The 140262-nt window shown below is 46.1% G+C and overlaps 7 protein-coding genes across 13 annotated transcripts; 5 read left to right on the top strand and 2 right to left on the bottom strand.

The window, feature by feature from the left end:
• The first annotated feature begins 8327 nt into the window (after nt 1–8327).
• Nucleotides 8328–21702, top strand: PDIK1L (PDLIM1 interacting kinase 1 like). Of its 3 annotated transcripts, none has more exons than XM_043997383.1 (3): nt 8328–8460; nt 13062–13363; nt 18047–21702. In XM_043997383.1, exons 1-3 carry the CDS (start codon nt 8436–8438, stop codon nt 18785–18787), a joined length of 1068 nt encoding a protein of 355 aa, XP_043853318.1. In that variant the 5' UTR covers nt 8328–8435; the 3' UTR covers nt 18788–21702. The 3 variants fall into 3 exon arrangements, with proteins under 3 accessions (XP_043853318.1, XP_043853319.1, XP_043853320.1); XM_043997384.1 differs by lacking the exon at nt 8328–8460 and adding an exon at nt 8960–9083; XM_043997385.1 differs by lacking the exon at nt 8328–8460 and adding an exon at nt 10021–10064.
• Nucleotides 21703–56656: 34954 nt separating this feature from the next.
• On the top strand, nt 56657–60259 carry FAM110D (family with sequence similarity 110 member D). 2 transcript variants are annotated; one of them, XM_043997050.1, is made up of 2 exons: nt 56657–56764; nt 59171–60259. In XM_043997050.1, exon 2 carries the CDS (start codon nt 59239–59241, stop codon nt 60040–60042), a length of 804 nt encoding a protein of 267 aa, XP_043852985.1. In that variant the 5' UTR covers nt 56657–56764; nt 59171–59238; the 3' UTR covers nt 60043–60259. The 2 variants fall into 2 exon arrangements, with proteins under 2 accessions (XP_043852985.1, XP_043852986.1); XM_043997051.1 differs by lacking the exon at nt 56657–56764 and adding an exon at nt 58410–58468.
• Nucleotides 60260–60985: 726 nt separating this feature from the next.
• C3H1orf232 (chromosome 3 C1orf232 homolog) lies at nt 60986–65819 on the bottom strand. Its single transcript, XM_043991337.1, has 4 exons — nt 65736–65819; nt 62759–62842; nt 62506–62603; nt 60986–61265 (listed from the first exon to the last, which is right to left on the bottom strand). Exons 1-4 carry the CDS (start codon nt 65817–65819, stop codon nt 60986–60988), a joined length of 546 nt encoding a protein of 181 aa, XP_043847272.1.
• A 4141-nt stretch (nt 65820–69960) lies between these two features.
• On the top strand, nt 69961–71511 carry ZNF593 (zinc finger protein 593). The gene is made up of 3 exons (XM_043990635.1): nt 69961–70218; nt 70939–71001; nt 71233–71511. The coding sequence occupies exons 1-3, from the start codon at nt 70022–70024 to the stop codon at nt 71372–71374; spliced, it is 402 nt and encodes a 133-aa protein (XP_043846570.1). The 5' UTR covers nt 69961–70021; the 3' UTR covers nt 71375–71511.
• Nucleotides 71512–71607: 96 nt separating this feature from the next.
• LOC122745384 (putative transmembrane protein ZNF593OS) lies at nt 71608–82699 on the bottom strand. Of its 4 annotated transcripts, XM_043990637.1 has the most exons (5): nt 82574–82699; nt 82279–82407; nt 72894–72988; nt 72500–72589; nt 71608–72115 (listed from the first exon to the last, which is right to left on the bottom strand). In XM_043990637.1, the coding sequence occupies exons 4-5, from the start codon at nt 72542–72544 to the stop codon at nt 71969–71971; spliced, it is 192 nt and encodes a 63-aa protein (XP_043846572.1). In that variant the 5' UTR covers nt 72545–72589; nt 72894–72988; nt 82279–82407; nt 82574–82699; the 3' UTR covers nt 71608–71968. The 4 variants fall into 4 exon arrangements, with proteins under 4 accessions (XP_043846572.1, XP_043846575.1, XP_043846574.1 ...); XM_043990640.1 differs by lacking the exon at nt 82279–82407 and having other exon boundaries at nt 82574–82693; XM_043990639.1 differs by lacking the exons at nt 82279–82407; nt 82574–82699 and adding an exon at nt 73324–73361.
• Nucleotides 82692–91281, top strand: CNKSR1 (connector enhancer of kinase suppressor of Ras 1). The gene is made up of 18 exons (XM_043990634.1): nt 82692–82847; nt 84040–84081; nt 84190–84309; nt 85019–85078; nt 85253–85321; nt 85796–85897; nt 85978–86039; nt 86131–86207; nt 86832–86977; nt 87349–87385; nt 88079–88251; nt 88554–88627; nt 88963–89034; nt 89308–89381; nt 89618–89679; nt 89773–89872; nt 90063–90253; nt 90374–91281. The coding sequence occupies exons 1-18, from the start codon at nt 82749–82751 to the stop codon at nt 90617–90619; spliced, it is 1806 nt and encodes a 601-aa protein (XP_043846569.1). The 5' UTR covers nt 82692–82748; the 3' UTR covers nt 90620–91281.
• Nucleotides 91282–107591: 16310 nt separating this feature from the next.
• On the top strand, nt 107592–125254 carry CATSPER4 (cation channel sperm associated 4). Its single transcript, XM_043997907.1, has 12 exons — nt 107592–107660; nt 107811–107815; nt 107852–107924; nt 108125–108268; nt 111889–111990; nt 118007–118104; nt 118432–118552; nt 118930–119063; nt 121475–121658; nt 123659–123879; nt 124499–124646; nt 124759–125254. The coding sequence occupies exons 1-12, from the start codon at nt 107592–107594 to the stop codon at nt 124807–124809; spliced, it is 1350 nt and encodes a 449-aa protein (XP_043853842.1). The 3' UTR covers nt 124810–125254.
• The last annotated feature ends 15008 nt before the right edge of the window (nt 125255–140262 follow it).

Raw genomic sequence — 140262 nt, 5'->3', positions numbered from 1 at the left:
ACCTTAAAGACTGTGGAGTCTACTCTTCCCCCTTCATTTTACAGTGGAGGAAACTGACACCCAGGAAGCAGGGGATCGAGGTTCAATGCTGCCTCTGATGCTGACTTTCTGTGTGATCTCAGGCAAATCATCATCTCCACTGGCCTCAGATTTCTCATCTGTAAAATGAGGAGATTGGTCTAGATGCCCTCTGGGGTCCCTTCCGGTACAACATTTATGATCCATGATCCTATGAAAGTGACTTGCCAAAGGCCCTGTATTCAGTAATAGAATTTGTCTTCTTTACCATGCATCATCCATCAAAGGGCAGAGAGAGAGTTTTCATCACCACTTCTTCTTTTTCCCCTTCTCCAATCCAACGAGTAGACTACTGGTTAGAGGACTGAATTTGGAGTTAGGAAGACCTAAATTTAAATCCTGCCTCAGAGATTTATTAGCTAGCTGGGTGACTCTGAGGAAGTCACCTAACCCTAGTCTCAGTTTCCTGATCTGTAAAATGGGAATCATAATATCTTCCTCACAGGGTTCTTCTGAGGAAAAATGAGAAAATACATGTAAAGCTCTTTGCAAAGAAAAAAGCGTCATTTTTCAGCTATTATTGTTATAATCTCTTAAGCATAGATTTCTCTCTTGTCACTCCTTTGTTCAAAAATTCCTATGACCCACTAAGTAAAGTTCCAACTCTTTCATATGGTATTCGAGGCCCTCCATTATCTGTCACCAGCCTATGTTTGCAGCATTATTATTATTATTATTATTACTGTTTCCCTCAACGTACCCTACAATTCACCCAAGCCTGGATTACTCTCTACCTCATCCCTGTGCCCTGTGTCTTTTCTTCTACTTCCAGGCCCTTCCCCAAATTGTTCCTTATAGCTTGAATGCCCTCACTTCCCCTTTACCTACTGAATGCTGATCCATCCTTTAATGCCCAGCTCAGATGCCACCTCCTCCAGGAAGACTTCTTAGATTCCCCCTGGTCAGTAACAACTTTCTCTCTCTGACATCACTTTGTCCCTCTTGAATGCAAGTATCATACAGTCTTATCTTTTAAAATTGCCTGTGTTTGTTGTGTCTCTCTCCATACTAGACTCCGAGCTTCATGATGGAAGAGACTATGTCTAATGGTACTAATAGATTGTATTTCTATAGTGTCTAAAGTTCACAAAGGACTTCCCTCACAACCAGCCTATGAAGTAGATGCTATTATTTGACAAATGAGAAAACCAAGGCACAGAAGGTTGATGGTATTTGTTCAAGTTGTCGTTCAGTCATTTTGTCTGACTCCTTGTGACCCCATTTGGGGTTTTTGTAGCAAAGATATTGGAGTGGTTTGCCACTTCCTTCTGCAGATTATTCTATAGATGAGGGTGAAGTGACTTGCCCAGGTCCACACAGCAACTAAGTGTCAGAGGCCAGATTTAAACTTAGGAAGATGAGTCTTTCTGATTCCAGGCCAGGCACTCTATCCACTGTGCCACCTAGCTGCCATATAAACATGTATAGTCAACCAAAATAAATTTCCACATTGGCCATGTCCTTAAAAAATGGGGGCAGCTAGGTGGCACAGTGGATAGAGGCACCGGCCCTGGAGTCAGGAGTACCTGAGTTCAAATCTGGCCTCAGACACTTAACACTTTCTAGCTTGTGTGGGCAAGTCACTTAACCCCAATTGCCTCACTAAAAAAAAAAATAAATAAATAAATAAAATGGTCTCATTCTGCACTCTGAGTCTTTTCTCTCTTTATCAGGTGGTGGGTAGCATGTAGCCCTCTGGAATTGTGGTTGGGTTGTTAACACTTATCAGAGTTTCTAATTTTTTCAGAGTTGTTTGCCTCTGACATATTGTTGTCATTGTATAAATAATTCTCCTAGTTCTGTTCACTTTACTTTGCATTTGTTCATATGTCTTCCCAGGTTTTCTGAAATCTTACTCATCATATTCCCATACCATAACTTGTTCAGCTATTTCCCAGTTATAGATACTCCTTCATATCCCCATTCTTTGCTGCCTCAAAAAGAGCTATAAATATTTTGGAACATCCTTAGAGTTATTTTGCTCAGGGTTAATCCCTTCCTTAATCTACCTCCCTCTAATTCCCTCTCCCCCTTCTTCCCTTTCCCTCTTAGTTCTCTGTCGGGTGAAATGTATTTCTGTACCCAGGGTGCTCTCTCTCTCTCTCTCTCTCTCTCTCTCCCCCTCCCCTCTCCCAATCTCCCTCTCTCTCTCTCTCCTTTGACCAATTCAGGTGAGAGTGAGTTTGAAGTGTCAACTGCCCCCCCCCATTTATCTCAGATGTCTACCTACCAACCCAATTGGGATGATTTAATTATAGTGATTTAGATTGTGGCTTACAAGTCTAGGATTTCCCCAAAAGGGACAAAGTGAAAAAAAGTACTCAATACACAATATGAATGAGATATGAGACATGCAATATGTTCCTACCCACACACAAAAAGGTTAAACATTTTTAAAAAATTCATAAGTGTGCATCAACAGATTAGTATTCAATAACCCACATTAGGACAATATATTAAGAAGATCACACTTATGTTTTATCAGACCATAAAACAGTCTGTGAGATTGCTAAATAGACAGTTGGCATTTTACCTCAGGTTCACTTCAAACAGAATCTTCCCTGAACTTTGTGCTCAGATAATTCCGAAGTCAACTACTCCTGCACCTGTCACAACCCACCACCACAGCTCCTAGCCAGCTCCAATTCAAAATCAAGGACTCTGGACCTTTCATACTGGCCAGGAGGCCTGGGGAATCTGGACACATTCATCTTGGGGTACTCATTCACCTAAGATCAGGAAAGAACAAACAGAAAAGGAGTAAAGGCCCCTAGGGCCCCCAAGCAAGCTTACCTAGTTAGGTCTATACTCCATGTAGGGACTGGAGCCTGGGTTATCATCATATAAAGGTAGAAAAGAATATGGTCTTTCCCACCTTGAACTGGAGAGTTAATTCCTCTTTTTTATTCTTTAATTTTATTGATTTAAAAAAACTCTACATTTAGATTACTTGTGATAAGTCTCTTGTAACAAAGTAAAACAGGTCTATAAAACTAATAATGCAAATGACTTCAGATCTTACCTGAAAGGGCATGTAACATTTTACATTGGTAGAACTCCCCCTCACACACACACACACACACACACACACACACACACACACACACCTATTTAAAATTTTTATTTAAACGTTCATTTTAAACATTTTTGAGTTCCAAATTCTCCCTTTCTCCCACCCCTCCTTTACCCATTGAGAAGGCAAACAACATAATATCAATTGTTCAAGTGCAGTCATGCAAAATATATTTCCATGTTAGCCATGTTGTTTTAAAAAAGGCAACAAAAATAAAGTAAAGAAGCTGACTTCATTCTGCACTCAGATTTCATGAGGTTTTTTGTTTTTTTCTGGAGGTGGAGAGCATTTTTCATTGTGGCTCCTTTGGAATTGTCTTGAATCATTGTATTGATCAGAGTAGCTGTCTTCCACAGTTGATCGTGGGATCATCATGGCAATGTTGCTATTACTGAATACAACATTTTCCTGGTTCTGCTCACTTGCCTTTGCATCAGTTCCCACATTTTTCAAAAACCATCATGCTCATCATTTCTTATAGCATTATAATATACTACAACTTGTTTCCCTTAATTTATAATTCTTTGCTACCACAAAAAGAGCTGTTAAGAATATTTTTGCACATATAGGTCCTTTTCCCTTTTCTTTGAGGGATACAGACCTAGCAGCAATATTGCTGGGTCAAAGGGTATGCACAATTTAAAAATCCTTTGGGCGTAGTTCCAAATTGTTCTCCGGAATAATTGGACCAGTTCACAACCCCAACAGTGTATTCGTGTCCCAGTCTTTCCACATCCCCTCCAACATTTATAATTTTCTTTTTGTCATATTACCCAATCTGATAGATGAGAGGTGGTGCCTCAGAGTTCTTTTGATTTGCATTTTCTAATCAATAGTCATTGAGTATTTTTTTTTTTTTTAGTGAGGCAATTGGGGTTAAGTGACTTGCCCAGGGTCACACAGCTAGTAAATGTTATGTGTCTGAGGCCGGATTTGAACTCAGGTACTCCTGACTCCAAAGCCAGTGCTCTATCCACTGCGCCACCTAGCTGCCCCCCATTGAGTATTTTTAATATGATTACCAATAGCTTTGATTTCTTCTGAAAATGCCTATACATATATATGTATATACATGCATATATCTTAATAAAGTAACAAAATTGTTCTGCATACCCTTCTGTATTTCTTCTTCTTTTCTTCTGTGCATTTTGGAAAAATGCTTTATTCATGAGTTTGGAGGGGGGGTAGGGGTGGGGCTATATCTCTACCCATTAACTTACCAGCTAGATGGTATAAAACACTGGGCCCGGAGTCAAGAAGAATTGAGTTCAAACTCAGGCTCAGATGCTTACTGTCTGGGCAGTTAAACAACAAATCTTTTCCAAAAGCACAGGCATGGGGGCAGCTAGGTGGTACAGTGGATAAAGTACTGGCTCTGGATTCAGGAGGACCTGAGTTCAAATCCAACCTCGGACACTTGACACCTACTATCTGTGTGACCCTGGGCAAGTCACTTAACCCTCATTGGCCCACCCAAAAACAAAAACAAAAAACAAACCCAAAGCACAGGCACCAGGGCAAAAGACAAGAAGACCTGATCTTGGTGGAGGGCTTGCATTGGCAGATAGAGCACAGCTGAGTCTGGAACTGGTTAGATATAGGGGGCTAGGCAAGTCTACATTCATTCAGGAAGATTCAGCCCCAAAGTAGGTGGGCATTCCAAAACAAAGTGGGTTACTTTCCTCAGGGACTATGAGCATGGATTCTATAGGGAGTTGGTCCATGTGGGGAAAAGTAGGGCAGCAGTGGTGGTGGGGCAGATGACATTGACTTCAACAAGAAGGTAGGACCCAGTGAGGCAGAGATATATGAGAAAGTGTTGATCGGAAAGGAGGAAGGAAAAAGGACAAGGGATCATAGATTACTCAAAGGCCTCTTGTTTTTACTTAAGGAATACTTTTTTTCAGGAATTTCTAGAAACTGGTAATGGCAACAACTGAATAACCACCCTCCCCCTCCCCAAATTGAAACTGATACTACTTTGATGGACAGGAAAAAACTTACTACAGATGTCAAAGTCATTCTAAAGCAATTGTCAGACCACTGACTTGTTAGAGCAAAGATCAGAATGAGTAACAATTGAAACTGATAATGAGAAAAGGGTGTGGCATGAAATTGAAACTCAATCCTGAAGTATTTAAATGAGTTGGGACCTGTTGGGAAAAATAGGTAATGGACAGAAGGAATGAGAGATTATAATAATTTCCTACAGAGGTTTAATAGATGTAAATCAAATGGCATTAAAAGCACGAAAGCCTAAAAAAACACCTTAACTAGTAAATCCTTGACTTTCTTGTCAAGCACAGAGAGGTGGTGCCCAAAGGCAACACTGACTAAAATATAAATTCCTTTGTAAAACCTTACAGAGAAGGAGATGATTACCAGTGCAATAGTACACTGGTAAATGTTTAACTGGCTAGGAGGTGGGGGTGGGGCTGTAGCCCAAGGCTAACACACTTTTAAATTTAATATATACTAGTAAGGTTTTTTTCCTATCATTTTCTTAAGTCTAGACAATCAAGAAAACAATGACTCAAGCCTGAATTTTTAGCAGTTTACTGATTTCTGAAGTGTAAATGCTCATGCTAAAAATTAAGCTATTGGCTTTCCAGTTTAAACTGGCACCTGTGTATCCTTGGATTATGTTTATGAACAGTATTGTCCCATGAATCAGAGAGAAACAGTGGAGGGTAAAATTAGTTTAAAGAAAGCTCAGTAACTGATCCAACTATAATCAGTCGTCTCAAAGACATTTATTTAAAGCTGGAAAGAAAGCAACAGTCAGGAGAAAGTGGAAAAGATCTGCAAATATTTTTATTGTTCAGTTGTTTCATTCATTTCCTACTCTTCATAATCCTACTTGGAGTTTTCCTGGCAAAGATACTGGAATGCTTTGCCATCTCCTTCTCCAGTTCATTTTACAGATGAGGAAACTGAGGCAAACAGAGTAAAGGGACTTGCCCAGGGTCACACAGCTATGTAAATGTCTTAGGCCAGATCTGAACTCAGCAAGATGAGTCTTCCTGACTTTAGGCCCAGCTCTCTATCCTAGAGCTGTCTGTACCAGCTGCCCTAGTTTTCATATATAACAACCATCAAAGTGCCAATAGCAATCTGAGGATGGCTAGAGTGTTTCTTGGCTCGTGGTCTGACTTCATCCATGAATAGAAAGAAGCTCTGGCTCTCAGGACAGTAATTTTTTATATATTTAATTTTTATTTTTTCTCAAGTACAAATAAACAAATATTTTTAACATTTAAAAAAATTTTTGTTCCAAATTCTTTCCTTCCCTCCCTTCCTTCTCCCCTCCTTGAGAAGACAAGCAATTTAATATAAATTATACATGTGCGGCCATGCAAAACATTTCCACATTAGCCATGTTGGCAAAGAAAACGCAGACCAAAAACAAAAACCTCCAACAAGAATAATAAAGTAACAAAGTATGCATCCATCTGCATTTGGACTTCAGTTCTTTCTCTGGAGGTGGATAGTATTTTTCAACATAGGTCCTTCAGAATTAGACAGTAACTTGCACAGTAAGGGATCTTGAGATGTTGCTTAGAGCAATTTGATCTATCTCCCTTGGGCAGGTGTCAATCAATTAATCAACATTTATTAAAAGCTTACTAGATACCAGGCATTGTGCTAAACTCTGGAGTCTATAAATAAAAAGCAAAACAATCCTTGGGGGAAGACAAAATAGGAACCAGCATAGTTATACAAGATAACTAGAGACATGCTGAACATAAAAAGGCAAATAGGAAATGACCCCCATATCCTTTGACAAACCAAAAACCTTTTGGGGTCAGTGAGAAGCCCAGATAACTGACTTCTATTTATTGATTATTGGTCTCTGGAAGGCCTCCTTACCCTTTACTCTCCTATCCAGTGACAATGCCTCTGCTCTTCCTCTCACAAGATACCCCATCTCCTGACTGCATCTTTCCCTGGATTTCCTCCATGCCTAGAATTTTTCTCCCTCATCTCTACCTCCTTTCTTCCCTGTCTTCCTTCGAGTATCAATTAAAATTCTACTTTCTGCAGAAGCTTTTCTTGGTTCCCCTTAACCTAGGTATGGTCTTCCCTCTGAAATCACTTCCAATTTTAGTCTAAATTTTGTTTTCACATAAACATAGCTAGCTTTTGCATAGCAATTTAAGATTTGCAAAGCATTTCACAAATATGTCTTTTTTGAATCTCACCTCCCTCTGTAGACTATAAACTCCTTGAGGGCAAAGACTTTCACCTTTCTTTGTTATTTTCAGAGATTAGCACAGTGCATTGTAAGTAACGGTAAGAGTTTAATGATTGCTGACTAGACTGAGGCAAAATCTGTTAGTTCCTGGGTAATGAATGACTTACAGTTGGTCCTAGGCTAATGGATTGATTGTTGGCTCCTACACAGCTAAAGCTTTCATCAACTAGCTAATAGAAAGACTAACAATTGATTTCTGACTGATAGAACGGCTATTGGCTACGTGGGCTGGCCCTTGTCCCAGCTAAAATCCCATATTTTCTTGATCCCTCTTCATGCTAGTGCCTCCCCTCAACTGATCATCCACAATTATCCTGTCTATATCACCGTAGCAACATAGATATTTGCATGTTGCCCCTCACTTAGATGGTGAGCTCCCTGAGAGCAGAACTTTCTTTGCATTCCTAGCACCTAGCACAGTGCCCGGTACAAAGTAGGTGTAGACGCGTCTAACTTAAGAGTTAGAGGCTGAGATGGAGCACGGTGCCTGGCACGTAGTAGGCACTTAGTAAGTGCTGAGTAACAGCCCGGCACGTAGTAGGCACTCAGTAAATGTTAGCGGATTGACTGATGTCCGCTCCAAACCCACGCCATGTGCGCAGAGCAGTGCTACACCCCCCCGGAGGCGCCCACGAGACATGCCGTTCGGGCCAGTAGGGGAGCCCAGGCCCGGCCAGCCCAGACGCCCCTCCGCAATGCCGAGGGTCCCTCCGGACCCCCTCAGCAACGAGAACAATGAGGTCCCTGCTTCTTTAAGGGAGATACCAACGCGCCGCCGGGGGGGAGGGGCGGGAGGCAGGGGAAGGGATTTTCCCGGACGGAAGGCACCCTGAACCCCAATTCCTGGCCTCCCGCCGCCGAGCGCGTGTGAGCATGGCTCGGTGACAAAAGGCGCTCTCCTCCCGGCGGGGCGGATGTCGGTTCTTCCCGGCCGGGGCCGCGCCTTCCCCCGGGGCTCCGTCCTCCAGAGCCCCGCAGGCGCCCGCACCTCACCGAAGAGGAAAATGCAAAAGGCATTAATTGGGGCGAATGCAGCAAAAACGCCAGAGGCACGGTAGGTGCCCGGGCAGGGACGGGGGGAGAGGCCGGAGCCCAGTCCTCTGCAGAGCCGGACGAGGCCTGGTCGGGCCGTCCCCCCTGCGCGGTCCACTGGGGTTCGGATGCCGGCGGGAAATAGCCGCCGGGAAATAGCCGCCGGGCCTAGGATGCGATGAAGGCCCGCGGGTGTCCTCCCTCTCCTCCCCTCGGCCCAGGCCCAGCCACCCCTGTGGGGAAGGGCGCTAGTGGTGCGTTCCTCAGCGCGTGCACAGCGACGGTCTCCGGGTTGCGAGGCCCAGCTGGAAGCCGGAGCCTGGCGCCGGCGGAGTGCGGCTGCCTCGAGGATCTCTTTGGATCCGGGAGGAAGAAGGGAGGCGGGGATAGGGCTCCGGGCGCGCGCCTGCCCAATGAGGGAAGCCTCTAGGAAAGTGCTCGCCCAATGAGGGAAGGCGCTCGTGCGGCCGGAGCGGGAGGTTGGGGAGGAGGAGAGGTTGGCTCCGCGAGCTGGGAAAGGGGGTGTGTCCGCACGCGGGGGCGCGCGCCGGCCTCGGACTGGCTGCGGCGGCGGCGGCGCGAGGAGCCCGATAATGGCGGCCTGCAGAGCCCGGGAGAAGGAGAGGCGGCGGCGGCGACCCTGAGGTAAAGAAGTCTCCCGGACCGGGGAGGGAGCCTTTGCCTTCCGCCTCCCGAGTCTGCCTACCTGGGCGGGCCTAGGGCCCCCTGGGGCCTGGGTCGCGGCCCGGCCGCCCTCTGGCGGCCCGTTGCCCGGGTCCCGGCCCGGCCCGCCGGAGGGGAGCGAGGGCCCTGGTTCTCTTCCCCGCCTCCCCGCCTGACCTGACAGCTTGGGCCGGGGAGCGCAGTGCAGCTCCTTACCCCTCCCCCGAAGAAGCAGCTCGGGGTACAAGAGGCCCCCGTGACCTTGGGCCTCAGTTTACCCCACTGTTAAAGAAGGGGGGGGCGGTCGCACTCGGGGGTCGGTCAGGCCCCTTCCCATCTCCATGTTCCCAGGGTCCTCCCTGCACTGACATTCTCGGTTCGGAGGCCCCGGCTGGCTCCGGCATTCAGTGCTCCGAGGTCTCTCCCCCAGCTCCGAAGTTCCATGCTCCCCGGCCCCCACCCCACTTCCCGGTATGCGCCGGGACCCCAGAGTTCCCCCTCCTGTCACTGTAGAGTTGCATGGAGGGGGAGGGGAGGGGAGGACCGGGTGCGTTAGCCAATGAGCGGGGCCCGGAGTCAGCGGAGTACGGAAGCGCTGTCCTCACCCCGGGGCAGGTGCCTGCCTGCCTACCCGCCTGCCCGGCCAGGCGCTGGCCACCGGCCACCGGCCACCGTGCGGAGCCACGCGAATCCCAGCCGCGGCGTGGCGACGTCCAGCACGAAGACCCTCGGGGCAGCCGGAGCCCGGGAGACAGTCCCAGGACCTGCGCCGCCTCCTTGGGCAAGTTAGGGCGCCCGAGTACGGGCGAGCACCCCGTCCGCCCCTTCTCGCGCCCCCCCCCAGCCCCGCGGTGGTCGTAGGTGTAAAGCCATTTATCTTCCGTAAAGGGCCCCTGCTGTTAGCCGGGATCCAGGCAGTGCCTCCGTTGGGGTTCTCCAGTTCGCCCGGTCTCTAACTTGTTTGTACGTACTTTGTGTTTGCATAATGTCTTTCCCCAAAAGACTGTGAGCTCCTGGAGGGCAGGTGCCACTTTGCCTTTCTTTGTATCCTCAGTGCTTATTAGCACATAGTAGGTACTTAATAAATGATTGTTTCGTTTGATTATGGTCATAATATAAAGGAATTTCAGTGTTAATAAATATGGATGTTTTAGGTTGTGGTTGATAGCACATGGTGGGAAGCTTAATAAATGCTTTGAGAAGTAACTGAATTTTATAGCCGTTGCACTTTCTATTTTACTTCATTAAGTGAGGATGAATAATAAACTTGTATTTACATAACATATAGTTAATTGTGTCAGCACATAGTAGGTGCTTATGATCAGATAAAGGAATTTCAGAGTTAAATATGAGTATTTTAGGTTATGGTCATAGCACACAGTAAGTGCTAAATACATGTTTTGAAGACTGAAAACATTTTATAACCACTGTTTTTTCTATTTTATTCCATTAAGTGAAGATTGATAATAAACGTGTTTACATTAGCACTGAATAAGAGATACTATCTAATAAAGTGGTTAGACATTCTATAACTACATGTTGCAAAAATGTTAATACTTGGTGCTTTATGCTGAATACAAACAACTACCTTTTGTAGCAATAAAGTGTATACTCACTGATAATGTGGTTTAGTAGAAATAGTCCTAGAAGACTTCAAGTTCAAATTCTGGTGGCTTCATTTGTATTATCCTGTCCCATTGAAGAAGTTTTTTTGACTTTTTGGAATCTCAGTTTCCTCATCTTCAAAATGAGGGGTTGGACTATGGTCCCTTACAACCCTACATCCAGTGATCCTAGGTGGTAGTGTAAATATGATTAGATTGAGAAGACAAAAGCTGAAGATTGGAGAGGGGAAAGGACTTGCCAGGTAGTTTGTGGCCCAGCAGGAATTGCAACCCAGCCCTCCTGAAGCCAAAGCCTGGGTTCTTTTCATGACTCTGAGCAGTAGGTTAACATTTGACACGGCAATACCAACAAACTAAGGGTTCGAGATTGCTTATTAACTGTTTAACATCTTCAAAGGAATAGAGAAGCAAGTGCCAGGTGGATTTCTAGGTAATTCAGGAAGAGTAGTAGAAATTGTGTAGTATGAGAAGAAAATCCTGTATCAGGCTACTTTTGGGCTAAACTAGAAAGGAAAATTAGGAATTTGAAGGGCTTGTGGAAGATCAGATTGGTATGGGAAGAGTTCAGTTCCAGGACGTTAGCTCTGTTTTCAATAATTTCCAGCTTCTTCCTTGATCTTCCCTACATTCATGTAGTCTGCTACCAACTTTCCAGACTACATCCAGGAACTGCTTATTGCTCTTCGAGGATTATCAAAGGATCATACATAGAGTTAGAACTGGAACCTTAGAAGCCACTGTTGTTTCAACCCCTCATTTTACATTGAGGAAACTGAGATACAGAGATTAAGTGACTTGCTTAGGATCACATAGCTAGTAAATGTGTGAGATAGGATAAGTCCCCAGGTCCATGCCCTTTCTCCTATGACATACTGCCTCATGTGAAGTATCTACAGACTGAGTAGAGAAAGTACAAATCCATATTACTTGTCTACTCAGCATCTGTTCCTAAAGTTTGTTGGAAATGTCTGCAATTCATTTTTTTGAAATAGTGTTTTCCTTATTTCATCACACAAGAATCTCAATGGAGAGTTCCTGCTTTTGCCTTCAAATGATTGGTCAAGTAGAATTCCAAAGACTTATTACAGGCTCTCTTATTTCACATTCATGTTATGTTACCCCAAATGCCCTAAAATATTTATCTTTCAACAAAAAAAGATGGGGAAACATTGTTTTCCATTATTCCCAGCTTTCAATTTAAAGAGGAATAGCTCTCCCTCCTACCTTGAAAGCAGATTTTTCAGGTGTTTTATTGTTTGTTTGTTTGTTTTTGCCGGGCAGTGGGGGTTAAGTGACTTGCCCAGGGTCACACAGCTAGTAAGTGTCAAGTGTCTGAGGCCAGACTTGAACTCAGGTACTCCTGAATCCAGGGCCAGTGCTCTATCCACTGTGCCACCTGGCCGCCCCCAGGTGGTTTTTTTTTAGGGCAGGAATTGCACCAGAAATATTAAAAAAAAAACCCTAGAAATTGGATTGACTTCTCCACAGTTACTGTCTTTGTTCCTGGACAATGAAAACAATTGAGTTTCAATGCCATGAATAGTCAGTTTCACTTTCAGACCCTGAAGCAAACTTAGTTGTGCTTCTAACCCTTCAGAGGGTAAGGGGAGGCAGGGAGGGGAGGGGAGGGAAGCAAATGAGTAAATTACAGCTTCCCTGAGTAATAGATGGTATAGTAGAAAGAGCACTGGCCCAGAGTCCCAGCTTCACCAGTTATTATTGTGTGGCCTTGGACAAGTCATTTTATATCTCTGACCCCAAGTTTCTTCATCTGTAAAATGGGGATAAATGATACTTAAAAAATTGTCATAAGGAGCAAATGAAATTATTCAAAGTGCTTTTCATTGTAGACACGAAAACTTATTATTCTTTAGTAGCCTTTGGGCAATCAGTAATTAAGCTTAATGCAGCTCAACACTTATTGTTAGTATCATTTTTTCTGTTAGGAATCAGGACATTCAGATTTATAGAAAGAGTAATGAATTTGAAGTCTGGAGCCTTGGGTCTGAGTACACCAACACTAGTTCTGTGACATCAGAGAAGCCACTTAACCCTCTCTGGGCCTCAGTTTCTCCATCCATAAAATGGTTATTAAAAAATACCTAAAACTCAGAGGGCTTTGGTGAGGATAAAATAAATAGGTAATATATGAAGTGCTTTGTAAACATTTAAAATGCTATGCAAATGTACATTTGTCTTAACTCCTGCATTTTGTAAGAGTTATTGCTATTTTCAAACATAGTAGTATGGTTATATGCTATAATTAAGTAATGAAAAGAAAAGCAGACCCAAGAATATTGTTGATTTGATGAAAACCCTTTGTTGATTTTTCCAGAAACCTTGACTTTGAAGATGGTGAGTAGCCAGCCAAAGTACGATCTAATACGGGAGGTTGGCCGAGGCAGTTATGGTGTGGTGTATGAAGCAGTCATCAGAAAGACTTCAGCTCGGGTCGCTGTGAAGAAGATTCGATGCCATGCCCCTGAGAATGTTGAGCTAGCTCTTCGTGAATTCTGGGCCCTTAGTAGTATCAAGAGCCAGCATCCCAATGTGATTCACTTGGAGGAATGCATTTTACAAAAAGATGGCATGGTACAGAAGATGTCCCATGGCTCCAACTCATCTCTCTATTTGCAGGTAGGTGTGGTGGCTTCCACTCAAACTGTACTGCAAAGCCATATCCAAGCCTTGAGCTGAGACTGGCACAGTGCTGAGCCTGTGTTCTCAAAGACTGTCATCCAAACCCTGAAGACTTTGAGGATGAGCTCCTCTGTGGGTCTTGTGGGGTCTTTTGTCCAAGGACAGCCTTACTAAGTGCAGAGAGGTTCATCACTCAGAGCCTGGCCCTGGTGTGGTGAACCTCATCTCCTAAAGATGGTACTAAAGAGTAGAGGGTTTTGATAAACATCAGTGGAGGGGATACACCTCCCCCAAGAAAATCACAAATCCTGGAAGTATTAAAGTACACGTGTAGTTGAAAAGGTGAGCAAGAATGAAGGGAATAAAAGGTTGAGAGGAATCTCTCCCTTTAAATACAGGTGTCTTTATAGTTTGGAATAGGCAAGTAGGAGGGATATGCCAAGAATCCATTAGCTGTTTAAAAACAGCGTTCTATTTAAACCTGTGATGCAGACACCTAAGAATAACTTAGCCACCTGCTGTCCCATAGTACTTGCCAACCTGTACCAGATGAAAAACTGAGTGCTCAGCAGGTCCACTCTTTGGAAAGTGGCATTGGTGAGCTGGGAGTATCCAGAAAGGGAAAGGCCCCAGCAAGCAGTAGCTCGAGCTCTAGGAAATTGGGCACCCTTGATTTGTGTCACTAATTTAAACACAAACCTTATCATTTCGGGGTTAATGGAATCCTAACCACATTGTTTAATACTTTCTGTACAGCCTTAAGCCAGAATTTTCTCTTTAATAGTGGGAAGGGTCACATGAACACACAATCAAAGAGCAGAAAAAGATTTATAAACTGATGTATGTCAGAAGTCAAAACCTCCCTGCAGCTCTTCTTGCCAAATAGCAACAAGAATTAATGGAGGCATTGATGAGATTCAAAAAAAGCTCTCCAGAGGCTAAGGGTTTGGGGTGGGGGGGTTCTTTGTAAACTGAGTGCTTAGGATTTTGTCAGTAAATGCAGAATTTACAGCCAGTGTGCAAGTGGCTCACCAAGAACCTTCAGAGTCAGAGCAAAAGAGAAAAATAAACACGTTCACCTGTGTAAATAGAAACTTGTATGGTTAGCAGATGGAAGGATATTAATCCAGAGAAGTACATTCCTCCTTTAGCTAAATACATAGGGGTCTGCAATTTCTCTTAGAAGATAATTAATAAAGAAAAACACCTGCTTAAACCTCCTGCTTTTCTGTCTTTTCACAAGTGGAGCCCCATGTTTGGAATTCACTCTCTCACTTCTACCTTCTAGAATTCCTAGCTGCTCAGATACTTCCTAGCTGTGTGACCTTTGGCAAGTCCCTTAGCCTGAATCTGCCTCAGTTTTCTTAACTGTATATTAGGCATAATAATGGCACTTACCTCTGAGGGTTATTGTGAGCATCAAATGAGATATTTGTAAAGTACTTAGCACAGTGGCTGGCACATTGTAGGCACTATATAAATGCTTGTTCCCTTCCTTTCTCCCCCTCTTTTAAAGAGCACAGCTCAGGTTCTACCTCCTATGAACAACCTCTCTGATCCTCTTCTCTCTCCTCAAACCCTGCCACCACCACCCCCCCCATTAAAACTCTAGAGAGACTTTGTATTGACTTACTTGTATACATGGTATATGCCTCTGGAGGGCAGAAAATTCGTTTTTTGTCTGTCTTCATCTCCTACCAAAGGACTTTGCACACGTTAGGTGTTTGTTGACTTGACTTAGTCACTAGAAATGTACTGATTATGTATGCTGACTGTTGTACTTCTCAGGCAGAAAGCATTGGAAGCATTCTTGTCAGCTTCCTCTGTGTGGGTAGAGATGGACTCAACCCTACAGTACATTGTAAAGATCAATATGTTCATTTTCTTTTGGGCTATAAAGGAGACAAAAGACCGTTCCTGGTACTGTGGGGTTCAGATCTAGCTGCCCTGTGGTAGAAAGTGCACAAGATTTAGAGGAGGCCTAGTTTCAGATCCTAACTCAGCCACTTAGAAAGTGAGCAAGCCACTGCTCTTCTGAGCCTAAGGAACAGGCAGCTTCACAGTGAGCACTTCTAACCAAGGGAGTTTGTCTTTGACCAATGAGGGCCCAGAGTTAGAATGTGAAATCAGAGGAGAAGCTGGGCCTCGAGTTTTAGTCTTGGCAAGGCCACGGGTGATGACAATAGAACTGGGAAGGGGAAGTGAATCAGCATTTATATGGTGCCTGCTATGTGCCAGGCACAGTGCCAAACAGTTTGCAAACTGGACCTTGCTGCGTGAACTCCACCTTTCTTCCTATTGGCTTTATCTTTTTGTCTGTGGTATTTGCAGGAAAATGCATGCAAGGGTGTCTGTGAAGAGTACCTTTTGTAGAAGAAGTTTTTACAGAAGTAGGTAGAAATTGGACAAGATGCCTTGGAAGGCCATCTCCACTCTTAAGATTTTGTGATTTCCCACTGCACTTACTTCATCTACAGAATCCCATATTGGGGATGGGGTGGGAACTCTGCCTTTCCACAGGAGCAAAGGAGATTAAGATGCTCTCAGTCGTTTTCACTGGCTGTCTTCCATTACCGAAATGTTCTCCTTCCCCTGCTTTAAGTTCTGACTAAAATCCCCACTCCTCTTAATTCTAGTACCTTCCTTTTCTTAATTATTTCCTATTTATCCTGTATGTATTATTTAGTCATGGCCTACTCATTGTGGCCCCATTTAGGGTTTTCTTGGCAAAGATACTGGAGCAGTTTGCTATTTTCCTCTCCATCTCATTTTACAGATGAGGAAACTAAGGCAAAAGGGGTAAAGTGACTTGCCCAGCATTACACAGCTAGTAAATGTCTGAGGCCAGATTTGAACTCAGGTCTTCCTGACTACAGGCCTGGAGTTCTATTCACTGCATCACCTAGCTGCCCCCCAAAAGGCCTGTACCATGTAGCTACCCCATATATACCAAGCTCTGTGTGTGCATGTATGCTTGCAAGTGTGCATGTTTGCATGTTTTCTCCCTTGTTATATTGTAAGCTTCTTGAGGGCAGGTACTATCTTTTGCCTCTTTTTTCTCCTCAGCACTTAGTATTGTGCCTCACACATGGTAGGGATTTAATAAATATTGATTGATTGATTGAGACCATATTTGTTTAAAAAAAAAAGTGACAGTACATTTATAGGTGATATGGTTGATTCATCCAGCTGAACTCCTTAACTTTCTTCCTGTTCCTTTCCTAATCAATATATATGTTTGTGAAGAACAATATAGAACATTGTTGTTCAGATGTATTCTGGGAGCAGAATGTGGAGTAGTCATACAGTAGAGCGATATGCTATCACATCCCCCCGGGGTGAATAAAGGTCTAGTCTTGTTAGGTGGCACAGTAGATAGAGAGATCACTGGCCTGGGATTCAAGTGTTTAAATCCTTACTCACTTACAGGCTGTGTGACCCTGGACAAGTCACTCAACTTCTGTGTGACTCAGTATTCTTGACTGTAAAATGGGGATAATGATAATACGCACCTTCCAGGGCTTTTGGGTGGAGGAGTGAATGAGGTAGAAGATGCAAAGCACTTTGGAAACCTTGGTGCTCTTAGAGTCATAGAATGGTAGAACTATAAAGCATCTGGGGCAGCTAGGTGGTGCAGTGGATAAAACACTGGCCCTGGATTCAGGAGTACCTGAGTTCAAATCCGGCCTCAGACACTTGACACTTACTAGCTGTGTGACCCTGGGTAACTCACTTAACTCCCATTGCCCTGCAAAAAAACCAAAACCACAACAAAAAAAAAAACCTATAAAGCATCTTATAGATCATCTAGTCCAACTTTCTGTTTTAGCTCAGGTGAACTAAGGTAAATAGTTTTTTGTTTTTTAGACCAAGATGCTGGGTATTATATGAAAATATCTAATTCATCCTATGTGTAAGAAAAAAAAATTACAGGCTTAAATAATTTTATTTGAATTTCTAATACAAGTTTGATTTTTTACAAAATAGATTTAAAAATTATTCCGTGAGCCTTTAGGCAAAATGACAGAATGTTTACATTTTGCCTTTGGAACATGATAGTGATAAAACGTCAGAACTAAAATGGAAACAAAAAGACCATATAGGAGAGCCTCCTACTTGTCTAGATGAGGAGAGGACCAGTGATTTACCTAAGACCTCCCAGCTAGTAAGTGGAAGAACCAGAACATAAACCCAAATCTTCTAACTCTTGGGCCTAGTGTTCATTCCATTCTGCCACACTGCTTTCGGTCTTCATTTGCTTTGTCCGTGAATTTATGAATGCTTTATTGCTACAACTCTTAGAACTTGCATAGTATATGGGGGAGGACAGTGTTTAATAATATAATAGTTTCTGCTACCAAGTATAATTTCTGAAACTCAAGTTTTCTAGAAAGTTGTATGCTAGGTAAGTGGGGTTCGACACCAGTGAAGGGCAGAAATGTGCCAGCCAGTTAACTTTGCCTCTTAGCTTAGAGTGTTTTGGTTTATGCTCATTAAGGACAAAATGTACTGCATTGACATGGACATTTGAAATTAGGCATATGTGAAAAGACTAAACTTAGCAGAATTCACTAGGCTTCTTTGTAAATGAAAAATTTGAAATTTATTATTAACTTTTCCTGTGATAGAATTGTGTATCCTGTGCAAAAGATGACTGAAAATTTTTTCCCCTTGTTATAGCTTGTAGAGACTTCACTGAAAGGAGAAATTGCTTTTGATCCCAGGAGCGCCTATTATCTGTGGTTCGTGATGGATTTCTGTGATGGAGGAGACATGAATGAGTACCTTTTATCTCGGAAACCCAACAGGAAAACCAATACAAGCTTCATGCTTCAGCTCAGCAGTGCTTTGGCTTTCTTGCACAAGAATCAGATTATCCACCGTGACCTCAAGCCTGATAATATCCTGATTTCTCAAAGCCGTTTGGATACAAGTGACTTGGAACCCACACTGAAAGTGGCTGATTTTGGTTTGAGTAAAGTTTGCTCTGCTTCTGGGCAGAACCCAGAAGAACCTGTCAGTGTAAATAAATGCTTCCTTTCCACTGCGTGCGGAACAGATTTCTACATGGCTCCTGAGGTTTGGGAGGGCCATTACACTGCCAAAGCAGACATCTTTGCTCTGGGGATTATCATCTGGGCCATGCTGGAAAGGATCACCTTCATAGACACAGAGACCAAGAAGGAGCTCCTGGGGAGTTATGTGAAACAAGGGACTGAGATTGTCCCTGTGGGAGAGGCCCTTTTGGAAAATCCCAAGATGGAACTGCTCATTCCTGTGAAGAAGAAGTCCATGAATGGTCGAATGAAACAGTTGATTAAGGAAATGTTGGCTGCCAACCCTCAGGATCGGCCTGACGCATTTGAGCTCGAACTTCGATTAGTCCAAATTGCATTTAAAGATAGTGGTTGGGATACGTGACACATGGATCGCTGGGAAACCCCTTGGATGACATGCTGCTTCTGTCTGAACAGGGATGCAACATTTTGTGGCAGAAGAAAAAAGGAATACATACGGCTAAGCCCCTCCATAAAGGGTTTAGATTTTACTGTGGTTTTTTTTTTAAGGTTTCTTAAGTCCGAGTCAGCCATTTTGTTAGTATGTTTTAAATGTGTATTACCAATGTGTGTGTAAATTTTTAAAATGACCATTGGTAGAAATTTGACAGGAAAATTCTGTGAGAGCCAAGGAAAGATGAGAGTCCAGCTTTTCTGGGAATATGTCTCAAGTATTTTAGACATTCCTTGTCAGTATTAGGAACTTCCATAGAAACAGTGGTTTACATGCTGGTCATGCAAACTGTGAGGCTTTGTAAAGTAAACATATATGTATATATTTATGTATATGTAAGTATGTGAATGTGTGCATTTTGCATTCCATATGAAGAAAATGCCACTTCTGTTTAAATTATTTGATATGGGTTTGGGTGTTTGGGATTTGCTGGTGAATTCAGTGGTGGAAAAATAAATGAGACACTTCCCCCCAACTTTTTCCCTCTGTCCCTCCCTCTGATGAAATTGTGCTAAGTTTTTATTTTTGTATTATTATGAGACTTTTTAAAAAAACAACACCATTTTGGAGGGTCTAAGACTGTCCTACTTGGATGTGAAAGAACATCCAAACTATAACCAACATGCAAAGCTGTTGAGAGATGTTTAAGCTAAACTCTCACAGTCCAGTACCCTGTAGCTGAAGCAGGTAATTACAGCGTCATGCTGTCGTGTGGTAGCAGGCTGGCAAGGTTATTAATCATTCAGTCCTACACTCTTTTAGGTAACCAGGCACACAGTTAACCAATTAGGCCACAGCATCAGGACATGTCTGTACCTGTTGCATCTACACTCTGGTATAAGCTTGAATACAGGATTATTGTAGTTCTGGAAACTTGGCATCAATGAAGTTTCAGTACTTGATTCAGTGACTTTTGGGATATGGAGAAGTTGTCTTAAGGTTCGAAATTATGAGATGAGAGCCAAAAGGATCCATACAGTCTGGCTTGCCTGCCCTGATATGGCCTCTTGTTGAATCACTGGAGTCCCTTCCATTTTGGCACTGATGCTGTTTTCTGTTGTTTAATTTGAGACCGTGATAGCAGCGATATGGTTGTCTTAAATGTTGATCACCTTTTTCTAATGTGGAAGATAATGTGTATACAAGTTAGCAAGCAGATGAAATGTTGTGGCATTTGCTGCATCCTTCATGTGAGGAAACTGACCTCTCTGGTACAGTCATTTTGCTGTGCCTGAAGCAAAAACTATCAGGATTCTTTGAGGAGTTGGTTTGATTTTATAACCCTGGATTGTTGTCTCCATTTTGTTTTTCTGTAAGATCAGTCAGTTAACATCTAATGAAGGAAGGCTTCTTGAAACAGAACTTTAGCCCTCTAGGTTAGCCTTCTGGGAAATTATAACTGAGTTGACCTTTATGGAGCATTTGGATCCTTGGGTAAAAAGTCAGAGTTATGTTAGAGTAATGAAAATCATTGATGTTTTCATCTCTTCTCATTTGTTTTAGCTTCCAAAAGTTTAAATGTCATTCTTTTATTTTTCTATTTATAGTCCAAAGTATAAGAGAAGTGGGCTCTAAGCTAGATATTAAGAAGATAAAAATTTAAGTGACTTGGCTTTGAAAAAGTTTGCAGCTGAATAGTTTCATTGAAATAAAACCACTTTACTGCATTCTTTGAAGCTGATAAATGCAAGATTTGAAACATACGTTTAGAAAAAAAAGCATTGGAAGTTGAAGATGGAAATACACTGGATCCATCACAATAGTGTAATTCTTCCACAGTGCTAATTACATTTGGAATAGCACAAGAGACTACTACCCTTGCCATGGGGTTTTAGTCACTAGGAGGGGAGGAGCCCTGTAATATTGTCTCACCAAAGAACAACCAGGTCCCTTAGCATAGAACCCAAGGTGATCAATCAGGGCTTCATTTTTCTTTACTCATCTTTGTGCTAGTGTCTAATATTCCTTGAGGACATGGTTTTCGGTCCTGCCTGACTAAAAGTAGTTAATGATTATCACTTTTGGAAGACTTTTTTTTTTTTTTGGTAAAATGTAACTTCTTTTCAGGAAATCATTTCTGGAATTTCCTCAAGATTTTGTCTTAGTTTCAAAACATTTCTTTCCATTGCATAGGCAAAATGATGAAAGTCTAGGTCATTCTTCTTCACTTAAAAAAAGCACTGTGCCCAGCATTATGATTAAGTGGATGATCTTAGTGCTGACATGACATTTAGTCACAGGCCTTTTGGCCCAAGAATAAGAAATAAAACAAAAATCCCAAACTACATACTTCAAAATTCCTGCAAGTATATCCAAGAAAACAACAAAAAAAGACCAGTTAGAAATTTTAGCTGTTTAATTGAACTTCAAGGTAAATGCATTTTATGAGGAGTTACTGCAATTTTTAAAGACCAAATGTTTCAAATAAGTTTCTTAACTGCAGTGGCAGAAATGTTAACTTAAATCAAATTAAAATATGGAGTCTTACAGTTAGCTTTGCACTTGTTATCATGTAGAGAGACTAGGCCACTGTAGATTCTTGGTGCTAAGGGACACTTTGTCGTTATGATGAAGTGGGTGTTAACAGTTGGAGAGTAGCACACTGAATAGTTCTGGTGGCCTGTTCTTTGTGTTTATTGTAAGATGTTATATCAATAAAACTATTGTAGCAGCTACAAAATAATTCACCAGCATGACACTTGGTCAAAAAAAAGTCATCAGCACTTCAAAAATGAAACAAACTTTTGAAATTTTCTTTTAATATTGTCAAATATATTTTATGAAGAATTTATAAAAGGGGTGGGAAATGATTGTAATTTATTGTTCATGACAGTTTTTTAAATAAAGTCTGAATTTCAACAAAAACGTGTGGAAATACTGACTTGCCTTTCCCTGTCCAAAGATACTTTGGTTACCTCTGAGGACTGTTGTTCCACGTAGTATTTCTATTGAATCCTCGGTGTACCAAGCATTTCACAGACATCTCTTTAGATCCTCCCTACAACTCTGGGAGGCTAGTGATGCAAGTATTATTAGCTCTATTCTGGTTCTTTTTTTGTTTTGTTTTTTGGTTGGGCAATGAGGGTTAAGTGACTTGCCCAAGGTCACACAGCTAGTAAGTGTCAAGTGTCTGAGGCTGGATTTGAACTCAGGTTCTCCTGAATCCAGGGCCAGTGCTCTATCCACTGTGCCACCTAGCTGCCCCTCTATTCTGTAGGTAAGAAAATCAGTGAGTCCCAGAGAGGTGAATCCAGGGGCACTTAGCTAGAAGCTGACAGGTATTCTGAGAAACAAATTAACCCAAGAACACTTGGAAAAGCTTCGGTACTCACTTGCATAAGTGCCTGTTCCTTGAGAACAACAGGGTAAAGCGCTTAGTCTTGCTATGATGCCTACATATTGTCAAGGGAATTTGTGTTGTCTGAGATGAAAGAATTTCTCCCTTCTCTTCCTTGGCTTTTAGGCTGAACACTTCAAGACCCAGAGTATTGAATGTCTATTTTCTTCTCTGAACCAAAAGGATGGCTTCCTATGCATGAGATTCAGTAATCCATGTAGCCCATTTTTCTTTTCTCACTTATAGGTTATAGTAGCATATCCTCTCCACAAGAAAATATAGTACATAGAGATAATTGGTGAGCTGATGGAACCACCTAGGGGAAAAGTACATACCTGATCTAGTGATTAGAGTAGGGAAGCCAGGCGTGAGGAACAGAGGCATCTCTTTCTGACTGCCACCTTCTGGTATGGCCTTTGTGGAACTTTGCTTTCTCATGCATAAGTGAGGAATGAGACAATAAAAGAATTTAAGGCTAACTGGTGGTGGTGGTGGTTGTTCAGTCATGTTCAACTCTTTGTCACCCCTTTTTTTTGGCTGTATTTTCTTGGCAAAAATACTGGAGTGGTTTGCCATTTCTTTTCTCCAGCTTATTTTACAAGTGAGGAACTGAGGCAGACAGGGTTAAGTGACTTGCCCAGGGTCATACAGCTAGTGTCTGAGGCCAGACCTGAATTCAGGTCTTCTTGATTCCAGGCCCGGCACTCTATCCACTTCACCACATAGTTGCCCTAAGATTAGAGGGGGGGGGGGGGAAATAGTGGGGGTGGTAGCCAAAACCCAGAACATCTATAAAACAGGGATTAGATTTGTTCTTCAGGGGCAGCTAGGCAGCGCAGTGGATAGAGCACCGGCCCTGGAGTCAGGAGTACCTGAGTTCAAATCCGGCCTCAGACACTTAACACTTACTAGCTGTGTGACCCTGGGCTAGTCACTTAACCCCAATTGCCTCACTAAAAAAAAAGAAAGAAAAAAAAAAAGAAAAAGATTTTTTCTTCAGGGTCTATAACGTTAGAACAGGGGCAGGATGTGTCAAAGCGGCAAAGAGACAAATTGAGGTTTGATGTAAGGAAACTGAACAATTAAAAGCAACAGAAAGTAGAGTGAAGTGGACTGGCTGCCCCTTCCCTGTATATCTATCTACAAGCAAAAACTGGAGGACTACTTGTCCAATTTGTTGTTGTACTTTGTAGAGTTTCTTGTTCAACTATTGCCTAAACCTCTGGCTTCTAACTGACATTCTGTGAATCTCTGAAAGGTATAAAGTGGAAAGGAACCTTTGAGATCATTTAGTGGAAAGAGGCCTATATTTGAATCAGTCCTGGTTCTGCAACTTACTAGCTATTTGGTCTCAAACAAGTCACAATACTTCTTAATCTCCGTTTCCATTTCTGTAAGATGAGGAAGAGGGAGGGAGGTATGGCAGCTATTTTCTAGGGTTATTGCGAAGAAAGCGCTTTGTAAATCTCTAAATACTATACGAATATATTGTTATATATCCAGCACCCTCATTTTAAAGATGAAGAAACTACCCCCAGATTTATTAAATGACTTGTCTGAGGTCATACATCATTAATGACAGAGCTGGGATCAGACTTTCTTTTTGTACTCTGCTAGCCTGCTAGTCGAGAAGACAAGGACTCATTGGAAAAGACCCTGATGTTGGGAAAGATTGAAGGCAAAAGGAAAAGGGGATGGCAGAGGGTGAAATGGATGGATAGTGTCGTAGAAGCAAGGAACATGAGCTTGGACAGTTTCCAGAGATGGTGGAGGACAGAAGGGCCTGCTGTGCTGTGGTGCATGGGGTCAGAAAGACTCGGGCTTGAACTGAACAACAGTGCGAGATGGAGAAACACCTGGATTTTCGTTCCCTTCCAGCTCTGACATTCCATGTCATTCCTAAGGTCCCTTCCACCCCTGACAATCTATGATTCTGTAGTGGAAGAGTGGCCCCTGCTTCAGTCTTCACCTTCAGGGAAACGCTGGGGAGCTTGCTTAATCTCTACCTCCAGTTGGCACAGCATTTAACAAGAGGACTTTGCCTAAGCCTTTATCTTTCACGCCACGCCAGGGTAAGGAACTTGGGTTGTTTGGGGCTGGTCTTTAAATTCGAATGTGGCTTTTTTTGGAATCAGCCAATCAGAGGTGTTTCTCTAAAATGCAGTGTAATGATAGACAGTTGGCTTGTGGTTAGGAAGCCGTCTCCTGTTTGGGAGAACCTGTGGTAGCGGTCACGCCCCCGGTGGGCGGGGCGGGTGGGGAGGCTGAAGTGCATCTTTTAAAGTCACCCCTTTCACCCTGAGCAATGGATTTTCATTGGTTTGACGAGGTTCCTACACAGGTATTTGACCTTGGCACTGCAATCTTTTCCTGTTTTGCATGTTTATTTTAGTTAACTGCCCTTTTGGCAGAATTTAGGCAAAACAGATTTGTTGACAAAAGCGCAGCTTTCAAAGTTTCATTCTTAACATATTCCAGTTTTGCTAATGTTTTCTCAAAATAGAATATTAGGCCTGCAGGGCTTGCGGGGGGGGGGGGGGGGGGGGGGGGGGGGGAGGGGGGGCTAAGAAGTCAATTGGTTAACCTCATTTGACAGAAAAGGAAACAGGGCCCAAGATGGTGAGGCAACTTACCCAGAGTCACATAGCTAATAAGTGGCCTGGCCACGGCCTAAACCAAGTTACCTGCTTCCTCCAAATTCTATAAGCTGATGAGCAGAGGGGTCCAGAAAGCCCCTTCACTATATAGGATATTGATATTTCTATATAGAATATTTCAAACGGCATAGCACTGAAGAGAGGGTTGGGAATGGAGTTGGATCAGTAGGAGCAATTGGGGTCAGAATGCCCCAAGGACACAGTCCCCTGGCAGGCAGCTTTCTTAGTCTAGGTACAGGTGTCAACTGATCAGGTCCCATGGGTTTCTGACTACTTTCCAGCCTGATCAGAAATTTGGTGCCCTAGTCCAGCTGCTTTAGCAGATAGGATTTCTAAAAGTCAAAGCAAGGCCTGCCTGGTAAAAACCTCCTTGCAAAAGCCCCAATCTCTAACCCTGGGGCTACCACATTGACACAGCATCTTCTACACTGATAGTGAATTCTTTCTTATCTCCCCTGGAGAAAGGAGAAGATTGACCTCAGCGGCTGTGTAGAACTTAATGTTAATTTGACTGAGGGGGAGCAGTTCAATGCTTACTTGGTCAGAAGTCCAGCTCACCTGGCATCCCTTCTCCAAATGTGCTAAACTCCTCCCTCCTAGTAGAATCACAGAACACGGGATGTCAGAGCTGGGAGGGCCCTTAGAACACAGAATGTCAGAGCTGGGAGATACCTTAGAATGTCAGAGTTGGAAGGGGCCTGGCATACAGGAAGTGCTTCCTAAATGCTTGTCAGCGTGGGTATGGTCATCTAACTTCCACTTTCAGAGCCCACTGCTCCCTGGGGTGGCAGCCCAATCTGCTTCCAGAGGGCTCTAAACCTTAGGAAGTGCCTAATGAAAACCTGCCTCTTCAGCTTCCACCCACCCTGTCTAATTCTTCCTCCTGGAGCCAAACATAACAAGCCTGATCCCTCTTTCTCCCGACAAACCTTTGAGTACTTGAAGTCAAGTCAACAAGCATGTATAAGGCACCCACTTTATGTCCGGCCGTGCATTAAGTGCTAGGCAGCTTTCACCTCTTATCCAAAACTCTTTTTCCCTCAAGGTTTGATATCCCCACGAGAGCTCTAATTTTGGAGTCTGAGAACCTGCGTTCGAATCTCGCCTCTGGTACTGGTCATTTGGGTGACTTTAGATGGATCATTTGACCCTCCGGAGCCTCAGGGGCTTGGGCTACATGGCCTCTGAGGTTCCTGCTACCTCTGATCTATGAACCTCCCTTGGCAAACCTCTTCTGGAGACCCCCCAGTTTTCTGGTATCCCTCATAAAATGTACCCAGGACCAAACATAAGACTCCAAGCACTTACCATCTGTCAGGCACTATGCAAAGTGCTAGAGTTACAAACATGTACATGCAGGAAAAAAAAAAAAGAGTCCCTGCTTTCCGGTTTTTCAAATGGAACTTCTGAGAGTTCTGGGAGAAACCAGCCAATCAGAGAGAAAAGCCCCAGGGTGGCAGATAATGTGTGTGAAGTCTAGATGGGGGGCGGGGGCGCATTCCAGGGTTGAGGAGGTAGAGAAAGTCCTATGGAGGGAGATGAGTCAGCAGGGCACCCTGGAGAGGCTTTCCATGTGGTCCAAGCAGAACAGAGGGCAGCAAACAGGATAATGAACTCCCTTGCTGTGGAAGCTTCATCTCCACTGATGAATTAATGAAGTAGACACCTCATCACAATATTGATTCATGTTTTGCTTGGAGTCCACTTAGACCTCAGGCCTTTTTTTCACCCGAACTGCTTGCACTCTAGTTATTCCTCTTCCCCTTACCCCAATCATTCTATCCAGCTATATAAAGAATAGATGGCAGGGGCCGCTAGGTGGTGCAGTGGATAAGCACCGGTCCTGGATTCAGGAGTACCTGAGTTCAAATCCGGCCTCAGACACTTAACACTTACTAGCTGTGTGACCCTGGGCAAGTCACTTAACCCCCATTGCCCCGCCAAAAAAACAAAACAAACAAAACAAAACAAAAAAATAATAGATGGCGGGGCAGCTAGGTGGTGCAGTGGATAAAGCACTGGCCCTGGATTCAGGATGACCTGAGTTCAAATCTGACCTGAGACACTTAACACTTACTAGCTGTGTGACCCTGTGCAAGTCACTTAACCCTAATTGCCTCACCAAAAAAAAAAAAAAAAGAATAGATGGAAAAATATCAGAGGGAAGGAGGTACCAGGGAAGGCCTCTGGCAGAAGGTGGGCTTTGAGCTGAGTTTTGAAGGAAGCCAGAGAAACTAAGAGGTGAGGAGGGAAAGGATTCCAGACATGAGGGACATGGAATGCAAAAGACCCTCCACTGTCCCCAGTACCTCACACATGGCAGTGACAGGCACATAAGAAGAGCTTCATGATTGATTGATTCTAGAGCACAGAACATCAGAGCTAGCAGGGACATTAGGATAAAGAAGGGCGGTACAGGCAGGGACTAGCCATGAAAAATTGTGACAGCCAGGCAGAAGATCTTGCACCTGATGTGATTAGAAGTTGTTGGTTTTTTTCAGCTGAGGTGAGCCCTAAGAAAGCTATGCTTTGAGGGGAAATCAGTCTGGCCAGTTATGAAGGAGCTATGTCACTAAGGGAGGTCTGGCAGTGATGACAACGATACCTCCAGAAGATGAACCCCTATACCTCATGCTTTTTGAACTTTTAGGTTTGTTTGTTTGTGTTTTGTTTTTTTTTTTTTGCGGGGCAATGGGGGTTAAGTGACTTGCCCAGGGTCACACAGCTAGTAAGTGTCAAGTGTCTGAGGCAGACTTTTAGGGTTTTTTAAAAAATTCAACAAGCATTTTGTTAAGCACCCACTGTGTGCAAAGAACTGTGATGGTTACCCAGAACATAAAGATGTGAAACAGTCTCTCTCCACCAGGAAAAGAGTACAATGTTGCCGAATAGGAAAGCCTCACAACATGTGTACAAGGTTAAGTCAGGTAGTCAATAGAGGGAGGGCTTTGTGTTTGCCATTCACACGATTCTTTTGAAGGGTCTAGTTGGTCATTCTTTTTTTTCTGATGGAATGGCTTACGTGAAAAGGTCTAGGAGAAACAGAGCCGCTAGGTGGCGCCATAGTGCATATAGCCCTGGGCCTGGAGTTAGGAAGACTCAACTTAGTATCAGATGTGGCCTCAGACACTCACTGGCGGTGTGTCCCCTGTTTGCCTGGAGAAAAAAATGGCAAACAGCTCTAGTATCTTTGCCCTCCCCCCCAAAAAAAACCCCAAAACACCCAGATGGGGTTAATAAGAGTCAGACACGACTGAAAAAAGACAACAAGAGAAACAGGGCGAGGATCCAGACCACCTGCATAGGGATTTTCAATTTTGTGTCATTGCTGGGTGGTTAACGGGGCACTGTCTTAATATCGACATTCTACTGACGGTGGTGGCGTCTCGGGCTGTGAGTCAAGAAACACAACAATCTTGGAAGAACTGAAAGTTAGTATTATAGAGAGGACGTGTGGTGGGTGTGAACAGGCTTTATCCGTGAGAAATTATGGAGGAGGACCAGAACAAAAGATGTGAGCGGAGAAATGCAAAAACGGTGAGAGTGAGGGGAAATCTACACACAGCTGATGTTTTCAGAGCACTAGAACAGCCCGTAATGTAGTTTAGCCCTCAGGACAACTCAGCAAGAAGATGAGGTCAGTCTTTATCTTTGTCATTGTTGTTCAGTCAAGGATACGGGAATGGTTTGCCATTTCCTTCCCCAGGTTCATTTGACAGATGAGGAAACTGAGACAAACAGAGTAAAGTGACTTGCCTAGGGTCACACAGCTCTCTGAAACTGGATTTGAATTCAGGAAGATTAGTCTTCCTGACTCCGGACCCAGTGCTCTATGCACTATGGCACCACCTAGCTGCTCCCACCTGATAAATGGGGAAACTGAGGTCCCATGAATTAGCTCTAGGTAATAGCTAGAACTAGCACCCAGCTTCTTGGCTCCAAACCTGGTGCTTAAACCCCACTCGTTTCCTGCAGTCAACGTGGTCCAAACTTATCTCTGCTTACCTTGTCTCGTTTCCCAGTTCAGAATGTGGACAGTAGATGGCGCTTTTAAATCAGGCTTTGTTGGCTTTACAACTTCCTAGACTCCCTTGTCTTAGAGAATCACAGGATTAAGAAATGGAACTTTAAAAGGTCATCTTGTCCAACCTCCTCCATTTACAGATAAGGAAACCAAGGCCCAAGTCCTTCCTTCCCTAAAGAAAACTGAAGCCCAGAGGGGTTGAATACTTTGTCTAATAAGAATAATAGGTCGTATTTCAAAGTGCCCGACCATTTATAAAGTCCTTCCTCAGCAATACTCCTCTGAAGTAGATGGTGTAGTTATAATTAAACCCATTTTGCAGGTGAGTGAATTGAGGCTCAGAGAGGTAAAATAATATGCCCATGTTAATACAGCTTAGAATCAGAACTAGGCTCAATTCCTGGTAGACTTAAAAAAAAATGTTAAGACTATACATATATATCAAAAAAGACAAATACTTTTTTAAAATGTAAAAATAAAGAATAAAATCTTACCTTAGCACTTGACAAAGGAGAACCAAGTGAGTTAAGAGACAACAAACAAAAAATTGCATTTGTTCCGAGTTCCCTTCCAGGTCAGTTTTAGGCTCTCCTTGTTGTTGAGTCATTTTAGTTGTATCTGACTCTTTGTGACCTCGTTTGTGGTTTTCTTGGCAAAGATACTGGTGTGGTTTGTCATTTCCTTCTCCAGCTCATTTTATAGATGAGGAAACTAAAGCAAACAGGGTTAAAGTGACTTGACCAAGGTCACACAGCTAGTAAGTGTTTGAGGCTGGATTTGAACTCAGGAAGCTGTCTTCCTGACTCCAGACCCAGTAGTACTCTATCCACTGAGCTGGCTAGCTGTCCCTTCTTTTACCTTAATTTTTTTTAACTTAACTGTAATCCATGGATATAGAGTTATGGTCTTGATCATCCTCACATGCCTATTTTTCAGAGCACCATAATTACTATTTCATCGCAGTAATGAGCCAAAATGTATTTCACCATTTGCTAATCTTTGATAACATAGATTGAGTGCTGCTTTTTGGCGACTCCAAATAGCTTTTTTTTTTTTTTAAATAGATGGTCAGGCAATAAAGTCAACATTTATTAAGCACCTACCATGTTCTAAGCACTGTGCTAAGCACCAGGGATACAAAAAGAAGCAAAAGACAGTCCCTGCCCTCAAGGAGCTCACAGTCCAATGGGGGAGACAATAAGCAAAAATATGTACAAAGCAAGCTATATACAGGATAAATAGGAAATAATTAACAGAGGAAAGGCACTGGAACTAAGAAGGTTTGGGAAAGGCTCCTGTAAAGGTAGGATTTTAGTTGGGATTTGAAGGAAGCTAGGGAAGACAGCAGATGAAGATGAGGAAGAGGAGCATTCCAGGCATGGAAGACGGCCAGGGAAAATGCCTAGAGCCAAGAGATGGATTGTTTTGTTTGTGAAACATCCAGGAGACCCGTGTCACTGGATCGAAGAGTACATGTGGAGCATAAGACAACTGGGAAAGATGATGGGCTTTGACAACCAACAAGAGAATTTTGTTTTGATCCTGTTAGTGGTAGGGAGCCACTGGAGTTTGTTGGGTAGGGGCTTGACATGGTTGGACCTGCATTCTAGGAAAGTCACTGTAGAGCAGCTGAATTTGAAGATGGATTGTATTGGGGAAAGACTTGAAGCAGGCAGGAGGGGATAAGGGTCTGCATCAGGGTAGGGGCAGTGTCAGAGGAGAGAAGGGGGCGTATACAAGAGATGCTGCAAAGGTGAAATTGATAGGCCCTGGCAACAGAATCACAGAACCTAAGAATGGTCAAGGACCCCAGAGGCCAGCCAAGTTATCTAAGAACCACCTCCTGCAACATCCCCAGTAAGTGACTCCAGTTGAAGATCTCTAGTGAGGGAAAATCCACTACTTTCCAAGGCAGTCCATTCTCTTTGGGGCAGCTCTAATTGTTAGGAAGTTTTTCTTTACCTTTTAACAGTCATCAATCTGTATCTTTGCCCCTTTGAGTTCTACCCTCTGGGGTCAAGCACAACAGCCTCTCTTCCATATGACAGCCTTCAAACACTGGCAGTCAGCAGGCAAGTCTCTGCCAAAACTTCTCTTCTCCAGCCCGAACATTCCCGAATCCTTCAACTGATCCTTGTACAGCCAAATCTTCAGGTCTCACGCCATCCTCTACTAGACACATTTCCATTTGCCTTGGATCTTCCTACAATGTGGTGACTGAATATCACATCACATAACACATCATGACACAACACAACAGTATATAATACTCCATACATAGCCTGTCTGGGGCAGAGTATCTTGTAAGTATTTTTTTTAAATTAAGCCCTTGTAATGGACCCCCTGTCAAAAGGCATGATCAGTTTTAGGACTTGTATACTGTCAATATCCTTCTTCCAAAATTTTACACTTGTTTACAGTCCTACCAACGATGCCCTTTTCCCCACATTCCTGGAATTGATTACATGACATGGGAGACTCTAGCAAAGGACCACCCAGCATGGCATACGTGCGTCAAAGAAGGTGCTGTGCTCTATAAGCAAAGCAGAATTGAAGTAGCTCAAAAGAAATGAGAGATGTGCAGATTTAGATAACCTACCCCAAATGTTCATGTGGACTATTTGTGCCCGATCTGTGGTCGAGTCTTCCAAGCTTGTATTGGTCTAATCAGCCACCCTGGGACACACTGTATTATTTTTTTTTTACATTCTAATGGGTTTAAAGTGTTATCATAAGGGTTTTTTATTAGAATTTCTGATTATTAAGAAATCTGAGTGTTTATTCACATTGTTATTAATAGTCTCAAACCCAATTCTTCTTGTTTAGAGTTTAGAAGTAAGTTAGAAGCAGAGATGCCATGAGGCCTTGTAACTCCCCACAGGAAATTCTGCAGCTCTGGAAGCTTAATTATATAGCACAATTTCAGACATTTACCCAGCATGTCTGAGACATTAGTGTACGTGCTCAGGGTGAGGGTTAAAGGGAAAATCATAGAGTTGGAAGAGACAAATCCCCCAAAATACCTCTAGTGATGAGGAACTCCCCTACCTAATAGGCAGTCCATCTATTTTTAGCTGGTTCCGATTGTTAAGTAGGTTGTCCCTATGCTGAGCCCAAATTTGCCTCCATTCAAATTCCACCCATTGGTTCTAATTCTGGCCTCTGGGGCCACACAGAGCCAGACTGAACCCTCATGCATCTTCATCTATCCTTGAACATTTGGACCTGGCTGTCCTACAGGCATCTCAAACAGAACTCATTGTCTTTATGTAACCTATATCAGACTGTTTGCTGTCTTGGGGAGGGGGGGAGGGGGAGGGAAAGGAGGGAGAAAAATTTGGAACTCAAAATCTTATGAAAACAAGTGTTGAAAACTATTTTTACATATAACTGGAAAATAATAAAATACTTTTATGATTAAAAACAAAGAACCTATTGTCTTTTCCCCCAAACCCTCTTCCCCTTCTAAATGTCCTTTTACTGTCCAGGGCACCAGCATCCTCCCTGTGACTCAGGGTCATGACCTAGGTGTCATCCTCAATGCCTTGCACTCACCCCACGTGTCCAGTCAGTTGCCAGCCTTGCTTTTTCTGCCTTCACAATATCTCCATTCATACAGCCAAACACAATCCTAGGTATAGTTACCTTATTACCTCATAGCTGGACTACTGCAGTAGACTTCTTTATTTTTTGAGGCAGTTGGGGTTAATTGACTTGCCCAGGGTCACACAGCTAGTGTCTCAGGCTGGATTTGAACTCAGGTTCTTCTGACTCCAGGGCAGGTAGGTGATCTATCTCTTACACCACTTAGCCCCACAAAAGACTTCTGAATGGCCTTCCTGCCTCAAGTCTCTCCCCACTCCAATCCATCCTTCACTCAGTTGCCAAGTTATTTTCCTAAGCTTGTCATGCCACAGCCACCTTCTACCCCTTCAATAAGCTCTGCTGACTTCTTGATTCCTCCAGGATTAAATAGAAAGTCCTGTGGCATTTAAAAGCCTTCCCAACCTGGCCCCTTCCTACTTTTCCAGCCTTCTCACAGAATCCTCCCTTTTCTGCCCTCAATGATCTAGTATACTAGCCTGCTCACAGCATCCTCTGGGCTGTCACTTCTCCTGTCCCATACCTTTGCCCTGGACATCCTCCATGACTGCAGTGCCTGGCACTGACTTCCTTCAAGACTCCACTCAAATCTCATCTACTTCAATGCTTCCCCCTTTCAGGGCCTTCACCTTGTACATACCTGGTTATTTACATGTTGTCTCTACATTCTGATATGAGCTCCTGGAGGGCAAGGCCTGTGTTTTTGTTTGTTTCTTTTGTTTTTTTCTGGGGCTTAGCATGGTGTCCGATGTGTAGGAAGACCTGAATGTAAATTCTGCCTCTCAGACTCATACTAGCTGTGTGACTCTGGACAAGTCATTTAACTTCTGTTTGCCTCAGTTTCCTCATCTGTAAAATGGGAATGATAGAAGCACCTACCTCCCACGGTTGCTGTGAGGATCAAATCAGATAATATTTGTAAAGCACTTAGCATAGAGCCCAGCACACAGCAGGTGTTTAATTTGCAAAGCACTTTACGAATATTATCTGGTTTGATTTTTTTTTTTCAATGAGGCAATTGGGGTTAAGTGACTTGCCCAGGGTCACACAGCTAGTAAGTGTCAAGGGTCTGAAGTTGGATTTGAACTCAGGTCCTCCTGAATCCAGGGCTGGTGCTTTATCCACTGCACCACTAGCTGTCCCATATTATCTGATTTGATCCTCATAACACTAGGAAGTAGGTGCTGCTATCATTCCCATTTTATAGATGAGGTACTATCATTATTGCCCTGTTTTATAGATGAAGAAACTGAGAATGAGGGATATTAAAAGGCTTCCCCAGGAAAGGAAGGAAGGAAGGAAGGAAGGGAGGGAGGGAGGGAGAGAGGGAGAAAGAAAGAAAGAAAGAAAGAAAGAAAGAAAGAAAGAAAGAAAGAAAGAAAGAAAGAAAGAAAGAAAGAAAGAAAAGAGGGAGAGAGACAAAGAAAAGAAGAGAGGGAGGGAGGAAGCAAACAAGGAAGGGAGGATGGTGGGAAGGAAAGGAGGGAAAGAGAAAGATGGAAGGAGGAAAGGAGAAAGAAGGAAGGAAAGGAAGGGAAGGGAAGGGAAGGGAAGGAAAGGAAAGGAAAGGAAAGGAAAGGAAAGGAAAGGAAAGGAAAGGAAAGGAAAGGAAAGGAAAGGAAAGGAAAGGAAAGGAAAGGAAAGGAAAGGAAAGGAAAGGAAAGGAAAGGAAAGGAAAGGAAAGGAAAGGAAAGGAAAGGAAAGGAAAGGAAAGAGAGGGAAAGGAGGGAAAGGAGGGGAGGGAGGGAAGCTTTATTAAGTGTTTACTATGTGCAACACACTGTGCAAAGTGCTGGGGATACAAATAGAAGCAAACAGAAAGACAGTCCCTGCCCTCAAGAAACTTACTTTTTAATAAAGGAAGAAAACATACAAGCTAAACAAGCAGAAGGGGGAGGGATGAAGGAGGAGCCCCCTCACCGCTAGGAGAAGAGGGGCCAGCCTGGCTCCTGTGACATTCCCAGGTGAGGAGGCCCCAGGTACTGAGGAAGTGCCAGGATGACACAGCAGCAGTCTGGAGTTGGGAGCAGATGTCTGAGGCTGAATTGGAACTCAGGTCTTCCTGACCCCACGTTCACCTAGCTGCCAAGCTGTGCACTGACTAACTAAGCATCTCCTCTATAATCTTTCTTTTTTTTTTTTTAAAGTGAGGCAATTGGGGTTAAGTGACTTGCCCAGGGTCACACAGATAGTAAGTGTTAAGTGTCTGAGGCCGGATTTGAACTCAGGTCCTCCTGACTCCAGGGCCGGTGCTCTATCCACTGTGCCACCTAGCTGCCCCTCTCCATAATCTTTCAATCAACAAACGTCACTAAGCTCCTACCTTATGCCAAATACTGGGCTAGGTGAAAGAGAGGCCTCTAAGAGGGTGGTAGGGAAGTTTAGTGAGACATAATCCCTGCCCTGATGGAGCATTTATCAGCTCATCATAGTTTATCAGGGTTGAGAAAAGAACGTAGTAATAGTGCTGGGTTATATAGAATTATAGGTGTCGGACTGGAAGGAAGTTTAGAGGTCACCTAGTCTGACCCTCTTATTTTACAGATGAGGAAACGGCCCTGTGATAAATATGAGAGGCACGAAACAGCAATAATACTTATATAATACTTGCTATGTGCCAGGCATTGCCCTTTACAAATATTATCTCATTTCGTCCTCACAACAACTCGGAGGGAGGTGCTATTATTATCCCCACTTTACAGAAGAGGCAGAGAGGTTTTGAGGCTTGCCCAGGGTCACACAGCTGGTGTCGGAGGTAGAATTTGAACTCGGGTCTTCCTGACTCCAGGCCCAGTGCTCTGTGTGCTATGACGCCACCTATGACCATAAGACAGCCCTCCAGCTATTGTTATCATCCATAAATGTGCTCAGCATGCCACTAGGGCCTTTCCCCAAGTCATTCACAATAGTAGATGACAAGGAACCCTAGGATTGCTAGAGCGTTTGATCTCATTTGAGCCTCATATCAGCCCTGCAAGGTAACCCCCAGAGCTCCCACAGATCTGTGATCTCCTCACTGAGGATGTTCACTCCAGACATGCAGATTGCGGCCCATCTTTGCCATGTCTTTTTATAAGTTCACCACAGGGGGTTCATCCAAAGTTATAGGAGCTGTCTGTGAAACAATACTAATAATACAGTTGGTGGCGCAGTGGATAGAGTGCTGGACCTGGAGTCAGGAAGATCCAAGTTCAAATTTGGCCTCTGATGCTTATAAGCTGTTAGACCCTGGGAGAGTCACTTAACCTGTTTTGCCTCAGTTTCCTCATCTATAAAATGAGGATAAATAATCGTCCCTCCTAGGACTGTTGTGAAGATCAAACAAGATGATTTTTGTCAAATGCTTTGTGAAACATGTGGCATATCTCAAATAGAGAACTTAGCCATGTGGGTTCTTCTTAGCATCGTTCAAACTTAATATTGCTTTATCTATATTCCCAACTGAAACAGTGATCACGATAGACCAGTCTAGTGTGTTCATTGACAATGGACAGTTAAGAACAGGAATGTTAAACCGCTACAGTCCCATTAAGCTGTTTTGTCTTTTTTTACTTCCTATTAATAAATTATTGAGGTGTTGCTTTAAAAAATGCTTTGTAGGGGCAGCTTGGTGGCACAGTGGATAGAGCACCAGCCCTGGAGTCAGGAAGACCTGAGTTCAAATCCGACCTCAGACACTTAACACTTACTAGCTGTGTGACCCTGGGCAAGTCACTTAACCCCAATTGCCTCACTAAAAACAAAAACAAAAACCCAAAACCAAAAAACACTTTGTAAACCTTAAAGTGATATGCAAATGCTAATTTTTCCTTCTCTTCCTTTCCCTCCTCCTCCTCCTCTTCTTCATCTTCTTCCTCTTCCTATCCTTTTTCCTCTTCCTTTTCTTCCTCTCCTTCTTTATTATTATCATCATTATTATTACCTATAGGATGTCATGAAGTATATACTATAGGTATTAAATTGAGGCTCCAAAAATTTAGTCACTTGCCTGTGGTTACACATCTAATAGCTGCTAGAAGGGAATTTGAACTCAGGTCTGTCTTGGCTTGCAATCAAGGAATTTGAAGTGAGAACCAGGAGAACAATATAACGACAACATTGTGAAAATGAACAATTTTCAGAGACTTAAGAATTCTAGTCACCTCAGTGATCAACCATGATGCCAAGGGACCAATGAGTCAGTGTGCTCCTCAACTTCTGACAGAAAGGTGATGGAGAATGAAATACATTTTCGGACCTGGCTAACTTGGGAATTTGTTTTGCTTGACTACATATTTATTGCAATGGTTTTCTTTTTCTTTTTTCTTTTTCCCGGTGGGAAGTAAAGAAGATGGATGTCTATTAATTGAAAAAAATTAATTTAATTTGAAAAAGAATCAGAGATTGTACATATATAGCCTATATCAGATTGCTTTGTGTCTTGGGGAGAGGGGAGGGAAGGGAGGGTGAGAGAAGAATTTGGAACTAAAAAAATCTTATGAAAACAAATGTTGAAAACTCTTTTTACATGTAACTGGAAAATAATAAAATACTTTTATGACTAAATTTTAAAAAAAGAAGCTAGGGTCTAGGGGGAAAAAAAGAATCAGAGAATGTTGAGTCATAAGGGACCTCAGCTGCCACATGTAAAGGGAATCCCCACTCTAGCATACCCAACAAATGGTTATCCAGTCTCTGACTGGAGATCTCCAAAGAGAGGGAACTCACCATTTCTCTAGGTGGATCATTCCCCTTTTGGACAGCTCTCACTGTTGCAGGTCGGTGGCTGACATCAAGCCTAACTAAGCTTCTTTGCAGCTTTCACCCACTCCTGGCTCTGCCCTGTAGGGCTAAAGAGGAGTCTACCTGTGCCTCTTTCCCGTGGCAGCCTCTCAGATACCCAAAGACAGCTCTTATCTACTCTGTGAATCTTCTCTTCTCCAGGCCAAACGCGCCCCATTCCTTCAACAGTCCTTCTTTAACTCCAAGTCCAGCATGCCATCCGTTAGGCCATACTGTCTGGAAATATATCAAATGCCAATAAATGATAGAAATGTTGAAGATAACTGTGCCAAGGAGAAATCCCTCTGGCAGTCCACTAATTCCCCTGAGGGCTCATAGCCGGGTGTGCACTGGGAAGGTCTGGCTGGAGAATGGACCTGTGGGGTCATTGTTGTGGGGTCACACCTCCCCTCCCCCACCTCCCAGCCCCTGAGTATTCTGTAGGCTCAACATCCTGTTGCTGTTTTGCAAACTGACGACATTAGCAACACAGGAAACCGAGAATGTTTGAAAAAAGTTGTGAACTTTAGGAAATGCCCATTGCAATATTAGTAGAAGGGCCTGGCATCGGACCAAAGAGATGTCGCAGTCCTCTGTTGTTGGGACAGTTATGGAAAAGAGCCAGAAATACCCACCCAATGGAGAGAAAACACAATGTGTCCCTTACCCAGTTCTTCCATGGTCCAACTCTGACCCTAGCCCTCTCTCCCAAGGCTGCCGTCTTCTTTGTCTTTTGAGGGGCAAGCTCAAGGCCTGGTTTGGCTCAGGACTGCAATTCTATATCAACAACCCCTCAATTGTTTGCTTTACTGAGCACATTCTTGCAAGTTATTGTTTTTTATTGCTCATTTGAAACTGCTCTTGGGAAGCTGGTGGAAAGAGGGCTGGATTTGGAGGCAGAGAAGGTGGGTTCGAGTCCCAATTCTGCTATTGATTAACTGCCCAAAGTGACCTTGGACAAGTCATTACCTATTTCTGGGCTTCAGTTTCCTCACCTGAAAATAAAGGTGTTGGTGAATAAGTGCTCCAAAGATACAGACAGTTTCCCAAAGAAGAATTGAAAACTTATTTGGTTGTTGTCCTTCATTCTCCAAAGAGGACCAGAATGACATCACTGTTGGGATCAAGGTACAGTGTGTCAGACTGTGACTGATCAGACCAATGTAAGCTCAGAAGGTTCTGCCACAGGTTGGGCAAAATAGTCCACATGACCATTTGGGAGGGAGATGTCCCTAAATTTGCACATCTACCCTTTCTTTTGAGCTACTGAAATCTTGCTTTACTCATGGAACTGTGTAATTTAAAATTCTAAATGTGGGTTCTAATCCATCCCCCCAGTTTTGGGGGGAAACTGGCTAAAATCACTGATAAACGAGTTCAGGTTTTTTAAGGGCTTATTAAAAGATAGTAAAAGAAAGAGAAAGATTGAGATCAGATTTCTTATAGCATGGAAATCCTAACTCCCACCTGAAGTCCTCCACCAAGCCAGCTTTCCTACATTACCTCTCCAGCGGGTGGCGTCACTCCAATTGTTACAGAGCACAGCACCTTCTCTGATGAGTGCACACCATGCTGGGTGGTCCTTTGCCAGTGTCATCCATTTCTCACAATCGATTTCAAAGTTCTTCAGAGAGACCTTGAGAATGTCTTTGTATTGTTTCTTCTGACCTCCATGTGAGCACTTGTCTTGCGTGAGTTCTTGATAAAAATAGTCTTTTAGGCAGGTATACTTTTGCCATTGGAACCACATGACCAGCCAGCCCATGGGAGTTGCACTCTCTGCAGCAGTTTGGATGCTTGGCAGTTCAGCTCAAGAAAGGACTTCAGTGTCCAGGTACTTTATCTTGCAGGTGATCTTCAGAATCTTCCTAAGACCATTCAAATGGAAATCAATTCAGTTACAACCAAACAAAAGATTGTTCCAAATCACCAAATACAAATCAAACCAATTCTAGGCTTTTACCCCTTGCATTGGTTAAGATGACCAGATAGAAATAGCCTAGGAAGGACAAACTCACATTATATTCTTGGTGAAACTGTGAACTACCTTTCTCTTCTACTGTGCTCTCTGGAAAGCCTGTTCAATAATGAACAAATTTGCTTTCATCTTGAACCTCTTCCTTTTTCACTCTTTTCGTCTTTTGGTTCTTACTGAGACCTGGATCCCTCCTGATGACACTGGATCACCGGTCACCTTTTCCATTTTTTTTTTTTTACGGGACAATGGGGTCAAGTGACTTGCCCAGGGTCACACAGCTAGTAAGTGTCAAGTGTCTGAGGCTGGAGTTGAACTCAGGAACTCCTGAATCCAGGGCCGGTGCTTTATCCACTGCGCCACCTAGCCGCCCCCATCCGGTCACCTTTTCCAATAGTGGTTGTACTTTTTTTTTTCTTTTTTCTTTTTTTTTGCGGGGCAATGAGGGTTAAGTGACTTGCCCAGGGTCACACAGGTAGTAAGTGTCAAGTGTCTGAGGCCGGATTTGAACTCATGTCTTTCTGAATCCAGTGCCAGTGTTTTATCCACTGCACCACCTAGCTGCCCCTGTACTTTCATTTATATCCCCTGACTCATTTGGGGGAGGGATATGGGGAGGAGGGGTAACGGGGAGTTAGAATACTCCTTGTTTACTGCCATTCCCAGCCTCTCTACTAGGATCACTCAGAAATTTCTAGTCCTTTGAGGCTCACATTTTTCCAATGTACCACCCAAATCTAGATCCTGCAGTTATTATGCATCAAGCCCCAGGACACTCTCCTTCCTTCCTTCTTTCAGTACTTAGCTCAGTTTCTCTCTCATTCCCAGCTTCTGCCTTGGATTATGAGACTTCAGCATACACATTGGTAATCCCTCGAATGCCCTAACTTTCTAGTTCTTCAGTCTGTCTGATTGCCATGGCCTTCTCCTCTACTCCTAACATACAGATCTGACCATGTCACCTTCCATGCTCAATAAACTCCAGTGGCTCCCTATCACCCCCAGGATCAAATATTAAATCCTTTCTGGCTGGGTCCCTTCCTACCTTTCCAGTCTTCTAACATGTTACTCTCCTCTCTATACTCTACTATCCCATGACACTGACCTTCTGTTTTTCCTCACACATAATGCTCCATGTCCCTATTCTGCACCTTTTCTCTGGCTCTCCCCCATACCTGGATACTCTCCCTCCTCAACTCTGCTTCCTGGCTTCCTTCAAAACTCACCTCCAACTCCATTTTCTGCAAGTCTTTCCAGTCCCCCTTAATGCTAGTAGTGTCCTCCCTCTGAGGTTATCTCCCATTTACATTGTATAGATCTTACATCTACATCATTGTTTGCCTGCTTTTTGTTGTTCAGTTGCTTTTTGTCAGTGTTTGACTCTTCATGACCCCATTTAGGGTTTTCTTGGCCAAGACACTGGAGTGGTTTACCATTTCCTTCTCCAACTCATTTTATAGATGAGGAAACTGAGGCAAATAGGGTTGAGTGACTTGCTCAGGGTCGCACAGCTAGGAAATGTCTGAGACTGCATTTGAACTCAGGTGTTCCTGATTGCAGACCCAGTGCTCTCTGCACTATGGCACCATCTAGCGCCCATTTGCATGTTATCTCCCCCATTAGACTGTGAGATCTTTGAGGTGGACCATATTTTTTACTTTCTATCCCTAGAACTTAGCCCAGTGCCCAGCACACAGTAAGTGCTTAATAAATGCTTAGTGGTTCATGGTTAGTCTTCATCCTTCCATCCTTGCTATCTATTGTCCTATATCTGCCCTTCCTAGCTAAACTCCTAGAAAGATGGTCTACAAGAGGAGCCTCCACTTTTTCTCACTATCTTCTTCTTCTTCTTTTCTAAATAATAATCCCTCCTTCCTTCCCTCCCCTCCCCCCTCCCCAGGCAGTAGGCAATCAGATATAGGTTATACATGTCTCACTATCTTCTTAACTCCTTGTAATCTGGCTTCCAACCTTATCTTTCCACCAAAACTACTCTCTTGAAAGTTACCAATGTTTGCCAAACCATGGGGCAGCTAGGTGGCACAGTGGGTAAAGCACTGGCCCTGGATTTAGGAGGACCTGAGTTCAAATATGGCCTCAGACACATGACACTTTCTAGCTGTGTGATCGGCCAAAAAAAAATAGTTCGCCAAACCTAATGGCCTTTTCTCCATCCTCCTTCTCCTTGACCTCTCTGCAGCCTTTGACGTAGTTGATCTCTCTTGCCTCCTGTATATTCTCTTCTCTCTACTTTTTTGGGATATTGTCTCTATGCTAATGATTCTCAAATCTACCTGTCCTGCACTAATGCCTCCAATCTCACATTTCCAACTGCCTTTCAGACATCTCATATAGGATATCCAATAGACATCTTAAACTCATCATGTCAGAAATGGAACTCATTAGCTTTCTCCCTAAACCCTTGCCCCATTTCCCTATTACTGTAGAGGCAGTACCATCCCCCCAGTCTCTCAGGCTCACGAACTAGGAGTCATTCTAGATTTCCCACCATCTCACCCTCCTTTCCCCGCCCCCTCATAGCCAAGCTGTTGCCGAGACCTGTCGATTTTACCTTTCCAATATCTCTTGAATGTGTCTCCTTTTCTGCTCGGGCAGTCACCCCTCTTAGGGGGTGCAGCCCTTCATGATCTCATGCCTGGGTTATTGCAATAGCTGCTGGCGTGGGGGGAGTGTCTGCCTGCCTCAGGTCTCTCCCTACTCCAACCCATGCTCCATTCAGCCACTAAAGTGATTTTCCTAAAACACAGGCCTGATCATGTCACTTCTCTACTTACTCAATTCCATGGACTCCCTACTGCCTCTCGGAGCAAATATAAAATGTTTTTTTTGGCATTCAAATACCTTTATAACCTAACCCCCATCCACCTTTCAAGTCTTCCTATACCTTACTTCCCAAAAGGTACTCTGTAATTCAGTGACACTGGCCTCTTGGCTGTCTCACAAACAAGTCCCTCCATCTCTTGGCTCTGGGCCTTCTTTCTGGCTGTCCCCCATGCTCGGGACACTCTCCCTCCTCTGCTCTACCTACTGACCTCCCTGGCTTCCTTCAAATCCCAACTCAAATCCCCCCTTCTACAGGAAGCTTTCCTCAGCCCCTCTTAATTTCAGTGTCTTCCTTCTGGCATCTCCTATTTTTCCTCTAGTTGGTTTTGTATTTATTTGTGGTTGTCTTCCCCATTAGATTGTAAGCTCCTTGAGATCAGGGACAGTTTTTTCCTCCGCTGGTATCCCTAGAACTTAACACAGTGCCTAGCACATAGTAGGTGCTTAATAAATGCTTGTTTATTGATGGTTTGATGGAAAAGCAATTTACAATTATGCTAAGAGATCAACAAAAATGTCCACCTTCTTTGCCCCTGAGAACCCACTGCTAGGCATATAACACAAGGAAATCAAAGAACTGGAAACACATGTGCTCATCCAGTGAGAATGTTGTTTAACAAATAAATTGTGGTATCTGAATGTAATGGAATATTACTGAACCATGAGAAACAATGAAGAATTCAGAGAAGCATGGGAAGACTTATTTGAACTGATACAGAATAAAGTCAACAGAACCAGGAAAATGTGATATACAAGAAGATAATGGAAACGGAAAGAACAAAAATATCAGAACAGAATGCTGCATAATTACAATGCCCAAGCTTGGCCTTTGATACAAGGTCAATAAATCACTAAACATTTATTAAATACCTATTACAGGGGCAGCTAGGCAGCCCAGTGGATAAAGCACCCGCCCTGGATTCAGGAAGACCTGAGTTCAAATCCAGCCTCAGACACTTGACACTTACTAGCTGTGTGACCCTGGGCAAGTCACTTAACCCTCATTGCCCCTCAAAAAAAAAAATTAAAATACCTATTACGTGCCAGGCACTGTGCTAAGTGCTAATTAATGTACCTCCCTCATTCTTTGCAAAGGTGGGAGACTATGGGTGGGGAAAGATGCATATATTGTCAGAATCTACAGGTGTGTTGGTTAGTTTGCTGGACTGCTTCCCCTTCTCTTTTTTATAACAAGAGATGGATCTCTGGGTAGGGGAGGGTGGAGGGAATTCTTTGGAAATGAAGATATTCTAAAAACAAAAGATATCAATAAGAATTTTAAAAAACAACCAAGTAGTTTGTCTTAGATGATCTCAAGTTCCTGCTAAGTCTATGATGTTATGCATATGTCACAGCAATATTAACAGCAACAGAAGGGGATGGTTATAGGGATGGGAGCAATACAGAAGATGATATCAGGAATGGGGTAATTATGATAGGCATAGATGAGTGATGGGGATACTAATGGAGTTATTTTTGGTGTTGATAATAACTGGCATATATTACTTTAAAGGTTCAGAACACTTTAAGTGATTAATCCATCAATGAACATTTATTAAGTGCTTACACTGTGATGTTGGTGGCTCAGTGGATAGAATGTTGGGCCTAAATTCAGGAAGATCTGAGTTCAAATTGGACTTCAGACACTTGCTAGCTGTGTGACCCTGGGCAAGTCACTTCACCCTGTTTGCCTCCATTTCCTCATTTTAAAAAATGAGCTGGAGAAGGAAATGGCAAACTACTCTAATAGCTTTGCCAAGAAAACTCCAAGTTGGGTCAGAGGAGTCTGACATAACTAAAAAAGAGTGACCAAGTCTATGCTGAATGCTGGGGATGCAAAGCCAAAAGAGAAATAGGCCTTGCCCTAAGGAGCTTATACTCCAGTGGGGAAGACAATCCATGAAACATGCACAGTGACCACGGGGAGGCAGTTTGGGAGCAGCCAGAAGAGAAAAGAAGGTGGTGGTTTAGCTGAGATTCAGAGGAGAGTATGGGGAACAGCCAGTGCAGAGGTACAGAAATGGGGGGGGCGGTGTTGTGTGTGTGTGAAACAGCAGAGAGGCCAATAAAGCTGGCCCACAGCATACATGGAGGGGGATGTTTGAGAAAACTGCAGAGGTCACAAAGGCTCAGACCATCCCAATAGCATTTCTATTTGATTCTGGGAGTCATGGGGAGCCACTAGAGTTTGTTGAGGGGTAGAATGACATAGTAAGTAAGATCTGTGCTTTAGGAAGATGGTTTGAAGTGGGGCGACACTTGAGGTGGGAGAACAAATCAAAGGCTACTGGGATGGTTCAGGTAAGAGTCAATGAGGTGGGGCAGCTAGGTGGCACAGTGAATAAAGCACTGGCCCTGGATTGAGGAGGACCTGAGTTCAAATGCGGCCTCAAACAAATTGACACTTACTAACTGTGTGACCCTGGGCAAGTCACTTAACCCTCATTGCCCTGCCCCCCCCCAAAAAAAAAGAGTCAATGAGGGCCTGAACCAGGATGGTGGTGAGAAGGGACACAGGGAAGAGATGTTGTTTGAGATAGAAACAAAATCTGGCCACTATCGTTTCTCGGCCTTTTGGCTAAGATCAAGTGTAAAATTTGGCCACTGGTGGGATACTGGGGATAAGAGGGAGTGAGGCGTTGAGGATGACACCAAGGTTCTGAACCTGAGTAAACAGAAAGATGGTCGTACCCCAGACAGTCATAGGGAAGTTCAGGAGAGGAGCCACCAGGCTATTGTGCGGTTGTTTCCTGAGGAAAGTCTTGTCCCAGAGGATTCTGCTCAGATCATTGGCTGGAGATTTATAGTGTGGGGGTGGGGGTGGGGGGGGTGTATTGTGTCTCTTCTTGATATTTCTGACTATATGCATTACCCCTGGTACTGGGCCTTCCCTCCTTCTTCATTCCCAGAACAGTTTTGGGGGAAAAGATAATGCATTCTGGCCATATTGAGTCTGGGATAGCTGGGAGACATCCATTTCCAAATGTCTAATGGGCCACTGGGGATGAGGAACTGAAACTCAAGAGAGGCAGAGGCTGGATATTTAGATCTGGGAGTCACCTGCATAAGGATGACAGTTAAATTCATAGAAATAGATGAGAGCCCCAAGTGAGAAAGTATAAAAGGAAGGGAGAAGAGGGCTCAGGACAGTGCTTTGGGGGCCACCATGGCAGTTAGTGAGCATGAATGGTGATCCAGCAGAGAGAACCTAAGAAGGAATAATGAGGTGGTGGGGAGGAGAAGAATCAGGGTGTATTAGTGCCATGAACGACCAGAGGTAAAAGGGTCCAGGAGGAGGGGGTGCTCAGCAGGGTCAGGGGCTTCAGAGGGGTCCAGAAGGAGCAGGATGGAGAAGAGGCAATTGGGTGTGGCAATTAAGAGATCCCTAGGAACTTGGGAGGGATGTGAACAATTGTGTGAAGGAAACTTACTATTTTCTTTTTCCAGACATGTTCAGAGAGTTAAGTGCCTTGCCCGTGGTCACACTGGTGGCCACACAGTCATGGAGATGATTTTGGAGCCTCTGTTTCCTTGACAGCAGGTCCAGCTCCACCACTGAGTGCAGCTCTTCTCAATGATGATGAGGGAAATGGGTGGAAGCAGCCATGGAGATAATAATAGAGTGGTGGGGGTTGGTGGGGGCGGACCATGGTCATTATCATCATTCCAATCCCTGCTTTGTCCCAGGAGATTGAAGCTGGGTGGGGCAGAGATACCAGTAAGGCCCGAGTCCAGAAGCCTAATGTCTGTGCCCATGATAAAGCGGGAGGTGTTGACATTTCCTTTCCAGGTAGATGATGGGTGGGCTGCCCTGCCAGGAGACCACGCCCCACAGCAGGAGCCAGGCTATTGTTGAGGCCTGAGCTCTTGGCAGTTCTTTCCAAAGGAAAACCTTCTCCCTGGGGAACTCTGTATCAGTAAGGAGATTTATAGCCTTGGGGCTGGGGGAGCAATCTTTCCGATGTTTTGAGCATGTCCACTATCCCTGGTGTCGCGCTTCCCCTCCCTCTGCATTCCCAGAACACATAATGTCCATTCCCAGCGCCGAATCCCTAACTTCCTTGAAAGCTCAGCTCAAGGGACAAGAAGGTCCCTTCTGATCCCCTTTCCCCAGCTGTGAGTACCCACCCTACCTACCTACCTTATTTTTTGCAATTATCCTTTTGTATTTATAATGTAGAGGGCAGCTAAATGACACAGTGGATAGAGCACCAGGCCTGGAGTCAGGAAGACCTGAGTTCAAATCCCACATCAGACACTTACTAGCTCTGTGATCCTGGGAAAGTTGCTTCACCCTGTTTCTGTCAGTTTCCTCAACTGTAACATGAGCTGGAGAAGGAAATGGCAAACCAGGGCAGTATCTACCAAGAAAGACCCCAAATGGGGTCACAGAGAATCAAACAACTAAAAGTGACTGAACTAAATTTATTCTGTGTCCCCAGATGGCATATAAATTCATTGAGAGAAGGAATTGTTTCATTGTTTTGTTTGGTTTTGGTTTTGGTTTTTTTGTGAGGCATTTGGGGTTAAGTGACTTGCCCAGAGTCACACAGCTAGTAAGTGTTAAGTGTCTGAGGCTGGATTTGAACTCAGGTCCTCCTGACTCCAGGGCCGGTGCTCTATCCACTGTGCCACCTAGCTGCCCCTGTTTCATTGTTTTGTAATTGTTTAATTCCCCCCCCCCCTCCTTTCCAGGACCCTTTCATGTACTGTTTTCCCCTATTAGAATGTAAACTGACTGCAAAGGAGCAGAAAGACTATTTCATTTTTGTTTTTAAATACTCGGTACCTACTACAGTGCCTGGTATATATAGGAGGTGTCTAATAAATGCTAATTGAATGTTCTAGGTACTAAAGTTCCTTCCCAGGACTGTGAGCATGCATGGGCACACATGCACACACACATGCCATGTACATATCCACATGTTGCACATGTGCACATACATGCCACACCCTCTTTAAACCCATGCACACACATCCCCTCTGCTCAGTTGTCTCTTATGCACTGCTAGCCACATGCCAGGCTAGAAGAACACCAAAGTGTTCTGTCATTCATTCAGTTCTATTCAATATTTTTTGCCATGGCTTAGATGAGGCATAAATGAAATGCTTCTCACATTTGTGGGTGACATGAAACAGAGAATGAGAATTAATACATGATCCAAAATGACCAGGCTAGAAGGATGGTCCGAATCTAATAAGATGCCAGCTAGGCAGGCCATCTCATGCCCCAGGGCATCCAAATGGAGAGGGAGCTAATAGAATTTGCACTTGGTAGAAATAATTGAGCTTAGTATTGAGTTAGCAAGAATAATTAGTTCAAATAGGGTGCTCCCATGTGGCATGCTCGGTCCTCCTTCCCAATGGGGACACTTTGCCAAAATCACTTATGTACAAGCATGCACTTGGCTCGTTATTCCAGAGTCAGGACCATTACATTTGTCATTTAGGGTTCTAGGGTCTCCTGCAGGACTTGCAGGGTCTTCTCTAATTGCTGGCCAGACCATCTGATTCCAAATATCATGTCTGGTTCTGGGCATTGGAAGGGATGTTGGTTGGTAAGTGAGACCCTCTAGAGAAGGCAGCCAGGATGGTGAAAGGAAACGAAAGCCACATCATGTGTAGGACCATTGAAGGAACTGGGCATGTGTAACCTGGAGGGGAAGAGATGTAGATGGGATATGATCACTGTCTTCAGATATCTGAAGTGTGGTCATGGAGATTAGGATTCGGCTTGTCTCATTTGACTCCAGAGCACAGAACAAGGTTGGAAGGCACAAGGTTGGGTGGCCAATGTTAGTTGCACATAAGGAGATCTTTGCTGACCTTTAAAGCAGTCTCAAAGTGGAATGGGTTCTCTTGAGAGGTAAGGAGTTCCCGGACACTAGAGGTCTTCAGGCAGACGCTAGATATTGTAGACATGCTTCTGGCAGGGTTGGACTCAATTAGAGAGGAGGTGGCAGAGAGGAAGGGGTAGCTAGGGTGCTGGACCTCAAGTCTTCCTGAGTGCAAATCTGGCCTCAGACACTTAATAGGGACAAGTCATTTTGACCCTGTTTGTGCCTCAGTTTCCTCATCTATAAAATGAACTGAAGAAGGAAATGGTGAACCACTATAGAATCTCTGCCAAGAAAACCCCAAAACGGGGTCACAAAGGGTGACTGAACAATAATAACAATAACAAAGAGAGGAGGTAGGGAAATTCTAAGAGCACTAGAAGAAGCCTGGATTTGAATCCTACCTCCAGCCTATACTAGTTGTGTGATCATGGGGCAAGCCACTTAGCCTCAGTTTTCTTGCCTGCAAAATGGGGATAATACCTGACTCACAGGGTTGTCTTGACAATCAAACGAGATAATATATGTCTAGAAATGGAGCTGAGCAATAGGTAGGTAGGGATGGTGGTGTAGGGAGGGAGGATGAGGCATGGGATGATGATGAGCAGAGTTTGAAGGAATCTTGGGGCGAGCAGGATGTCAGAAATCACTTTCTATTTCACCCACGGGTATTTAGCACACCCAGACTGGCATTGTTACTTTTCTTTTCATCTGGTTAGAGGGTCATGGGGTCATGGGATTCAGAGAGCATGTGGTCCAACATATCTGCTCATGTTTTTCCACCTCTTCTCTCTCTCCAATCTGATCTATGGTGCCCAAGCTGCCACATGTCTGTTTAATAACAGGGGGTGAGGTTAGGGACGCACCTGAGATTTCCCTAGTATAGAGAACTCCCAGGTAAGGAAGCTCCCTATATCAATGCAGGTCAGTACCTTCTCTGCAACTTACAGTCTTAAAAGAGTTGCCTAGAGTACTAAGGGGTTCAGTGACTTGGCCAGGGTCACACAGCAAGGATGTGTCAGAAGGAGAACTCAAATCCAGGTCTTACCAATCTTCTCACATCTTCCCCTCTCTTTCAAGTACTCTGTGACCCTATGATTCAGAAACACTGGCTTCCTCAAAGTTCCTAGAGCCAGTGGCCCCATCAGCCCACTGCTTTGCATTGGCCAGCTGTCCCCCATGCCTAGAAGGCTTTCCTCCTGACTTCCCACTCTTGGAGGAGGCCTTGCCCATTCTCCCAACTGCTAGTGCCTTTATCTACCCTGTGTAACATTTTTAAGCCCCTAGTTGTTTGCATTTTGTCTCTCCATTAGAATATGCCCTCCTTGAGGGCAGGGCCCATGTTTTTGCCATTTCTTTGTATTTCTAGTATTAAATGGAGTATAAACACATGGAAAGTAACTGCTTAATAATTGTTTGTTGGTGTGACTCACTTCTGCCCAAACCCTACTGGGGTCGTGTCACCTGCTCTCCCATCTCCTTAGTTCATTGGAGTGCAGCCTCTCCCAGACCTCCCCTCTTCCCCCCAAGGAGCCATCATGAGTCAGGCCCATTCCCCGAACCCTAGAGTTGATCCGAGAATGAGGCTTGGGCAGAGGAAGGAAACATCTCTCTCATGCTTGGGCCTTGCACCCCCTTTCCCCCTCCTCATCCTGACTGCCCTGTGGGCTAAGCTTCAGTAACTCATAACTGCAGCAGGAAGAAGTCTCTTCTGAGAGCTCTCAAGGGACCTGAGGCCAGGAAGAGAGAACATCCGGTTCAGGGAAAGGGGGGGAGGGGGGGAAAGAGGGAGCTGAGACTGGAGAATACTGGCAGGGGCACCTCAGTGTCCTTAGGGGAAAGAGTAGTCCATGTGGAGTCAGAGGCCCTGGGTAAGAATCTGAGGTCTCTGTGACCCTGAGAGGCTCCCGACCTGTCTGGGCTGCAGATTCCTTAGTGGTCAAATGAGGAGCTGGGCCAGAGCAAGAGTCCTTAACCTGGGGTCAGTGGATACTCTCTGAACTGTATTTCAGAGTAATTGGTTTCCTTTGAACCCTGAGGACTCTATTGAGGCATTGAAACAAAAACAAAGCCCCATGATTCTAAGAAGGGTTCCCTGGGCTTCTGGAGACACTCCCAGAGCGGGCCATGACCCAAAACAGGTTAAGAAGCCCTGTGCTAGATGGTCCTTAAGGTAAAATCATCCACCAGCACTTATTAAATGTTTACTGTGTGCAGGACCCAGGGCCAAGCATGAGATACAGAGAAAAAGGAGAAACAGTTGCTATCTTCAAAAGACTTTCCATTCTGATGAGGGAAATGACAAATAGGTACAAAGAAGCTACCAAGCAGGATACAAGGTAACCTTAAGAGGTTACTTGAAGATGAGAGGCCATTGGGCTGGGAACTGGGAAAGACCACTATCAGAAGTGGAGACTTGAAGGAAGCAGGGATTTTAGAAGGGCAGAGGGAAAGAGGAAAAGCATTCCAAGCATGGGGTACAGCCAGTGCAAAGGCATGGAGATATACTGTGTGATCTCTGGGATTTGGTCTCTTGCTCTCTCTGAGCTGTTCACACGATCTCTGTCTCTTCCTCCAAGAAGCCCTCCTTGACTAACCCCACCTGGCTCTTTGACTTTCCATCGACTCCAGCTCGGCTCTTACCCCCCATCCCCTTCATGTGTGTGTCCTGCCCCATCATATCAGGAGCTCTCAGACAGAGAGATGGGGTCTCTTCCGCTCAGACAGGAAGGTCCTTAAAGTAGGTGTCCTAATTTCCCCATCAGACAACCCCCTCCTTGAGATTAGGGACTGAGTCCTCCCCCATCCAAATGAGAGTCTGCCCACTAGCCAGGGCCTCCCACTCTCTTCCTCTGACTTCCCCCAGGGACTCTGCCCCTGGGTAAGTTTTGGAGGACTTGGGGTGCCAGTTGCATGGACTCACTGTGGGGGCACAGGGTTGGCCCCAGCTAATCCTCGCAGACCAAACCAGGCAGGGATCCTGTCAGACATAACAGTAGCCTCCTGCTGCTCCCCCCACCCCCCAAGAGGAGAGAGGTTTCCTGCCTTAGACAATATCCCAGCTGGACCCAACCCAGACTCTCTGGCCACTGCAAGGTTAACCCCTTCACCATCAGATGCCAGATCGATTCCCAAACTGGCTTGGATCTTCCTATAGAGCTGGATGGGGCCTTAAAAGGGGATGGGGTGGAGGAGGAAGGTCCAGCAAGATGACCTTTCATAGCCCCCTCCCAGGATGAAGCTAGGAAAACCCAATATGTGGCCATTGACAGGCATACAGTAGGTGTTTAATAAATGCTTATTGGTCTATTGATAGGCTATAAGGCTGGAAGGAACCTTAGGGGTCATCTAGTTCTAGCCTGCTTATTTTGATGAATAAGGAAATCTCTAAGGCTAGAGAAGGCAGGTGAATTTGCTCAAACCACGAAGCAGCAGGTGGCAGATTAAGGATTCCAACCCAGGTCTTCTGACTCTAAATTCAGGAGGCTGAATCCAAGTGATCCCAAAGGTGCCAGAGCTCCCAGTTCTAACAATGTGGTACAGAAGAAAGAGCAGTAGTTCTCAAGTCAGAGGACATGGGTTCAAATCCTACCTTTCACACTTACAATTTGTGTGGCCTTAGGCAAATCCTTTAGCATTCCTGGGCCTCAGTTTCCTCATTTGTAAAATGGGGGGAAGTGGACTAGATGGCCCCTGATATCCCTTCTAGCTCTGATATGTCTCTTCTGACCCTTGGCTTCTGTGGGCTTGTCATTCCATTTTGCTCCTGGAATATCCTCTGTGAATTGTCAATAACAAAACACATGCACCTGCGGGCAGGACTTCTCCTTTCCAAAGTACTTTTCCAACCAACCATTCTCTCATTTGACCCTGGCAGGGAAACAGGGCAAGGCAGCGAATCATGGCCATTTCACCAATGAAGAGCTGAGGTCCAGAGGTCAAATCAGGAATTACTTGCAGACTAGAACCTTGTCTCCTACCTCAAGGGAGCACAGGGTGTTGGGGCCCCTTCTAGGAGATGGGGGGGGCAACTCTAGGTGCTCTTTGGAATCGTGAAGTTAGGGTTCAGAGGTGACCCACAGCCCCCCAGAGTGCTGCTGGAACCAGATTGAAATGTAATTGGGAAATAGTTAACAAAAGATATGGAAGACAATAAAACAGGTAATATTACATTAAAAATCAAAGTCAATATTTGGGCTGCAGGAGTCCTTATGCATGGTTTGTTTGCCCCTGCTTCAGTCTGAGTTTGACACCACTGGTCTAAAATAAAGACTTTTAGATAATAGAATGGTGGGGTTGAGAATTTGGAATGTTAAAAAATTGGGACTCAGAACATCAAATATCAAGAGCAGACAGAGCCTTAGAAGCCAGAATATCAGAGTGGGGACATCCCTGAGAACCCAGAATGTCAGAGTTGGGAGGGCCCTTAAAACCCACACTTCTTAGACACTATTTAGTTCCACCCTTTCATGTGAATTCCATGCTTACAAGGAAAAAAATTGAGGCCTGAAGAGAGTAAATGACCTGTTTGAGGTCACAAAGGCTTCTTTGTCAGGCAGCATGGTTGGGATGCTGGATTGACCAGAGGGCATATGGTGCTGTCAATGTCTTGAGGCTGGTAAAGTTCTTTCAACCCAAATGGTTTCCCTAGCTGGGGGTGGGGAGGAGGGATAGAATTCTCACCCTCCCACTGAGTGAGGAGGTATCAAATGAAAAACAGCTGCCATTTCAGATGTTTCCAGGTGAGAGGGACAGAGTGAAGGGAAAGGGAATGGGAAAGGCAGAGGGAGTTAGAACTTGCTTCAGAATCACCAAACATCTACCCATCTTTATGCTCAGGTATCCCATTTAAAACCATGGCTCATTGGCCATCAAATGGCTTTAAATGAGAGGCTTCCAGTAGTCCTCCCTGGTTAGTTTTTATTCGACAGGGGACTGGTGCCCAAGCATCCTTAGTGCAGAAAAGGCCACACACACATACTAGTCTAATACTAATTCGCATGCACTCCAGATGCTAGACAATCTGCCTTACTGGCCATTCCCTGAAGAATAGGACATAAGTGGCTTGATGGTCATTTTGTTGAGGGTGGATTTGTTTTTGCCTTCTTTGTGTCCTTAGCACTTAGTATAGTGCCTGACACATAGTACTTAATAAATGTTTGTTGACTGACCTGACCCACATTGGAATGTGAACTCCTTGAGGGTTGTTTTTGTCTTTGGATCCCTAGAACATGGCACCATTCTTTGCTTTTTTAAAAAAATGTTTTCCCACCTCAGACACTTGACACTCACTAGTTGTGAGACCCTGGGCAGGTCACTTAACCCTCATTGCCCAGAAAAAACAACAACAACAACAAAAAAGTGTTTTTATTGTCTGGACCTCTGATTTCATTGGCATAAAGAACTCCCAGTAAGGAAAATCTCTCTGCCAATGAGATCGGTACTTGCTCTACAAAACAATCTTAGAAAACCACTTGAGTTAACTGACTTGTCCAGAGTCATACAGCTGGTTTTCAGGAAAGGCAGGAACTCAGGCATTCCTGACTTGGAGACTGTCTAACTTTAACCTTTTTATTATCATGGACCCCTTCTCAAAATAGTGGGGTTTTTTGTTTTGTTTTGCAGGGCAATGAGGGTTAAATGACTTGCCCAGGGTCACACAGCTAGTGTCAAGTGTCTGAGGCCACATTTGAACTCAGGTCCTCCTGAATCCAGGGTTGGTGCCTTATCCACTGTGCCCCCTAGCTGCCATGAAAAGTGTTTTGAAATGCATAAAATATGCATAATTAAATATGGATAAAACATGGCATTAACTGACTATACATTTCCTTTACTTCTTTCTTCTTTATTTTTTGGTTAGATTTATCCAGTTCTGAGAGGGGAAGGTTAAGGTCCCCCACTAGGAACTTTAAACTTGCCCATTAGCCTACACACTTGCCTTTTCTGGGCCTCAGTCTCTTCATCTGTATAATGACAAGATGGCCTTAAGGTCTTATTTCTAGCTCTTTTTTTTTTTTTTTTGGTGGGGCAATGAGGGTTAAGTGACTTGCCCAGGGTCACACAGCCAGTAAGTGTCAAGTGTCTGAGGCCAAATTTGAACTAAGGTCCTCCTGAATCCAGGGCCAGTGCTTTATCTACTGCACCACCTAGCTGCCCTCTTTTCCAGTTCTAAATGCTATGATCTTGGATTCAAATATTAGTCTTCCCACTTATCACCTGGGTATTTGGTGAGTCACTGGAGCTTCTCTAGCCCTCAGTTTCTTCATCTGTAAATGAGGATTTTTTTCTTTACATTTTCTTTTATTTTTCTATTAACCACATGTAAACAAAATCTTTCAACATTCATTTTTTTAAATTTTGAGTTCCAAATTCTATCATTCTTTCCCCTACCCCCCTTAAGAAAGCAAGCAATTTGGGGGGCAGCTAGGTGGCGCAGGGGATAAAGCACTGGTCCTGGATTCAGGAGGACCTGAGTTCAAATCCGGCCTCAGACACTTGACACTTAACTAGCTGTGTGACCCTGGGAAAATCACTTAACTTTCATTGTTCCACAAAAAAAAAAAAGCAAGCAATTTGATATAGATTATGCATGTACAGTCATGCAAACATTTCCATATTAGCCATGTTGCGAAAACCCCAAGAATAATAAAGTTGTTTTTTTCAAAAAGTATGCTTCAATCTGCATTCAGATGCCATCCATTCTTTCTCTGGAGGTGGATAGCATTTTTGATCTTAAGTCCTTAAGAATTGTCTTGGGTTGTTGCATTGCGGAGAATGGCTAAGCGATTATTGTACAATGTTGCTGTTTCTATGTACAGTACTCTCCTGGTTCTGCTCATTTCATTTTTTCATCAGTTCATATAAGTCTTCCTAGGCTTTTCTGAAACCATTCTGCTCATCATTTCTTAGAGCACATTGGTATTCCATCACAATCATATACTACCACAACTTGTTCAGCCATTCCTCAAGTGATGGATATCCCTTGAATTTTCAATTCTTTGCCACCACAAAAGTGTATTTTTGTACATGTAGGTCCTTTTCCTTTTTCTTTGATCTCTTTGAGGTACAGACCTAATAGTGGTATTGCTGGATCAAAGTTTTATAGTTCTTTGGGAATAGTTCCAAATTGTTCTCCAGAATGGTTGAATCAGTTCACAACTCCACCAACAGTGTATAAGTGTCCCAATTTTTTCACATCCCCTCCAACATTTGTCATTTTCCTTTTCTGTCATATTAGCCAATTTGATAGCTATGCAGTGATGCCTCAGAATTGTTTTAATTTGCGTATCTCAAATCAGTAGCGATTAAGAGCATTTTTTCATATGGCTATAGCTTTGATTTCTTCTAGAAACTTCTTGTTCATATCTTTTGACCATTTATCAATTGGGGAATGAATTATATTCTAATAAATTTGACTCAGTTCTCTATATATTTGAGAAATGAGGCCTTTGTCAGAGAAATTTGCTGTGAATTTTTTTCCATTTGCCTGCTTTTCTTCTGATCTTGGGCTGTATTGGTTTTGTTTGTGCAAAACCTTTTCAATTTGATGTAATCAAATTAAATTTATCCATTTCACATCCTATAATGCTCTCTATCTCTTGTTTGGTCATAAATTTTTCCCTTATCCATAAATATGACAGGTAAACTATTCTATGCTCTCCTAATTTGTTTATGCTATCGCCCTTTATGTCTAAATCATTTTTACCTTATCTTGGTATGCAGTGTGAGGATGTTGGTCTCTACCTACTTTCTGTCAAACCACTTTCCAGTTTTCTCAGCAATTTTTGTAAAAAAGTGAGTTCTTGTCCTAAAACCTTGGATCTTTGGGTTTGTCAAACACTACCTCTGGTCATTTACTACTGTGTATTGTGTACCAAATCTATTCCACTGATCCACCACTCTATTTTTCAGACAGTACCAGATTGTTTTGATGATTGCTGCTTTGTAATACAGTTTGCGATCTGGTACTGCTAAGCCACCTTTATTCATTGATTCCCTTAATATTCTTGACCTTTTATTCTTCCAGATGAATTTTGTTTATTATTTTTCTAGCTCTATAAAAATGATATGTTGGTAATTTGATTAGTATGGCAATGAATAAGTAAATTAATTTAGGTAGAATTGTCATTTTATTATGTTGACTGGGCCTACCCATGAGAAATTAATATTTCTTCAGTTGTTTAGATCTGACTTTGTGTGAAAAATGTTTTGTAACTGTGTTCATTTGGTTCTTGGGTTTGTTTTGGCAGGTAGAGTGACTCAACATTACTTTTTTTTTTTGGTGAGGCAATTGGGGTTAAGTGACTTGCCCAGGGTCACACAGCTAGTAAGTGTTAAGTGTCTCAGGCCGAATTTGAACTCAGGTACTCCTAACTCCAGGGCCGGTGCTCTATCCACTGCGCCACCTAGCTGCCCCTAACATTACTTTAAATGGAATTTCTCTTTCCATCTTTTCTTGCTGGACTTTGTCGATAATATATAGAAATGCCAATGGGTTTTGTGGCTTTATCTGATGTCCCACAACTTTGCTGAGTTGTGAATTGTTAAATGAGGACTTTTGCCTACGTGACCCTATGGTCCTTTCTAGCCCCTAGCTTATGATCTGGTCTAAACGAGGGAAGTAAACAGCAGAGGCCCACAGGCCATCCCCGTAGAGGGAAAGGAGGGGGTTAATGGAGGCTGGGCTAGTGGAGAAGGAGGGGTTAATCCAGGGACTCTGAAGACCAAACCTTTCCTGCTGGGAGGGGAGTAGGGGATGGGTTACTTGTCTCCTCAGTTAGTTCTGTCCTTCCAGTGTGCCTGCATCAGTCTGGTACCCCCTTATTCCATTTCTGGTCTCCTTCAAAGAGGTGAGTGTTATACTCTTCCCACCATTCCCTGGGGGTAAGAGGGCCGCTGGACACTGACTGGGGGATGGGAGAGGCAGAGCTGCTGCCTCGCCAGTGAGCATCCTGAGATCCGGAGACTGGAAAGAACTGGGGTAATGGGGAAGCTGGGACCCTTGGGTAACCCTGTTATGATGTGTCTGCAGCTGGCTCTGAGGAGAGCAGAATGGACTGGCTGGGAGGAGAGGGAGTGGGCAGCAAAGTATTTTGGGTCCTATGATTAGGAAGAACCAGTAGTTTGAGGCTTTTTATAGCTCAATACTTTAAGCCTAGAGGCTTCCTGGGGAGGGGTGAGTACAGGCCTGCTCTGGCCAAATACCTTGGGTTCCAGACCCACTAGCTCCTTTAGGACCCCCCTTCCCCAGGTGAGTTTTGGGGTTAAATTTGCTGGGTTCTGTACAGGGGCTGAGCTGTGTCCTGCAGCCCCGACCCCTACCCTCACCCCATCCCCCCTGTGTGGCCGGGGGAGTTAGAGACAGTTGAACTGTCGGGCTTAACTTCCTAGCCCACTTCAGTTCATTTCCCCCCCTCCACACCACCAACCACTTGACTCTCTCTGCCCCCCCCCAAATCTGTGTTTCTTTGTCTCCTCTGTTTTTGTGTGTGAGTCCTCTTCCCTTCCCCCAGCCCCTCCCACCAAAGCTCTCCTGTTGGGGTCAGGGTCTGGGAGCTTTGAAGAGGGAAAGGTGGGGCAGCCGAACAGGGTACTTGTGGAGGGGAGACACTCTCCTGATAGGTCCTGTTTGAGGTTTATTCTCTTTCTCTCTTCCTGCCTGGTTAACGTGTCTCTTGCTGCCCTCTCCCTATGCCCCACTCAGCTCCCCAAGTCTGATCTGCTCCCTCCTCCTCCTTCTCCTCCTCTCCCCCCCCCCCCCCCCCCCCCCCCCCCCCGCCAAAGCTGATGGTAAAGGGGCAGGATGTCAGGATTTGAGCCATGTGGGTGGCCGGTCGCTGTCCTACCCAGGAGCCCTGGGGGCTGCTTCTGGACCTGTCGAGAGTTGATTTACAGCCCCTCTGCCTAGCTGCCTCTCCTCTGCAGAAGCCCACTGGGAAGTGCGGTGGCTCGGAGGTCAGGTTGGGGGGGTCACAGGGACTCTCTGGGTCTCAGCATGCCCTGAATGCACGGCCTTGGGGTGGGAAGATGACGGAGGGGTTCCCAACTGATGTACAGGGTCGTCAAGGGGCTGAGGACACAATGGACCCAAAAAGAGGAAAATGAGTTGGAATAATAGGGATGAATATTGGAGGTGGGGGCCCCAGGATGGTAAGAAGAGTCGGGGATTATAGTATTTAGAACTGGAAATGGTCTGGAAACTGAGGAAAATGAGGGGAAATAACAGAAGAGACATCACTTCCAACAGGAAAGAGATAGGAGATATGATGTCTAAACAGGAAAAGCCTTAGCCCCTGGCTGGAGTGAGGAAGATTGAAAATTGTGGCTGGAGGCAGGGGACTGCATGAGTTGACCCTGGTGAACTCTCCCCTCCCCTCCTTCAAATGTCCAGGAAGGGCTTGGGCAGTCCCTGGCTCCCGCCCTGTGGTTACATCCTGGACCTCAGAGGAGGCGGAGGCAGAGGCGGGAGGGGCCGGGCTGGGAGGGCAGCTGAGCCTGGGAGTGTGGAGTGGACAGCTTTGTCTTGGCCTCTGGAGCTTTGGGGCTGGGAAGAGGTATTTTTTCCGGTCGAAGGCACTTTCGGGATTTGGGCTGGGCCAGGCCTTGGAGGACGGGCGCTGTGTGTCTTTTTTGATTCCTACTGAGGCCCAGCCATACACCCAGCTCAGGAATGTGCCCCCCCCTCTCCCCCCATGACCTGGAAGGACCCTGTTCTGTGCAGAGTGTCTGGGGGGCAGGGGCCGGGTCCAGGTCCCTGGTCACTTGGCCCTGGGCACCTGTCTGGGGACCCTGGCCACTCCAGTCTGGCTCCAGCTCCTGGTTTTTTTTTTTTTTTTTTAGGCAATGGGGGTTAAGTGACTTGCCCAGAGTCACACAGCTAGTAAGTGTCAAGTGTCTGAGGCCGGATTTGAACTCAGGTACTCCTGAATCCAGGGCCGGTGCTTTAACCACTGCGCCATCTAGCTGCCCCCCCAGCTCCTGGTTTTTAAAGGGGGCAGCATAGTATAGTTGGAAGGGCATTGGACAAACTGGGAAAAGAAGCAGGTCCTAACCTTGGCGCTGCCACTAACTTGGTGACCTTGGGCTCAGTCACTTGGCTTCAGTTCCTCCTCCATTAAAGGAGGTACTTTTACTGAAAGACCTCAGCACCTTTCTGACCAGCTTTATTGCTCCATGATGCTTTTTCCAGGCCTCAAAGGGAAGGAAGGCAGTGACATCTGCCCCCTTGTTAATAGTATCTTTTCTCCTCCCCCCAGGCCTTAACTAGGGGCACTGCTAGTCTCCTGGTGGCCCATGGGCCATTGCCCACCCCTGCCCTGCTGAGATGCATTCGACTTCACTGGCCACCCCATCCCCCACCCGGACCCCCAGTGCTGTGGAGAGGCTCGAGGCAGACAAGGCCAAGTACGTCAAGACCCAGCAGGTGATTGCCCGGCGCCAGGAGCCAGCCCTTCGTGGGGGAACGGGCCCCCTGACCCCTCACTCCTGCAATGAGCTGGAGACCCCACCCTCACCAAGGCCCCTTGGGCCAGCCCGAAGAGGAAGTGGAAAGCGGCTTCTGAGGCCCGACTCCCTCATCATTTATCGGCAGAAACGGGACTGCAAGGCAGTGAACAAGGAGAATGCCAAAGGGCAGAGCCTGGTGCGACGCCTCTTTCAGGGAGCTTCCCCAGATTCTCCTGGAACCCCCAGCCCAGTGGAGCGTGTGGCCCCAGTGCCCCAAGCAGCGTGGGGCACAGCTGGGAAGGGTCCAGGAGCCCCCCAGCCCACATCTCCTGAGTCGGGCAAGCGAGCCCTCTGTCCCACGTGCTCCCTGCCCCTGTCCGAGAAAGAACGTTTCTTCAACTACTGTGGGCTAGAGCGGGCACTGGTGGAGGTGCTGGGTGCTGAGAGATTCTCACCCAAAACCTGGGAGACAGATGCCAGCCCTCCACTGGGCAGGCCCAGCTCTGAGGGTGGCAGCGAGTGGGATTCGAGTGGAGGTGATGGTGGCGGTGGAGACTCTGAGGTGGGCATGTCTAGAGATGGGCAACCCCCTGTATCTGTGGTGGAACGCAACGCCAGGGTCATCAAATGGCTCTATGGGTGCCAGCGGGCTCGGGCACCCCCCCTGGAATCAGAAGTGTGAGTGGGTGGGAAGGGAGAGGACGAGGAGTGGGCATAGGAGCTGGGCTCTGCCCTGCCCATTGGGGTGGCACAGACCCTGAGAATCATAGGAGGGGGCACTCTGTAGGGGACAGCATTGGCACCCCAGGCCTGGTGCTCTGGCTGAGGGGGCGGGACCCGGGCTGGAGTAACTGGGGAGAGTGAGTGAGGGTAACTCCGTGGCCCCTGTGGAGGCTTGGTCTGGGGACTGGGGGGTTGGGATGGGGTATCGGGGCTGTGTCCAGGAGACATGTTGAATAAAGTAGACTTTATTTAAGTCTGGATCTGTGTTGGGGAACAGGGCACGGGGGATGCAGGCTAAGAGAGTGGCTGCTGAGGATCCCAGGATTCATTTCTGATAGACTCAGGAAGGGGTCTGGGGGGGGGAGGATGATTGTTACGAGGATTCATAGCATCTGTATATGGAATTAAAGATCCAAAGTGCTGCACACTCATTATCTCATTATCTAATGAGAGGGAGGGGTGGCTGCCCTCTTTGCAGCCTGGGTGGGGGTTGGGGGGTCCTGGGTCAGGGTTGGGGGGCAACAAAGGAGAAGGAGATAGGCATCTTTTCCCAAATCATCTTCCTGGCCACAGAGGAATGTCTTCCTGAAGTTTGACCCCAATCCCTCTTATTGTGCTCTGAGCCTTATCTGGGAAGCAGACGGGCCTTCCCCTTTCACCTGCCCATCTGCTACAGGTGTTTGGGAAGGGTTAAGGCCAAGGAAGGAGACACTATCTGCTTGGGCCGAGGCAATATGGGCATCCACACTCCTCCCCTGCCCCAGCATCTCATGCATCCCCTTGTATTGGGGCCCCTTGGGTATGGGGGACAGAGAAGCATCAGGTCAGCAGGATCTCTTGGTCCTAGAGGGCCTTTGGTAGGGTGGGTGCAAATGGGAGGGGGCACAGGTGTGGGGGAGCAGCTAATCTCCTTTGGGGATGGCTTTGCTGCGCATCTCGGCCAGTTTGTTGGTTAGGAAACCCCACTTGAAGCCAGAAGCTGGGTCGGCCTCAGCCTGGTCGTTGGCTCCATCCTCCCGGTCTGGCTCAGCCTCCCCTTCACCCCCGAGCATGGCCTCAGCCGCTGCCTCGGTCTCCTGTGGCGGCTGCTGGTGATGCTGCTGCTGCCACCTGCTGGCGAAGGCATCCCAGAAGCCTGGCCCCTTGGGGACATCCTCCGTAGGGGGTGGTGCTGCCAGGGGACTGTGGGGGAGAGAAGGGGTGTGTGGATGAGGACAGAAAGGAGAGATGGAAATGTGCCAAGGGGTGATGGGGCATGGGGAGAAGGGGGAGAGAAAAGAGAAATAAAGGGTCTGGGGACCCTAGATTTAGAGCTGGAAGAGACCCCATTTGCAGATAAAGAAACAGGCCCTGGGAGTTAAATGACTTGCCCAGGGCCACATAGCTAGGAAATGTCTGAGGCAGGATTTGAACCCAGATTTTCTGGACTCCAAGTCCAATGTTTTATTCTTTTCTGTAGGGTTGAATTAGGGGGTCACTGATATCCTTTCCAACTCAAGGTCTATGACTTTGTGAGTCACATGAGTATGAGGAGAGAGATGGGAGTGTTAGGGGAAAGGGGTCTCTGAGGAGAAAGGAGAGGGAGATGAGTGTGTGAGGGGATGGTGGGTATAGGGACGAATGTATGGGAGGGCCACGGAGGGGGGAAAGAGCACATGGTAAGCAGGGAATGGGTTGGGGTTAGAGAAGAGCCTTTGTTGTGTGAAGACAAATAGGGAGGGGTCTGAAGAGGGAGGTGGGGGTATCTCTGAGGGAAGAGATGGGGATTGGGTCTGAGTGGGGAGCTGAGATGAGGATGGTTGTGGAGTTATCGGAGGAAAGGGGTGTGTGTGTGCACGTGCCCATGCGCCTGTTTGTGAACAGGAGGTGGTCAGTGTCTAGCAACAGACAGATGCTGACAGGGGCATCCAAGGGAGGTGGGAATTAAGAAAGTGGAAAGAGTGGGCAGGAGGCTGGGAAGTCAAGGGCTTGTGTGGATGAGAGGGGCAGGGTATGGCCTCCAGAGATCCTTGGGCACAGGGACAAGGAAGGAAGAGCACTAAAAGATTACCTTCTCTGTCCCTTGGCCCTGAGCTTGGTGGCACTTTTCCAGGTGACTGAGGGAAGAGGCTGCCCAGCCAGGCCTTAGCAGGCCAACCCTCAACAAGATTAAACCGCAGAGTGACCTTCCAAGAGCAGTTATCAACTTGCTCCTTGGAGGGAGAATAATGAGAATATAGCCAGACTTGGGCCAGGCTTCCCAGCCATGAACACAAGCACAGAGACACAGGGTAGATCACACCCAAACCCCAACTCAGGATGTAGTTGGAAAGGACAGTGAGGGAAGAAACTGAGGCGCAGGTACCAAAGGCACCCTCCCTTCTTCTCCCCACCCCCAGCCTCAGGTCAGGGAGGAGCCACCCACTTCCCTATCCCCTCCTACTGGTCAGCACAGGGTTCTGAAGGCAGCAACTTGTCCTCATCTTCTTTGCTGAACAAAGATGACATCGTCCTCCAGCCTTTCACCCCAGCACCTTGGACCTTGGGGATGAGGGGTGGAGGGGAAGAGCAGAGTCATTGATAGAGGTACCAGGCACAGGTGACCTCCCCACCTAAAATCAGGGAACCCCTCCCTTCCTTTCCCTTCTTCCCCCTGGATAGATGGATGCCCTGTTCCCTGAGCTGGGAAGCCTTACCCTCCGGGCCAGCTGGGACATGGGATTGCTGGCCTCCTCTGTCAGCTGCACATCTTCCTGCTCTGCTAGCACTGGACTCTCTGTCTGTGACACACACCCCAAGCCCAGCTGTGAGAGGGAGCTACACACACACACACACACTCCCCCCCTTAAACACATGCTTGTCTTACCTTCACACACAATCCTATCTCCAAAGTCACATCTCTCCAATTCTTCCTCTCATACCCCCATATCCTGTCCCCCTCCCCCATCCCCATTTGTCCCCTCCCCCACACAATGCCAACTTCCCTTCTCATCTCTCATTCCATCTCTCCCCTCACATGCAACAATGCAGTCTTTGTCTTCACGCAGACAATCCCCCTCCAACTCATACTTTTGTCTCCCTTTCATACGTACCCCACCCCACCGCATTTTATATATTTCTCTCAGTGCCTTCTTGAGACTGTCCCCAATTTATGATGTACAGGGTGTCCCAAATGCCTTAGTGTAGTTTTTTTTTTTTTGGTAGGGCTATGAGGGTTAAGTGACTTGCCTAGGGTCACACAGCTAGTAAGTGTCAAGTGTCTGAGGCTGGATTTGAACTCAGGACCTCCTGAATCCAGGGCTGGTGCTTTATCCACTGTGCCACCTAGCTGTCCCCTTAGTGCAGTTTTAAGCTTAAATAAGTTGAACACTTTTGCGACAGACACCCTGCCCATGTCTTGTTTGTACATAGCTCTTTATATGTTGTCTCCTGACTGCAAGCTCCTTGAGGGCAGGGACTGACTTTTTGTCTTTCTTCCCTTCCCTGTCACTTAACATAGTGCCTGACACATGTTTTGTTGTGTGTCTGACTCTTATTGACACCATTTGGGTTTTGTTTTGGCAAAGATACTGTAGTAGTTTTCCATTTCCATTTCCTTCTCCAGCTCATTTGACAGATGAGAAAACTGAGGCAAACAGGGTGAAGTGACTTGCCCAGGGTCACACAGCTAGGATGTGTCCAAGGCCAGCTTTGAACTCAGGAGGATGAGTTTCTCTGACTCTAGGCCCAGCACTCTATCCACTGTGATGCCTGGCTTCCTGGCACATAGTAGATGTTTAATAAATGCTAGCTGATTGACTGACTAACTAGCTGACTGACTGTACATACCCAGCTACCCACACCTATAAATAGACATACAGTCTGTGCATATGAGAGCACCACAGTCCAGGAGAATGAATTCTGCCAGTAACTTGCTGTGTGACCTTGGGCAAGTCACTTTCCCTCTAGGGCCTTAGCTTTCTCATCGGCAAATGAAGGATTTTCTCCAAATTCCTTTCCAGTTTTTTTTTTTTTTTTTAGTGAGGCAATTGGTTGTGACTTGCCCAGGGTCACACAGCTAGTAAGTGTTAAGTGTCTGAGGTCGGATTTGAACTCAGGTCCTCCTGACTCCAGGGCTGGTGCTCTATCCAGTGCGCCACCTAGTTGCCCCTCCAGTTCTTATAGTATATGTTTCTATATGCTTCATACAAAGTGTTTGTGTGTGTATATGGTGACGGGGGGGGGGGGGGGGGGGGAGCCCAAGAGTCATTGAATTGAACTGTATCATATTATAGGCTTACCCAAGGTCACACAACTAGTATCAGAGGGAACACCAGAACCCAAGTCTTCTGATTTCAAATTTAGTGCCCTGTCCCCGGCACCCAACTGCACACTCACAGGCGGGCTTCCCCTCCGCTCACTCCAGGCAGCTCACACAGGCCCCACACAATCCAAATGACTTCCACATGAAGAGGATGGTGCCTCCCCTATTGCAGACCAGCATCCTGTCTTCCCCCCAGGATCTCCATATGCTCTCCAGGCAATGTTAAGCATGTTGGGCGGACCCCTCCCCTAGAAGCACTCTTGACAAAGTAATATTTATGGGAGGCCACAGACAAGTCACACGGGAGCAGCAGGCATGGATGGGCTGTTGGAGGGAGGAATGACACATCTGGGGGGTCTGGAGGGCCCCATCTCTGATGTCAGGGCAGAGAGCCTGGGGCGGAGCTTGATTACACACGTGGCCTCTATTGTCCCCAGCTGATGTTCTTCCAAGTCAAATCTGGCACCCAGCCCTAGTCCCCTGGGAAGATATCGGTCTCCCCAGGGCCCAAGATCTCCTCTCTCCCTGTCGTCCTGTTCCTTTCCCCTTTCTTACTTATCCTATCCCTATTTCCTGCTTTCCCTTCCCTATCCTCTTGCCTTGCTTCCATTTCCTCTCCCTAGTTCCCTTCTCTCCCTTTCCCAATTCCTCTGTCATAGAATGTCAGAGCTGGGAGGGCCCTTAGAACACAGGATGTCAGAGGTCTTAGGTGGGACCTAAGAACAGAGAATGTTAGAGCTGGGAAGGTCCTTAGAACACAGGATGTCAGAGCTGGGAGGACCCTTAGAACTCAGGATGTCAGAGCTAGAACAGAATATGAGAGACCTGAGAGTTTCTCCAGCCCAGGAGTTCTCAGACTTTTTGATCTCGGGATCCCTTTGTCATCTTAAAAATTCTAATGAACCACCTTCCTCCCCCCAAAGTTTTTGTTTACATGGGATATATGTATCAATATTTACCATATTGGAATTTAAAACCCCTTTGTATTATTAAAAAAATAGTTTTGATTTTGTGCCCCCCCTTTCAGGGGTCTTAGAGACCCCCCAAGCGTCTGAGACCACACTTCAAGAACTTTTGGTCTAGTAGAACAATTAATTCGCCTTACTTTCTGACATAGCACAGTAGTAGCGGGCATGATTATTATTACCTCTGAGCCAGAGCCGGCCTGACTTTTGCTGAAGCTCACACAGCAAGTCAGTAGCTAAACCAGGAATCAAACCAGCTCCCTGAATTTCCAGTACCTCACCCTTTCTCAGGTACCACCAGCCTCCTTTCCCTCATTTTCCTCTCCTCCCACCCCCTTCGCTATGGCCTTTGCCCCCCCACCCCACCCCAGACTGTGCCATCCGTTAGGAGTCTGGGCCACCCACCTCTTCCGATAGCTCTTCCCCGGACTCTCCGCCCAGGGTCTGCAGCACCTTTGACTTGTAGGTCTTCCAAAAAGCCTGGTTCATGGCTGTAGGGGCAGTGTCCAGGGCACAGGGCAGGTGATGGCTCAGTGGGTACCAGTGCCCACCTCACAAGGCCACTTGGCTGGGCCTGGCTCTTGCCCTCTGGGATCAGGTGACCTCATTAAAGATAAACCAGCTTTTCCTTCCTGGCCCAGTGCCGTGGGGGCGGGAATCTGATCTGGAGGAATCTGGGGTAGGGATAGGGACCCCCACCTTTCCAATGTTCACCTGGGAAAGCTGCAAGGCCCAGGATGACTTGAGGCTCCTCCTCGTCATCCTGGGATGAGACAGGGATCCCCAACCCTTCCTATCTCATTCATCCCCACCCTAAGACAAGCACAACTCCCCACCCCCTTTTTAAAAAATCCAACCAGGTGGTCAGACACTTTTTTTGCCTTCTCAGTGTGGGTCTGTCTAATGTCCCTGCATAGCTTTAAGCACTGGCTGATATTGGTGATGGGGGTCCCGGGTAGGCCCCTCAGCCCCCGGAGTCACCAGTGCCCCAGTCTCATATTTCACAGCATTGTCTGGACCGTAACTGATTCCCCCTTCCTGGAGTGGGGACACTCAGCCCTGTGACCCTGTCTCCTAGCAACCAGCTCCAAATAGCCCAAGTCCCTGAATTATTGCTGAGTCCCCGACTGTTGCTCACTCCAGCTTTGGTTTCTTCCAGTCCAGGAGGAACCAGACCCTGGAGTGAGAGTGAGGCTCCTTCCCCCCCCACCCCCCATCCTCTCCTCCCCAACCCTCACCAGCCAGGCTGGGACAGATACATCAGGCGGGCCTCACCCCTGCAAATATCCATCCCCTGGAGCTCCAGGGAGGGATTCTCCCATGAGAATTCTCCTCCCCTTTGGCCTGAGGAAACCAAGGTCACCCTCCCCCACATCCCATTTGCCTTGAGCATCTCAGGGGTGTCATCCCTGTGTGCCATTAGCCTGCAACTCCCACTCAAGCACACTATAGAAGACAGACAACACAGGGTTCATGGGAAAATCCCCCAGGGATCTTCAAGCTTGCCATTGCCTGCACGCTGTCCCATCAATCCAATGATTCAGTCCAACCCAATAAACCTGAATTAAGCACTTGAGACTGTACCAGCAAGGCCCGGGGAAACCATGAAGGCCTGCCCTTTAAGGAGGTTACAGTCTGACAGCCTAACTTGGCAGGGGGAGAATAGCAGCTAACTGCAATTTCCAGCTGTAATGGGGGGGGGGGGGAGACAATCCTGCTGTTCTCTGCCCTAGTTAGACCACATCTTGAGTAACTTAAGCTATTTGTGAGACATTGGCTTAGAGCGTGTGTATGTGTGTGTGTGTGTGTGTGTGTGGAGGGACCTCAGTGAACAGCCATTGAGTCCAACCCAGGCCTGCAAGGAATTCCCAGAACAACATATTTAGCAAGTGGGCATCCACCCTCTGCACAAAGACTTTTCAGAGGAGAAGAAGCCCACCCGATCTCATTGCTCAGTGCACTTGGGGGACAGTCAATACAATTCATGTCCTACCTTGTACCAGAGTGAGGGACTGGGTTGGTCTGAGTTGGGAATTCTCTCCACAGAGGCATTTCATAACCTACAGACAATTCAGAGAGGAAGCTCTGAGGGTTTGGGCGATTTGCCCCGTGCTATGCAGTTAGGAAGTTCATAAAGCAGGACTAAAACTCAGGGCTTCCCTAGTGCTTGGCATATATGCTAATAATGGGTTTAATAAATATTTTTTCATTCATTCATTCATTCATTCATTCATTCATTCATTCATTCATTCATTTATGCATTCCTGACTGCAAGTCCAGCACTCTATACAGGATGTCGGAATGTTTATCTATGCGTCTTCTACATATCAAGCTTTCATAAATGTAGTTGGATTGTATTGAATTAGGCCTATTTCTGGGGCAGATTTTAGACAGAACATAGAACAGGTGGAACAGGTGCAGACAGGAGGGGGGCACCAGGGTTAACTATCTTCATATCCCTCCTCCATTACCTATGTTTATTCATTTGGTGTGGAGTTGGTAGCTGAGCAGGCTTTAGGGGTTAAAGAGCTGGTCTTGGAGATTCAAGTCCCAACTGGCTACATTCTGGCTGCGTGAACCTGCCCAACCATGCACAGCCTTTCAGTGCCCCAGGATAATTCTTTTTTTTTTTTGGTGAGGCAATTGGGGTTAAGTGACTTGCCCAGGGTCACACAACTAGTAAGTGTTAAGTGTCTGAGGCCAGATTTGAACTCAGGTCCTCCTGACTCCAGGGCCGGTGGTGCTGTGTGACCCTGGGCAAGTCACTTAACCCCAATTGCCTCACCAAAAAAAAAAAAAGACTATACATTAGAGTATTTGCTGATCTGCATTTTCAGAGGGAGTTTCCTCATTGGGATTCCTATATTAAAATAGCTAGCATTGCAGATGGAGCTGTGAGGCTTGCAAAGGTGCTTTACTACTCTTATCTCATTTGATTCACTTAATGTTGCTAGGAGGCAGGTGCTCTTATCACGCCCCTTTTACAGATGAGGAAATTGTAGCAGATGGCAGTGAAATGTCTAGCTGGGATCTGAGATCATATCTGAACTCAGGTTTTTCTGACTCCAAGTCCAGGCCCTATCCAATGGGCCACCTAGCTAACAAAACCACAGGTCTGGTCCTTGCTACCTTTCCCTTTCCCCCTTCATCATATCTATTTTTTACCTGTCCCTGTTGTTTCCTTGAAAGGAACTATGCTCCTTGAAGTATTCCTGCTTCAAGTCCAAGTCCACTCTCCATCCAGCCACTAGCTGATTTTCCTAAAGCTCAGGTCTGATCACATCACTTCCCTACTCAGTAAACTCCAGTGGCTCCCAATCACCTCCAGGATCAAATACAAAATGCTCTATTTGGCATTCAAAGCCCTTCCTAACCTAGCCCCCTCCAACCCCCCCCCCCCAGGTTTCTTCCTGCCCACCACATATTCCACTCAACTCCAGGCCTTCTCTCTGGCTATCCCCATGCCTGGAATGATCTCTCTCCTCCACTCCTACTACAGATCTCCTTGGCTTCCTTTAAGTCCCCGAAAATGCCACCTTCTACAGGAAGCCTTCCCCAGTCCCTCTTAATTCTAGTGCCTTCCTCCAGTTAATTATCTCCTCTTCATCCTGTATATAGTTTGCTTTATATATATGTTTGTATGTGGTTTTCCTCATTAGAGTGTAAGCTTTTTGAGAGGCAGGGACCATCCTTTGCCTCTTTTTGTATTCACCGTACTTAGCAAAGTGCCTGGCACATAGTAGGTGCTTAATAAATGTTGATTGTTTCTTTTTTCTCTTTGTATTCCCAGAACTAAACACAGTTGCCTTCATACAGTAGTTATTCAGTCTGTCCAACTCTTAGTGAGGCCATTTGGGGTTTTCTTGGCAAATATCCTGGATTGCTTTGCCATTTCCTTCTCCAGCTCATTTTACAGATGAGAAAACTAAAGCAAACAGGGTGAAGTGACTTGCCCAGGGTCACACAGCTAGCAAGTGTCTGAAGCCAGACTTGAACTCAGGAAGACGAGTCTTCCTGATTCCTGGCCTAGACCTCTATCCAGTGTACCACTCACTTAGCTGCCTGGCACGTAAAATATTGACTGTTTGAAGGCCGGGCTGGTTCCTTTCCTTAAACTTTGTATCCCTAGCACCAAATACAATGCCTAGCACATAGTAGGCTTCATAAATGTTGACTGATTGATTGATGATTGATTGATTGATTGATTGAAGGGAGGGACTATCTCTTATTTTGTCTGTAACCTCCCAGCCAAGCCCAGTGTCCGGAGCTCCCTAAAAGCGCGCTTGTTGATAAATCGGGAGACATGTAGCGTGTTTGGAGGCGCTGGAAGAGAAAACCCTTGGGGCGTGTGACGGGCAGTCCAGAGAAAAGGCTCCAAGTGGTTAGAGCAGGGTCGGCTTCGTTCCGCTAGGCCTCCGGGGCAGAACGAGGCACAGCCGGAGCATGTGGGGTACATCGAGACAGGCTTCACTCCATTCAGTGGCGTGTGTATCTCACCTGAGCGTAGGGAGGTTGGGGGCGGGGAGCAAGATCCCGCCCCGCCGCGGCGCCCCACCCCCGTCCACCAGGGGGCACTCGGGCAGAGCGTCCCTCTAGGCCCCGCCCCGTGACGTCACGAGCCGGCCCGGAAGCCGAGCTCACGTGGGCCCCAGCGGCCCCCGATCCCCGAGCCTCAACCCGGAATCGAGGCTATGGCCCGCTCCCGGCGCACCGGCGCGCACCGCGCGCACTCCCTGGCCCGCCAGCTGAAGGCCAAGCGGCGGCGGCCGGACCTGGACGAGATCCATCGGGACCTGCGGCCCGACAGCGCCGCTCGCCGGCCCCAGCCCGAGGACGAGCAGGACCCCGACCTCCCCGGAGGTGGCCATCACCGCTGCTTGGCCTGCGCGTGAGCTCCGGGAGGGGCGGGGCGGAGGTGGGGCATCCGGGGGCCGGGCTGGGGAGTGGGGGCGGGGCATAGGTGGAGGAGGCTGGCGGAGAGCCTGGGAAGTGGGGACCAGGGCCGTGGAGGCTCACGGAGAGGGCGGGGAAGAGGGGACCAGGGGGGAGGAGGTTCACGGCGGGGGGGGGGGATGGGGGAGAGAGCTGGGAAGTGGGAACCCAGGGGTGGAGGCCTATGGGGGGCAGGGGAAGTGGAAACTTGGGAGAATGGAGGCTTTGGGGGGTTTGGAGGTGGGGAGCTAGGGGGTGAAGGCTTACAGGGGCATAGGGACCTGGGCACTAAAAGGGTTAGGTGCGGATGGTTACTGGGGACCTGGAGGATGGAGGCTTCGGAAGGTGGAGCTGTGCAATTGGGAAGCACCTGGGGATGGAGGCTGGGCAGGGGATGGCCTGGGGCCCAGGTCAGGAAGGAGAGGAAGCTGGGCGGTGACTTGTCTGGATGCCTCATTTCCTAGCCCGTGTGTGTGTGTGTGTGTGTGGGGGGGGGGGGGGGGGGTGGGGAGGGAGGGTGGGTGAGTGTGTGTGGGTGTGTGTGGGTGGGTGTGTGTGGGTGTGTGGGTGTGGGTGGGTGGGTGTGTGTGGGTGTGTGGGTGTGGGTGTGTGTGGAGGGCGGTGAAGAGGGAGGAAGAGGACCCTCTACCCACACCTCACCTCTTCCCCTCTCCAGGAGATACTTCATCGATCCTACCAGCCTCAAGAATCATTTGAAGTCCAAAGATCACAAGAAAAGGTGGGAGGTTGGGGGCGGCCCCCTCTAGCTATTGTAGACCCACCTTATCTTCCCTTCTCCTGGCCCTCCATTTCTTCTCACCTTCACCTCTTCCCCTCCCTCACAGCATCTCTTTTTCTCTCTAGCCTCTAACTTCTTTCCTTAGGTCCCCTCTCTGATCTTCTCCTTCCCCATTTCTTCCCAGCCTTGCCCCTTGCCCCTTCTTTAACCCTGGCCCCCTTCCCCCCACAGGCTGAAGCAGCTGACAGTAGAACCCTACACTCAGGAAGAAGCTGAGCGGGCAGCAGGCATGGGCTCTTACGTGCCCCCCAAGTTGTTGGCAGTGCCCACAGATGTATCCACTGAGACATCTGCCATGGAGGTGGCCGGCTGAGGCTGCCCAAAGACGGAGGAAGCCTACATTGGACAGTGATGCTGGCCAGGCTGGGCTGGCTGGACTGTATCTCTCCCCCAACAGCCAGAGCAGAATCTTCTTAGTCTTTCCCAATAAAGGAGCTGAGCTGCTAGGTCTCCATCGTGTTTCTGATGTCCTCCGCATCCACATTCCCCCAGGAGCTCCCATATCCCTAGTGCGCAAGACTGCTGTGCTTACCCATGGGCTGTGCCATGGGACTCTTGGCCGCATGCTGGACCTTCAGGTCAAGGGAATGAGACCCCCCTCCCTCCCTGTTACTGTGCTTTGGACGCATGTCACCAGATGGAGCCTGAGTCGTGGCATGTCTTCTGTGTTTGCACTTTGCAGTTTTCCAGGTTTATTCCAGCCAGGGCTCCCACCTCTCCACCCTAGGTAGGCATGGATGCCTCCCAAAGCCCATTCTCTTCCCCTTGGCCTCCCAGCCTGCTGGAGCCACCATGTGATGGGGTTGGGGAAGGGAGGGTGGTGGAAAGAGAGACGGGAAGAGTTCTTCCTCTGGATATTAGGTGAAATGGATGCCGTCCCCCAGGTTTCCAGGGGTCCCCTGTCCCATCATGGGGTCTTCGGGGACTTTCCTTGATCCACCAGCTGCCGTACACTGTAGAAGGAGAGACCTAGGCCGAACACAGCCAGCAGTGTGGCCAGGGCACCCACCAGTTGGTTCCGGGGCTCTGCCTCCAGCTCCCCAGCCACTTGCATCTGGGTAATGGGGTAGAAAGGGAGCAGTGTTGGGAGGGGGGAGACAGCCAGGGAGTCCATCAGGATCCTTGGGTGTTCCCTCTAGGCCTTAGGGATCCAGACCAGGGAGGTTGGGAGGGGAGGGGTGCCACAGAGAAGGGGTGGGGCTGGGGGGGGAGATGGCAGTAACCCCACCCCTTTTTCCTCGGGCTCAGGAAGGGCAGGAGGATGGCTTCCCTCCCAGGGACATTCCATCCCAATGCTCTCTCGCATCAATGCTGCAGGGCTAGCATTTGGGCCCCAGCTGCTCAGGCGGCATGCAACGTGCCTGGCCGGCTCCTAGTGCAGCGGGTTGAAGGTAGAGAAGAAGGGAGCCTGGGATGTTATGGGTTGGGGGGGGGTTACCTCTAGCATCCGAAAATAGCCGGGGGTCAGTCGTCTAAAGCGCATGATTGGCCTGGGGCAAGGGGGTGGCTTTGTCTTCTTGGTGGCCGTCTGGTGAGGACAGGAGGGGAGCGAACACAGTTGGCATTTCCAATGCCACTGAATAGGAATTGGGTCAAGGGGAGGGGGCAGGAATGCATCGGGCTGCATCTTGCTATGTCCCCACCACTCACATAACACCCCCCGCAACGTGCTCACACACAGTCTCCCCCACTTCCTTCTCCTTGTTACTGGGTGCTCAGCTCTGTATCCTGCAGCCCCCAAACCCGTCTCTGTACCCCTCACCCCCACACCAGGAAAGTTCCCTTTATCTCCCCCCATCCCAAAGGCATGGGCGCCCAGAGAGGATGCTCACCTGCGGCTGTCTGCCCACGACTCACAGGCAGCTGGGATGGCAGCGGGTCCTTTAAATCAGGTCCCCTCCCTTTGCTGGGCCAGCCCGGGCGGCAGCTGTCAAGAGATATCAGCATCAGGAGGGAGTCTGGCCTTTGTGCCCACCCCACTTCCTGCCATGGAGGCGGGTGCCCGGATATGAGGAGGAAGGAGGCCTCGCACCAGCAGGGTGCACCTCATCCAGGCTACTGGTGACAGAGGTCCCCAGATCCTTCCTGGACAAGTGCTCTGGGCCCTCTTTGGGTGGGGCAGCGGGACTTCCAAGCTCCCAAGAGGCAGCGAGCAGTAGAAGGAAGCACAGGATTTGGAATCAGAGGGCCCAGATTCAAATCCTACCTGTGCATGATGTAGACCCTCTCTACTACATAGCTTGTATTTCTCCATCCCCTCACCTCCATGAGAAGGCCGTCCCCAATCAGTGCCTCCACTTCCTCTTCTAAACCTTCTGCAGTCTGCCTTCTGGCCTCACCTTCATTCAACGGAAGCTGCTTGCTCCATCGTTAGCAGTAATCTTGCCACATCCAAGGGCCTTTTCTCACTCCCTGTCCACCTTAACTCTACTGCTGCCTTTGATACTGGTGATCACCTCCTCATGGATGCTGGCTCCTCTGGGCTTCCATGACGCTGTTGTGTCCTGGTTCTTCTACATAGCCAACGGCTCCTCAGTCTCCTTTGCTGGTTCCTCCTTCCCTTCGTGCCCTCTAACTGTGGCTGGCCACGAGGTTTTGTCCCTAGTCCTCTTTTCACTCTAAGCTCTCTCTTGGTGACCTCCTTCCTTCCGTCTGATGGAGCTGATTCCCAGATTTATGCACAGCTCTGATCTCTGATGAGCCGCATTCAAACTCCACGTGTCCAGAAGGACTCATTGTCTTCCCCATGAGCCTTCCCCCCTTCTAAATTTCCCTTTTGATATTGTGGGCAGCACCATCCTCCCTGTCACTGAGGCCAGAAATCTCCATTGTATTCTCTGCTTCTCACTCTATGTACCATTTAGTTACCAAATCTTGTTTCTGCCTTCACTCCATCTCTTGAATATGTCTTCTTTCCACTCAAATGGCCACAACCCTAGCCTGAGTCCAGGCCCTCAGCACCTCTCGCCCAGACTCCCGAAATAGCCTTCAGATTGGTCATTCTCTTTTCATTTCCTAACATTTTTCTTCTTTTTTTTAATTTTTGGTGAGGCAATTGGGGTTAAGTGACTTGCCCAGGGTCACACAGCTAGTGTCAAGTGTCTGAGGCCAGATTTGAACTCAGGTCCTCCTGACTCCAGGGCTGGTGCTCTATCCACTTCGCCACCTAGCTGCCCCCCAACATTTTTCTAAAGCAAAGGTCTGGCCGTGTTACAACCCCACGGAACAATGAGCTCCTGTGCCTCCCTGCTAATACCCTATAACCTGGCCCATTTCTACCTTTCCAGCTTCCTCACACCTTACTCTTTCTCCCTCTTCCCCCGCTACAGACCAGGGGCCTGTTGTTAGCTCTTGAACACTACTCCATCTCCCACTCCTTGGCCTTTGCATTGGCTTTGCTGCCCCCTCCCCCCAACCTGATATGTTCCGACCCCTCAACTCAACTTCTTACTCTCTCTGTCTTCCATCAAGAGTAGGTCCAAATCTCACCTTCTCTCAGATCCCTTTCCTGGTTCCCCTGGCTGCTAATGCTCTATCTTTCAGATTACATTCCATCTATTCTATATGTAACTTTCATGCTGTCTGCCTCATTAGAGTGTACACTACTTAAGAATTTGCATTGTGAGGTTAGTTTATTTGTTATTTTTATTTTTAACCTTGGTAACTCCAGCATTCCTGGCACTTAGTAAATGCTGATTTTCAGATTTGTTTAATTTGGTTTAGGGTTAAATTGTTTAATTCAGATTTAATTCAACTTCATTTTACAGAAAAGGAAATAAACCCAGAGAAGGGGAGTTAGTTACCCAGGACCACCTGAGGAATTGAACTTGGGTCCTCAGACTCCACATCGAGGTCTTTGCTTATATCACAGCTCCTCTCCCTTAATAATGTTGAATTCCTTCCTGACTAGGTTAGTGACTACAGAGCAGCCCTAGCTTTGGAGAGCAGAGAAAACTCCCTTTCCTGTCCAGGGTGAGGCTATAGTCCCATTTCTGTTGTGCTTTTAGGGTTAGGAACCCTCCTCTAACACTCATCCCATGCTGTAGTAACTACAGAAACATACCCATTCTGTGAAGGAGGAAACGGGACCCCCCCCAAAGTGACATCATTTGCCAGGGGGCAGAGGCAGGATTATATATGACCCAGGTCTTCTGCCTGCATGCCTGACATTCACCTGGATTGTTCAGTAATCCAAAAGCCTTTTTTTGTCTGTCCATGTCTCCCCGCGGCCCCCACTACCATGGGAGGGAACAGCAGGCACTCTTGAAAAGTTGGCAGAGTGGATAAAGCACTAGCCCTGGATTCAGGAGGACCTGAGTTCAAATGCAGCCTCATACACTTAATACTAGCTGTGTGACCCTGGGCAAGTCATTTAACCCTCATTGCCACCCCCACCCCACCCCCCCACCAAAAAAAACAAGTTGGCTCTTTTAAGGGTCAACTCAAGTGCCTGCTCCTTGAAAAGACAGTTTTTAGTCTCCTCCCCCCATTTTGTATATGAAATTCAGATACCTGGAAGGACTCTCAGAAGCCATGTAACCCCCCCCCCCATTTTCTAGATGAAGCCCAGAGAGTGCACACAGGTGGACAGAATCAAGGATGGTTTGGACCCAGAAGCTTAAGGCTCCTTCCACTGTAGCAAGATCTGGGATTTACTTCTCCTGGGCTGTGTTGATGGCACATCCACCATAACCAGGGAATCAGCCTTTTTGTGAGTCATGGACCTTTGACATCCTGGAGAACCAGATTGTGTTTAATAGCATAAACCCGTTGTCTAGAACCACATTTCACAAAATGCATCTATTTTAAATTTCACTGAACCCCTGCCTTGGGGGACTTTTTTTGTCATGGATTCTGTGGCTCAGGGACCATTTTTGTTTCCAATAAGGCCCGTGATTTCCTTGGGGGGGGGGCTGAGAACCACCTCCCCTTGGTGGGGGGAGCTTCTTCCACTTATGCAGAGCCCCCCATTCTTTGCATTTTTACAGGTCTTAGGTGCCTGCTGGTCCTGAGTGCTCCTGACTTCATGGTGTCACACAGCCTGTCTGTGTCAGAGGTGATGCTTAAATACAGGCTTTCGTGATCCTGAAGTCAGCTCTTCAGTCACCACCTCCTCTGGCCTGCCACATAGCAGGCATTCAAGAGATGCTTGTGGCTTGATTAACTGAGTTCCTGATCCTGACTGACCTTAGGGGGTGGGGGCGGGCGGGTTTGGGGGAGGGGGAGGCTGGGACCCCTCTCTCAGCCCTGTGACACTCACACCCTCTGGATTTGGTCCGGTCAGGGCTCGGTGTGGGGTGGCGTCTTAAGGAAATGTGTGGGCACCCCATGGGCAGCCCCAGGGAGTGGTCAGCGCCTGGCTGTTACTGACACCCCTCGGTTACTTAGCTGGCCATAAGCCCCAGGGCCAAACCCTTCCTCTTGGAAGACCCTCGGTTTCCTCCCTCTTAGGGTTAGATCATGTGACGGCTGTAAAGGGTTTTGTAACCAGAAGACGCTCTCCTAGTGGGTCAGTGACCCCGACTCTGCCCCCACCCCCACTCTGCCCAGGAGCAGCAGCCCACGAAGCGAAGCGGGCACAAGTGCAGCCGGAGGGGTCGGGAGTCCAAAGGCTCAGCAAGCCCCGGGGTTGTCGGAGCGCTCCTAGAGTTTCGCCCCAACCGCGTCCGGCCCCCGAGGCTAGAGTTGGGAGTGGGGTGGGGCCGAGGAGGGGACGGGTCGTCGGGCTGACGGGCAAAGCGGCCCGGCCAATAGGTGCGCCGAGATGTTCACCTGGCCCGGGCCACGTGGGCGCAGGTATGTGGCCGGCTCCGCCCCCGGCCCAGCCCCGCCCGCCCCGAGCCCAAGGGAGGACTCTGGGTTTCGGGGGCGGAAATTTTCCGGGCGGGACGGTCCGGAGTTCGCAATGGAACCGGTGGCATCCTGGGGTCCTGGGTCGGTGGTGGCCTGGCTGAGAGGTGGGTAGGGGGTGTCTTGGGCTGGGAGGTGGGGTCTACATCGTCCAGGGTCTTGGGGGCCTAGGGGAAGGGAGGAGGGACTCTGCCCTAGTCGTGATCTAGGAATCGGGGAGTGGGGGGGGTGGGGCTCTTGGTCTACACTGGCCTGAGCATGGAAGAGTTATTTATACTGACACTGCGGGAGAGTGCCTTGTCTACACTGCCCTCCCAAAACTGGGAAGCCTTGAAGTTGTGAATTCCGGCACCCTGAGCTCCAAGCTTCCTTGGGAAGAAGGGTCCGTAGGGGGAGTGAGATAAAAGGGGAAGAGCATCCTCCACCCTGTTTGGAGGCCGGGGATGGACGCTATGACCCCTTCTTGGGGTCCTTCCAGTTTCAGAATTACTGGCCCATCCCACCCCACACTCCTTCCCTTCTTAAAGAGACAGCAAGATATTCTTCTAAAATAATTCGTTTCTAGAGCGATATAAGGTTTGCGAAGCACTTCCCTCACAACCACCCTGTGGGGTGGACAGTGTAGGTATTTTTGTGCGCTCCTTTGCAGATGAAGTTAGCACCACATTTTCATCTCTGTCTCATTTCCTTCAAAGCTTAGTGCCGTGTCCCCCTCCTATGGGAGGTCTTTCCTGATCCCCTACAACTGTTAATATCTCTGCCTGAAATGTACCTTGTCCGTATTCTGTCCATATTTATTTACATAAATTTACATATTATATTTACATGTGTTCTTATGGTCTGCCTCGGGAATGTCCGCTCCTAGTGGGAAACCAGTAGGTGCTTAATCAGTGCTGTTGACATTTTGACTAATTAAGTGACACCCCCAGGTTAAGACTTCCCAGACTCCCAACCGTCTTACACTCTCCTTGCTCCCCACACTGGGAGGGGAGGGGGGGAGGGAAGGTTCAGAACCTCAGGGACTGAGGGCTTGGGGAAGGAAACTGAGCTATAATCCTAGTCTATATAACATATAGATATAATCATATCTCCATCTGCAAAAGGCCACTGGGATCTGGAGGAAGCTATTATTAGACCCATTTCTCAGTTGGAGAGACTTGAGAAGGTAGGAAGTGACTAGCTTACATAGAGCCCGTGGGAGAAGGACCAGGCAATTTGCCCATCATCTTTGACACCACTATTAGGCCCAAGTTCAAATCTAGCCTCAGATACTAGCTGCAGGTCCTTTACCAAGTCTGCCTCAGTTTCCTCAACTGTAAAATGACAATAAATACTATTACCTACTTCCCAAGGTTGTTGTAAGGATAAAAATGAGATAATATTTGGAACATGCTTTGTAAACTTTAATGCACTATATAAATGCTACTAGTTCTTAGTGGCTGCTATTATTAGGGTTAGAGAAAAAGCTTCTAGAGAAGCATAACTTTTTTTTTTGTCGTGGACAAAAGCCAGACTATACCCCCTTCTCAGCGTCTTGGTTTTAAGTGCATAAAATAAAATACCTGTGTATTACAAGGGAAACAAATTATGTTGAAATAGAACTATAAAGATATATTTTTTAAAAAATGAACAATCTTACAAAAATGAATGTTGAAAACTATCTTTACATGTAATTGGAAAACAATAAAATACTATTTTAAAAAATGAAGCAGTTTATGGAGCCCAGATTAAAACACCCCACCCCCACCCCCACCCCGGTCCTAGGAGGGAGGAAATCCTGCCCTCAGAGAGTACTGGTCTCTGAAAGGGAAGGTATATTCAGGACAAAGATCAACAAATTTAATTCTCCCAATTGTAGAAAGTTCTAGAAACCAGAACTGGGAAGAATGGGGAGGGAGTAGAAAGCTGAAACCAGGTAGAGTGAATCAGGAAAGGCTTCCTGGAGGAGGAGAAGCAGGAACAGGTTTTGGGAAGGGCCACAGAAACCGCCTTTGTATGGGCTTAATGGTCACAGAGTCATAAATTTGGATCTAGGAAGGAAATTACAGGCCACCCAGACCAATCCTGTCATTTTATAGACAGAGAGGGAAGGACTGATTTGCCTAAGGTCACACAGGGACACGAGTCATTGCTCTTTCCATTAATTGGTGTGGTTTCAACCAGCAAGACACAGGTACCATCTTGGAAAGGCCAAATGGGTGAGTGGGAAGGGAGCCCTCCAAAGACAAGTGGGGGAAACGGAGAAGCAGGTGGAGATAGGGCCTTAATTGAGGAGATGAATCTAAGAGAAACATAGAATTTTTTTTTAAGTGCTAGAAAGGAATTTAGAAATTGTGGGAAGAACGCTACCTTAAAAGACAGGATCAGGATTTAAGCCCCCAACAGTGATGCTTCCTATCTTAAAGGCAGCTAGCTGGTGGTTCAATGGATAGAATGCTAGGGCTGGAGTCAGGAAGACCTTAGACATTTTCCTAGCTGAATGACCCAGAACAAGTCATTTTGCCTCAGTTTCCTTAACTGTAAAATGGGCATAGCACCTGCCTTGTAGGGTTGCCTGGCATATGGTAGGTATTACAGAAATGCTTCTCCCTTCCATTTACTTTCTGTGAAGTTAATCACTTAACTTCCCTGGGCCTCAGTTTACACATCTGCAAAATGAGAAGGTTGGACTAGGTGACCTGTTGGTTCATGTGAACCATCTAATTCACAGATAATTCACTTGGGATCTATGAATTTGTGTGTGTGTGTGTTTCAAACATTTTGATAGCTATATTTCACTACAACTAGTTTCCTTTATATGCCCATGTATTTATTTTATGTTTTTTTTAAAACAACATTGTTCTGAGAAGGGGTTCATAGGTTTCACCAGTATGCCTAACAAGTCTATGACCTCCCTCAAAAGGTTAAAAATCCCTGATCTAGGGGCAGCTAGGTGGCGCAGTGGATAGAGCACCAGCTCTGGAGTCAAGAGGACTTGAGTTCAAATCCAGCCTCAGACACTTAACATTTACTAGCTGTGTGACCCTGGGCAAGTCACTTAACCCCAATTGCCTCACCAAAAAAAAAAATCCCTGATCTAATCTGACCTTTGCATTTACAGAGAAGGAAATTGAGATCCAGAGAGGGGGGACAACTTACACAAGGTCACTCAGCATGCTGTGTGAAGAACTCAAGAGCCCTGATCCCCCAGCCCCACCAAGCGGGAGATATGGAGTATAGTCCCATGTTATCCCTCCCCTGGGGCTCTGCAGAAAAACAGCATGTGACCTAAATGGGGGAGATGGTAACCGAACCCCACAGCCCTCTCCAGAAGGGTCTTATTATTCTACAGTTTGCTTCAAGGGTGAGGGTCGTCTCTGATATAATTGTTATCATTCCCTCCCAAACCTCTGGGGTTTCTGGATTTCCCCAGAAGTCTTGGTCTAAGCTTCAACAATAAAAACAAAAATCCCTTCTTCCAGCGTTTGTGTTGGTAAATGTTTAACAACTGGCTGTCCAAAAAAGCAAGTACTCAGGACATTCCTTAAAGTATAACATTTTAATAATATCATTATATAATATTTTAATTATTAATATTTTATTGTCTAGACAATAAAAACAATCAAATAGAATAATCAAATAATATGTAATAAAGTTTAACATAGATAATGATAGACCAGTAAATCAAACCCTGATTTGTAGCTTTTGCTGAGGTCACAACAAACTTGGGTACTATTATCATCCCTGTTTTACATATGAGGAAACTGAGGCAGAGAAGCTAAGTGATTTGTCTAGGGTCAACCAGCTAGTAAGCATCTGCCTTGGGATCTGAACTCCAGCATTTCTGACTTGCAAATCTAACACTGTCCACTGCCCGTTGAGATGCCTTTTTGTCCATATCTACACCATGAAAGTTGGGGTTACCCAGGGGCCCTGCAGGCCAGTGAAGGGCTGATGAAAGAGACTGGGGACCAGATCTGGAAGCATGAGGAAACATATGTAGAGGGGGGCGGTCTGGGGCTCAGCTGTGAGAGCCAATGATGGTAGCCCCCCTCTCTGGGCTGTACCAAGAAGAAGAAGTGAGGAGGGGGTTGTCCTGTAACCTCATGCTGTCCTGGATCTCTCCTCCAGGACTGGATGACCTGGTACAAGAGTACCCCTTTGAGGAGTGGACCCTGGTGGGGAATGATCTGCTTCATCTCTGTCCTCGGAGCCTGGAGGCCCTCGGGGTCTGGCACGTTGGCCACCAGGAGCTCATCCTAGATGGGGTGGAACAACTCCGGACTCTGGTGAGTAGGCACCAGGGACACTGGGCTCTCATCTCCTGGAGGGCCCTTCACCGGGATCACTACCTGGGGTGGGTAGGCTTATAGAGGACAGGTGATGTACCTAAGGTTCTACAGAGAAGGTATGGCTGGATCAAGCCTAGAGACCGGGTCTTCTGATGGGCATTGGTCCCAGGTTCTTGTCCTTTCTACAGTCTCATTTGCTGGGGCTGAGACATGGGTTCATAGGACCTAGAGTTGGAAGGGACCTTGGAAGTAGTCATCAAGGCCAGTCCTCTCATTTTACAGGTGAGGAAACTGAGGCCCAGGGAACTTACGGGGCTTACCCAAAGTTTGTGGTTCAGTTGTGTTAGATTCTTTGTGACCCCTGTGGACCTCACCATCCGTGGGGTTTTCTTGGCAAAGATACTGGAGTGGTTTGCCATTTCTTTCTCCCATGGGTTAAGGCAAACAGAGGTCAAGTGACTTGCCCAAGCTGACACAGCTAGCAAGCATCTGAGATCAGATTGAACTCAGGCCTTTCTGACTGCAGGTCCAGCATTCTATTCACTGAGCCACCTACCTGCCCAAAGTTACACAGGTGGCAAAGAACAGAGTTGGGGTTTAAACCCAAGACCTCTCCCTCCTAATCCCTTCTTCCCATTGGGAGGGCTTGGAAGAGGGGAGTGTGGGAGATGGTCATGGGGTGGTGAGTGACCCCTTTTGTTCCTTTCACTGGCTACAGAGCTCTGGGCTAGAGACAGAAAATCTCCGGAAGCTAACAGAGCAGCTGCAGACCCTAACCCACAAGTTCTGCAGTCTTGTCCCCAGCTGCCTCGGGCCCAGTGGGGAGCCTGCCCCAGACCTACTTACTGGAGCCATTGAGCTGGTCAGAGCAGCGTGGGCCCTTCTCTGCTGGCTCAACAGGTAATGTGGCTAATGAATTGTTCTGAAAATTCTCAATAATAACCCCTCGTGTTTGCTTAACTCTTGGACTATATGCAAAGGGCCTCTTACCAGTTCCACATCCTGGGCAATCCTCAGAAGGGTTAGATGAAATAGGGGTCATTGGCCCCATTGTGCAGCTGAGAAAACTGAGGCTTCTGGAAGTTAAATGGCTTACCCAAGGTTATCCAATGAACTGACAGCAGAACCATGCCTTGAAACGTCACCCTCTTGATTTCTAGTCCTTTGTTCTTTCTATTCTATCACCCCTGCCCCTACCCGCTGGGCACCTGGGGTGGAGACACTCCTGGGGAGAGAAGGAAGACGAGGGGTTCAAGCTGTGAGATCAAGTTTGACTTGGGCAGACCTTGGACCTCCCTGATGCCCAGAATTTCAGCCTTTGCCGAGGAGGCATGTAAAGGCCTTTGCCCCAGGATAACTCTGACCCGAAACCTTCCCTGTCTCCCAGGTACCTTTTTTCTCAAATCAATGACTTCTCCGCCTGCCAGGAGATCGGGGATTTGTGCAGGGAGCTGGCCCAGGCCCTGCAGGAGGTGAGTGACCCTTCACTCCCACCCCAAGGCTGAGCCTAGAGGTGGTACTGGGCTCAGCCCAGGGGGTGGGGCGGGAGCAATCGGATCCCAGCAGATGCTTTTTATAACCCGTGAATCAGCCAGGGATGGGGTGTGGGGGCCCGCCGGCCAGCAGAGGGGTGACCAGCCACTTCAGGAAGGCCGGAGGCTTCAGGTACTGCAGGGGAACAGATATAGCAGTCTAATTTGAGGAGGGATCTGGAGTTGGCATGAGAATGGGTTCCCCTGTTCTTTACCCCCCTCCCCCACCAAGCCCTCCTTCCGGGGACTCGGATATCCCACCTCCACCTCGTCCTTTCTTGCCCTTGACTTTCATATATCTGGGCCAGGGGCAGGGTTGGGATTGGAGCTTGGGTGGAGGGAGGAGGGAGCTGTGGCTGTGGCCCTAATAGCCCCCTCTGTGGGACATGGGGGACAGAGCCGCCAGAGAGAGGCCCCAGTGGTTTTATTTGGCAGGTGAGGGGCAGTTCCAGGAATAGCTGGAATGAGCTGAGGCAGGAAGAAGAGTATGGGGACCTGGGACCCAGGCTGAGAAGGTCACACAGTGGGGGAGGCCTGGCTCTGGGGGGTTGGGTTTGGGGATAGGAAGCTGAGTACGGCCCTGGGAGGGAGGGGGGGAGGGAGGGAGAGACAGAGAAAGACGGGGTCACAGAGAGACGGTGGAGGGGGGAAGCAGAGGAGAGAGAGGAGGGGGGGAGGAGAGGAGATGGAGGGAGAGGGGGTGACAGAGACAGCCAGAGGGGGGAGGGGAGGAGAGGAGGTAGGGAGGAGGAGGAGAGAGAGAGAGGAGGTGGGGAGGAAAGGAGAGAGGAGAGGAAAGGAGGGAGAGGGGGGATGGGGAGGGGAGGAGAGAGGAGAGGAGAGGAGGGAGTGGAAGAGAGGAGAGGGAGAAGGGGCAGGTGTGGCTCACTGAGGTTGGGACAACTGTGCCTTCAGAAAGACATGTCTACCTAGGGTGGAGTGTGGGTCCCCTGGAGAGAGCAGGGACTGCAGGCATGTCTGCATGCCTGCAAACATGATGTAGGGACCCGAGGTCAAGGTAAGAAGAAAGACCAGATGGGGGCTGGAGAACAGGCTACTGATTGATCCTTGGTGTCTACTTGGTTTTCTGGAGTTTTTTTTGTTTTGTTTTGTTTTGTTTTGTTTTGTGTTTTTTTAGTGAGGCAATTGGGCTTAAGTGACTTGCCCAGGGTCACACAGCTAGTAAGTGTTAAGTGTCTGAGGCCGGATCTACTTGGTTTTAAGAGGGGCGGTGGTCTCACCTGTAGCCACCCTTCCAGGAGAGGCTAGTCAGGTCCCCCTGTTCAGTTTGGAAGTCCACCTGGACCTCCTGTCTCTTCTTTTAGGATTATCCAGTGGCAAAAAAGGAGGCCCAGATTCTGAGACTTGTGAGTATTGTGGGGGTAGGAGGGGTGGTGCAGGGAGGAGATGGGAAGCCTGCAGGGTCTGCCTACCCTTTCCCCCTCTCCACATCTGCCTTGCCCCTTGCAACCCAGGGTGACAGCATTTTGAGCATCTGCGATGCCATTCTGAGCTTCAGCCCTGCTGATTTGCTGGATCAGCTGGCGGTGCTGGAGCTGGTGGAGCTGAGAGCCAGGCATCCGGAGGAACCCCTGGTGAGCCTTCCCTAGACCCTTCTCCAAACCTTGGCCAGGGAATAGAGGCAGCACAGAGTAGTAGAGAGAGGCACAGCCCCTGGCTTTGACTTTCCCTCACAGCGTCAGTAGAATTGCATGACACAGTGGATGGAGAGCTGGATTTAAGTATGAGCTATTGAGATCCTGGATCCTGCAGTCAGAGAACTCTGCAAAGAGTTGGAAACTAGAGCATGAAGGAGCAGAGCTGGGAGGGGCCTTTGGGATCAAATATCCAGTTGTTCCTTCCCCTGAACCATTCTCCTTTTTAAGAGAACAAAACTGAACCCTAGATCAGCTAAACAATGTCCCCAAGTTTATACAGCCAATTAATGAAAGAGCTGCGACTAGACTTCAGGTTCTCTGACTCCTGGTCCAAAACTCTGACATCCTGTGTTCTAAGGCCCACCTAGCTCTGACATCCTGTGTTCTAAGGCCCACCTAGCTCTGACATCCTGTGTTCTAAGGCCCCTCCCAGCTCTGACATCCTGGGTTCTAGCCCCCTCACCCCCCCTTGCCCCATGAGCTCCTTGGGAGCACATCCTTGCCTTACTTTGCATTCCTTGCATTGAGCACAGTGCCTGACTCATTCAGGGTAAGCCCTGATGACTGAAGGCACCTTGGTGCGGCTCACTTCCCCATCCTCACTGGGCTTGGTGTATGTGTCTGGGTGTGTCTTCTGTGTATTCAGGGCCTGGAAATCTTAAGCACCAGCAGCCGCCACCACTTTGTGTCTGGGACAGCCCCAGAGGTAAGAGGCCCTGCTCCTGCCCCAGCTTTGCCCCATCCTTCCACCCTGGGGAGGATCGTCTGCAAGTCCCTCCTGCTCTCCGGAGCTCTTCAGCTGCTCGGGCTGATCGAGGCTCCAAGGCGGGTGGGGGGAGAGCTCAGTCGCCCCCCTTGTCTCTCCCTTTTCCCTGCACAGTCTCCTGCTGACGGCTGTTCCCGGATCTTGCTTGGGGACGAGATCGTCCAGGTCAACGGGCAGGTGGTGGTGAGTCCTCCGGGCAGGGAAGGAGTGATGGCATCTCTAGACACCTGGGAGAGAAGAGGGCCTAGGTCTGGAAATGAAGCTCCCACCCCTGGGGGGCTCACTCCCTGCCCCTTTGATGTCCTCTGCTGGGGGGGGGGCGAGACCACAGGAGCATCCCTAGGGGATGCTCCCACATTGTCCAGGAGCCTAGGCTTAGACATGGGTGGGGAGAATTGGGGAATAGTTAATGAGTTGGGTGGGGTTAGCGAGAAGACTTCCTGGATGAGAAAGCAGGCTATGGTACTCAAACTGGGGAAGGGGATGGTGGCAGGGGGAGCAGGTTTGTCCAGCTGGAGCAGAGCCTCTCCCCCATATAGCGGGGAACTGTGGCGGGAGTGGAGGTGGGGGCGATTCATTGGCAGCCCCCACCCTCAGTCCCTACTGAGACCAGGTGCTTCTGATTAAGTCTCTGCCCTCCCTGTCTTGGTCCTTGAGGTGGGCTGGCCGCGGGCGAGCCTGGACAGGCAGCTGCTCCAGGACCCAGCCCTACTCAGACTGGTGCTGAAGACTGTTCCTGTGCCCACGACTGACCCTCAGGTGGGTTCCTGGCCCCTTCCCCATCCCTGCTGTCCACCCTCTTGTTCTTCACTCATGATTTCCCCTTCCTTATTCCTTAGAGCCCCTCAGACATTTCCTCCTCAAGGAACCAATCACCAGGCTTGGCGTCCGCATCTCCCAGGTAATGGACTACCAGCAGAGCCCGTTGTGGGTTGGAGATGGCACATGGGGAGGAGTGACCATTTTGTCCCTGCTTTCTCTGTTCCTCACAGAGCCACAGAAGACAGAGAAGCTGCCTTCGTCTTTGACCAGATCCCAGATGCAAGATCCCCCAGCTCCCCTGAGGCAGGTAGGAAGGCAGAAGCAGTGTGGGGTCAGGGAAAGAGCACTGGATTGGGAATTCTAGACTCGGGTTCTAGGCCCAGCTCTGCTATGGCCAGCTGTATGAACCTGGACAAGTCCTTCCCTTCTTGGAGCCTCAGTAGGAGAAAAATGAAGGTCCAGTTTATTCCTCTGGGGTTTGGGCTAGATAACCTATCAGCCCTGGTATTGTGTTTCAACCATCAATGTTCTAACATACCAAGTTCTGGAATTCTATGTCCTAACATTTTATGTTCTAAAGTCCCTCCTAGCTCTGACATCCTGTGTTCTAAGGGCCCTCCCAGCTCTGACATCCTGTGTTCTAAAGTTCTTCCTAGCTCTGACACCCTGTGTTCTAAGGCTCTTTCCAATTCTTCTGATTCTATTAGTAATACATTAGTATGTCCTCCTATAACAGCCCCTGGCCCCCATCCCAACACTTCCACAGAGTGAGAGAATGCCCTGGACAGCCCCATCATACAAGAAGAGCAGTGTTATCAGCATATATGTCTAAACATCTCCAGACCACAGACCCTTCCCAGGCATCCCTCCATGCCTGGTTCTCTGTGGGCCCAGAACATAGCATGCATTGAGAGGGCTGCTCTCTTCCTAGGCCCAGCCACACCTTTAGGCTTTGGCAATATCTGGGAGTCTGACAGGGTACCCAGCTCCCCTGTAGTGGCAGATCCCCAGCCGGCAGCCCAGCTAGCCACAGAGGAAACCTCAGAGAATCACGCATCCCCAGAGCCCTTGGACAAGGTAGGCTGGGAGCTGAGAAGAAGGAGCCATGGGGTCTGGTCTTAGACATGGATCCAGAAGCTGAGAATACAGTTGGAGCAGGGGCTGGAGACTGGGCAGGCAATGACAGGGTGAAGGAACCGGGCCTCTTGAGGCTGGGGAGTGCACACAGTGGCTCCTTGTGCTTGGCCCCAGAGGGCTTGGGAAATTGCAGTGGGGAAAGCTTTTAGCCCAGCATAGGGAGAAGGCAGGAGGTCTCCAGAGGTGGTCAAGGGTTCCCCATCACCAGAGGAATCAGTCGTAAGAAGGGATTTCTTTTCAGGCGTGGCTCAGGCTAGATAACCTCCAGGTCTCTTCTAGTTCTTGACATTCTTTAATCTCTGTACCCTCAGAGTCCTTCCTGCAGTCGGAGGAAATCAAAATCCAAAGGTACCGGGGCCTGCCAGACATTAGGGATTGAAGGGGTGGGGGGCAATGGGGGATGCTCCCTCCTCTAAATGGCTCCCTCTGGTGGATGTGGGGGTGTAGTACAAAGATGCGGATTTGCTTGTGTTCTTGGTTAAGTCCCCTGCCCCCTCTGATCCTTTCTCCTTTGTAAAAAAAAATGAGGGAGGTTGGACTAGATCCTAGCTTCTTTGGCAACAGTAAAAAGTTATATATATCTATTTTATATAGCTATACACCCACATAAAAATTTCTTTGCTGAAAAGGGTCTGTGAGTGGGAAAAGTTTAAGAAGCCCTGGACCAGGTGATCTCTAAGAGCTGCTGGATGGCACCATAATGCATAGGGCACCAGGCCTGGAGTCAGGAAGATCTGAGTTCAAATCTGGTCTCAGATACTTCCTAGCTGTGTGACCCTGGGCAAGTCACTTAACCTCTGCCTGCCTCAGTTTCCTTATCTGTAAAACGAGTTGGAGAAGGAAATGGCAAACCGCTCCATTATCTCTGCCAAGTAAACCCCAAATGGGGTCCTGAAAAGTTGGACGTGACCAAACAACATCCATGAAAGGACCCTTATGGCTCTTAGGCTTTATAAAGTGGATGACTCAGACCCTGGGGAAGTGGGGTTTGGGACAGAATGGAGGGAAAGCTGATGGTTTTGCTCCCCTTGTCCCACACAGGGGTGGCGACACGGCTGAGCAGGCGGCGGGTGTCGTGCCGGGAGCTAGGCCGGCCAGACTGCGATGGGTGGCTTCTGCTTCGGAAGGTGCCTGGAGGCTTCATGGGCCCCCGCTGGCGCCGGTGCTGGATGGTGCTGAAGGGCCACACCCTCTACTGGTACCGGCAGCCCCAGGTGAGGGCTGCGGGGAGGCAGCATACGAGCATCCCCCAGCCGCTGGGCCGGCCACCCCATCCACCTGGGGGGCACGCCTCTTCCTGTTCTTCCTCTTCTCCATCTGTTCTTCCATCTGCCCAGCCCCTTCCCATGCTTCTGTCTCTTCCTTGGGCTGTAGGGCCACCCTTGGCACCCATATCCCTCCCGCCCCGCCCCAAACCTAGGCATCCTCAAGGAGATATTCTTACCTCACATCCCGGAGGAGACTTTTATCTGAGCCAGCTGAGAGTCTTCTCTCCTTCCTGAATCTGTCCCCCCAGGATGAGAAGGCTGAAGGGCTCATCAATGTCTCCAACTATAGTCTGGAGAGTGGTCGGGACCAGAAGAAGAAATAGTGAGAGAGGGACACATGGGAGGCTCGGGCTAGACTGGGCGGGAGATGGAGAGGGGGTCAGATCTGGGGAAGAGGGAGGGGATTGGGGGAAATGGGTCACTCTGGGGGGTGGGAGAATTGGGTCAAATTTGGGATAGGAGGAAATTGGGGGGAATGGGGTCAGCCAAGGTGGGAGAGAGGGGGAGATGGGGTCAGACTTGGGGAGGAGATGGGAAGACAGAGTCAGGCTGGGGAGTGTTACTCTGTTATAGAGGAGAATGATAGCCTTTCAGTGGTTTCTGGGTCAGGGACTGGTCTGAGACCGACCTTGCCTTTCTCCCCTTCCCCCGACCCAGTGTGTTCCAGCTTACCCATGAGATATACAAGCCTTTCATCTTTGCTGCAGACACCCTGGCTGACTTGAGCATGTGAGGGTTGATTCTTATTCGTTTCCCTCCCATCCTCATTCCCATCTGTATCCCCATTCTCACCTCCATCCTTTTCTCATCCCTATTCTCATTCCCCTCTTTCTCCCAACCCTTCCCCTCTCTACCCCACTGAATCAGGGACACCCTCCTCCCTCTCCCCTCCCCCATCCTCTTTTGCACTGACTAGATTGAAGTCAAAGGTACATGGTCTCCCTCCATGCCCACTGCCCTCCCCTTCGCCCATGACCACTTACCCCTTCCCCTTTTTGACAGGTGGGTGAGCCACCTGGTGACCTGCATTTCCAAGTACCAGCCTCAGAGCCAAATTCCTGCACCCAGAGAGGAAGGTGAGGGTGGTCCCTGCAGCATGGGCCCTTTTCTTCCCCAGAGATTCTCCCCCACAAGCTACCAAGGTCAGGGGTGGGGTACTATTCTCCAGGGAGGAACTCACCCCCTCCTCCCAATATCTCTGTGCTCCCATATGATCTCCTAGGACATGAGAAAGGGTGGCCTAGAGTTCTCAGCCCCCTTCCCTGGCCTAGACCTCCCCGAGCCTCAAACTGTGCCTTCCTCTCCCACCCAGACTGTTACAGTGAAACAGAAGCAGAGGACCCCGATGAGGAGGCTGGGTCCCGCTCAGCCTCAGTGAGTGTCTGGGGGAGGGAGGGAAGGGATGAGGATTTGGGGGGGAGGGGTATCCTGGAAGAAGCCTGGGCTAACATTGTTCCTGTCTCTCAGCCCAGCCCAGTAGGAGCCTGGAGTTCTCCCCATGGGGATGCCTCCCCCTCAGCCACAACCCCCCAGGGCAGTCCCCGGGTGTCACATAGCCCTTCAACAGGTATTCACTGCCAATGGGGAGAAACTGGACGATGCAGAGAGGCTGGCGTCGTGTGGGTGCTGGGTGGACAAAATGGGGGAGGAGGATGTGGGGACTTTCAAGAGGGGTCAGGACATCAGAGGGTGTGGGGAATTTGGAGGGGTGGGCCATGACCCTGGGGGTCTTGTTCCTGGGTCACATATATCCCCAGCCTCGGATAGCAGCAGTGAGGGGGCGTTGGAGCACCTCGTCCGCGGCCTACAGCAGGGGGGAGTGTCCCTTCTGGGCCGTCCACAGCTCTTGACCCAAGAACAATGTCGCCGCTCTTTTCTGCGCCGGGCCCGTGACCCCCAGCTCAACGAGCGGGCCCATCACGTGCGTTGCTTGCAGAGCACACTCAAGGTTAGTCCTGGCCGTGGCCTTGGGAAGGAGGAGAGAGAATCCCTGGGCTGGGTGATGGGGGGGGGGGCTGGGGAGATGCCGTTGCTCAGCATCCGTGCCCCTTGTTCCCCTGGTCCCCAGGCGAAGCTTCAGGAGCTGCAGGTCCTGGATGAGGTGCTGAATGACCCCACGTTGACTTCTGAAAAGTTCCAGAAGTGGAAAGAGAAGAACCAGGAATTGTACTCAGACCGAGCTGGGGGCTGGGCTGGGACAGGGGCTGAAGGGGCCTCCTACCACCCAACCCCTGAAGCTGAAGATGGTGCAGCCTCTGACCCCAACCGGCACCTGCCTCCTGACCCCCAAAGCCCAAGACCACCTGACCTCTGACTCTGGGGATAAGAGGACATTGGCTTTCTAATCTCTCCTACCCAGGGAGTTCCCAACTGTTAGACAGGTAGAGTTATCTATCCACCACCTGACCTGTGAGGCCACCCCCCTGCTTTGTCCAGCACGGGCTGGTCGAGGTTCTCTCTGGGCTCTGACTAGGGCTGAGAACCCCATCACTGTGCCTCCAGCTGTCCCCTAGGCTATTGGGACAGGTGGCAAGTCTCTATTTCCTGCTTCACAGACTTCTGCTCATGCCCCTTCCCCTATTCTCCTTCCCTTGGTACCCCCAAATGGTCCAACCTGTTTTCCTGCAACTCAAAGCCCGTGACGTGCCGCCTTCCCTCTGACCAGAATCAAGGACGAGGAGAACAGAGCCTAGCATCATTTTAGATCTTATCATCAGTTACCCCAAAGACGGAAAATGAGAGAACAGATGGACAAAAATGTGCTTTTGGAAGGAGGTTCCAGAAGTGGAGCATGGTGGGGAAGCCAAGGGACCCAGTCCCCTATTCTGGTCATGTAGCCAGGTGACCAGGGAGTCTAGCACTGCTCAATCCCTACTTGTCCCCCTCCCTGCCTTGCTCTATCAGCACACGCGTACCTCATTTTACAGAATGACCGCATTTCAGCACATTAAAAGAGATTTACTCTGAAGTGTTCCTCAGACTGATGGTCTACAACCTGATGTGAGCTCGCAGGGGAAACAAGGCCCCAGTATCCCCAAATCACATAATCTTGAGTTTGGAGAAGAGACCTCAGGGGCCATAGTGTGTCCTAAAGGGGACACCATTCCTGGTGTTCAGCTTTTTATCTAAGGTTTCTAAAGTGGGGAAGCCCATCACTCTCAGAGAACAACCTAGTCCGCTTTTAGATTACTGGTTGTTGGGAAGTTTTCTTTATATGGAATCTATTCTCTCTCTTTTTTTTTTTTTTGGTGAGACAATGAGGGTTAAGTGACTTGCCCAGGGTCACACAGCTAGTAAGTGTCAAGTGTCTGAGGCCAGATTTGAACTCAGGTCCTCCTGAATCCAGGGCTGGTGCTCTATCCATTGCGCCACCTAGCTACCCCCTTACATGGACTCTAAATGGTATGGTGGTTAAAGTGCTGGACTTAGAATTAGAAAGATTTGAGTTCAAATCCTGCCTCAGACACTAGTAGTTGTGTCACCTTGGGAATGGGTTTGGAGTGGGGCAAAACATCCTGGAAAGGTTCATATTGTCTTTTGGTTCATTATGCCCCACTCCCCTTGAATTTACTCTATAACTCATGTCTTGGGTTTCCACAGATGTTGGTAAAAAGGAGGAGGGGCATGGCCTCTGATTGCTATATAAGCACTTGTGTTAACATAAGCATATCAGCCATAGGACAGCCGCCACAGAAAATGAATATGCAAAGGGACCTATACATAAATGAAATAAAAATATGAGGCATACAAAGTACTCTGAACTCCATAAAAAGATATATTGGGCACATGAAGCATTTGAAATTGTTCCCCTTGGAAAGAATGAAACTCAGGGTTGCCAGTGGGGTAATCTTCCCCACAGAGATCTTTTTGGTCCCTCCTGGACTTGTAGTATCTCCTGTAATTTCAATCCCAGAGCCCCAAAAGGCAAACACGCTCGAGTTGCTTCATGGGCATCCCCTTCACCATGAAAAATGTACTGTCTAAATGGTCTGCTATAGTAGTGGGAAGTGTTAAGTTCCAAATCTTTTGTCCCACCACATTGAGAACTTCAAGGGTTATGTATGTAATCCTTATCCCCAAGAAGCACACTGCCCAGGAACCACTGGACTTGGGGTTATTCCTGAAGCAACCCCTAAGGATAGTACTGTTCAAGAAATCTCTCTTCTCTGGCTGGAAGACTATATACTCTGACATCATGCTGCCTAGGAGGTCAAAGTACCCCTCCCTCTTCCCCTCTCAGGATGTTGGGATTCAGGAACATTGTTCATAAATGCCCTTAAACCCCATGGACTAGAACATGGCTACCTCTGGTATAGACTTATGCAGGAATCCTTGGTTCCAACACCATACCAGCCATTGCCAATTCTTGGGCTGGTTTGGAAGGTTTATTCTTAGTTCTCCAGTCTCTTATCTGTGCTCAGAGAGACTAGGAACTTGAGGTCCAATAATTACCCACTCAGGTTACCTGGGCAAAACATGTTCAATTTGCTTATGCTGCTGCAAATCTCCATCCTCTGCTCCTTGGTCAAGAAGCAGGAGTCAACTCTTCTTCCCCTAACCCCCCCCCCATACTGCTAGAAAAAAAGTACAAGGGGAAGAGGTGAAAATGGGGTCCAGAAGAGATGAGCAAATTTGTTTACTCACTTTTATAGATGTTAACAGACGTGTGATGTCCAACATGAACCCATCATCCTGAGACCTAGTTAACCAAATCTGCCTTGTGACAGACCCATCCCCCAGGAGAAACCAGACTAGCTAGTTCATCTTAATGAAGCCCTAGTCATGAGAAGCAATCATGGGTTGTCTTTTGTCACCTTAACAAGGTTCAATGGGCATGTTCATAACCTGGGGTCAATGAACTTTTTGTTTGTTTTTGGTGAGGCAATTGGGGTTAAGTGACTTGCCCAGGGTCACACAGCTAGTAATTGTTAGGTGTCTGAGGCCAGATTTGAACTCAGGTCCTCCTGACTCCAGGGCCAGTGCTCTATCCACTGCACCATCTAGCTGTCCCAATGAATTTGTTTTCCTAACATTTTGATAACTGCATTTCCTTACTAATATGATATATTTTATTGTATGTGTTTTAAAAAATTTCAACTTTCGCTTCCAAATTCCCTCCAGCCCCTCCCCTGTCCATTGAGAAAGCAAGAAATGTGATTCCTGTTATATACCCTTATACATAGGAAGTCATGCAAAACATTTCTGCATTAGCCTTTATTGTATACATTTAAAAACACTCTTCAGAGAAGGGGTCCTTAAGCTTTACCAGACTGCCTAAGGAGTCTGTGATGCCTCCCTGCCTCGCCTCCAATCTTTAAGACCCTGCTTTTTTTTTTTTTCCCCCAGGGCAATGAGGGTTAAATGACTTGCCCGGGGTTACACAGCTAGCAAGTGTCAAGTGTCTGAGGTTGAATTTGAACTCAGGTCCTCCTGAATCCAGGGCTGGTGCTTTATCTACTGCACCACCTAGCTGCCCCTAAGACCCTGCTTTAAAGGGAGAGAGGTAAGGTTATCAAATCTATCAAGGGAACTAGCCTGAAGTAACAATGAAGTCGATTTCCTGTGCTTCCACCAAAGTCTCTTTGGAACTTCCTCTGTTATCCTTTAGAATTTTATTCTTATACCTTCTCATCCCTCTTGGGCTATAAGATCACATCCTAGGCGTCATCCCGGACTCCTCACTATCTCTCAACCTGCCCCCCTCCCTATATTGTCATGTTGCCAAAGCAAGGTCAGGTCTGACCATGTCACCCCCCCCCCCCCCACTCAATAAACTCCAGTGGTTCCCTATGGCTTCCAGGATCAAATGCAAAATGCTCTGTTTGGCATTCAAAGCCCTTCCTAAGCCAGCCCCCTCCCACCTTCCCAATCTTTTTTTTTTTTTTTTTTTTTGCGAGGCAATGAGGGTTAAGTGACTTGCCCAAGGTCACACAGCTAGTAAGTGTCAAGTGTCTGAGGTCAGATTTGAACTCAGGTCCTCCTGAATCCAAGGCAGGTGCTTTATCCACTGCGCCACCTAGCTACCCCCCTTCCCAATCTTCTTTACACCTTACTCCCCAAACTGTGCTTTGTGATGCAGTCACATGGGCCCCCTGGCTATTTTACAAACAAGACCCTCCATTTCTGGACCCACAGAGAGCTTCCGCTCTCACAGGCATAGGAACTTTCTCTTTGTGCCTGGAACTCCGAGGTGGTGGCAGGAGATGTGGGAGAAGAACCAGGCCAGGTTGAACTCTTATCTCTCCTCTAAGGTAGATAGGATTTCCTATTTTTCTGAACTCCACGTGTTTTCTTCTGTGTTGGTGATCCTATCTGACCAAGATATGCCAAGGATGTGCTGAAGGCAGCGCATGTAGAAAGCTGAATGAAATAAGATAAATGAAGTTGGGAAAAGAGGAAGTTTACAAAGAATGGCCTTGAGAGGGTGGGGACAGGGTGAGCCATGAGAGGTTTGAGGAGGGATGAAAAGGTTTGGAAGAGTCGCTGTGCAGAGTGGGAGTGGGAGAGTGGGAGAGTGAATTGATAGAGGAGGTATAGTAAGTAGGACTGCCTAGCAGCAGTGAGGGCCCAACTGAGGTTACACAACATTAACTTGTAGTGGCCTCAGTCAGAACAGTAGTGTGATTCTTCTCCACCTTCATTTAGCAGCACATGTACTGAAAAGAAGGGCAGATGGTAGAAATGATCCAAGGCTGAGACTTGGAAAGGCAAAATCAGCAAAATGATAAGGAGGTTAGGTACTCAAGAGATCAGGACAACATAGAGTTGAATTGGGAGAGAATTGAGGGGTCAAGAGATTGTAGGTCATAGTATGGGTGAAGAGTAGAGTTTTGCAAGGGAAGGCAGAGGAAGAGGTGGGAAGCCAATAGATTATGGTCAAATAAGGGAATTTTAGAATTCTTGAACATGTGGGTGATGGCCAGATCAAAGCTATGACCACCTTTGGCTGAAGTGGCTCATTGAAGTTAAGAATTGGGGGACTGAATGATTAGAGTATTTGAAGGTGTCAGTAGGTATGTTGAAGCCCCCTAGTTTCAGGGCAGGAGTTGGGATTTATGACTAGAATATGGCTATAAAAGAATATGCCTTTTTCAAAGAAACAATATAAATGAAAGGAGGTTTTGGTAGCATTTTATGTGAATAAGATATTGTCATGTAGGGAAATCCAATCCAATCATTTAAGTAAGGACAAAGACAATTATTGAGGTGAATATCAATGGAGAGGGAAGCAAAAATGATGTTGTAGGAGGTATATTAAAGACTCCCTGGACTGGAGGAGGAAGGAAATAAGTCACAAATTTGGCATAGAGGTATAATGTAGTAGTAATGGGGAAATGCAGTTATCTGAAAAGCTATTGGAGATCTCCTTTAACCAAAATCAGAGATGATAAATTACTTTAATTTTTTAAAAAATGTATGACTTTTATGACATCATTTCTTTTTTTTTCTTAAGTTTTGAAGCTGCTTTTCTTTACAATGTCCTTTCCTGATTCTGCTCACTTAATTCTTCATCAATTCATACAAGTCTTCGAATTCATACAGGATTCTCTGAAACCATCCATTTGTCATTTCTTATGGTACAATACTATTCATCACCCAATTGATAGATATCCCCTTTGTTTCCAATCCTTTGCTACAACAAAAAGCTATTAAATTCATTTTTGAATATAGTCTTCCCCACACCTTTACCCAAAAAAACACACCCTCTATCAAAGATTAAAAAATAAAGAAGAAAAAATATGCTGGCAAAATCAACAAGCTAAACCAGCTATATCTGGTTTAAACACCCATAGTCCTACTTCAGCAACAAAAGGAATGAGGTTCATTTTTTCAACTCTTCTCCAGATCCAAACTTGGTCATTATATAGCTAGTATTCATATGGATCTTAAGGTTTGCAAAGCATTTGACATTCATTATCTCTCACTTGAGCTTTATAATAATAACCCTGCGAGGGAAATGGGCATACATAAAATATCACGTGAGGAGGAAGAAACAGCATGGACCTCCAGGTGTGGAGGTGTGCCCTGAGGCTCAACATCAGCTGATTTTTCTCCTTGATTGACCAACATATGACTGTGAACGCGTGGCCCCATTTTTTCTTTTGTCTCTCTGTTTTTTCTTCCCTGATCTTAGGGAGATGAACATTAGAGATAGAATGGACCTGATCACAAACTTGTGAACCTTGAAATGTCAGAAGAGCCCTCAAAGATGCTCAGCATCTAGCTAGAGCTGGTCGTAGCAGGAGCTGATTCTGGACAGGAGCTAGCCCTAGGAAGTTGTAATCTACTTTGGAGGAGTAATCTACTTTGACCCTGTCCAGGGGTGAATCATTCCAACAGCTGTGTGTCCTGCAAGCTAGGGAGTGATGATGCATGCAACAGCTGTGCCACACCCAGAAGTGAGATTGATGGAAGGCATGTCTCAGATGAATTGTTTTTAAGTTTGAGCCCATTTTCTCCAAGGATCAAGTTGTGGAGAGGGTAGAGTTAAGTTCCTAGTTTGGAGATATATTTATATCTCTGTCTTTGCTGTTTTTTTAGTGTTGTTCAGTCATTTCAGTTGTGTCTGACTCTTTGTGATCTCGTTTGGGGTTTTCTTGGCAAAGATATTGGAATGATTGAGGGGATTCCCATCGATTGAGGAAATGGCTGAATAAGTTATGGTATATGGTGGTGATGGAATACTATTGTGCTATAAGAAATGATGAGCACATTAATTTTAGGAAAACATGGAAAGACTTGCATGAAATAATGAAGAGTGAAATGAGCAGAACTAAGAGAATGTCGTATACAGTAACAGCAATATTGTTTGAAGAATAACTGAGAACCACCAAGTTTATTCTGAGTATGATAAATATTCAAATCAACTACAAAGGACTTATCTCTATCTGTGTCCAGTGGTAGCCTTCTCTAGTATGGGGTTGGGAAGCAACTTGGAATTCAAATGTAGCCAAAATATTTTTAAATACCCCTCCCTCAAAAACAAAGCAAAGCAAAACAAAACCCTTGGTAACTGAGGAGAGCAGTTGCAGTTTGATGATGAGGCCAGAGGTCAGACTACAGACAATTAAGAGAGCAAGCGGAGAAGAAGTGGATGTATTTCTCTGTGTTTGGTTGTGGCAGGATATAGGAACTGGTTATAGGAAATGAGCAAGTTGATGAACTTAGGAGGTTAGGGTATGGGAGACTGTATCAAATGATATTCTGATGGCAGAAAGTGAAGAGGAATTAAGAACCCTCTTGATTAGGGTGAAAAGAGAGTGTAAAAGTTGGCTTGAAACTGAACATCAAAAAAACCAAAAGAACAAAACCAAAAGAAAACCTAAGATCTTGGCAACCGGTCCCATCAATTCCTGGCAAATAGAAGGAAAAGAAATGGAAGCAGTGTCAGATTTTTTTTTTTTACATTTTGGGGCTCAAAGATCACTGCAGATGCTTGCTCCTTGGAGGGAAAACTATAGCAAATCTGTGCAGCGTGCTAAAAAACCACAGATAGCACATAGGCCACAAAGGTCTGTATAGGCAAAGCTATGGTTTTTCCAGTAGCTACCAATGACTATAAGGAAAGCTGAGCACCCGCAGAATCAACGCTTTCAAATTGTGGAGCCGGAGGGAAGTTTTGAGAGTCCCTTGGATAGTAAGGAGACAAAATCAGTCAAGGCTTAAAGAAATTAGTTCAGACTATTCACTGGAAGGTCAAATTCAGAAGCTGAATCTTAAATACTTTGGCTGTATAATGAGAAGATGGGATGCATTGGAAAAGACCCTGTTGTTGGGAAAGACTGAAGGCAAAAGGAAAAGGGGCTGACAGAGGGGGAGATGGATGGAGAGTGTCATAGATGCAACCAATGTGAGCTTGGACAGACTTTGGGAGATTACAGAGGATGGAAGGGCCTGATGTGCTATGGCCCATGGGGTTATGAAGAGTTGGCCACGACTGAATGACTGAACAACAATAACAAATCAATATGCATGTTGAGGTCCAACAGGTGGGGGCGGAGCCAAGATGGCGGAGGAAAGGCAGTAAGCTCTCGAACTCATGACACGATCACTCCAAAAAACATCCAAATAATGCCATAGGAAAATGCCCAGAGCAGCAAAACTCACAGAAAAATGTGCTGAAATCATCTCCTAACCAAGAATGGCTTGGAAGGTCAGAAGGAGGGAGCTGCTGTTCTGATACAGGAGTCGAGCCCAACCCCACAGTCACCCTGACACAGATCCAGTCCCAGGAAGGCCTCACTAGAAAAACAGACCCCCCAGAGCCTCTGAATCAGCTGAAGTGCCAGTGTTGTCTGGAACTAAGCTCACAGTCTGGTGAGAGGGCTGAGCCCTGGGCAGGGGGGAGACTACAGGGGTGTAATGATTGGAATGACGCCACCTGCTGGAGACTTACTGTAGAAAAGCTGCACCATGAGGAGAACATCTCTGAGGGCAAGACCATGGGTCTTTTCTTTGGTGTCAGGAAGTGACGTTTGCTGGTGGGAGGAAAAAGGGGGAGCCGGGCGCTCTGACTCACTCTCTTTCCTGAGGTTACTGGTGGAGAAGGGAGCTAGAAATGTGCTCTCCCTTTAATAGATAGGAATCTAGGCCTTTCTCTCTCTTTTTACCAAATTCTTATTCTCCTTAATAAATGCTTAAAAGTCTAACTCTTGCTAAAGCTTGCAATTTATTGGTGACAACTCATTAGATATTTTAGACAGACTAGCTAGAATTTTAGCCCTTAACAGGGGTCTATGCAGCTGCTGAGGCAGAACTTGGATTTTTCACCCCTGCTGGGAACCAGGAGGTAGGCTTGAGTAGCAGTGGCTCAGGTGGAGGAGGGGCACAGGCTCATTGGAGCTAACAACCACAACACACAAAGCTGGTTGATTAGCAAGTTGGTCTGGGGTCATCTACGGACCAGGGAACAGGCCAGGTGAGTGAAGAACCTGCTCCTCCTTAAATCATAACACCTGGGACTTCTTAAGCTTGGGATACTGCAGCCTGGAAACAGTGCCCCACTTTAAGGAGCTAAAAGTCAAGTAAAAGAAAGGCAAGATGAGCCGACAGAGAAAGGTGAGGACCATAGAAAGTTTCTTCAGTAACAAGGAAGACCAAGGTGCACCCTCAGAGGAAGATGTCAACATCAGGGCCCCTATATCTAAAGCTTCCAAGAAAAATATGAATTGGTCTCAGGCCATAGAGGTGCTCAAAAAGGACTTTGAAGATAAAGTTAGAGAGGTAGAGGAAAAAATGGAAAGAGAAATGAGGGTGATGCAGGAAAGACATGAGAAAAAAGTCAACAGCTTGAAAAGTCAAATTGGCCAAATGGAAAAGGAGGTACAAAAGCTCTCTGATGAAAATAATTGCCTAAGAATGAGGATTGAACAAATGGAAGCCAGTGACTTTATGAGAAGACACAATAAAGCAAATCCAAATGAATAAAAAATAGAGGGCAATGTGAAATATCTTCTGGGAAAAACTGCTGACCTTGAAAATAGGTCTAGGAGAGATAATTTGAAAATTATTGGTCTACCTGAAAACCATGATCAAGGAAAGAGCTTAGACACCATCTTCCAAGATATTCTCAGGAAAAATTGCCCTGAAATTCTAGAAGAAGAAGCTAAAATAGAAATTGAAAGAATCCACCGATCACCTCCAGAAAGAGATCCCAAAAGGAAAACTCGTAGGAATATTATAGCCAAATTCCAGAGCTCTCAGGTCAAGGAGAAAATATTGCAAGCTGCCAAAAAGAAAGAATTCAAGTACTGTGGAGCCCCAGTCAGGATAGCACAAGATCTAGCAGCTTCTACATTAAAGGACTGGAGGGCATGGAATGTGATATTCCAAAGGGCAAAGGAAATGGGATTACAACCAAGAATCACCTACCCAGCAAAACTCTGCATCATCTTTCAGCGGAAAAAATGGGACTTTAATGAAAAAGAAGACTTTCAGATATTTGTGATGAAAAGACCTGAACTGAATGGCAAATTTGACTTTCACATACAAGACCCTAGAGAACCATAAAAAATTGGAGCTGGAGGATATACCTGGGGTTGTACAGTCGGTGACTGTCTTGTGTCTGAGGCCGGGTTTTGGCTGGGATCCCCCTGGGTCCAGGGGTGATGATTTGTCCACTGTGTCACCTAGCTAGGTGATGGAATCTTTAGGGTTAAATTGAGGGGTGAAGGGAATGCACTGGGGGAGGGGGAAGGGCAGAGGTGAAATCCTACATGAAAGAAACAGGAAATGGCTTATGGAGTGGGGGAAGAGATGGGAGAGGAACAGGGCAGTAAATGAATTTTACTCACATCAGAAAAGGCTCAAAGACCTTAATCTTATCAGAGCTGCCTCAAGGAGGGACTAACACACACACCCAACTGGGTGGAGTAATCTATTTAATCTGGGCAGTATATGATCCTAACACTCATCAGAATTGGCTCAAAGACCTCAATCTCATTGTAATTGGCTCAAGGAGGTAATAATGTACACACTCAGTTGGGTGGAGTAATCTCTCTAACCCTGCAGGAAAATAGGAGGGGAAGGGGATAAAGAGAGAGGGGCAAAAGAAGGAAGGGCAGAATGGGGGAGGGGACAGACAGAAGCAAATCCCTTTTGAAGAGTGATAGGATGAAAGAAGATGGATAATAGAATAAATATCATGGGGAAGGGAATAGGATGGAAGGAAAACAGTTAACAATAGTAATCATGAAAAAGAGAAAAGGGGGGAAAATTGTACAAAAAAAATATAGTAACTCTTGGTGGAGGCTAAGAATTGAGAATCAAGAGAATGTCCATCAATTGAGGAATGATGGAAAAAGCTGTGCTACAGGAAATGACAAACAGTATGATACTCGAAAAACCTGGAAAGACTAATGAACGTTGATGTATAGTGAAGTGAGCAGAGCTGGGAGGACATTGTGCATAGTGACAGCAGTATTGTTCAATGAGCAATTGTGAATGACATAACTACTCTCAGCAATGCAATGATCCAAGACAATCCCAAAGAACTAATGAGGAAGCTTACTATGCACCCCCATAGAAAGAACTGTTAAAAAGAACACTTGTGGATTGTACATATATAACCTGGTTGTGATCTTGTGGAGGGGGCAGGAAAGGGAGGGAGGGAGGGAGAAAAATTTGGAACTCTAAATCTTAGGAAAATTAATTTTGAAAACTACCCTTACATGTAACTGGAAAAAATAAAATAAATGTTTGTTGCTTAAAAAAAAATGCATGTTGAAGCCTTCCAGAAAAAAGAGAAAGTCTGAACCAGGGACTGAACTTCTTGAAGAAAAAAAGGAGTGTCCTAGATAACAGTTCCCAGAATCTTGATTAGGTGGCAAATATGGAATGAGTTAATATCAGTAGCACAAATTTGTTTGGGAATAAGGAGAAATCCTTCCTGCAACAGACAACTTGAAATCTTGATTAAACTTTTTAAATGGGGGCAGCTAGGTGGCGCAGTGGATAAAGCACCAGCCCTGGATTTAGAAGGACCTGAGTTCAAATTTGACCTCAGACACTTGACATTTACTAGCCCTGTGACCCTGGGCAAGTCACTTAACCCTCATTGCCCTGCAAAAAAAAAAAAATTAAAAAATGATTTAACACCAATTGTATTTTGTACCACCTCTATTTCTAAACTTTTCATTTTCTGTTTACCAATCAATAAACTTTTATTAAGCACCAATTCTGTGTCAGGCACTATGCTAAGTGGTGGGGATGCAAAAAGAAGCAAAAGACAGTCCTTGCCCTCAAGGAGGTTACTGGGGGAGACAACATGCTAACAAATACATACAAAGCAAGCTGTATGCTTAATAAATGGAAAATAATTAAAAGAGGGAAAATAGAATTAAGAGGGTTAGAGAAGGCTTCCTGTAGAAGGTAGGATTTAGTTAAGACCTAAAAGAAGACAGGGAGGTCAGGGTTCAGAGGGGAGAAGGGAGGGTATTCCAGGCATGGGGGAACAGCCAGAGAAAATGCCCAGAGCTGAGGTATGACTCTCCCAAGATCACACAGACAAGAAGTGGTAGATCTATAATTCAATTCCAATTTCATGACTATAAGTTTAACATCTCCACTGTACTCCATACCTGGCAAAGGGGCTGATATATCTATGTCTATGTCTGTCTGTGTCTGTGTCTGTGTCTGTGCCTGTGTCTGTGTCTATGTGCATATCCAATCTATATCTATATCTATTCTAGATCCATACCCACATCCTCATCTATAGCTATATCTATACACACATACACATGTACCCAGACATACATACATATATGTGTCATGTACACACATGCATATCATGCATACACACGCACATACCACATATACATAAACATGCACACAAGCACACATATGCGTGTATACACACATGCACAATTCATGTGTATATACACATATATACGCACATACATGTATCCACATCTATATGGACAAAACTCCTATGTTTTAAGCCATGGTAAATTCTTATACTGTTATGCTCAAACACCACCCTCTTAATCAGCTGCTCACTTCCCAAGTCAGCCAGCCTTTCTTTCCTCAAGGCCCTAACTTCAATTGCCAGCCAACATGAAAACATCACCTGTTCTTCTAAAATCTTCAGTTCCTTTCCCCAAACTTCATAATTGCTAGCAATCCACCAGGAGTAGGCAGTGTTTGCTGAAAACATTTGGGAAATAAAAGTATCAGAAGGGCTAATTCTGTGATAGCACCGAAATGCCCTTCCCAGCACCATGCCAAGTCTGAAATTTACTAAGCAATTGAGCATATATCCACCTCTCTCTGCAAGCCTGCCCCAGGAGGCTGAAGGATGCCTTTATGTCTGTGTCTCTCTGACTGGCCATCTCGTGTACATGCACACAGCTTGGAACAACAGTGTGCAGGTAAATGTTTAACAATAGGCTTTCTGGGAAAATGTATATGTATTGCTTGCATTCTCAATGGGTGGGGAGGGGCTACGGGGAGAGAGAGAATTGGGAACTCAAAAATTTTAAAGATTATTGTTAAAATAAAGTGTAACTGGGGCAGCTAGGTGGCGCAGTGATAGAGCACCAGCCCTGGAGTCAGGAGTACCTGAGTTCAAATCCGGCCTCAGACACTTAACACGTATTAGCTGTGTGACCCTGGGCAAGTCACTTAACCCCAATTGCCTCACTTTTTTAAAAAGTGTAATAATTTTTTTAAAAAAGAAAAATTTGTGACACATTTTAAGTTTTACCTGCATTATGAACATTTTCCCCATTACTTTCTTAAGTCTAGAAATGAACAAAACAATAAATAAAACTCTGTTTTGTAGCATTTACTCACTTCCAAGGTATAAATCTAGCACAGCTAGGTGGCACAATAGATAGAATGCTGGGCCTGGAGTCAGGAAGATTTGAGTTCAAATCCGGTCTCCAACACTTTAGCTGTGTGACCCTGGGCAAGTCACTTAACACTGTTTGCCTCAGTTTCCTCATCTATAAAATGAGCCAGAGAAGGAAATGGCAAACCCCTCTAGTATCATTGCCAAGAAAACCCCAAATGGGGTCACAAAGAGTTGGACATGATTCAACAACAACAAAAAGGTGTAAATACTAACACTGAAAATTTAACAACTGAGCCAGTCCGAGCTTGCTTCAGTACACCTCTGGTTTTGAGGACCAACAACAGGATTTGGAATGTAATTCTGTTTCCTGTCTGGTCTACCCAACTACTTACTCTCCTTTCCTGAGGTCTTTCCCGGCAGGGAGATATGGGGAACAGTACCAGCACTCTCCACCAGGGGGAGCAGCCTGGGTCAATGATAAGAAAGGATCTGGATGCAGAAGAGCTGGGGCTCCATCCCAATGATGTTATTTACCACCTGAGGGATAACTTCGGCCAAATGACTTCCCCTCTCTAGGTCTCAGCTTGCTCATCGACAGATGAGGTGAATCCTAAGGTTTCTCCATCTCTCAAAATCCAACCATCCTAGGAATAACCCAGGTGATTACAAATGAAAGAAGACTGGGCAAAGTGATGGTGGGTACAGCGCCACAGCTGCCCAAAGCACCGTTGTGCACATCCTCTCATCCCATCTTAGCTGGTCTGTCCTGATGTGGCATGGATAGACTTGTATAGCCTTAGAACTCAGGCCCTGGGGGCAGCTAGGTGGTGCAGTGGACAAAGCACCGGCCCTGGGTTCAGGAGGACCTGAGTTCAAATCTGGCCTCAGACACTTGACGCTTACTAGCTGTGTGACCCTGGGCAAGTCACTTAACCCTCACTGCCCCACAAAAAAAGAAAAAAAAAAGAAAAGAAAAGAACTCAGGTCCTTTTAGGCCATCCAGTCTACTCAGTGCTCAGTGTAAGAAATACATAAATTTCTCTCTACAGGATCCCTGACAAGCAGCTAGCCAGCTCTCTGGGAGGTCACCACCATCTTCCAAGTCACCCAGGCTCACAATCTCATTTCCTCACTTGCACTTACTCCCTACATCCAATCTGTTGCCAAATCTTATTACCTTCAAATCTTTTGTATATGCCCCCTTCCCTCCTGTGACACAGCTGCCTTTCAGGCGTGGGTCCTCATTTTCCCTGCCTTGTCCTTCCCCACTCCAGTCTACCCTCCACTTGGCTGCTAAAACGATCCTCCTAAAGTGCCTCCCTCCCTAATCAATAGTGTCCGGAGGCTCCCTATGACCTCTAGGATCAAATAGAAAACCCTATTTTGGGCTTTTAAAGTCCTTTACAATCTGGCCCCTTCCTATGTTTTCTGTCTTCTTGTGTTTTACACCCCTTCCCATACTTTACCCTCCAGCCAAGCTGGCCTTCATCTTGTTCCTTAAACATGACACTCAATCTCTTGACTTAGTGCCTTTCTTTTCTTTTCTTTTAATAAGTTTTTGTTGTTACCTTCTGTTTCTTACATCACCACAGAATCCCATATATCCCTTCCCTTCCCTTCCCTTGCCTTCTCTTCCCTTGCCTTCCCTTCCCCTTCCCTTCCCCTTCCCCTTCCCTTCCCCTTCCCCTTCCCTTCCCCTTCCCCTTCCCTTCCTAGACAGGCATCCTATATGACAAAGAACATTTTTGGAGAGGAAAAAAATCAGCATGATCAGCACAGGATATATTGAAAAAGTCTAAAAACAGGTGCAATGTGTAACACCTGTGGACCTTCTATCTCCTCGAAGAGGTGGGTTGCTGGTATCTCCTCATATCTCTTCATTCTGAGCCCTATTTGATCTTTATAATTTTGTTACATTTACTTTCGATTTTGGGAGGGACTTGGGGTTTTTTTCTTTTTTGGAGGCAATCAGTGTTAAGTGACTTGCCTAGGGTCACAAGTGTCTAAGGCTGGATTTGAACTTAGGTCCTCATGATTCCAGGACCTGTGCTCTATCCACTATGCCACCTAGCTGTCTCAGATCAGTTCCTTTTCACAAGTTATTGCCCATGCCTGGGATACTTTCCCTTCTCACCTCCACCTCCAGGTTTCCTTGAAGACTTTGTTAAAATTTAGTTTTTGTAAGATGCTTTTCCAAGTCCCCTCCCCTCTACCCCCTGCTAGTACTTCCCTCCTGAGATTACCTCCCATTTACCCTATATAGTAATATAGAATATTACGTAACACTATATTACATTAATAGAACCACACACAATTTATTAATATACTATAAAATTATATACAGTATATCAATACAAATATAACCATACATAATTTATTAATATATAACAATATATAATATATTATGATAGAGGTGATTACATGCTTTCTCCTCCTATTAGAATATGAGCTTCTTGAACGCAAAGATATTTTTGTCTTTCTTTGTATCCTTAGCATTTAGCCCAGTGCCTGACCCATAGTCAGTGTTTCAGATATTTGAAAGCCAGGAGCATGTTTTTCCTCACTCCTTCCCATCTTCAGGTGAAGCAGTCATAGTCTCCCAAGAGAAGAGTCTATGGTAACTCTCCCTTTTCCATCAGCAGCTCTGCTTGGTTTCAACTCCACAGAATATCATGCCCCTGACAGGTGCCCCCCTGACGGGCCTCTCCCCGACACTTTTCAGCTTCCTTTTGTTCCTCATTAGATTGTAAGCTCCTTGAGGGCAGGGAATGGCTTGTTTTTTCTTATTTGTATCTCCAGCACATGCCCGGCACACAGCAGGCACTTAATAAATGTTTCCTGATGTGAATTGAATTATGGTGTGCCTGTCCTTTGGGAGGTGGAGTAGGGACTGAAAAGGCCATGGCTGGGAATGAGCTGCATTGGAGCCAAAGCCTCTTTGGGTCCCCTGAGGCCCTGTCTTCCTTAACAGCCTAGATGTGAACTTGAATCAGGGAGACTGCAATCTATACTCTCTGCCTGCGAGTAGTCCAGGCTTGAGGTGCTGAGGGCCTGTATCATGGTGGTGGTAGTGTTAAAGAAGGTGGCATATGTGAGAGATGTGAACAGAGAAAGGTAGAAATGACAAAGTGGTGTAGTACAGAGAGAGCTGGGCCTGGTATCAGGAAGACCCGAGCTCAAATCCAGCCTCAGACCAGCTGTGTGCCCTAGGGTAAGTCACTTTACCCTCTTTGCCTCAGTTTCCTCATCTGTAAAATGAGCTGGAGAAGGAAATGGCAAACTACTCCAGTATCTCTGCCAAGATAACCCCAAATGGGGTCACAAAGAGTCAGGCACAACTGAAATGACTGGACAACAAGAAGTAACAAGATTTGATAGCAGATGGGATATGGGGAAGAGGGAGGTGTTGAAATTCATTTTATTCTCTCTTTTTAACAGAAATTGGCTAGGGTTTGAGGGTGAGCGAGTTGGCCATGGATCTGTCCTGTTAGAGGCACCAAGATAGAGTGGAAAGAACGCACAAGTTTTGAAGTCCTAAGTGGCTTTGAATCCTAGTTTGAATCTACTTATTCAGACGATTTAGGACGAATCACTTTCTCTGTCTAGGCATCACTTTCCTCATTTAAAAAAATTAGACCATTGGTCGACATGACCTCTAAAGTGACTCCTGTCTCTAGGTAGAAGATCCTATCTCTAGCTCTAGATAGGATCCTGTGTTTATTCTCTGAGCTTTATAAGATTCAGGAAAGGATGCCCTCTGTTTTCTTTCACTGGGGCTCCAGCCCCAGTAGGTGAGTAACAAGTCATTTTGCATTCTGAGTTGTGTTGATCTGGGTGTCCCTCCAGACAGGCCTGTAGGTCAGGAGGGGGTCTTGGAGAGTTCAGAATGCAGATGCTCACAGGGGCCCCTTTGTGAGGCAGTCTTAGAGAGGCTGGCTTAGAATTCTTGGAATCGGCATTCTTTGAAGGTTGGGCGTTGGGCCAGGCTGGCACGATGAACCAGAGTAGACCTGAATGGACACATTGGGACACAGACCCAGGAAGGCCGGTGAACTTCCTCAGGGTACGTGGTCCTGACACCTCAGGCTGGGTGTCCTGGGTAGGGGTGGGAGGGAGAGGGAGAGGGAGAGATTAAAGGAGGGAATGAGAAATGAAAGAGGAGGAGAGAACAATGGAGAACCTCTCCATGGGAAGGCTGCCTCCCCTGGCATAGTCTGGGTGCTGAGTGAAGCCTCCTCTCTTCTACCTTTAGAGTGGATTGCGGGAATCCTATGGAAGGCCAGAGGAAAAAGTGCTCATCAATCGTCACGAAGTCACAATTACCAGAGTAAGACTATGGGCCCCCTGCGATGACATCTCCCCTCCCACCCTTTGCCAGTGATTCTCCTACCCCCTTTCTTCTGTAGTGACATCTCCATTCAAGGACTCTGCCCCTGGCAACACCCTCCCCCTCCCCCGTGTCCCCTCCATGGCGGGGTGGCCGTCCCTCCCCTCTCACAGGGATGTCCCTGTTCTCCCTCTCGCCAGGATGCCTGGGACATGCAGGAGTTCATCACTTATATGTACATCAAGCAACTCCTTCGACATCCAGCCTTCCAGCTGCTCCTGGCCTCGCTTCTAGTGGCTAATTCCATTACCATCGCTGCGCGCACTAACACTTACCTTGGCCAGGTGGGACCAAGGGCCCCACTTTTGACTTTCCCCCACCCAACATCTTCCTATCTGTCCCTTTCCTGATGAGGCACCCAGGTGGCATAGTGGATAGAACACTGGGCTTGGAGTCAGGAAGATGAGAGTTCAAATTCTGCCTCAGATATATACTATAGAGATGTATGACCCTAGACAAGTCACTTCACCCCTGTTTGCCTCAGTTTCTTCATCTGTAAAATGGGAATGATAATAGTACTTATCTTCCAGAGTCATTGTGAGAATAAAGTGAGAGATAATATTTGAAAAAACCAAAACCAAACAAAAAAACCAACAAACAAAGACAAAAAATAAAAACAAACAAAAACAAAAACAAAATACTACAGTGCCTGGCACATAGTAGGCTTTAATAATTCCATTCCATGGGGCAGCTAGGTGTCGCAGTGGATAGAGCACCAGCCCTGGATTCAGGAGGACCTGAGTTCAAATCTGGCCTCAGACACTTGACAGTTACTAGCTGTGTGACCCTGGGCAAGTCACTTAACCCCAATTGCCTCACCAAAAAAAAAAAAATCCATTCCATAATCCATACCATTACCCTCCATAGTTGTTCTACTCATAGCTCTTCTACTATTTCTTCCTCTTTACATCCCCATCCATTGGTCCCATTCATACCATCATCTCTCCATCCATCCTTCTCTCCCATCATCTACTCATTCCTCCATTTATCCTTCCCACTCATCTCTCCCCCATCCATAGCATCATCTAGTCATCCATCCATCTCTATAATCTATTTTTTATCTGTCCATCTTTCTACCCATCCTTTCCCCAACCATATTATCATCTATTTCTCCCATCACCATCCTATCACCACCTCTTATTCATTCAACCATGAATCCAATCCTCCCCAATTCCTTCCTTCCAATCCATCTTTTCATCTATCCCTCCCTCTGTTCTTTCCTCCATCTACCATTCTCCATTTATATTTCTTTGTATTCATCTCCCCTTCCCATATCCATTCATTCATGGATAAATCTTTATATCTACCCATCTCCCAACCTTCCACCTACCAAGAAGACTTCACTGAGGATTTCCTGTCCTTGGCTAAACCTCAAGATTGAGAAAGAGAAGAAAAGAAAGAAGAGCAAAGAGAATACTACATCTGTCCTTACTTACAGGGAATTCCCTATCCCACAAGAGAGACAAAATTGAGGCGTATGCACCCTCCTAGGCACTGGGTGCTAAGGCCCACGCCTTCACTGTTATCCAAAACTGTAGGGCAAGAAGCAGAGACAGACTGGGGAAGACAGAGAAGGCTGCCTGGAAAACACAGGCTTTGAGGTGAACCTTAAGGATTAGGTAGGATTTGGAGAGACCAAGAGGAGGCGGTATGGTGGAATAAGAAGTGGGTTTGGACTCAGAAGACCTGGGTTCAGATCTTGGCTCTATTTTCTACCTGTGTGATATTGGGCAAATTATTGAACCTCTCTGGGCATCAGCTTCCTCAAGTGTAAAAATAATGGCCTTAGACCAGATGGCTTCTGAGGATCCAGTTCCAAATCTTTACCATGAAGGAGAAGATGTCCGTTGTGGGAAGAAAAGTGCTGGAATGCACATAACTATAGAGAAAGTTTGGAATTATGAAGAAAGTGTTGGCGTGCGACTTAGGAAGACCTGGGTTTGAATTGTGCTCTCAGATACTAACTCGATGTATGACCCTGGGCAAGTCATTTAACTTCCCCAGACCAAAGTTTCATTATATAGAAAGTGAGGGGAGTGGATTTGATGCACTTTCAAGGTCCCTTATAGTTCTGAATCTATGTTCCTATTATTTAGAAAAACACTTTACTGAGCCCACAGGGCTCTGGGTAGAAGCTTCCAACACAGAATTCAAGGCTTGTCCATAGTGTGAGTCTCACTGCCCTGCTTAGGCACCATCTCATAGACAGTAAACCACATTCCACTCTCCTCCCACACCCACAGAGCTCACAGACCTTAATCTCTCAGCTCTCAGACTTCCATCTCCATTGTCTGCACTCATTATAATATCATTAGCATGTGTTAATTAATTAGCACAGTCCAGCCCATAGCCAGTCCAAGCTCCAGTTGGGGAGTGGTTCTGTTTGTTCTGCAGCATTTGTCAATACCCCAAGTTTATCCCCTGGTTACCCTGATGTGGGGTCCCTTGGTTTTCAATCCCTAATGGCTTTTTTGGAGTTAACTTTTCCCAGCAAATTCCCAACAAGTTTCCTCCCTTGGTAATGGGGAAGAACAGAGAACCTGGTTTGGAGGTAGGGCTGAGCTGGAGCCAGCTCCAACAGAGACCCATTCTTCAAATTTCAGTGTGAACATTTACACCTAAGAAATCACAACAAATTAGGGCTTGATTTCTTGTTTTGTTGGTTGGGTAGAATTAAGAAAGTGATGGAGAAAATGTTAATAATTCATACTGAACTTTTAAATGTTTATTTTGGTTTTTTTCCTTCCTCCAGAAAGCTGGTTGTCAAAAACATTTACCAGGGCATGCCTGGCTCAAAGGTTTGATGTGCATCAAGGAGGAGTAGACAGAATGACACTATGAGAAAGACAAAAGATGGCCTTCCAATGGTCAAGCTTGGTGGGAGGAGGGCGTGGCAAGTAGGAAAGGGGGGCCAAAAGGTGGGTTTCTAGCCCGGGAGACTGGGGTAATAGTGGCATAGAGCGAAACTGGAAAGTTAGGTTTGGGGCAGGGTAGGGGAAGGTAAGTTCAGCTTCGGATGAAGCTGGGTTGAGAGGCGGAGGGGTCTTGTGGAGCACTGGAGATGCAGATCTATCTGGAGCTCAGAGAAGAGTCAGGTCTGGGACAGGTTTGGGAATTGCCCGATCGGAGGTAACACTTGAAGCCAAGAGAGTAGATGAAAGCCAGTATCAAGGAAAAGTGAGCAGAGCGGGGAACCACTGTATGGGGGGGGGGACAGGAGATCTGGGTTCCAACCTGGTCTCTGTTCTTTCCTAGCTGTGTGACCATGGGCAAATCCCTTAGTCCATCTGGCCTCTTTTCCCTCCTCTGTTAAATGGAACCCGATAAGCTCTGAGTTCTCTTGTAGCACATCCATAGATAGAGAATTGGAAAGAGAAACCTGTCTAGTCCAACCATTTTAATTCTTAATTCTTTTTTTTTTTTTTTGTGAGGCAATTGGGGTTAAGTGACTTGCCCAGGGTCACACAGCTAGTAAGTGTCAAGTGTCTGAGGCCGGATTTGAACTCAGGTCCTCCTGAATCCAGGGCCGGTGCTTCATCCACTGTACCACCTAGCTGCCCCTAGTCCAACCATTTTAGAGATAAAGAAACCGAGGCTCAGAGAAATTAAGGGACCTAACTCGGAGATAGGAAGTAGAAGAGCTAGGATTTGAACCCAGGTCTTTTGAATCCAAGTTCATCCTTCTTTGTCCTGTACTATACTGCCTGGGGTTAAGCCTTAAGAAACATGGAGTGGAGGGAGGAGGGGAGGACGAGGGACATCTCCCCTCTTCTCTCCAATTCCGCCCAACCCAGACCTAGGATTCTTATTATCCCCATTCCTGTCATCCCCTGCCCTTGAACACCTTACTCCCAGTCCTGTCTGACTGACACCCCCTCTTTTTTTTTCTCTCCCTCCCACGTAGCAACACTATGAGTTATTCTCTGCCATAGATGACATCGTCCTTACAATTCTCTTGTGTGAGGTTCTGCTCGGCTGGTTTAATGGCTTCTGGATCTTCTGGAAGGTGATTTCAGTCCTGTCCCTCCATCCCCCAAACACCCTTCCTGCTCCATCAGGCTTCTGGTCCCATATGGCTCGAATTCCACCGAAGGCCTCTGTGTGAGACTGAGTGCACCGACATCGGTGTGAGCAGGTGTCTGCTCTAGGGTTTGGGATGGATGTGTGTCCATCTCTGGTGGGCTGGGGTATGTCTGTATGTCTCTCAAAGGGGTGGTTGTGTGTCTGTGGGTAGATATCTACCTCTGGGGTGTTATGGGTGTGAATGTCTGATGTAAGTCTCCGTGTTTATTTGAAGGGTATCTTTGTGTGTGTGTGTGTGTGTGTGTGTGTGTGTGTGTGTGTGTGGCAATTGGGGTTAAGTGACTTGCCCAGGGTCACACAGCTAGTAAGTATCAAGTGTCTGAGGTCACATTTGAACTCAGGTCCTCCTGACTCCAGGGCTGGTACTCTATCCACAAGGATATCTTTTTTTAAAAACAAATATTTTTGGGTGGGGCAATGGGGTTAAGTGACTTGTCCAGGGTCACACAGCTAGCAAGTGTCAAGTGTCTGAGGCCAGATTTGAACTCAGGTCCTCCTGAATCCAAGACCAGTGCTTTATCCACTGTGCCACCTAGCTGCCCCTGAAGGGTATCTTTAGGTATCTGTGTGTGTGTCTGTCGAGAGGAGACTATATCTATGTGTGTACATCTATCTCTCCATGGGGGGAGATTGGGGTTGGGGTGGGGCTGTTTGCTGATGTGTATGTGTGTCAATTGTCTGTGTATAAATATCTGTCATTGGAGTGTAGTGTGTGTGTGTGTGTGTGTGTGTGTGTGTGTGAGAGAGAGAGAGAGAGAGAGAGAGAGAGAGAGAGAGAGAGAGAGAGAAGGAGAGAGGGAGAGAGAGAGAGAGGGAGGGAGAGAAACGGAGACAGAGACAGTGAGAGAGACAGAGCGAGAGGCAGAGATAGAGGGGAAGAGAGGAAGGGAGAAAGAAGGGAGACAGAGAGAGAGAGTCAGTTTATGCATGTTTATGTCTTTCTGTTGGTAGGGCTTCTGTTTGTCTGAGGGGTGTGTATTTAAATGTCTGTGGTTGGACTCTCTGATGAGCAGGTAGAGATCGTTGGACACTGACCTCAGTGGACTGCAAGCAAAACACCCTGTTTGTCAGTTGTCCCAAGACTGTTTTGAGCCAAACCATGTTTCAGGAAAATGCCTTTCAAATGACCTTCCTGCCTCTTCGCACCTGCCTGCTTATGGAGAGCTGGGATTGTGTGTGTGGCTATATATGTGTGCTTGTGTATGTTTGGACATGTCTGTCTGGTGGGGAGGGGTGTGTCTGTCTCTGTCAGAATGGTATGTGCCTCTGTGTGTGTGTGTCTGGCTCTCTATGGGGATGGGATTGTCTGTAGATTTATCGGGGCGGGGGGGGGGGGCGGTGTCTGTGTCCATTTTGGGGATATGTGTGTCTGTATAACTAACTCTGTGTGGATATAGTTGTCTGTGGAGGGAATGCAGTTTGTGTGTGTGTGTGTGTGTGTGTGAAAGTATGAGTGTATAACTATATCTTTTTGTTTGTTCCCCCTGTAAGATGGGGGAACTATCTGTTGGTGCCTTTATATCTCTGCACATGTCTATATGGGGGAAATTTACACATGCACCTGTGTGGGTGTTGTCTGAGGAAACATACATCAGTATTTCTGTGTGCCCATCTGTGGGGAAGGGAGTGCCTGGAGATTTGTTCTCTGGGACTGTCTTTGTGGATCACAGTCAGTGGACCATGATTGTTGGCATGTCTCTGAGTACCTGGGGTCTATGTATCTCTATGTCTGTCTGCTTTGCAGGATGAGGGGGCACTATAACCCTGGCTGTGTGTCTGGGTATGTCTGTGAGGAGATAGATACAAATGAGCTAATGTGTCTATGTATGACTGTTGGGGATGGGGAATGCCCATGTAGGTGTATAGATCTGTCAGCAGCATGTGGGCATCCAGTTAAATGCCTCTGTTTATAGGCTTGTGTATCTGGGACCATCCCCACTCCCCTGAGGAAAACCGCTCCTCAGACAACCTCTGAATCATCAGATCCAGGGGCCTTTTCTCAGTCCTGCCTTCCCCAATATCTTTGAAGCATCTGACATGGTTGCCACCTCCATTTCTAGAAATTCTCTACTGCCTTGCCCTCTGCAGATATCCTCTCCTAGTTCTTCTCCAACCTATTTGGTCACTCCTTCTTTGCATTAAGAGAAATCTAGTGTCCCATCAAGGGAAAGGATGACTTTGGCCTTGTCAGACCAAATCTAGACTATTGTGGTCTGTTCTGAATGCCATATTTTTATTTATTTACAGCTAGGTGGCGCAGTGGATAGAATGCCAGGCCTGGAGTCAGGAAGACTTGAGTTCAAATCCAGCCCTCAACACTCACTAGCTGTGTGACACTGGACAAAACACTAACCTCTGACTGCCTCAGTTTCCCTAACTGTAAAATGGGGACAATAGTAACATCCTACTTGCCAGGGTTGTAGTGAGGATTAAATGAGATAGTATTTGTAAAGTGTTTGGCATAGTACCTGGCATATAGTAGGCACTTAATAAATGTTTGTTTCCTTTCCCTTCTTTTTGATTTTTCTCTTTTTCAATTAGCTAAAAATCTATTTTCTCTCTCTTCTCTCTCAGAGGCAGTGAGGGTTAAATGACTTGCCCGGGTCACACAGCTAGTAAGTGTCAAGTGTCTGAGGTCAGATTTGAACTCAGGTCCTCCTGAATCCAGGGCCGGTGCTCTATCTACTGTGCCACCTAGCTGCCCCTGGGAAAATCACTTAACCCCAATTGCCTCACCAAAAAAAAAAAAAAAAGACATTGTAAAAACAGAAACATACCTAACATATGCAACAATTGGCACATGCATCCATGAGCATATGCAAGGCATATAGTACATGGACAAGCAGTCGCACTTCGACCTGGCTATGTGTCTAAACACTTCTCCAGGTTTCCCTATTAATAACATCTTAATCTGGTCACTGATTGAATAGACCCTAGCTCTTCTATGACCTGTTGACTTATAAGCCCCTATGCCTGGATTGGTTAAGGATATGGACTGATGATCATCGTCCTTGTCAGAAAGGCTAGGGGCAGCTAGGTAGCGCAGTGGATAGAGCACCAGCCCTGGAGTCAGGAGGACCTAAGTTCAAATCCAGACTCAGACACTTGACACTTACTAGGTGAGTGACCCTGGGCAAATCACTTAACCCTCATTGCCCTGAAAAAAAACAGAGTAAGGGGCTTCAGCTTGAAGCCTTTGGCATCACTGCCTTGCATCCTGGCTTGTTTCCCTTATGATCTTCCATAAACCCCTTCAGCTTTCTTCACTAGTCATCTAGACATATAGAAAACTGAGGCAGAGAGGGGTGGCTGCCATGCCGTCTGGTGGGAATCTCAAACTTTTAGCTGTACTTCGATATGCCTGTAGCCTTGCTCTCTGAGTGTCTCCTCTAGTCTTTGCTCTTTCAGTATCACAGTAACTATGGCATCATGGAACCTTTGGGAGAGGGCATCTGACTGGCATTGTATGCTGAATCTCTAGTTGCCCTGCTCATCTCTGGCATGCAGCCTCCAACTGAGCACTGGCCAGAATATGCCACTGATTTGTTGTTATACTACACTTACAACCTTGCTCCATAACCTAGTCTTTGAATGTCTCAGTGACAGCTCATTAAAATATCAAGAAGTCCATGGGGTGGCTAGGTGGTGCAGTGGATAAAGCACTGGCCCTGGATTCAGGATTACCTGAGTTCAAATCTGGCCTCAGACACTTGACATTTACTAGCTGTGTGACCCTGGGCAAGTTACTTAACCCCCATTGCCCCGCCAAAAAAAAAAAAGTAAATAAAAATATCAAGAAGTCCAGTTTGTGTATAAAGTAACAAGACTTACTATGGCCCACTCCTTTTTTGCAAATGCCACTGGACTGTGGTAATCTTTATTCTCTTGGCACAAGACTGCTCTCAAGCCCTCCAACTGGCATCTGTATGCAAGACAAGAGGTTTGCTTGGATGTGCCAAAGCCAACACTGGTACCTGTGTGAGACAGTTGGCCAAGCCTTTGAAAGCTTGTTCACCTCTTTATTCCATGGGTCTCCAAAGGACTTTGGAGGTTATACTTGGCATCTCTTGTCTTTCTGCTCCTGGGTCTTTTCACTTGTTGGTTCATCAATAGCAGCATAGATTTTTGATTTATTTTTATATTATATGTTATTGATTAAATAGATTTGATTTTAAAATAGCATTTTAAAAAAAATTAAGATAATAGCCACCAAATTCTAGAAAAGCCCATAGATTTTGAAGATGTTCTGTAGATGTTCCCTAGTCAGGAATGCCTTTGTTGGCTCTGTGTTAGTGGTCACATTTTGTTGAAAATTTATGCAAATGGAGGCAGCTATGTGGCGCAGTGGATAAAGTACCAGCCGTGGATTCAGGAGGACCTGAGTTCAAATTCAACCTCAGACACTTGACACTTACTAGCTGTGTGACCCTGGGCAAGTCACTTAACCCTCATTGCCCCACCAAAAAAAAGAAAAAGAAAATCAATGCAACCCACATATTAAACAGAGGCTCTAAAAACTGCCATTTGTCAATTGAAATTTCAGACAATTAAAAAAAATTTTTTTAAATCCAGATGATTTTCTTCTAGCTATTTCAACATTTTCATCAGTCTTCATGTTCTTCCGGCATTTTCCCAAAGTCACTAGTATAATCAAGGTACTCTAACACTTCTGGATAGTTCATATTTCCAACTACTTTCTCCATCATTCTCTGGAAAGTCAAATTGGTTTCTAGCCAACAAATATTTAAGTGTCTACTATGTGTCAGGCACTGTGCTAAGAGCCGAGAATATAATGAAAGGCAGAGCAACAATTCCTGTTCTCAAGGAATTCAGTCTAAAGGGGGAGATGACATGCAAACAACTGTGTACAAACAAGGGTTAATTGGAAATGAGGAGGGGGGAGAGGGAGAGGAAGAGGAAGAAAGAGAGGGAGAGAGAAGAGGAGAGAGAGTGAGGGAGGAAAAGAGAGATCCAAAGAGGGGGAGGAGACACAGAGAAGAGTGAGAGAGACATCGAGAGGGAGGAAGAGAGAGAACTATCATTAAGGGGGATTGGTTGGTCAACACAGCTTTTTTGGGGGGTGAGGCAATGAGGGTTAAGTGACTTGCCCAGGGTCACACAGCTAGTAAGTGTCAAGTGTCTGAGGTCAGATTTGAACTCAGGTCCTCCTGAATCCAGGGCCACTGTGCTACCTAGCTTAAGGGGGATTGATTGGGAAAGGCTTTATGTGGAAAATGGAATTTTAGCTGGGATTTGAAGGAAGCCAAGAAGACCAGAAGTTGTAGATGCAGAGCAAGAGAATTCTAAGTTTGAAGAAGAGAAAATGCATGGAGTCATGGAGTATATTGTTTGATAAACAGCAAGGAAGCCACTATTACTGGATCACAGTGTGGGGGGGGGAGCGGGGAGCAAGTAAGGTATGGGAAGAGTGGAAAGATAGAGTACAGGTTAGATAATGAAGGGTTTTAAAAGGCTTTCCATCCTGGAGGTGATAGAGAATTTATAGGTGGATGATTGCACTTTGAGAAGATCATTCTGACAGTTGAGCAGATAATGGATTGGAATTTCCCATGTTCATTCTTCACCCTTCCATCTGTCTCTGTGGTGCTGGGTGGAAGCAACCCATAAGGAAGTGATGATGGGGTTATACTCACTACTTTCAGGCTACAACACAGCCTCTTTCTCTGACCCCAACTCTTTTTCCTGATTCTGGTTCTGAATGAATGTCTGGGAGTAACTGATCTTTCTCAGTGGTTATCAGAGCTCTCTCCAAGCCCCCTGCGACTTGAGATTGAGGATCATGGCAGCGTGGTACACAGGTGGGGGGTGGGGGTGGTAAAGAGCACTGGGCCAATGATAATACATCTGTTGAGTAGCAGGGAAGCTGGGCCTCAGGTGATTGCCTCTGACCACTGACTCCTTCCCCACGCCCCTTCCAGGATGGATGGAACATACTCAACTTTGTGATCGTCTTGGTGTTGGTCTTGGGACTCTTCTTTGAAATATTCAATGCCATTGCCATCGTGTATACCCTGAGGTAGGTGGGGTGAAAGGACAGGCCTGTCTCCCTGAGTCAGGGTTGCCTCTCTACAGACTGAGAAGTAGGGCTTCAGAGGAAGGAAGAAGATGGGGGGCACCTCCAGGTGATGGCACACCTAGGTGATGGGGGGCACCTCCAGGTGAGGTGAAGATAGGATATATCTGGGGGAGAGAACAGATGGGAGGTGGAGTTGAGGGGTTGAGGATCACCTGCTTGTTTGGCATCTCCAGGGAGAATGGAATGGAAGGAGTGGGCACCCTCTCCTGGGAGGGGGCAAGGAGAAGATGGAGGAAGCTGAGCAATCCCCCCCTCTCCATTCTTCAGGGTATTGAGATTGGTGCATGTATGCATGGCAGTGGAGCCCCTGGCCCGGATTCTCCGCGTCATTATGCAATCTGTGCCCGACATGGCCAACATCATGGCTCTCATCCTCTTCTTCATGCTGGTCAGTCCCTTCTGGGGGAGCTCTCTCCCATCCTAGAGCTCTTTCCCTACCCTCCTTTCTAAACCATTTCTGGCCCAAGCCCCTGGAGACAGCACCACCCTTGGGGTCGAGACCTGGGTTCAAATCCCTGATACGACATTAGCATGACGTAAGACAAATCCTGTTAGTTCCTGGAGCTATCTACAAAATGGAAGCCGTGATGCTCATACTACCCATCTCCTAGGGTTTTTGTGAGGATCACGCTTGGTAGCTGCCAAAGCACCACACCAATATGTTATTGTAACCATCTCTAGGCTTTGGCTTCTTCCTCTAAAAGGAAGGTTTGGAGCAGATGACCTCTGAGTACCTTCCAGCTTCAAATCCTTTCACGTTTGCAGGTTTTCTCTGTTTTTGGGGTCACCCTCTTCGGCTCTATGGTCCCTGAACACTTTCAGAACATGAAAGTAGCTCTTTATACCCTCTTTATCTGCATCACCCAAGATGGCTGGGTCGACATCTATGAAGACTTTCAGTGAGTAAAATAATGGGCTCCCCCTGAGATATGGGAGGGGTATGGGTCTTGCCCAGGACCTCTTCCCTGAGAAAAGAAATATCCTACAAGCTAAGATGAAGAGCTCCTAATGGGGTGGAGGGATGTCGAGGGACCTTTGATTAGGGGCAAAGGAGCATCTTATGGGAAGTCAGATATGAAAGCTCCAAATGGGGAGAGACAGGGGACTTTTCATGGAGGGAAAGAGGGGCTGCTGATATGGAGAATTGGGGACGTCCAATATGGGAGGGGGGAATAAGGCATTTCTCATGAAAGATGAGAGGGTTTTGATTGGGGGGGCTAGAGTTGATTCCCAACATGATTCCAGGGGTTCTGCCACATCATGGATAGTGGAGGAATGGTAGGACCATAGATTAAGACTGAAGAATCCTCCAGGCCAAGGGAATAAAGCCTGAAGGAAAAGCAGAACTGAGACTTCCCTCATTTGTCACTTAAATGTCTGGTTTCCAAGGAATGAAGGAAGCTTGTTCAATTCCTTCCAGGCCCACAGCTTTTTAAAAAAAAAATTTTTTTACCTAATTTCTTTTTCACTCCTGCTAGTTATTTTGTTTTCATTCCATTGCATAATTTCTGTTGGTATATGGACCAATTTATCTTTAGTACACTGTCTACAATTGACCCTAATGTCTAAACTATTTTATTTTTCAAATGTTTTATTAATGCTTTTTACATTACCACCACTTCCCCATGTTCTCTCTATCTCTCTCTCTTTCTCTCTCTCTCTTTCTCACACACACACACACACACACACACACACACACACACACACACACACACACGCTTTTTCCTGCCCGCCCCCCCCCCCCAAAAAAGAACCTCTCCTTGTAACAAATAAACACCATCAAATAAAACAAATCAGCACATTGGCCATAGCTAGAATATATCTCTATGCAACCACCTCTCTCTCTGCTCAGATAGGAAGCAGGCCTCACCATAAGTTTCTCAAGAATCATGGGTACATAGATTTGAGTTGAAAGGAATCCTAGCGGTTATGAAGTCTAACCCCCTTACTTTACAGATAAGGAAATTGAGGCCCAGAGAGGTCAAGAAATTTAATCAAGGTCATGAGAGTACACTGCACTGCTCAGAGGTGTTTCAATATTGTTTCCCTTTTTACTTCATTAAGATCATCATGTAAATTATTCTCCAGGTGGTGCTTACCTTGTTATGTATCAGTTCATAAAGCTTTCCCAGGTTTCTCTGAATTCTCCATGTTCATTATTTCTGACAACATAGTAATATATTCCATTACATTTATAGACCACAATTTGTTCAGCCATTTCCGACTTGATGGGTGCACACTTTTCTTCCAGTGCTTTGTTACTATAAAAAAAGTGCAGCTATTAATATTTTTGTACACACAAGACCTTTCCCTCTATTTTTGACCTCCTTGGGGTATATGCCTAATAATGGTACTGCTGGGTCAATGGGTACATACACGTTTGTGACTTTTTTAGTATAATTCTAAGGTGTTTTTAACCTCCTCCCAAATACTTGAACTTTTTCATAGTTCTATCACATTAGTGTGCCTGCTCCCTATAACTCTTCCAACATTTACCTTTTTCCTATTTTTGTCATCTTTTCCAGGATGACACGTACAGGGTGGGCCAAAAGTTATGAAGATGTTTCAATATTTAATAAGTCCTTAATTTTTTGTTTTTAATTCACAATATAGCAATATATACTATATAATATATATATAGGAAATAAAGCAAAAACAATTTTCAAAGAGTTATTAAAACATCAGACCCCTTTGGGACTTTTGGCTCACCCTGTATTAGGGTGAGAGCTCAGAGTACTTTCTTATTTCTCTAAATAGCGATTTGGAGCATTCTTTTATCAGTAGTTCAACTTTCTTCTTTTGAAAACTGAATCCTTTGACCACTTATTGGAGAATGGCTCTTATTTGCATACAATACTTAAAAAAATCAATTCACCATATATCTTATATATCAGAATTTTCCTAATCAACTGCTTTTCTTCTAATTACAGTTGAATTGCTTTTGTTCTCATGAAAATATTTCAATTTTATATAATCAAAATTGTCCATTTTATCTTCTATGATTATATCTATTGCCTGTTTAGGCAATAGAAAGTTTTTCACTAGCCATATTTGTGCAAGGTACCTCCATTTATTCTCCTCTAGTTTTTTTTATGGTGTGACCTTTAGGTCACATTAATCCATTTTGGTGTTTACTGAGGTATATGGTATAAGCCCAGGGTATTTTCAATACTCCCTCTCCCCCATTTCATTCAATTTAGACAAGCCTCCTGAGTTCTTTTAGCCCTCCCCAAGTTTAGGCACATCAGAATCTCCAGTCTCTTACTTAGGGAAGGGGCACAAGGTAACAAGGGATCCCTGCTGTCTCCAGGATGGAAAATAGGGAATATGGGCTGGAGATCGGGGGTGCTGTTTACTTTGTCATCTTCATCACCCTCGGTGCTTTCATCGGCATTAACCTGCTGGTGGTTGTTGTAACCACGAACCTGGAAGAGATGATGAAAGAGCGGGAGAGAGAGCAGCAGCAGGAGGTGGCTACTTTTGCCACCCTGGAGGTAAGCGATGTGCCCTGATCTGGAGATTAGGGCTCACTGGGGAAGGGCACCTTAAGCCAATCACCAATCCTGGACTCTGGACTCAGGGTGGGTAAGGGGGTGAGGGGATGGGGAGGTGTTTCTATCCTTAGCCCTCAGCTCTTCAACATTTTTTTCTTTCTTTTTTTTTTCATTATTTTTTTTTATTATTTTTTTTTTTTAGTAAGGCAATTGGGGTTAAGTGACTTGCCCAGGGTCACACAGCTAGTAAGTGTTAAGTGTCTGAGGCCGGATTTGAACTCAGGTACTCCTGAATCCAGGGCCAGTGCTCTATCCACTGAGCCATCTAGCTGCCCCTTCTTCAACATTTTTATCACTGATTTGGATGAGGACATAAACGATAGGTTTATAAAAGGGATAGGGGCAGCTAGGTGGCACAGTGGATAGAGCGCCAGCTCTGGATTCAGGACGACCTGAGTTCAAATCTGGCCTCAGACACTGGACACTTACTAGCTGTGTGACCCTGGGCAAGTCACTTAACCCTCACTGCCCTGCAAAAACAAACAAGCAAACAAAAAAAGGGGTAGATGATGCAAAACTAGGAGATATAGCCAATAGATTGGGCAATAGGACTGGCATTTGAAAAGGCTAGAAAGTTGAGTCAAATTTAATCCAGTTGAGTTTAATAAGGATAAAAGTAAAGTCTTATACTTGGGTTCAAAAACTCAAGTTCACAAATATAATGAGAGAGTAGTGGCTAGATAGCACATCCGAAAAAGATCTAGAGGTTTTAGTAGGCTACAAGCTCAATATTAGTCAACAGGATGCCATAGCAAATGAGGCAGAAAAGTTCATGTAATCAATCGCAGTACATATTAATAGAGGCAAAAGTGTAGAAGACAGGTGGTAATATTTGTCTTCTGCTCAGCTTAGACCACAGCTGGAGTACCATGTTTACTTCTGGGTACTACATTTTAGGAAAGACGTTAAGGAAGGAGTATTTATCCAGAGGGCAGCCAGGATATCTGATGTAGCAATCATGCCGTAAAGAGATATATATTCTAGAGCGGGTTAGGTATCCCAGTGGACATAGCACTTATGGAGGGAGACAGGAACACCTGAGTTGAAATCTTGCCTCAGACATTGTTAGCTATTTGACTCTGGGCAAGTCACTTAACCTCTGTATGCCTCAGTTTCTCCATCTGTAAAATGAGGGGGGGGGAAATCACACCTACCTCAGAGTTTATGTGAGGATCAAATTAGATAATATCTATGAAGTATTTTGCAAACCTTAGGGTACTACATAAATACTAGCTATTCTTATGATCATTATTATCATTCTTATTACTGGGAGAGGTCGAAAGGACTGGGAATAGAGGTATAATCTAGAGAAAATTTATTACAGACACAATAATTGTATTCATCTATTTGAAGTGTCACCATTTTGAAAAGGGATTAGCTTTGCAGAAGTAGGATTAGCAAGTCAAACGTAACAGAGGTTAAATTTGACTTAATAGAAGGAAAAACTTCCTAACAATTATCCTAAAGTGACGCAGGGTAGTATTGAGACCCCTTTTCCCTGGAGGCTCCAGCTGAGGCTGGATGACCACACATCTAGGATACCGGGAAGATTCCTGATTATAGTAAAGGCTGTATGAAGTGACCTCTCCTAAGGTTCCTTCCAGCCTCAGGCAAATTTATTTTTCTCCTTACACCTCAGTTTCCACGTCTCTAAGATGGGGATAAATCACGGCTGCCCTGCCTAGTTCACAGGGCTTTGGGGGGGAAAGGGCTACTATAGAAATGTGAGCTGGTAGGGGCAGCTAGGTGGAGCAGTGGATAAAGCATTAGCCCTGGAGTCAGGAGGACCTGAGTTCAAATCCTGCCTCAGACACTTGACACTTACTAGCTGTGTGACCCTGGGCAAGTCACTTAACCCCTATTGCCCAGCAAAAAAAAAAAAAAGAAAGAAAGAAAAGAAAAAGAAAAAAAGAAAAGAGCTGGGATTGTGTTGTGCTTAGATGAGCAAAGAGGACTACACGAGCGACGAGAAACCAGAACTTCAGCTCGTGCACTGTAAGGAATGCCTCGGGGATTGGAGCGGGGTATCGAAGCAGGAGCCGTTTGCTGGGGGGATAATGCAGAATCTGAACGAGAATACCTGTGACAACTTCTGCCTGGTGCTCGAAGCTGTCCAGGAGAACCTACAGGCCTACAAGGAGATCCGGGAAGAGCTCAACAAGTAAGCCGGGAGTTGGAGGCAGCGGAAACTGAAATGGGCGGGGGAAGGGGACCTGGAAGGGGTGGGGAGGAGCCAGAAGGGGTGGGGGAGGATTGGAAGGGGCCTGCATAGGGCGGGGGGTGGGAGAGGGGTGGGAAACCAGGGATCTGTTGGCCAGAATTCCGGCTGGGTGGAGAGCTTTCTGACTTCTACCATGGAGAGCTACCCAGAGAGGAATAAGGCTCTGGGAGGGAAAGGGGAGGCTTGGAAAAGGGGTGGTGGTGGTGGTGGAGAGGACTTTGCGAGAGGGGATGGTGGAGGGGGGTAACCTAGGAGAAGGGAGGCAAGTCTGTAGGGGGTGGAGACCCCTGGAGGGAGTGGGAGGGCTGAAGAGAGGGAGCATCCTTCAAGTCAGGCAGCCGGGATGGGCGTGTACCGACGACTGGGTGGGAGGAGGGGCCCTTTTAGTTTACGAAGCCTTGGGTCTGAGCAAGCCCCATTAGATCTGGTTCTCTCCTCCCCAAACCTCCTATCTTAGGTGAGCAGTGTGCTGGGCCGGGCCCCTCTCTCTCCTCAGTTTCTGTCTCCCTCGCCTTTTCTTCTCCCGTCCTCACCTCGGTCCCCATCCCTATCCCTTCAGGATTGTAGAGGAGGTTCGCTCCATCCGCTTCAACCAGGAGCAAGAAGAAGAGATGCTACATCGGAAGTGGAACCGGAGCTTTTCTGAGGAGAGCGCAACCTCGGTGCACAGCCAGGACATCCTCTCCAGGCTCATGAGCAAGGACAAGGTAGGTGGCTCTTGTTATAGCCAGGGCGATGGCAGGAGTGCTATGGGGGGAGTTGTAGTGGACGAGTGAGATAACCCCCCCCCCACACACACACACTCTTCTGCCTCTTCAGGGTCTGGAAAACAACAGCATTCTTTATGGGAAGCTTATGATGAATCGATGAAAGGGCAGGACCCAGGACAAGAACAGCTGCACCCACCCAGCCTACTGGATCTGCCTGAAGCCCGGGCATGACCGAGGAAAGTCCCTCCTGCTCTTCCAACCCCCCAGCTCTCCCCACCCTGGGATTGCAGTCACTGCTCCAATAGTCAATTTCTTCCTCAGAGCTCCCAATGGGCACAGAGGCCTGGACATGGGGAGGGCAGGATACCTGGGCCCCACACCTACTCCCCCACTCCACCAGGTGCCAAGGAGAAGGTTCCATGAGGAAGCCTGGACCCTGGGTGAGGCCTTGGGTCTGGAGAGAACAGTCTGGTCTGTAGGGCTGGTGAGAATGGCTGTCTTAGGATGGAGATGGGGGGAGATATGGGATGGACCTGGCTCCAGGAAGTGTGAATATTCACTGCTGAATGGGGCACATCATAGTTAAATTCTAAAAATTTCCAGGGTGCATAGGATTAAGAATAAAGTAGAGTGTTTTTGAGGTGAGTGTCTGTCTGCTCTGTTCTCCTTCACTGACCTGTGGGGTAAGCCCTGGCCTGAGATGGGAGGGACACACATCGAGGAAAAAAAGGTACAAGTCCCAGCTTTGCTACTTACTGCCTGTGGGATTTTGGGCAAGTCACTTAACCTCTATTGGACTCAGTCTCTTCATTTGTAAAATGGAGGGGTTGGATTAGAGCTGTTAAATAAGGGGGTTGGACTAGGTCCCCTCTAACTCTAAGCCTGTGATTCCTTGAATCAGGGTCTGTCTCACTGCTATTCATTCTTCTCCAGCAGATATTTTCCACTGTGGCTCCAGGTTGCTCACTGTTGTGTCTCTTCTTGCAGCTGTCATTTTGAGAAAAATGAGAGAAGGGGGTCAGGGCAAAAGTAGAAGGGTTGGTCTAGGAATGGATGAATGGATGAATGGATGAAAAAGCTTACTCTGCTTCCTAGCTCCTAAACCCATGGGCTACAAATACAAAGGTGACACAGTCCCTGCCTTTAGGGAGTTTACATGCTAATGAGGGAAGAAAACCCATTTAAAGGAATTGGTGTTTAAAGGGAGAAAGCAGTGAGGGGTAGTAAAGGCCATATGGGCATAATTTGGAAATGGCCAAAAGAAGAGGTGTGGTGGTGTAGTTCTGGGCAAGATGACTTGGTTTACTTAATAGCTTTTATTTGTTAGAACCCAAAGGAAGGTTCTATGGAGGGGTAGATGTTATTGGGAAGTAACAGATTTTTTTTTAAAGCAATGGAACTTTTTTTTTCAGCAATGGAACATTTTAAAAAATGAATGGGGGGTGGGGCAGCTAGATGGCGCAGTGGTTAAAGCACCGGCCCTGGATTCAGGAGTACCTGAGTTCAAATCCGGCCTCAGACACTTGACACTTACTAGCTGTGTGACCCCGGGCAAGTCACTTAACCCCCTATTGCCTGCAAAAAAAAAAAAATGAATACAGGGGCAGCTAGGTGATGCAGTGGTTAGAGCACCGGCCCTGGAGTCAGGAGTACCTGAGTTCAAATCCAGCCTCAGACACATAACACTTACTAGCTGTGTGACCCTGGGCAAGTCACTTAACCCCAATTGCCTCACTAAAAAAAAAATGAATACAGATTGAAATTAAAATCCCTTCCACTTCCAAATTTCTGATTCTCTAGACTATAATTCTACAAAAGTTCAGGTTCCTGGGAACCAGGTCCTACTAGAAAGAGGATGGACTCTCTTGATTCTCTAGGGGACCTTAATTCTTTCCCCTTGCAGGAGACATCATTAAGGGCTGTGCAGGTCCCCATAAAAGGATGGATGATTGCTTGTCTTTCTAGCAATGCCAAGGTCTTCCACCTTGTTGATGGTGACCTCCCCTCAAAGAAGTATTATTCTAAGAGCATTACTCCAAGTCTTGAGCACTATATAGTAACTTGGGATGGTGGAGAACTTTCAGAAAAATGAAAGGATGTTTTCTGTCTTTCCAGTGGGCTTAGGTATAAGACCTTTCTATGACTCTCTGCTATGTTATATAAAACCTGTATTTGATGCTTTGTCTGCCTATGTGCTTGTAGGAGGAATTAATGTCTGCCCTTATGCCCTTCCAGGCTTCATCCGGGTGGATGCAGCCCTATGAAGTTTAAACTCAAAGTTTGCACAGTCCCTTTGGGGAAGGGAGTCTGACTCAAGGGTTACCCTTAAAATACCATCCCTTACTGGGCAGCTAGGTGGCGCAGTGGATAGAGCACCAGCCCTGGAGTCAGGAGGACCTGAGTTAATCTGGCCTCAGACACTTAACACTTACTGGCTGTGTGACCCTGGGCAAGTCACTTAACCCCAACTGCCTCACCAAAAACAAAACAAAAAAATACCATCCCTTGATCCTGTCATCCCTTTAATGGCTCATCTTCTGTTTCCTTTTTTCGTTACCAAACTTGAAGAACTTTCTACACTTGCAGTCTACACTTAGCACTGACTTCCTTCTCAACCCAGAATCTCAAAACCAGGGCTCTGAAAGGCTATCTAGTCTAATCCATACTTGTTTAGGAATCGAGACTTGACAACTTGATGGGTATGGTGGGGGAGTGGACAGGAAGGTGGGAAAGAGTTTGAGACTGGAAAGATGGTTTTGTCAACAGAAATGGGAAATTTTGTAGAAGGGGTTCAGAGGGGGAGAGAAGTTCTGGCTTGGATATACTGAGCTTGGGATGCCATGGGCCTCTCCAGGTATATATTTCCAGAAGGAATTTTGTGACATGGGACTGTAGCTCAGGAAAAAAATTAGAACTAGATGTATCGGTTTAGAAATCATCTGCATGGAGAAGATATTTGAACCTGTGGGATCCAATGAGCTTAACCAAGTGAGGTTTGACAGAGAAAATAGAATTAGAATCCACAATAGATCCTTGGGGACACCTATGACTACGAGGTGAGAGATGGTTGAATAATCCCTTGAAGAAACTGAGAAGGAGTGGTCAGACAGGTAGGAGGAGAACCAGGAGAAAGTAGCATGATGAAACCTGAGGGATGAGAGGAGAAAAGAGGGAGACTAATACTATCAAAAGCTGCAAAGAGGTCGAGGCCTGAAGGTTGGAGAAAGATCATGAAATTTAGCAATGAAGAGATCAAAGGTAACAGTTTCACTAAGAGGTCAGAAAACAAATTGCAAGAAGTGAATGAGAGCTAAGGAAGCAAATAACCTTTTATGTGAGTTTAGCGGTGGGAAGGATTTTTTTAGAATGGAGGGGAGACAGAGAGAGAGAGAAAGAGAGAGAAAGAGGTGGAGGGAGTAAACAAAGGGTCAAGTTATTGGATGTAGAGGTATGGAATCAAGGGCACAAGTAGAAAACTTGGCATTGGTAAAGTTGAAGGTTGGCTACCTCTATGTCAGAGATTGAAGCAGAAGGAGAGAATGAGGGATGATATAGAGGTGTTCTGAAGTGTTGTGGAAATTGTGGGAATTGTATGAACCACACTGACTCCATCTTGTGAGTCAATTCTGGAGCTAGTTCAGTTCCTTTTTTCATTCAATTGTGGATCTAGTCCAATTTCTGTCTTGTGAGAAAACTTTAGTCATTTGTGGGAATTGCGAGAAAATTTTATTGCATTGTTTGAACCTAGCCCCACATAGCTGGAAAGAGGGTCCCTTCCTTCTCTGGAGGTCACTGGCTTTCCTAAGGTTGCCAATGTGACTCGTTTTGTTGATAGTTATACACACCACTGTCAATAAATCCATCTTGCTCAGAGTCTGTAGCTCAGTCTACCTTGATGAAATTTACTTGAGAAACCCTGTTATGATATATGTCAGTTCAGTCTGTGCCCTTGAAGGGATGAGTCTTAATATTGTTATAACCATGTCCCTCCTTTTCCTTTCATAGCAAATTTCTATAATCAAGGCAGGTGAGCAGTAGACATTTTGTAAGTACAATGCCAAATCTATTAATTAATAGATTTATACTGGAACATCTCTGAGTTATCATAATAGGATGTACATATGAAAAATCTTACCATTTTAATCTGCATTTGTGGTCAGATTATTATATAGGAGTGATATCTTCCTAAGGGGCTGAGGGATTAGACAAAATAATAAAACAAAGATGTAATGTAAAAGTTTTCTAATTAAATGGAATAGTAGATTTTGAGAAAGCAACAGGATTAGATTGCTTTCTCTACATACTATATATATATATACATACATATGCATATATACACACATACATACATACACATATATATGTGTGTGTGTGTGTATAAATATATATATATATATATATATATATATACTATGACTTCCAAATGTATGTTATGGGAATTCAGGCTTTGATTCTATTTTAGTAATAAGTTTTCAAAATTGGATTAAGTATTTTACATAAAAAATTGCATTGATAATTTAAAGAAATCAAAATTCTTTTTCCATTTTAAAGTATCTCCTGATAATTTGAAAAGACAAAAGGGTTCATTCTACAAATTAGACCCTTGATTTTTAAAAATCATTCCTCCTTTAGCCTGTTGATCGCATTGGCCATAGTAGATACGTAGTTTAAGTTGAAATAGAAACAACAGGGAATATGTAAAAACTGAAATTCTCTGAAGTTTCAGGTGAATTATGTTTCCTAATGAGATGTTTTTCTTATAGCTCTGTTGTTAATAGTATCATAAGGCTTCAGCTGGTTTTCATAAAAAATCAAATTTAGGAAGTTGTACTAAATTGTAATGTCTTGTTACTAGTAGGTTTTAGCAAAATTACCTAGGAATATCTACAAGCGACTCTACAAGAACCCCCTTCAGATGTGCCCTGAGAATGAGGCCTATTCCAGAATATTCAAGAGGAGATATCACCAAGGACCAGATGACTACATGGGACATATGGGATTCAAGGCAAGATGAAATGACTAAGTGGACATTACTAGGATGCAACTGATGTTATTTAATATTGATTATCATCATTGTATTACTTTATCCTTTTGTTTTATGGTGTTTATGTTTGTTGAGTTTTATTGGTTACCTTGGTGACATGTAAATATCTGGGGATCCTTTAAAGGTGTGCTATTCACAGAATTGGTTCTTAGCCTTCTGCTCCTGATCATTGGCAGGTGAAGTTCAGGCCTCAGCACTTTATGGTAGCTACAGGCCGACAATCTAGATTCCAGAGTCTGTCTGGTTACTGTATCAGCTTACTGCTGGTACTCTGCAAGGTGACTGGACAACCCTAATCTCAGAGACAACAGAGGGAAACAGAAACAACTAATTCTTGTCCCCACTATCTTATCACGTGGATTCTTGCTTACTGTAAGTACTTCCTCCTTAAGCCTGAGGTGAGGTATCCAGGATCTCTTTTCCCCCAAATCATCATTATCATCCCAGACCTTGAGATAAACAGGAATTTAAAAGAGGGCATGACACAGGCACAAGTTACATCGAGAAAGGAGGGGAAATAGTCAGGGGGCCAGTAGACAACAACAAGGATTTGGATAGGGTGATATGGATGGATGGAGCACAAGTCAAAGTGGAAAATGCTAGAGATGGACTTGAGTTAGCCAAAAAGCATTTATTAAGCAGTGGGAGCATTTGGAAGAGGCAATAAGGAATACTGGCTTGGTGCATGTGTGTGTGTGTGTGTGTGTATACACACACACACACACACACCCCATCACTCAGCATTTATATATGGGGAGAAGTGAGTAAGGTGGAAGCAGAGATAAGTTGAAAAATAATACACCAGTAAAAGATAGGATGATCAAGGATCTTCTGGAAGATGAAAAGAAGTTTATTCATGATAGAACAGGGAGTCCAGAAGACATGTCCAAAGAGGGAGTGAGTAGAATAGTGGTAAAACTAAAGTGGCTGGAAGTGAGAGATCAGGGAGTAACACAAGAAGGTTTTCATCCCTCTGACTCTGAACTCTTCATCCAATGACTTTGAATCCCAGGTTTAAGGAGAGGAAGAGGTGGGACTTTGCTAGGATGGCTGGAGGAAAAGAATAGCATTTGACTAGGTTTCACAACCTGAAGGGTCCCATAATGATGATGAAAGGTGGCCATCAATTTTCTCTATCAAGGAAGAAGGAAGATGGAGTTGGTAGTGTGAGTCAATAAATATCTGGTGATTGGCTCCTCAGGGGCCTGAATGATCAAATATTCAGTACTACTTCCTTTGCCCAAGCTGAGAGGGTAGGAGATGACGCACAATCAGAAGATGACCTGAATATGAATCATTGCCTTGATCTCTGGTTGAGATCCAATGCAATTGTTTCTCCATTTCATCTCATGCATCCAATCTATTTTCTCCATTCATGAGAGCTAACACTAGTTCAGGCCCTCATCACCTGAATCTGAGGTGTCAAACATAGCCGGTAGGCCTCATGTACACCTAAACACTCCCTGTGACCAGGAACAGATTGAAGTGTAATTGGATAGAAATATGTTTTGCACAACTGCACATGTATAAACTATATCAAATTGCTTGCTGTCTCAGAGGAGAGAATTTGGAACTCAAAGTTTTAAAAAAGAATGTTATAGCTGCTCTGTTTGTGGCAAAAAATAGGAAATTGAGGGGATGCCCATCGATTGGGAAATGGCTGACCAAGTTGTGGTATGTTCCTGGTCATAGGGAGTGTTTAGGTGAATGTCATGAAATTCTGGAATTTGCCTGCTCATCATTTCTTATAACACAATAATAGTGTTTCATGACATTCTTCTCTCACAACATGGCTAATATGGAAATATGTTCAACATGATTGTAATGTCTAACCTATATCATTGCTTGCTGGCTTTGGGACAGGGGACGGAAGGGAGAGAGGAAGAAAAATTTGGAACTCAAAATCGTTTTTTTGTTTGTTTTTTATAAAAGTATTTTATTATTTTCCATTTACATGTAAGCATAGTTTTTGCGGGGCAGCTAGGTGGTGCAGTGGATAAAGCACTGGCCCTGGATTTAGGAGGACCTGAGTTCAAATTTGACCTCAGACACTTGACACTTATTAACAGTGTGACCCTGGGCAAGTCACTTAACCCTCATTGCCCCGCCCCCTCAAAAAAAAAGAATAGTTTCCAACATTTGTTTTCATAGGAATTTTAGTTCTAAATTTATCTCCTAACCTCCTTTCCCTCTCCCCTCCCCAAGACAGAAAGCAATCTGATATAGGTTATATATGTACAATCATATTAAATATATTTCTGCATTAGTCATATTGTGAAAGAAGAATCAGAGCACAAGGGAAAAACCTCAAAAAAGAAGGAAAAAACAGCCCAAAAGTAGAAACAGTATAGTTCAATCTGCATTCAGACTCAACAGTTATTTTTCCTAGATGTGGAGAACATTTTCTATCATGAGTTCTTTAAGATTGTTTTGGATCATTGCACTGCTGAGAAGAGCCAAGTCTATCACAGCTGATCATCACACGATGTTGCTGTTACTGTGTACAATGTTCTCCTGGTTCTACTCCTCTCACTCAGCATCATGGAACTCAAAATCTTACAAAAATGAATGTTGAGGAGCAGCTAGGTGGCACAGTGGATAGAGCACCGGCCCTGGAGTCAGGAGGACCTGAGTTCAAATCTAGCCTCAGACACTTAACAATTACTAGCTGTGTGACCCTAGGCAAGTCACTTAACCCCAATTGCCTCACGCCAAAAAAACAAAAAACATAAAAACGAAAACAAAAATGAATGTTGAGAACTATGTTCACATGTAATTGGGAAAAAACAAAATAAAATACTATTAAGAAAAAAAAAAGTCCAGGGGAAGCTAGGTGGCACAGAGGACCTGAGTTCAAATCCAACCTCAAGCACTTGACACTAGCTGTGTGACCCTGGGCAAGTCACTTAACCCTCATTGCCCTGCACCCCCTCAAAAAAAAGTCCAAATAAGAGATAGAGCATATTATGAAATTCAAGATGGAAGACTTTGATTATATTAAATCAAAAAGGTTTTGTACAAACAGAAGCAATGCAGCTAAAATTAGAAGGGAGGCAGAAAACTGGGAAATAATTTTTACAGCCAGTATTTATGATAAAGGCCTTATTTCTAAAATATATAGAAAGCTAAATCAAATTTATAAGAATATAAGTCATTCCCCAACTGAGAAATGGCCAAAGGATATGAACAGGAAGTTTTTTGATGAAGAATTCAAAGCTATCTATTGCCATATGAAAAAATGCTCTAAATCACAATTGATCAGAGAAATGCAAATTAAAATAACTCTGAGGCACCACCTCATACCTATCAGATTGGCTAATATGACAAAAAAGGAAAATAATAAATGTTGGAAAAGCTGTGGAAAAATTGGATCACTAATGCATTGTTGATGGACCTGTGAACTGATCCAACTATTCTAGAGAGCAATTTGGAACTATGTCCAAAGGGCTATGGGACTGTTCATACCCTTTGATCCAGCGGTACCATTGCTAGGTCTGTATCCCAAAGAAATAATAGAGGAGGGAAAAGGACCCACATGTACAAAAATATTGATACCAGCTCTCTTTGTGGTGGCAAAGAATTGGAAATCAAGGGAATGCCCATCAATTGGGGAATGGCTAAACAGGTTGTGGTATATGAATGTAATGGAATACTATTGTGCTGTAAGAAACGATGAGCAGGAGGAGTTCAGAGAAACCTGAAAGGTCTTACATGAACTGATGCTGAGTGAGAGGAGTAGAACCAGGAGAACATTGTACACAGTAACAGCAACACTGTGTGATGAATAATGGGGATAGACTTGGCTCTTAGCAGTGCAACAATCCAAAACAGTTTCAAAGAACTCATGATAGAAAATGTTCTCAACATCCAGAAAAAAAGAATTGTGGATTCTGAATGCAGATTGAACTATACTGTTTCTACTTTGGGGCTGTTTTTTTCCTCCTTTTTTTTTTTTTTTTTGCAGGGCAGTGGGGTTAAGTGACTTGCCCAGGGTCACACAGCTAGCAAGTGTCAAGTGTCTGAGGCCAGATTTGAATTCAGGTCCTCCTGAATCCAAGGCCAGTGCTTTATCCACTGTGACACCTAACTGCCCCAAAGACTGTGTTTTTTAAAAATTTAATTAAAAAAATTATTTGGGCGGGGCAATGAGGGTTAAGTGATTTTCCCAGGCTCACACAGCTAGTAAGTGTCTGAGGCCGGATTTGAATTCAGGTACTCCTGACTCCAGGGCCAGTGCTCTATCCACAGTGCCACCTAGCTGCCCTTTTCCTTCTTTTTTGAGGTTTTTCCCTTGTGCTCTGATTCTTCTTTCACAAGATGACTAATGCAGAAATATGTTTAATGGGATTGTACATATATAACCTATATCAGACTGCTTTCTGTCTTGGGGAGGAGGGAGGGAGAAAAATATGGAACTAAAAGTCCTATGAAAACAATTGTTTAAAACTATCCTTATATGTAACTGGAAAATAATAAAATACTTTTATTTATTAAAAAAAGGAGGAAAAGGAATGTTGAAAAGTGTTTTTACATGTAATTGGAAAAAATAAAACATTTAACTTAATAAAAATATAATAAAACATCAATAATATTATATGTGATTTTCTAAGTTGATATTCACCCACAGGGATCGTTATGAATAGTTCAGTGGCTCTTGTTTCTATTTGGGTTTGACACCACTGGCCTCTTTCTGCTCCCCAATTCACCCACACAGTTGCCAGAATAATCTTTCTAAATAAGCTTCACTATAATCTTCAATGACTCCCTATTGCCTTTTATGATAAACTTCTTAGCTTGGTGTTTAAAGTTCTTAACAGTCTGACTTCAGTCTACATTTGCAGAACTCTCACTTCCCTTCATGAATATGACTTTCCAGCTAAACTAACCCACCTGCTGTTCCCCCAATTCAGCATTCTACCTCTTGGCCATGTGTGTCTGCATGGACTGTTCCCCAACCCTAGAGCACAGGTCCATTTTCCTTGGGTTGCCCTTGAGGCAGAGGCTTCTTGGTCACTACATTAGGAATGAGGAGCTGTGACAATCAGACCGAGGCTTCCTGCAGCAGTTGACTTTGTGGCTGCTGGGTGGTGGCAGCAGCAGGTTGAGATGCTTTCTACCAGTATTCAAGACTGGAAGAGCTAAGACGAGCCAGATCCTAGAGCAGAGGGAGGGCCCAGAGTATTCAGAGGAAAGAAGATCCACAGACTCAGCTCAAATTCCTGTAGCTTGGTAAATTGAGGGTCAGAGGGATCTACCCCCTCCTTGTTTGCTTTCCCTGTCTAGCCTCATCTATACTCCATGGATGCAAAGTCATTCTCGTTAGAGTTCCTATCCCTAAATGACAGATTCAAACACCCCATTAGCACTCCCCACCACAATTCCCCATTTCCCTAGGACAGGATTGTTCACTTGTGTCACATTCACTTTGGCAGGCTAGTGAGATCTATGGATCACTTCTCAGAAAAAAAAAAATGGTTTTAAATGCATCAAATAAAATCCGCAAGATTATGAAGGAAATCAATTCTATCAAACTATACTTATCCAAAAAAAATAATTTTCTTTAAAGTTCACAGACTTCTAGTTGAGAATTCTTCTCCTAGGCACCTAGATGTTACAGTAGATAGAGCATTGGGTCTAGAGTCAGGAAGACCTGAGTTCAAATTTGACCTCAGATATTGACTGGCTGTGGGACCCTGAACAAGTCATGTGTCTTCTACTCGCCTCAGTTTTCTCAAACATAAAATGGGGATGATAGTAGCACCTACCTTCCAGGGTTGTGGTGAGGGTCAGGCAAGATAATATTTGTAAAGTGCTTAGCATAGTGCCGGACACATAGCAGGATAAAGAAATGCTTGTTCTCCTCCTGTCCCCTTCCCCTCCCAAGATAAACTTCCCAGTCTGATTTTAATTTAATTTTTTTTTAAGTGAGGCAATTGGGGTTAAGTGACTTGCCCAGGGTCACACAGCTAGTAAGTGTCAAGTGTCTGAGGCCGGATTTGAACTCAGGTACTCCTGACTCCAGGGCTGGTGCTCTATCCACTGCGCCACCTAGCTCCCCCCGCCCCAGTCTGATTTTTAAAGGTCTCCATCATCTGGCTTTAATTTATCTTTTTGGATATATGTTTAATTCCGACCCTTGTGTTCCAAACTAGACAGCTGGCTGCTCCCCATTGAATTGGAATTGACATTCTATCTCTCTGCTCTGGACATACACACATCCTTCATGATGGAATGCCTTTCCTCTTCTCCATCTTCTTTTTCAGAATCTTCTTCTTTCTCCTAGCTTTAGCTCAGCTGCCCCCTCTCAAGGAAGCCTCCCATGATGCCCTAGTCATCCCGGCTTTCTCTCTTCGGAAATCATTTTGCATTTACTTATCTGGATTGTATTATCCCAAGAAGTCCTCCGAGGACAGGGATTGTCTCATTTCTGTCTTTGGAGCCATAATATCTCATCCAGAGCCTAGCGCATAAGGGGATACCTTTTTGGGTAGGGGCCAGACTAGATGAGTTCTGAGGTTCAGTGGTTGTTAACCCCTTCTCCTTTCTAGACTTCAGTTGAAAAAGGAGGAATCCTCTGTAAATAAAAGGTTGGGATAGGTCAGGGGTTCTTAACCTGGAGTCTGTGAATTTTCATTTAAAAAATATTTTGGTACATGTATTCCAGTATGATATTTTATCTTACGCATTTAAAGGCATTATTCTGAAGAAGTCTCTAGGCTTCAGTGGATTGCCAAATGGATCCAAGATCTTTGAAGGGATCCCCAGCACTAAATCTATGATCCCTGCCTCTCCTGCATCTCTGGCACTGATGTACCCCAGGAGGTGGAGAACCAAGGTCAGATGTCGGCCTCCTTGATCGCACAGCTGTGGCTCCTGCTGCCAATTACAGCTGCCTGGGGGATGCAGTCACCAGGTAAGGGGCTCCCCAGGTGCATGATGTTTGCCACTGACAGGAAACTCCAGCTGCCACCCCTTGCCCATCCCTTCCTCCAATTCCTGGACCTGAGAATATCACGAGATCTGCCTGGAGGAGGTATTGAGAGCGTAGGGCTGGGCAGGCAGTTGAAGCTTAAAGTTGAGAACGGGCAAAGCTCTGTTCCCTGTGCCTCTTGTCCGGTGGTTTCCTCTTCTATACCCAGCTGTCTGGGCCTGCTGGCTCAGAGTTGGCCCTGCTGTCCTTACCAATCGAGCCGAGTCATGGAGAGACAGCTCTTGGGCACTCTGCTGCTGCTGCTGCTGCCGCCGCTGACCCTAGCCTCTGCAACTTCTGGTGAGTATGTCATCCTTCACTTCCTACCCCACGGTGTTGCAAGCCCCTTCCTGTGAATCTGGGCCTATCTCTTCACTGGCAAAATGAGTGAGTTGGGCTAAGTGACCTCAGCTTTCCCTTTTAGCTCTAAGACCATGATCCGGTATCTGTTTAGTCTCCTCATATCACATGGAGGAAACTGAGGCCTACAGAGGGGCTTGATCTGACCACAGGCAAAGGGATGGCTCCACAGTCTCTGAACGACCAGAGAGCCGAAGGGCTCTGCCTGTTTGCCCTCGTCTTCCCTGACATCTGGATGGCTGTTGCACTCTGCTCATCTCCTTCGAGCTGGATGTTCACTTACTCATTGAATTTTGGATTTCAGTGGGCTGGGACACCCTCTTTCCCAGAGCACTGGAGAGGCAGGGGTCAGAGGAGGGTCCAGGAACTCGGATGCACTCCCTTTCCTTCCTTCTAGAGAAGTTCTCACAGGGTATTTCTGTCCCCTCTTCCCAGGTATGAACCCCAATGCCCCTGGCTGGGCAGAAGGATGGAAATAGTGCCTTTGCAGTGTCTAGTGCTTGTTATAGTGCCTGGCACATAGTAGGCATTTAATAAAGGCTTATCTAATTGAAATAATTTGCAGGGGGCAGCTAGGTGGCACAGTGGATAAAGCACCGAGCCTGGATTCAGGAGGACCTGAGTTCAAATCTGACCTCAGACACTTGACACTTACTAGCTGTGTGACCCTGGGTGAGTCACTTAACCCTCATTGCCCTGCAAAAAAGAAAAAAAGAAACAAGTGGCAAAATATCATGTGCCCTTGGGGAGTGAGGATATATATTTGGCATCATTCCACGTGGACTTGGAAAATGAGTATCCACTGGGGCTCTTTCTCTTTGAAATCTCCACAGAATTAATTGCCTTGGGGACAGAAGACTAGAGTTTAGGTCTTAGCTACAAAGGTTACTGACTCGACAAGTTATTGAAATTCTCTCAACCTCAGTTCCCTCATCTATAAAATGGGGATAATCACATTGGTTTTGCCTACCTCACAGGGTGGTTTTGAGGAAAGTACTTTGTAAGCCACAAAGTGGTAGAGAGTTATGGACTGGCTAACTCTGGTTCTGACTGGTCTGGGCTCAGGGGTGGGCCAGGCAGCTGGGAAAGAGCTAGGACAAAAGCCCAGGTGCCCTGAGCTATTATTACCATGATGCTTCTCCCAACTTGAGGCAGGCTAGGTGGTGCTATAGTGCATAGAGCAACAGGCCTGGAGTCGGGAAGAGTTATCTTTCCAAGTTCAAATCTGGCCTCAGACACTTACTAGCTATGTGACCCTGGGCAAGTCACATAACATCTGTTTGCTTCAATCCAGTGGAGAAGGAAATGGCAAACCGTTCCAGTATCTTTGCCAAAAAATCCCATGGGCGGCATTGGCTTGCTAGGGTCCATGGGGTTACAAGAGTCAGATGCAACTGAACAACAATCTGAGGCAGGATTTGAACCCGGCTCTTCCTGACTCCAAGTCCATCCCTGTATCTATGTGGACATGTTTTTCCCTATAGGATGTAAGCTCTCTGAGGGCAGCAGCTGCTTCATTTTTAGCACTTAGCACAGTGCCTGGAATATAGTAAGCATAAGTAAGCACATAATCACAGAGTAAGCTTCTTGATTGCTTAATCATATGACTTTAAGCTGTGCCCTCAAAGGGCTTATATTCTGTTGAGAAAAACAATGTGGACACAGATAATAAAGAGAAAATGTATACAAAGTAAACACAGAGATTTTTGGTGATGAGAAAGAGAATACTAGCAAATGAGGGGATGCAGAAGCCTTGGACTGAAGACGGTACTTGGAGCTAAGACTTGAAGGAAGTCGGAGATTATGATGGAGACGTGAATAGAATGCATTCCAAGGCACAGGGCTGAGAGACGAGAAGTCACCTCGGTCCTCCAGAGCAGAGCACAGGAAGGGGGAGGAACGTCTGGTAATTCTGGAAAGATTGTGAAACTCTTTAAATGCCAGAGAAGTCAGTATTTCTTTTTCATTTGTCTAGTTTCTTTCTCTGTAAAATGAGAGTCTAACTAGTTCACCTGTTTTAACTCCAAATCTCATGATCCTATAGATCATTCAAGAATGACCAAAAATAGGGCAAAGGGGAAAGGAATTAATTAAGGAGTGTCTATCTTTTTCTCCTCTCCCCCCTCTCCCCCCTCTGTAACTCTTCTTCTTCTCCCCCTTCTTCTCCCTCTCCCTCTCCCTTTTCTTCTTCCTCCTCCTCCCCTCCCTCTTCTCCTCCTTCTCCCTTCTTTTCTCCTCCATTCTCCAAGGTATGGAGTAAAGTTAAATTTGCCTCTCTCTATTCCCCCAGGTCAGGCCAATCAGCACAAGAGCCCGACTACCAGTCCTGTAACATCACATAACTCAGTCCTGCAAACCAGCAGCACTGAGGCAGGCACAACTGTTGCAACTACAGGGGTGAATACAACTCTAGCAACAGCCTCAACAGTGATGACCACAGTTGGGAGACCCACTTGTGTGACAGCCCTCATGGCTGATAACCAAAAAGAGAGTATTACAACCTCACCCTCAACTGCAGTCATCACAACCAGGCAGGACATGGCTCCATCAGCCACTAGAATGAGCTCCACATCTAAAGACCAGATAGGGACTACTCAGTCTACACCTACACAGCCCATGAAAGCAGCCAACACAATGGGGAGAGGAATAACTGATAAGGATATTAAACCTGAGACAAAAGCTACAAATATAACCTCAACATTGATTCCCACAGCTGGTAAGAACACAAATTTATCAACAACCAAAATGGCATCTGATATGGTGACCGGGACTATCAAAGCTATACCCACAGCCTCAACAACAGTTGCCACAACAGAAAAAGACTTGACTAAACCAACAGCTACAATAAACTCTTTGCTTCAAGACCCAGAGGGACATCCCACTTCATCTACAGCCACAGCAGCAGTTGCCTCCACAGCTAAGGCAGCTGAATCTTTAATGGTCACTATGTCTAAGACCACAGGAGGGACCTCTGCAGGTATCTCCCCCCACTCTATGGGGACAACCACCCATGCTGGGACAAATGGACCAATGAAGACCATCATATCTGAGACTAATCCTATACCCGTAACCTTAACAACAATCAGTACAACCAGGAAGAACACAGTTCCATTAAATACCCAAAAGAATTCTATACTTGAGGCAACTCATGGTACACCCATGATTTCAATGACAGTAACTGAGGCCCCCAAAGTGACAGCTGACGTTACAACCACCGATGCTGGGACAGTCTCAAATAT

This window comes from Dromiciops gliroides, chromosome 3 (genome assembly GCF_019393635.1).
Source record: "Dromiciops gliroides isolate mDroGli1 chromosome 3, mDroGli1.pri, whole genome shotgun sequence".
In the NCBI taxonomy this organism is placed as follows: Eukaryota; Metazoa; Chordata; class Mammalia; order Microbiotheria; family Microbiotheriidae; genus Dromiciops; species Dromiciops gliroides.
Note: the sequence above shows the minus strand (reverse complement) of the source record. Positions and strands in the feature narration are given on the sequence as shown.

Bases quoted from the DNA above. Each gene is read 5' to 3' on its own strand.
- LOC122745384 (XM_043990637.1), bottom strand. From the start codon at position 72,544: ATGCGCTTTAGACGACTGACCCCCGGCTATTTTCGGATGCTAGAG. The intron at 72,116-72,499 runs GTAACCCCCCCC...CCCATTACCCAG, and splicing joins GCTATTTTCGGATGCTAGAG to ATGCAAGTGGCTGGGGAGCT.
- PDIK1L (XM_043997383.1), top strand. From the start codon at position 8,436: ATGCAGCAAAAACGCCAGAGGCACG. The intron at 8,461-13,061 runs GTAGGTGCCCGG...TGATTTTTCCAG, and splicing joins GCAAAAACGCCAGAGGCACG to AAACCTTGACTTTGAAGATG. The intron at 13,364-18,046 runs GTAGGTGTGGTG...CCCTTGTTATAG, and splicing joins ACTCATCTCTCTATTTGCAG to CTTGTAGAGACTTCACTGAA.
- FAM110D (XM_043997050.1), top strand. From the start codon at position 59,239: ATGCATTCGACTTCACTGGCCACCCCATCCCCCACCCGGACCCCCAGT.
- CNKSR1 (XM_043990634.1), top strand. From the start codon at position 82,749: ATGCTTTTTATAACCCGTGAATCAGCCAGGGATGGGGTGTGGGGGCCC. The intron at 82,848-84,039 runs GTACTGCAGGGG...CTCTTCTTTTAG, and splicing joins AGGAAGGCCGGAGGCTTCAG to GATTATCCAGTGGCAAAAAA. The intron at 86,040-86,130 runs GTAATGGACTAC...TGTTCCTCACAG, and splicing joins TTGGCGTCCGCATCTCCCAG to AGCCACAGAAGACAGAGAAG.
- C3H1orf232 (XM_043991337.1), bottom strand. From the start codon at position 65,819: ATGAACCAGGCTTTTTGGAAGACCTACAAGTCAAAGGTGCTGCAGACC. The intron at 62,604-62,758 runs GTAAGGCTTCCC...CTCATCCCCAAG, and splicing joins TGTCCCAGCTGGCCCGGAGG to GTCCAAGGTGCTGGGGTGAA. The intron at 61,266-62,505 runs GTAGGAGGGGAT...TCTCCCCCACAG, and splicing joins TCAGAACCCTGTGCTGACCA to TCCCCTGGCAGCACCACCCC.
- ZNF593 (XM_043990635.1), top strand. From the start codon at position 70,022: ATGGCCCGCTCCCGGCGCACCGGCGCGCACCGCGCGCACTCCCTGGCC. The intron at 70,219-70,938 runs GTGAGCTCCGGG...TCCCCTCTCCAG, and splicing joins CACCGCTGCTTGGCCTGCGC to GAGATACTTCATCGATCCTA. The intron at 71,002-71,232 runs GTGGGAGGTTGG...TTCCCCCCACAG, and splicing joins TCCAAAGATCACAAGAAAAG to GCTGAAGCAGCTGACAGTAG.
- CATSPER4 (XM_043997907.1), top strand. From the start codon at position 107,592: ATGAACCAGAGTAGACCTGAATGGACACATTGGGACACAGACCCAGGA. The intron at 111,991-118,006 runs GTGATTTCAGTC...CGCCCCTTCCAG, and splicing joins GCTTCTGGATCTTCTGGAAG to GATGGATGGAACATACTCAA. The intron at 118,553-118,929 runs GTCAGTCCCTTC...TCACGTTTGCAG, and splicing joins TCATCCTCTTCTTCATGCTG to GTTTTCTCTGTTTTTGGGGT.